We start from the raw sequence: 144179 nt of genomic DNA on the forward strand, positions 1-144179 counted from the left end.
CTCTCATCAGTGACCGTCCTCTGCACACTCCTCAGAGCTTCGCTCTTCCCCCTCATCAGTGACCGTCCTGCACACTCCTCAGAGCCCGCTCCTCCCCCTCATCAGTGACCGTCCTGCACACCTCCTCAGAGCCCACTCTCGCCCTCAGTGACAGTCCTCTGCACACTCCTCAGAGCCCGCTCCTCGCCCTCATCAGTGACCGTCCTGCACACTCGTCAGAGCTCGCTCCTCCCCCTCATCAGTGACCGTCCTGCACACTCCTCAGAGCCCGCTCCTCGCCCTCATCAGTGACCGTCCTGCACACTCCTCAGAGCCCGCTCTCGCCATCAGTGACCGTCCTCCTGCACACTCTTCAGAAGCTCGCTCCTCGCCATCAGTGACCGTCCTCTGCACACTCCTCAGAGCCCTCTCCTCCCCCTCATCAGTGACCATCCTCCTGCAGACTCCTCAGAGCCCGCTCCTCCCCCTCATCAAGTGACCATCCTCCTGCAGGACTCCTCAGAGCCCGCTCCTCCCCCTCATCAGTGACCATCCTCCTGCACACTCCTCAGAGCTCGCTCCTCGCCATCAGTGACCGTCCTGCACACTCCTCAGAGCCCGCTCCTCGCCCTCATCAGTGACCATCCTCCTGCACACTCCTCAGAGCTCGCTCCTCGCCATCAGTGACCGTCCTGCACACTCCTCAGAGCCCGCTCCTCGCCCTCATCAGTGACCGTCCTCTGCACACTCCTTAGAGCCCCGCTCCTCGCCCTCATCAGTGACCGTCCTCTGCACACTCCTTAGAGCCCGCTCCTCGCCCTCATCAGTGACCGTCCTGCACACTCCTCAGAGCCCGCTCCTCGCCATCAGTGACAGTCCTCCTGCACACTCCTCAGAGCCCGCTCCTCCCCCTCATCAGTGACCATCCTCCTGCACACTCCTCAGAGCTCGCTCCTCGCCATCAGTGACCGTCCTGCACACTCCTCAGAGCCCGCTCCTCGCCCTCATCAGTGACTGTCCTGCACTCCTCAGAGCCCGCTCTTCGCCCTCAGTGACCGTCCTCTGCACACTCCTTAGAGCCCGCTCCTCGCCCTCATCAGTGACCGTCCTGCACACTCCTCAGAGCCCGCTCCTCGCCCTCATCAGTGACCGTCCTGCACACTCCTCAGAGCCCGCTCCTCGCCCTCATCAGTGACCGTCCTCCTGCACACTCCTCAGAGCCCTCTCCTCGCCCTCATCAGTGACCGTCCTGCACACTCCTCAGAGCCCGCTCCTCGCCCTCATCAGTGACCGTCCTCTGCACACTCCTCAGAGCCCGCTCCTCGCCCTCATCGGTTTACCATTCTGCACACTCCTCGCTCTCATTGGTGACTGGCCTGCACACTCCTCGCTCTCATTGGTGACTGGCCTGCACACTCCTCGCTCTCATTGGTGACTGGCCTGCACACTCCTCGCTCTCATTGGTGACTGGCCTGCACACTCCTCGCTCTCATTGGTGACCTGGCCTGCACACTCCTCGCTCTCATTGGTGACTGGCCTGCACACTCCTCGCTCTCATTGGTGACCGGCCTGCACACTCCTCGCTCTCATTGGTGACCGGCCTGCACACTCCTCGCTCTCATTGGTGACCGGCCTGCACACTCCTCGCTCTCATTGGTGACCGGCCTGCACACACTGTCGCTTCCGGTGCATCATTGTCAGTGTCTTTTTCCTGCCCTTATGAGAGCCGCTTCTTTCCATGATCGGATACTCTCCCTAGCACGTACGACTAATAATCTACTGCTTTTAACAGCAAAGAATCACGAGGTGCACAAATGATTTTGGATGAGCCTTTTATTTCATGTTTCAGTGCGCTTGGTGCTGGCCTGCTGCACAGTAGCATTCAGTCATCTGTGATTGACGATGGTGACATTTTGGCTAAGGCTGATCCATTCATACCACTGATTAGCTACCGGATGACCTGACCTGAGTGCCTATCTACTCTTGGAGCCATGTTTGAAACTCCATGGGAAAATTGCAGACCTGTAACATACAGCTGGCTGAAGGGTGTGCCAGGCAGCACTCTATAATGGTCAGGTACATGGACACAGAGTCTGGATCAGCGTTCGTATAATTCTGTATTTCCTTCCTAGGACACAATGAGCCACTACCGTTGCCTTTTAACCACACGCTGCGTTTTGGCCCAAATCTGGATCAGCACCACTAACCTGGGTTCAGGACCAAAAGCACTGAGCAGGGGCTGGAGGCTGAAATCCAGGACGGTCTTGTACGGAGCACACCAGCTGTGGTTTTACTCTTTCCACCTGTAGAGATATGAGAGCCGCCTCTCTTAGAAGGGAGAGCACAACCCAATGGCTTCCCTGGGACATGTGAAACATCTCCAAGTTCTGAACCATGAATTCTAATAAGTGTCTTTCATGCAAGGCTCAAAATGGGGGTCACCCCTGCGGCCCCGGCCTCCTGGGGTACTGGTCCTGTGTAAATGACGTGTGAAGTATAAAAAGTTTGAGAACAGATTAAGATGGATGAAGCTTCAATAACTGTGGTCTCCTCGCTGCTCAGATGAGGCTAGAACATCTCCTGGTCATAGGTTGGTGGAGCCCTCCTTACTACTGTCCTGGGGGCAGGATGAAGATGACAGAGTCTCAATCAAAGGGGTCAGAGGGTCTCCTTGCTGCTGCTCAAATATTCCTCTGCTCTTTTATGGGATTCCAGTGCTCTGATTGTGTAAATATCCTGCGGAAGTTCAGACTTCTTGCTGAGGAGCATCTGCTCTGCGGAGACGCTCGCGGCACCTGAAGGAGAACCAAAAAACAACAGGTGATCACCGCAAGCCACCAGAGGCACATCCGTACAGAGGGGCGAGGACAGGCTCGTCACATTTCAGCTCAACCTTCTACCTGAGGTATGTAGGGGAATAGGTCACCATTAGAGAAAAAGAAATGTCTACAAAGGATAGAGGGTCCCGATATAGAAGAATACGGGGTGTAGGGAAATGTCCGTCTGGGGGGGCAAATGCTTGGAGGCGTTCACCTCTGGGACCAGAACCAGGTAACATTTCAGAATGGGGCGCGTCATTGTAATATTAGTGGCCTGTGGGGCGCAAAAGATTATAAAAGGAGAAGATGAAGAAAGAAAAACCTCGAGAAGAAAGGAAGAAAAGAGACAAACGATGAGAGAGGGAATCAACGCGTGCCCCGCACCTGCCCACGCCATCACACCGGGTACAGCGCAGGGGCTGCCACCCACTGCCCCGCACCTGCCCACGCCCCTGCCCAGACCATCACACCGGGTACAGCGCAGGGGCTGCCACCCACTGCCCCGCACCTGCCCACGCCCCTGCCCAGACCATCACACTGGGTACAGCGCAGGGGCTGCCACCCACTGCCCCGCACCTGCCCACGCCCCTGCCCAGACCATCACACCGGTACAGCGCAGGGGCTGCCCACCCACTGCCCCGCACCTGCCCACGCCCCGACCATCACACCGGGTAAAGCACAGGGGCTGCCACCCACTGCCCCGCACCTGCCCACGCCCCTGCCCAGACCATCACACCAGGTACAGCACAGGGGCTGCCACCCACTGCCCTGCACCTGCCCACGCCCCTGCCCAGACCATCACACCAGGTACAGCGCAGGTGAGCTGCCACCGAATGCCCTACACCTGCCTGCAGCCTGCCCAGACCATCACACCAGGTACAGCGCAGGGGCTGCCACCCACTGCCCCTGCCCAGACCATCACACCGGGTACAACGGAGGGGGCTGCCACCTAATGCCCCACACCTGCCTGCAGCCTGCCCAGACCATCACACCAGGTACAGCGCAGGGGCTGCCACCCACTGCCCTGCACCTGCGCAGACCATCACAACAGGTACAGCGCAGGGGCTGCCACCCACTGCCCCACACCTGCCCACACCCCTGCCCAGACCATCACACCGGGTACAGCGCAGGGGCTGCCACCCACTGCCCCACACCTGCCCAGACCATCACACCGGGTACAGCACAGGGGCTGCCACCCAATGCCCCACACCTGCCCAGACCATCACACCAGGTACAGCGCAGGGGCTGCCACCCACTGCCCTGCACCTGCCTAGACCATCACACCGGGTACAGGCCAGGGGCCATCGCCCACCACCCCTGCCTGTACCCCCTGCCCAGACCATCACACCGGGTACAGCGCAGGGGCTGCCACCCACTGCCCTGCACCTGCCTTGACCATCACACCGGGTACAGGCCAGGGGCCATTGCCCACCGCCTGCGCCCCTGCCCAGACCATCACACCAGGTACAGCGCAGGGGCTACCACCCAATGCCCCACACCTGCCCACACCTCTGCCCAGACACATCACACCGGGTACAGTGGAGGGTCTGCAACCCAATGCCCCACACCCCTGCCCAGACCATCACACCGTGTACAGCGCCAGGGGCTGCCACCCACTGCCCACACCTGCCCAGACCATCACACCGGGTACAGCGCAGGCGGTGCCACCACTGCCCCGCACATTGTGCCAGTACCTGCCAATCAGAAGTGGCATAGGTCACCCAATCTGGTAAGAATAGGAGTCGGAGGAAGGAGAGTGTGGGAGGACGGGTGAGGATTCCTGCAGGTGACGGATGCCGCTCCGTAACCTCACATGTACCCTCCCCTGCACATCAGTGGCACCAGCGTTTCTGATACCGCCATGTAAACAGGTCACGTGGTATCTGTGGCATCAGGACATGATGGATTCATTCTTCACACTAAGATCAGCCATCATCAAAAAGGGAGATCATGTCTCGCAGGACGTCTCTTGTATTTTTTCATAAAATGTTCTCACTATAATTAATTTCTATATATAAAAATATGAGGATCAGATTACTAAAAGAGAAAAAAAAGAATTCTTGCAATTTTCACACTCAACTCTGCAGCATTGCGAGACTCATACCTCCGGGCCTTCAGAAAGTTTACAGCCAGGAGCCAATCAGATTACAGGGACTGATATACACAACAGAGGTCACAGCTCACCTCCCTCCTGTACAAGGACTGAAAGCACAGGATCATCCATTCACAACAGAGGTCACAGCTCACCTCCTCCTGTACAAGGACTGAAAGCACAGGATCATCCATTCACAACAGAGGTCACAGCTCACCTCCTCCTGTACAAGGACTGAAAGCACAGGATCATCCATTCACAACAGAGGTCACAGCTCACCTCCTCCTGTACAAGGACTGAAAGCACAGGATCATCCATTCACAATAGCGGTCACAGCTCACCTCCTCCTGTACAAGGACTGAAAGCACAGGATGATCCATTCACAAGAGGTCACAGCTAACCTCCTCCTGTACAAGGACTGAAACCTCAGGATCATCCATTCACAATAGAGGTCCCAGCTCACCTTCTGTACAAGAACTGAAAGCACAGGATCATCCATTCACAATAGCGGTCACAGCTCACCTCCTCCTGTACAAGGACTGAAAGCACAGGATGATCCATTCACAAGAGGTCACAGCTCACCTCCTCCTGTACAAGGGACTGAAACCTCAGGATCATCCATTCACAATAGAGGTCACAGCTCACCTTCTCCTGTACAAGGACTGAAAGCACAGGATCATCCATTCACAATAGCGGTCACAGCTCACCTCCTCCTGTACAGGACTGAAAGCACAGGATGATCCATTCACAAGAGGTCACAGCTCACCACCTCCTGTACAAGGACTGAAAGCACAGGATCATCCATTCACAACAGAGGTCACAGCTCACGTCCTCCTGTACAAGGACTGAAAGCACAGGATCATCCATTCACAACAGAGGTCACAGCTCACGTCCCTCCTGTACAAGGACTGAAAGCACAGGATCATCCATTCACAATAGCGGTCACAGCTCACCTCCTCCTGTACAAGGACTGAAAGCACAGAATCATCCATTCACACAGAGGTCACAGCCTCACGTCCTCCTGTACAAGGACTGAAAGCACAGGATCATCCATTCACAATAGCGGTCACAGCTCACCTCCTCCTGTACAAGGACTGAAACCTCGGATCATCCATTCACAATAGAGGTCACAGCTCACCTTCTCCTGTACAAGGACTGAAAGCACAGGATCATCCATTCACAAGAGGTCACAGCTCCACCACCTCCTGTACAAGGACTGAAAGCACAGAATCATCCATTCACAACAGAGGTCACAGCTCACGTCCTCCTGTACAAGGACTGAAAGCACAGGATCATCCATTCACAATAGCGGTCACAGCTCACCTCCTCCTGTACAAGGACTGAAAGCACAGGATCATCCATTCACAATAGCGGTCACAGCTCACCTCCTCCTGTACAAGGACTGAAAGCACAGGATCATCCATTCACAAGAGGTCACAGCTCACCTCCTCCTGTACAATGACTGAAAGCACAGGATCATCCATTCACAAGAGGTCACAGCTCACCTCCTCCTGTACAAGGACTGAAAGCACAGAATCATCCATTCACAACAGAGGTCACAGCTCACGTCCTCCTGTACAAGGACAGAAAGCACAGGATCATCCATTCACAATAGCGGTCACAGCTCACCTCCTCCTGTACAAGGACTGAAAGCACAGGATCATCCATTCACAAGAGGTCACAGCTCACCTCCTCCTGTACAAGGACTGAAAAGCACAGGATCATCCATTCAACAAGAGGTCACAGCTCACCTCCTCCTGTACAAGGACTGAAAGCACAGAATCATCCATTCACAACAGAGGTCACAGCTCACGTCCTCCTGTACAAGGACAGAAAGCACAGGATCATCCATTCACAATAGCGGTCCACAGCTCACCTCCTCCTGTACAAGGACTGAAAGCACAGAATCATCCATTCACAACAGAGGTCACAGCTCACGTCCTCCTGTACAAGGACTGAAAGCACAGGATCATCCATTCACAATAGCGGTCACAGCTCACCTCCTCCTGTACAAGGACTGAAACCTCGGGATCATCCATTCACAATAGCGGTCACAGCTCACCTCCTCCTGTACAAGGACTGAAAGCACAGGATGATCCATTCACAAGAGGTCACAGCTAACCTCCTCCTGTACAAGGGACCTGAAACCTCAGGATCATCCATTCACAATAGAGGTCCCAGCTCACCTTCTGTACAAGAACTGAAAGCACAGGATCATCCATTCACAATAGCGGTCACAGCTCACCTCCTCCTGTACAAGACTGAAAGCACAGGATGATCCATTCACAAGAGGTCACAGCTCACCTCCTCCTGTACAAGGACTGAAACCTCAGGATCATCCATTCACAATAGAGGTCACAGCTCACCTCTCCTGTACAAGGACTGAAAGCACAGGATCATCCATTCACAATAGCGGTCCACAGCTCACCTCCTCCTGTACAAGGACTGAAAGCACAGGATGATCCATTCACAAGAGGTCACAGCTCACCACCTCCTGTACAAGGACTGAAAAGCACAGGATCATCCATTCACAACAGAGGTCACAGCTCACGTCCTCCTGTACAAGGACTGAAAGCACAGGATCATCCATTCACAACAGAGGTCACAGCTCACGTCCTCCTGTACAAGGACTGAAAGCACAGGATCATCCATTCACAATAGCGGTCACAGCTCACCTCCTCCTGTACAAGGACTGAAAGCACAGAATCATCCATTCACAACAGAGGTCACAGCTCACGTCCTCCTGTACAAGGACTGAAAGCACAGGATCATCCATTCACAGCTCACCTCCTCCTGTACAAGGACTGAAACCTCGGGATCATCCATTCACAATAGAGGTCACAGCTCACCTCCTCCTGTACAAGGACTGAAAGCACAGGATGATCCATTCACAAGAGGTCACAGCTCACCACCTCCTGTACAAGGACTGAAAGCACAGAATCATCCATTCACAACAGAGGTCACAGCTCACGTCCTCCTGTACAAGGACTGAAAGCACAGGATCATCCATTCACAATAGCGGTCACAGCTCACCTCCTCCTGTACAAGGACTGAAAGCACAGGATCATCCATTCACAATAGCGGTCACAGCTCACCTCCTCCTGTACAAGGACTGAAAGCACAGGATCATCCATTCACAAGAGGTCACAGCTCACCTCCTCCTGTACAATGACTGAAAGCACAGGATCATCCATTCACAAGAGGTCACAGCTCACCTCCTCCTGTACAAGGACTGAAAGCACAGAATCATCCATTCACAACAGAGGTCACAGCTCACGTCCTCCTGTACAAGGACAGAAAGCACAGGATCATCCATTCACAATAGCGGTCACAGCTCACCTCCTCCTGTACAAGGACTGAAAGCACAGGATCATCCATTCACAAGAGGTCACAGCTCACCTCCTCCTGTACAAGGACTGAAAGCACAGGATCATCCATTCACAAGAGGTCACAGCTCACCTCCTCCTGTACAAGGACTGAAAGCACAGAATCATCCATTCACAACAGAGGTCACAGCTCACGTCCTCCTGTACAAGGACAGAAAGCACAGGATCATCCATTCACAATAGCGGTCACAGCTCACCTCCTCCTGTACAAGGACTGAAAGCACAGAATCATCCATTCACAACAGAGGTCACAGCTCACGTCCTCCTGTACAAGGACTGAAAGCACAGGATCATCCATTCACAATAGCGGTCACAGCTCACCTCCTCCTGTACAAGGACTGAAACCTCGGGATCATCCATTCACAATAGCGGTCACAGCTCACCTCCTCCTGTACAAGGACAGAAACCCCAGGATCATCCATTCACAATAGAGGTCACAGCTCACCTTCTCCTGTACAAGGACTGAAAGCACAGGATCATCCATTCACAATAGCGGTCACAGCTCACCTCCTCCTGTACAAGGATTGAAAGAACAGGATCATCCATTCACAAGAGGTCACAGCTCACGTCCTCCTGTACAAGGACTGAAAGCACAGGATCATCCATTCACAACAGAGATCACAGCTCACCTTCTCCTGTACAAGGACTAAAAGCACAGGATCATCCATTCACAAGAGGTCACAGCTCACCTCCTCCTGTACAAGGACTAAAAGCACAGGATCATCCATTCACAAGAGGTCACAGCTCACCTTCTGTACAAGGACTGAAAACCTCTATATACAGTGGCATTCAAGTTTGGGCATCCCTGGTCAAAATTACTTATTGTGAACAGTTAAGATGAATGGATCTCTAAAAAGGCAGAAAGTTTCCTTTGTAGGTTGGCAAAATTAAATTAATTTTTAAAAATGTAAAAACTAATTTTAACAAAAAATGGGGAGGTGCAAAACTCTGGACACCCTGCATTTTTAGTACCTAGCAGGACCCCCTTTAGCAGTTTGAGGGATTTTCCTCCCTTCTTCCTTGGAGAGGTCTTCCAGTTCTGTGAGATTCCTGGCTGGTCTTGCATGCTGTGCTCTTCCTTGGAGAGGTCTTCCAGTTCTGTGAGATTCCTGGCTGGTCTTGCATGCTCTGCTCTTCCTTGGAGAGGTCTTCCAGTTCTGTGAGATTCCTGGCTGGTCTTGCATGCTCTGCTCTTCCTTGCAGAGGTCTTCCAGTTCTGTGAGATTCCTGGCTGGTCTTGCATGCTCTGCTCTTCCTTGGAGAGGTCTTCCAGTTCTGTGAGATTCCTGGCTGGTCTTGCATGCTCTGCTCTTCCTTGGAGAGGTCTTCCAGTTCTGTGAGATTCCTGGCTGGTCTTGCATACTTTGAAAATCTGGGGCTAGAGCTCAAAAGAACAATGTTCAGGTCAGGGGACTGTGAGGCCATTGTAAAAACCTTCACATTGTGCTATTTGAGGTCGTCTATTGTGTATTTTGCCATGTGCTTACGCTCATTATCCATTTGTAGAACCCATGTTATTTTCTCCCCTTTTTCATCTTCAGGTCTTTTACAGATGGTATTAGATTTGCATAAAGAATTTATTGAAATTTCATTGACCCCCATTCTTCCCTCAACCTGTGAAAATCTCCCCATGCCATTGGCTGCAACACAACCCCAAAGCATTATTGATCCCCCCCTATGCTTAATGGTTGGCGAGATGTTCTTTTCCTGAAGTTTTCTGCCCTTTTTTCCACACACACACACACACACACACACACACACACACACACACCTTTGATCATTGGGGCAATAGCGTTGTATTTTATCCTCATCGCTCCACAGGACCTGTCTCCAGAATGCATCAGGCTTGATTAGATGTTCTTTTGCTACTTCTGATGCTGACTTATGGTGAGGACACAGGAGAGGTTTTATTCTGACGACTCTTCCATGAAGGCCCCATTTGTGCAGCTGTCTGTGAACAGTGAGTCACATAAGAAAGACCCCCTGCGCTAGACACCAGACAAATATTATGGTTTCAAACTAAACCAGAAGAAGATGTCCGGAGGGCTGATGGATTGTGATAGCGCTATACAGAGGTCCCAAACTGATGATACTGCAGCAAGCGGTGTTATAAATTGTTACAAAGCAGTATAAAAAGTTACATAAAGAACCCCTGCAGTATACACTACAACTAAAGCACAGCACTCACCTCCTAAACGATCGATACAAATCGATAAAATACCGGGTGCATCCCCAGCGGCCGCATTGCGCCGGCCGGGGGCATCCCCAGCGGCCGCATTGCTCCGGCCGCGGGGCATCCACTGCGGCAGCATTGCTCCGGCCGCGGGGCATCCACTGCGGCAGCATTGCTCCGGCCGCGGGGCATCCACTGCGGCAGCATTGCTCCGGCCGCGGGGCATCCACTGCGGCAGCATTGCTCCGGCCGCGGGGCATCCACTGCGGCAGCATTGCTCCGGCCGCGGGGCATCCACTGCGGCAGCATTGCTCCGGCCGCGGGGCATCCACTGCGGCAGCATTGCACCGGCCGGGGGCATCCACTGCGGCAGCATTGCACCGGCCGGGGGCATCCACTGCGGCAGCATTGCACCGGCCGGGGGCATCCACTGCGGCAGCATTGCACCGGCCGGGGGCATCCACTGCGGCAGCATTGCACCGGCCGGGGGCATCCACTGCGGCAGCATTGCACCGGCCGGGGGCATCCACTGCGGCAGCATTGCACCGGCCGCGGGGCATCCACTGCGGCAGCATTGCACCGGCCGCGGGGCATCCACTGCGGCAGCATTGCACCGGCCGCGGGGCATCCACTGCGGCAGCATTGCTCCGGCCGCGGGGCATCCACTGCGGCAGCATTGCTCCGGCCGCGGGGCATCCACTGCGGCAGCATTGCTCCGGCCGCGGGGCATCCACTGCGGCAGCATTGCTCCGGCCGCGGGGCATCCACTGCGGCAGCATTGCTCCGGCCGCGGGGCATCCACTGCGGCAGCATTGCTCCGGCCGCGGGGCATCCACTGCGGCAGCATTGCTCCGGCCGCGGGGCATCCACTGCGGCAGCATTGCTCCGGCCGCGGGGCATCCACTGCGGCAGCATTGCTCCGGCCGCGGGGCATCCACTGCGGCAGCATTGCTCCGGCCGCGGGGCATCCACTGCGGCAGCATTGCTCCGGCCGCGGGGCATCCACTGCGGCAGCATTGCTCCGGCCGCGGGGCATCCACTGCGGCAGCATTGCTCCGGCCGCGGGGCATCCACTGCGGCAGCATTACAATCCCACAGCGTGGGTTACCAGGTCGGACAGCTCTTATCCTCACAGCACTCTCCAGCTCCCTGGAACAAATACTCTACAGGAGCGACGCGGTATTTATCTGCACCCACCTCATATTTTCATTTTTGGATTCTTAAGGCCCCGTTACATGCAGCGATATAGTTAACGATATCGCTAGCGAGCGTACCCCGCCCCTTTCGTTTGTGCGTCACGGGCAAATCGCTGCCCGTGGCGCACAACATCACTTACACCCGTCACACGGACTTACCTGCTTAGCGACGTCGCTATTGCTCCTTTCTAAGGGGGCGGTTCGTGCGGCGTCACTAAGCGGCCGCCCAATAGAAGCGGAGGGACGGAGATGAGTGGCTGTAACATCCCGCCCACCTCCTTCCTCATTGCCGGCGGCCACAGGTAAGCTGCAGCTAGTCGTTCCCGTAGTGTCACATGTAGCGATGTGTGCTGCCTCGGGAACGACAAACAACCTGCAACCTCAACAATCAACGATATTTTGAAAGTGAACAACGTGTCAACAATCAACGAGAAGGTGGGCATTTTTGATCATTAACGGACGTTCGTTGGTGTCACACGCAATGACGTCGCTAACCATTCCGGATGTGCGTGACGGAATCAGTGACCCCGGCGATAGATACGTCGTTGCGTGTGACGGGGCCTTTACTCCAGCTGATTGGTTGTGGGGATCTGTGCAGACATTTACTGCAGCTGATGGTTTAGGAGGTGAGTGCTGTGCTTTAGTTGTAATGTATACTGCAGCTGATGGTTTAGGAGGTGAGTGCTGTGCTTTAGTTGTAATGTATACTGCAGCTGATGGTTTAGGAGGGGAGTGCTGTGCTTTAGTTGTAATGTATACTGCAGCTGATGGTTTAGGAGGGGAGTGCTGTGCTTTAGTTGTAATGTATACTGCAGCTGATGGTTTAGGAGGGGAGTGCTGTGCTTTAGTTGTAATGTATACTGCAGCTGATGGTTTAGGAGGGGAGTGCTGTGCTTTAGTTGTAATGTATACTGCAGCTGATGGTTTAGGAGGGGAGTGCTGTGCTTTAGTTGTAATGTATACTGCAGCTGATGGTTTAGGAGGGGAGTGCTGTGCTTTAGTTGTAATGTATACTGCAGCTGATGGTTTAGGAGGGGAGTGCTGTGCTTTAGTTGTAATGTATACTGCAGCTGATGGTTTAGGAGGGGAGTGCTGTGCTTTAGTTGTAATGTATACTGCAGCTGATGGTTTAGGAGGTGAGTGCTGTGCTTTAGTTGTAATGTATACTGCAGCTGATGGTTTAGGAGGGGAGTGCTGTGCTTTAGTTGTAATGTATACTGCAGCTGATGGTTTAGGAGGGGAGTGCTGTGCTTTAGTTGTAATGTATACTGCAGCTGATGGTTTAGGAGGGGAGTGCTGTGCTTTAGTTGTAATGTATACTGCAGCTGATGGTTTAGGAGGGGAGTGCTGTGCTTTAGTTGTAATGTATACTGCAGCTGATGGTTTAGGAGGGGAGTGCTGTGCTTTAGTTGTAATGTATACTGCAGCTGATGGTTTAGGAGGGGAGTGCTGTGCTTTAGTTGTAATGTATACTGCAGTTGATGGTTTAGGAGGGGAGTGCTGTGCTTTAGTTGTAATGTATACTGCAGCTGATGGTTTAGGAGGTGAGTGCTGTGCTTTAGTTGTAATGTATACTGCAGCTGATGGTTTACTAGGGGAGTGCTGTGCTTTAGTTGTAATGTATACTGCAGTTGATGGTTTAGGAGGGGAGTGCTGTGCTTTAGTTGTAATGTATACTGCAGGGGTCCTTTATGTAACAATTTATAACACCGCTTGCTGCAGTATCATCAGTTTGGGACCTCTGTGTGCAGACCTCTGTATAGCGCTATCATAATCCGCTATCAGCCCTCCGGACATCATCTGGTTTAGTTTGAAACAATAGTATTTTTATGGTGTCTAGCGCAGGGGGTCTTATATTATGTGACTTGTTTTACACGCCTGACAGAAGGGTTGTAACGACCCTTTTTTGCTGCGGACATTTAATTTTTTATTTTTTTCTCATCGATATTGCACCATTTCCCCTTCTGGTTCTTTTTGAGGCGCAGGTTGTACTTCTTTGCAATTATCCAAGTCTCTGAACAGTAGACAATGCACCACAACTCCAGAGTCTGTTGAATCTTCCTGAAGGTCTTTTGCAGTCACGCAGGCTTTCTGATTTGCCTCTAGCAATTCTACCAGCAGCTCTTACAGAAATTTTGCTTGGTCTTCCAGACCTTCTCTTGACCTCCACTGTACATTTTCACAGTAACATTAATTTTGACCAGGGGTGCCCAATGTTTTGCATGCCACTTTACAGACAATAAAGGATCCACCATTCACAATAGGGAATTCCACAGCTCACCTCCTCCTCCTGTACAATGACTGATAACACCTCTATACACAGCTGATAAAGAATCCACCAATCACTATAGGTGATGTCACAGCTGTCCTCCTCCTGTACAATGACTAATAACACCTATTGTGAATGGTGGATCCTATCAGTCACTGTACAGGTGGAGGTGAGCTGTGACATCACCCATTGTGAATGGTGGATCCTGTGTCATCAGCTGTTTATAGGTGTTATCAGTCATTGAACAGGAAGAGGAGGAGGTGAGCTGTGACATCTGTTCAGCTCACATCCTCCACCTGTACAATGACTGACTGGTAACACCTTTATATACAGTAGATCATAGGATCCATATTTCACAATAGGTGATGTCACAGCACACCTTCTCCTGTACAATTACGGATAGCACTTCTACATTCTGCTGATATCTATTGTGAATGCTGGATCCTGTGTTATCAGCTAAATATAGAGATGTTATCAGTCATTGTACAGGAGAGGGAGAAGGTGAGCTGCGATAACACCGCAATATACAGCTAATAACACCGGATCCACCAATCACAGTGCCCGTCTTTATGTTTGTGTCCAGTGCGAAAGTTGCAAGATTCCTATGTTTTATTTTTAGTGAAAATTGTGAGATGTAGAAAAAACAAGGAGGAGCACTGCAGAAACGTGCAACGATCAATGTAACAGAAAAGCCGGTGATCTTGTGATGAAATCTTCCCCTCCTGTGGGATCCCACCTGTGGTGACAACTCAGGGCAATGGTTATGACTGGGCACAATGACAGTGGGTACATGCCCACAAGGGGCGGGCGGCCATTCGTCACCTGCACGGCCTCAGTCTCCATTGTCTTCTTTAGGATCTGAATGTCCTCAGCGGTGGGGGTGTCTGTCTCCATGGAGCAGATCAGGCTGAGAGCAGGAGGAGAATTAAACATGGTGTACTGAGGAAGGCGACGGAGAGAAAGAGAGAAAACGTGTGAGACTGCGGCAGAGCTCCGGGCCACAAGAGCTGCGCTCCCTACATCCCTACCTGAGGATTCAGCCGCGCCATCTCCTCTATCCGATTCCACATCTCGGCTCGCTCTCTTCCTCGAATCTTCCCCCTAGAAGGAGACAGTAGAAGACAGTGCAGAAGACTCTCCAGCCGCAACTCCACCAAGACAGGAGGATCGCTAACCACCAAACCGCCACACAACACAGAATGTGGCCAACCTCTGCTTCTCCGCCTTGTACTGCTGCGTGCAGTCATCAAACAGCTTCTGATTCATCTCCATGAAGAGCTTCAGAGCGTTGTAGATGAGTCCATGTATTGTCCTGCAAGAAGACACAAGGCCACCACGTTATAGTAGACCGAGCGGCCAAGCACCGGCAGACGAGAAACAGCCAGCCAATGGCCGCCATGTCATAAGAGTAGACCAAGCAGAGTGCACAGAGCGGCCAAGCACCGGCACACAAGAAACCACCAGCCAATGGCCGCCATGTTATAGGAGTAGACCAAGCAGAGTGCACAGAGCGGCTAAGCCACCGGTCACCACGTTATAGGAGTAGACCGAGCGGCCAAGCACCGGCAGACGAGAAACAGCCAGCCAATGGCCGCCATGTCATAAGAGTAGACCAAGCAGAGTGCACAGAGCGGCCAAGCACCGGCACACAAGAAACCACCAGCCAATGGCCGCCATGTTATAGGAGTAGACCAAGCAGAGTGCACAGAGCGGCTAAGCCACCGGTCACCACGTTATAGGAGTAGACTGAGCGGCCAAGCACCGGCAGACGAGAAACCACCGGCCAATGGACGCTATGTTATAGGAGTAGACCAAGAGATCAAACACCAGCAGACGAGAAGCAGCCAGCCAATGGCCGCCATGTTATAGGAGTAGACCAAGCAGAGTGCACAGAGCGGCCAAGCCACCGGCCGCCATGTTATAGGAGTAAACCGAGCAGCCAAGCACCGGCAGACAAGAAACAGCCAGCCAATGGCCGCCATATTATAGGAGTAGACCAAGCAGAGTGCACAGAGCGGCCAAGCCACTGGCCACCACGTTATAGGAGTAGACCGAGCGGCCAAGCACCGGCAGACGAGAAACCGCCGGGCAATGGCCGCTATGTTATAGGAGTAGACTAAGCAGAGTGCACAGAGCGGCCAAGCACCGGCACACAAGAAACCACCAGCCAATGGCCACCGTGTTATAGGAGTAGACCAAGAGATCAAACACCAGCAGACGAGAAGCAGCCAGCCAATGGCCGCCATGTTATAGGAGTAGACCAAGCAGAGTGCACAGAGCGGCCAAGCCACCGGCCGCCATGTTATAGGAGTAGACCGAGCGGCCAAGCACCGGCAGACAAGAAACAGCCAGCCAATGGCCGCCATGTTATAGGAGCACACCCAGCGATCAAACACCGGCAGACGAGAAACCACCGGCCAACATGTTCTATTATAAACACACAATGAAGTGCACAGAGTGGCCAAGCCACCGGCCACCACGTTATAGGAGTAGACCGAGCGGCCAAGCACCGGCAGACGAGAAATCACCGGCCAACATGTTCTATTATAAACACACAATGAAGTGCACAGAGCGGCCAGTGGCCGACATGTTATAGGAACACACACATTAGAGCAAGGGCGGAGGGATCACGACCACGACCATGGGTGCAGGGGGCTGCTGATCATAACCCCTGTTTCAGCTGGATGTGTGTCTGAGGGTGCACATCTAGCGTGATTTTATAGGCCAATACCCATTTGGTCAGGATACCAGCGATCGCCCAGCAAGGTAAGACGGTGCTCTGCATTCAGTGCTTAACTGGGATTCAGACCATAGGCTTTTCATTTTTCTAGTATTAACGTGGCACCTAAAACCTGGGTTCATAGCTTTTCCACTTAAAAGAACAAAGGAACTTTGTGTGCACAACTTTGCCTCCAGCTGTGCCATCCCCTCCCGGTCGAAAATACCAGACTCTCAGGCCAATTAGATAGGGTTACCTCATGGTTACCCTCATCTGCTGGGGTGCGGGGTGGTATAAGGGACTTTAAAAGTTTTAACATGACACGTACTATTCAAGCGAGTAGTGCAGAATTCCGGTTACTCGTTACGTTGCGAGTATTCCCCATTGACTTGCATTGCACACGCTATTCGGAATGAATACGCGAGTATTACACAGTACTCATTAAGAGTATAGCGAGTGCAGATAGTTAAGTACTCGCTCAACTCTATATAGAACGTTAAATGTATATACATGCATCTGACCAACATGTGGGGATGGAGGGGCCCATCGAGTGCACCGAGCGGCCAAACACCAGCATATGAGAAACGGCTGTCCAACGGCCATGTTTTATTAAACACCCAACGGAGTGCACCGAGCGGCGAAAAACCGGCATGCAATGGCCGCCACGTTATAGGAGTAGACCAAGTGGAGTGCACAGTGGCCCAACACCGGCAGACGAGACACCATCGGCCATTGGCCGCCACATTCATTTTATACACAACGGAGTGTACAAAGAACATCCTCACCCGCTCTCACCACACTTCGTATCATAGGTGGAGCACGGCACATCCTCACCCGCTCTCACCACACTTCATATCATCGGTGGAGCACGGCACATCCTCACTCGCTCTCACCACACTTCGTATCATAGGTGGAGCACGGCACATCCTCACTCGCTCTCACCACACTTCATATCATAGGTGGAGCACGGCACATCCTCCCTCGCTCTCACCACACTTCGTATCATCGGTGGAGCATGGCACATCCTCACCCGCTCTCACCACACTTCGTATCATAGGTGGAGCACGGCACATCCTCACTCGCTCTCACCACACTTCATATCATAGGTGGAGCACGGCACATCCTCACTCGCTCTCACCACACTTCGTATCATCGGTGGAGCACGGCACATCCTCACTCGCTCTCACCACACTTCGTATCATAGGTGGAGCACGGCACATCCTCACTCGCTCTCACCACACTTCGTATCATCGGTGGAGCACGGCACATCCTCACTCGCTCTCACCACACTTCGTATCATAGGTGGAGCACGGCACATCCTCACCCGCTCTCATCACACTTCGTATCATCGGTGGAGCACGGCACATCCTCACTCGCTCTCACCACACTTCGTATCATAGGTGGAGCACGGCACATCCTCACTCGCTCTCACCACACTTCGTATCATCGGTGGAGCACGGCACATCCTCCCTCGCTCTCACCACACTTCGTATCATCGGTGGAGCACGGCACATCCTCACTCGCTCTCACCACACTTCGTATCATCGGTGGAGCACGGCACATCCTCACTCGCTCTCACCACACTTCGTATCATCGGTGGAGCACGGCACATCCTCACCCGCTCTCACCACACTTCGTATCATCGGTGGAGCACGGCACATCCTCACTCGCTCTCACCACACTTCGTATCATAGGTGGAGCACGGCACATCCTCACCCGCTCTCACCACACTTCGTATCATCGGTGGAGCACGGCACATCCTCACTCGCTCTCACCACACTTCGTATCATCGGTGGAGCACGGCACATCCTCCCTCGCTCTCACCACACTTCGTATCATCGGTGGAGCACGGCACATCCTCACTCGCTCTCACCACACTTCGTATCATCGGTGGAGCATGGCACATCCTCACCCGCTCTCACCACACTTCATATCATCGGTGGAGCATGGCACATCCTCACCCGCTCTCACCACACTTACTTATTCCAGTGGTTCTTGGAGTTGCGGTAGAGCGATGGGAACATGATGGGCAGGATCTGAGCTGCGTTGTCACTCATCAGGCTCAGGATATATTCGTTATTCCAGTAATAAAGCGCTCGCTCAGCCACCTGCGGTACAAATCAATACAAGAATAGTAAAAAGAGAAGGGAATTTTGTTACTTACCGTAAATTCCTTTTCTTCTAGCTCTTATTGGGAGACCCAGACGATTGGGGTATAGCTACTGCCCTCCGGAGGCCACACAAAGCACTACACTAAAAAGTGCAAGGCCCCTCCCCTTCTGGCTATACCCCCCCGTGGTATCACGGGTTCTCCAGTTTTAGTGCCAAAGCAAGAAGGAGGAAGCCAATAACTGGTTTAAACAAATTAACTCCGAATAACGTCGGAGAACTGAAAAACCGTTCAACATGAACAACATGTGTACCCGCAAACAACAAAACAATCCCGAAGGACAACAGGGCGGGTGCTGGGTCTCCCAATAAGAGCTAGAAGAAAAGGAATTTACGGTAAGTAACAAAATTCCCTTCTTCTTCAGCGCTCTATTGGGAGACCCAGACGATTGGGACGTCCAAAAGCTGTCCCTGGGTGGGTAAAGAGATACCTCATGTTAGAGCTGCAAAACAGCCCTCCCCTACGGGGGTGTCACTGCCGCCTGCAGGACTCTTCTACCTAAGCTGGCATCCGCCGAAGCGTAGGTATGCACCTGATAATGCTTGGTGAAAGTGTGCAGACTCGACCAGGTAGCTGCCTGGCACACTTGTTGAGCCGAAGCCTGGTGTCGTAATGCCCAGGACGCACCCACGGCTCTGGTTGAGTGGGCTTTTAACCCTGAAGGAACCGGAAGCCCCGCAGAACGGTAGGCCTCTAGAATTGGTTCTTTGATCCATCGAGCCAGGGTGGCTTTAGAAGCCTGCAACCCCTTGCGCGGACCAGCGACAAGGACAAAAAGTGCATCGGAACGGCGCATGGGCGCCGTGCGGGAAATGTAGATTCTGAGTGCTCTCACCAGATCTAGCAAACGTAAGTCCCTTTCATACCGGTGAACCGGATGAGGACAAAAGGAAGGCAAGGATATATCCTGATTAAGATGAAACGAGGATACGACCTTAGGGAGAAACTCCGGAATGGGGCGCAGCACTACCTTGTCCTGGTGGAACACCAGGAAGGGAGCCTTGGATGACAGAGCTGCCAGCTCCGACACTCGCCGAAGCGATGTGATCGCAACAAGAAACGCCACTTTCTGTGACAGGCGAGAAAAGGAAACTTCCTTCAGAGGCTCGAAAGGCGGCTTCTGGAGAGCAACTAGTACCCTGTTCAGATCCCATGGATCTAACGGCCGCCTGTACGGGGGCACAATATGACAGACCCCCTGCAGGAACGTGCGCACCTTAGGAAGACGTGCTAGACGCTTCTGAAAAAACACGGATAGTGCCGAGACTTGCCCTTTAAGGGAGCTGAGCGACAAGCCCTTTTCCAACCCCGATTGCAGGAAGGAAAGAAAGGTGGGCAATGCAAATGGCCAAGGGGATACTCTCTGTGCAGAGCACCAGGATAAGAAAATCTTCCACGTTCTGTGGTAGATCTTAGCAGACGTTGACTTCCTAGCTTGTCTCATTGTGGCTACGACTCCTTGAGATAATCCTGCGGACGCTAGGATCCAGGACTCAATGGCCACACAGTCAGGTTCAGGGCCGCAGAATTCTGATGGAAAAACGGCCCTTGGGACAGTAAGTCTGGTCGGTCTGGCAGTGACCACGGTCGACCGACCGTGAGATGCCACAGATCCGGATACCACGATCTCCTCGGCCAGTCTGGGGCGACGAGTATGACGCGGCTGCAATCGGATCTGATCTTGCGTAACACTCTGGGCAAGAGTGCCAGAGGTGGGAAGACGTATGGGAGCCGGAACTGCGACCAATCTTGAACTAATGCGTCTGCCGCCAGAGCTCTTTGATCGCGCGACCTCGCCATGAATGCCGGGACCTTGTTGTTGTGCCGGGACGCCATTAGGTCGACGTCCGGCACTCCCCATCGGCGACAGATTTCCTGAAACACGTCCGGGTGAAGGGACCACTCCCCTGCGTCCATGCCCTGGCGACTGAGGAAGTCTGCTTCCCAATTTTCTACGCCTGGGATGTGAACCGCGGATATGGTGGAGGCTGTGTCCTCCACCCACATTAGAATGCGCCGGACTTCTTGGAATGCTTGCCGACTGCGCGTCCCTCCTTGGTGGTTGATGTATGCCACCGCTGTGGAGTTGTCCGACTGGATTCGGATCTGCTTTCCTTCCAGCCACTGTTGGAAGGCCAGTAGGGCAAGATACACTGCCCTGATTTCCAGAACATTGATCTGAAGGGTGGACTCCTGCGGAGTCCACGTCCCCTGGGCCCTGTGGTGGAGAAACACTGCTCCCCACCCTGACAGACTCGCATCTGTCGTGACCACTGCCCAGGATGGGGGCAGGAAGGATCTTCCCTGAGACAATGAGGTGGGAAGGAGCCACCATTGTAGAGAGTCCTTGGCCGTCTGGGAAAGAGAGACTTTCCTGTCCAGGGACGTTGACTTCCCGTCCCATTGACGGAGAATGTCCCATTGAAGTGGGCGCAGATGAAACTGCGCAAAGGGAACTGCTTCCATGGCTGCCACCATCTTCCCGAGGAAGTGCATGAGGCGCCGTAAGGGGTGCGACTGGCCTTGAAGGAGGGATTGCACCCCTGTCTGTAGGGACCGCTGCTTGTTCAGCGGAAGCTTCACTCTCGCTGCTCGAGTATGAAACTCCATGCCAAGATACGTTAGCGACTGTGACGGTGACAGATTCGACTTTGGAAAGTTGATGATCCATCCGAACGTCTGTAGAGTCTCCAGCGTAGCATGTAGACTGAGTTGGCATGCCTCTTGAGAGGGTGCCTTGACAAGTAGATCGTCTAGGTAAGGGATCACCGAGTGTCCCTGAGAGTGCAAGACTGCTACCACTGCTGCCATGACCTTGGTGAACACCCGGGGGGCTGTCGCCAGACCGAATGGCAGAGCTACGAACTGAAGATGGTCGTTTCCTATCACAAAACGTAGAAAACGTTGATGTTCTGTAGCAATTGGCACGTGGAGATAAGCATCTTTGATGTCTATTGAGGCAAGGAAGTCTCCTTGAGACATTGAGGCAACGACAGAGCGGAGGGTTTCCATCCGGAACAGTCTGGCGTGCACATATTTGTTGAGCAGCTTTAGATCCAGAACAGGACGGAACGAGCCGTCCTGTTTTGGAACCACAAAGAGATTGGAGTAAAACCCTCGCCCTTGTTCCTGAGGCGGTACAGGAACCACTACTCCTTCCGCTCTTAGGGAGTCCACCGCCTGCAGCAGGGCATCTGCTCGGTCTGGATGTGGGGAGGTTCTGAAGAACCGAGCTGGAGGACGAGAACTGAACTCGATTCTGTACCCGCGAGACAAAATGTTTGTCACCCACCGGTCTTTGACCTGTGACATCCAAATGTCGGAAAAGCGGGAGAGCCTGCCCCCAACCGGAGATGCGGAGGGGGGGGGGCTGGAAGTCATGAGGTAGCCGCTTTGGAAGCGGTTCCTCCATTTGCTTTCTTGGGGCGTGCGTGAGCCCGCCAGGAATCTGAGACTCTTTGCGTCCTCTGAGTCCCTTTGGACGAGGAGAATTGTGTCTTGCCCGAACCTCGAAAGGACTGAAACCTCTGCTGCCATTTTTTCTGCTGAGGTTTGCTTGATCTGGGCTGGGGTAAGGAAGAGTCTTTACCCTTGGACTGTTTAATGATGTCAGCCAATGGCTCGCCAAACAGTCTATCTCTAGATAAAGGCAAGCTGGTTAAACATTTTTTGGAACCAGCATCTGCTTTCCAGTCCTTTAACCACAAGGCTCTGCGCAAAACTACCGAATTGGCGGACGCCATTGAGGTGCGGCTGGTAGATTCTAGGACCGCATTGATAGCGTAAGACGCAAACGCAGACATCTGCGAGGTAAGGGACGCCACTTGCGGCGCCGCTGGATGTATGATAGCATCCACTTTTGCTAAACCAGCTGAAATAGCTTGGAGTGCCCATACGGCTGCGAATGCTGGAGCAAACGACGCGCCGATAGCTTCATAGACAGATTTTAACCAAAGGTCCATCTGTCTGTCATTGGCATCCTTAAGTGAAGCGCCATCCTCCACTGCAACTATGGATCTAGCTGCAAGTTTGGAAATCGGGGGGTCTACTTTTGGACACTGGGTCCAGCGCTTGACCACATCAGGGGGGAAAGGGAAACGTGTATCCTTAGAACGTTTAGAGAAACGCCTTTCTGGATGAGCGTCGTGTTTCTGGATTGATTCTCTGAAGTCAGAGTGATCCAAGAAAGCACTCAATTTACGCTTGGGATAGAGGAAACGAAACTTCTCCTGCTCTGCAGCTGCCTCCTCTGCAGAAGGAGCTGGGGGAGAAATATCCAACAGTCTATTGATGGCTGAGATAAGATCGTTTACCATGGCGTCCCCATCTGGGGTATCCAGATTGAGAGGGGTTCCAGGATAAGACTCCTGATCACTCTCTTCAGACGCATCACAGGGCGACTGATTGCGCTGAGACCCTGAGCAGTGTGATGACGTTGAGGGTCTTTCCCAGCGAGCTCGCTTAGGGTGGCTGGGGCTATCATCTGAGTCACAATACTCAGCCTGGGAAGCCGGGGACCTCCTTGCAGTCTGGACTAATTCCAACTGAGGGGGATTAGAGGACAGAGACCTCGCCGTGTCCATAGACTGAGCCCCAGTCATGGATTGCAAAGTTTCAAGGATTTTTGCCATAGTCACAGACATTCCATCAGCAAAAACTGCAAAGTCTGTCCCTGACACCGGGGCAGGACTTACAAGCGTCTCAGCCTGGGTCACTACCCCTCCGGACTCCGGCTGGCGAAGCAGCACCGGATCTGAGCATTGCACACAATGGGGGTCTTTGGAACCTGCTGGTAGAGTGGCCCCACATGCAGCACACGCAGTGTACACAGCCCTAGCCTTGGCAGCCTTGCGTTTTGTGGATGACATGTTGCTGCCTCCTCAGAGCGATCTGGGGTATCCAGCCAGGAAGCGACCTCACAGTGCAAGAAATAAATAAATATATATATCTGGTGACACAGTACACCAATACACACTGAGGCACTAGAGGGGCCAGCTGAAATGCCGCTTACCGCCCGCTTAAGAGCGGGTGTGTGGTCTCCAAAAGCCCCCTAGTCCAGGTCTCCCAGAGCCTTGCGTCCTTCCTCCAGCCAGACTGCATGTAATGGCTGCCGGCGTCCTGGGAGAGGAGGGGGGGCGGGCCCTGGGCGTTCCTGGCTAAGAGCGGGAAGCCTGCTTCCCTCTGTGCCTAGTGAGAGGGCTGGAGCATGTAAATCAGGCTCCAGCCCTCGTCGCTGCTGCGAAACAGCGTCTCTCCCCTACCCTGATTGACAGGGTGGGGGCGGGAACGAAGCGGAGCTAGGCCGCAAAAGCCGGGGACTGGATTTATAAACGCCGCCGCCGTAAAAGCGCGGTCGGCGTGTCCCCGGCGCACCACAAGTCACAGCAGCGCCGCCCGGTCCAGTGGGGGTCGGCGCTGCGTTCCCACAACACAAAGTCCCCCCGTAAACTGTAGGAACACTAACTCCCACGTTACGGTCCCCGGCGCACTACAACACCCAGCCAGCCCGGAGTGTGTCTGTGCCTGCCGGGGACACAGAGTACCTGTATGATGCAGGGCCTTGTCCCTGATTGTACTCCTGCTCCGCATCCATCAGGTTCAACTGGGTCTGTGGATGGAGCCCGGCGTCAGAGCTTAGAGGCCGGCAGGATCCCACTTCCACAGAGCCCTACAAGGGGATGTGGAAGGAAAACAGCATGTGGGGCTCCAGCCCCTGTACCAGCAATAGGTACCTCAACCTTACAACACCATCCACGGGTGAGAAGGGAGCATGCTGGGGGCCCTATATGGGCCCTCTTTTCTTCCATCCGAAATAGTCAGCAGCTACTGCTGACTAAAATCTGTGGAGCTATGCGTGGATGTCTGACCTCCTTCGCACAAAGCTTGAAAACTGGAGAACCCGTGATACCACGGGGGGGTATAGCCAGAAGGGGAGGGGCCTTGCACTTTTTAGTGTAGTGCTTTGTGTGGCCTCCGGAGGGCAGTAGCTATACCCCAATCGTCTGGGTCTCCCAATAGAGCGCTGAAGAAAGGGAATTTTGTTACTTACCGTAAATTCCTTTTCTTCTAGCTCCTATTGGGAGACCCAGACGATTGGGTGTATAGCACTGCCTCCGGAGGCCACACAAAGCAATTACACTAAAAAGTGTAAGGCCCCTCCCCTTCTGGCTATACACCCCCAGTGGGATCACTGGCTCACCAGTTTTAGTGCAAAAGCAAGAAGGAGGAAAGCCAATAACTGGTTTAAACAAATTCACTCCGAAGTAACGTCGGAGAACTGAAAAACCATTCAACATGAACAACATGTGTACCCGAAAAACCACCAAAAATCCCGAAGGACAACAGGGCGGGTGCTGGGTCTCCCAATAGGAGCTAGAAGAAAAGGAATTTACGGTAAGTAACAAAATTCCCTTCTTCTTCGGCGCTCCATTGGGAGACCCAGACGATTGGGACGTCCAAAAGCTGTCCCTGGGTGGGTAAAGAAATACCTCATGTTAGAGCTGCAAAGACAGCCCTCCCCTACTGGGAGGCAACTGCCGCCTGCAGGACTCTTCTACCTAGGCTGGCGTCCGCCGAAGCATAGGTATGCACCTGATAATGTTTGGTGAAAGTGTGCAGACTCGACCAGGTAGCTGCCTGGCACACCTGTTGAGCCGTAGCCTGGTGTCGTAATGCCCAGGACGCACCCACGGCTCTGGTAGAATGGGCCTTCAGCCCTGATGGAACCGGAAGCCCAGCAGAACGGTAGGCTTCAAGAATTGGTTCTTTGATCCATCGAGCCAGGGTGGCTTTGGAAGCCTGCGACCCCTTGCGCTGGCCAGCGACAAGGACAAAGAGTGCATCAGAGCGGCGCAGGGGCGCCGTGCGGGAAATGTAGATTCTGAGTGCTCTCACCAGATCTAACAAATGTAAATCCTTTTCATACCGGTGAACCGGATGAGGACAAAAAGAAGGTAAGGAGATATCCTGATTAATATGAAACGAGGATACTACCTTAGGGAGAAACTCCTGAATGGGGCGCAGCACTACCTTGTCCTGGTGGACCACCAGGAAGGGAGCCTTGGATGACAGCGCTGCTAGCTCAGACACTCTCCGAAGAGACGTGATCGCTACCAGAAAGGCCACTTTCCGTGATAGTCGAGAGAGTGAAACATCCGTCAGAGACTCGAAAGGCGGCTTCTGGAGAGCAACTAGTACCCTGTTCAGATCCCATGGATCTAACGGCCGCTCGTACGGGGGGACGATATGACCAAACCCCCTGCAGGAACGTGCGTACCTGCGGACGTCGTGCTAGACGCTTCTGAAAAAAAACACCAATAGCGCCGAGACTTGCCCTTTAAGGGAGCCGAGCGACAAGCCCTTTTCCAACCCAGATTGCAGGAAGGAAAGAAAAGTAGGCAATGCCAATGGCCAGGGGGATACTCCTTGTACAGAGCACCAGTAAAAGAAAATCTTCCACTTCCGTGGTAGATCTTAGCAGACGTGGGCTTCATAGCCTGTCTCATGGTGGCAACGACCCCGTGGGATAATCCTGAGGACACTAGGATCTAGGACGCAATGGCCACACAGTAGGTTCAGGGCCGTAGAATTCAGATGGAAAAACGGCCCTTGGGACAGTAAGTCTGGCCGGTCTGGTAGTGCCCACGGTTGACCGACCGTGAGATGCCTGTCGCCAGAGCTCTTTGATCGTCATGAAAACCGGGACCTTGCTGTTGTGCCGATTCGTGAAACCCGTCCGGGTGCAGAGACCATTCTCCTGCGTCCACTCCCTGGTGACTGAGGAAGTCTGCTTCCCAGTTTTCTACGCCCGGGATGTGAACTGCGGATATGGTGTATGCTCTGTCTTCCACCCCTAGCAGAATCCGGCGGACTTCCTGGGAGGCTCGCCGACTGCGTAGTCCGCCTTGGTGGTTGATGTATGCCACCGCTGTGGATTGTCCGACTGAATTCGGATCTGTTTGCCTTCCAGCCACTGTAGGAAGTCTTGCAGGGCCATATGCACTGCCCAGAGCTCCAGACAATTGATCTGAAGAGTGGACTCCTCTTGAAGAGAGTCCTTGATCGTCTGAGAAAGGGGGATGTTCCTGTGTAGGGACATCGACTTCCCCTCCCATTAGCGAAGAATGTTCTATTGAAGTGGACGCAGATGAAACTGCGTGAAAGGGACTGCCTCTGGATGAGGTGTCTCCTTGAAGGAGAGACTGCACCCCCGTCTGTAGTGACCGCTGTTTGTCCAGTGGAAGCTTCACCATCGCTGAGAGAGTGTGAAACCCCAAGCTAAGATATGCCAGCGATTGGGTTTAACTTTGAAAAGTTGAGGACCCACCCGAAACTCTGGGAAGTCTCCAGCGCCATGTTCAGGCTGTGTTGGCATGCCTCTTAAAAGAGTGCCTTGACAAGTAGATGGTCTAAGTAAGGGATCACAGGGTGACCCTGAGAGTGCGGGAGTGGTCCCACTGCTGCCATGAACTTGGTGAAAACCCGTGGGGCTGTCGCCAGACCGAAGGGTAGGGCTACGAACCGAAGATGCTCGTCTTCAATAACGAATCGTAGCAAACGCCGGTGCTCTGGAGCAATCGGCACGTGGAGATAAGCATCCTGATGTCTATTGATGCTAGGAAATCTCCTTGAGACATTGAGGCAATGACGGAGCGGAGGGATTCCATCCGGAACCGCCTGGTTTTCACGTGCTTGTTGAGCAGTTTAAGGTCCAGAACGGAACGGAAGGAGTCGTCCTATTTTGTCACCCCGACCAGATCGGAGTAAAAAGTGTCTCTTGTTCCTGAGGAGGAACCGGGATTACGACTCCTACTGCCTGCAGCAGAGCCTCGGCTCGGCCGGTGAGGAAGTTTTTGCGACAAACTGTCTCTCACCCACCGGCCATTGACCTGTGGCAGTTAAATGTCGCTAAAGCGGGGGAGTCTGCCACCGACCGCGGACGCGGAGAGAGAGTGCTGAAAGTCATGAGGAAACCGCCTTGGTAGCGGTTCCTCCGGCTGCCTTCTCCGGGCGTGATTGAGCCCGCCAGGAACCTGCGCCCCTCTGAGCCTTTTGAGTCCTGTTGGACGAGGGCAATTGGGACGTGCCCGAGCCTGGGAAGGACCGAAACCTCGACTGTCCCTTCTCCTGATGGGTCTTGTTTGATAGCTGGGGTAAGGAAGAATCCGTACCCTTGGACAGTTGAATGATTTAATCCAACCGCTCACGAAACAGTCTGTCACCAGATAAAGGCAATCTGGTTAAGCACTTTTGTGGAAGCAGCATCTGCTCCAATCCCTTAACACTAGGAGCGTAACAACACGGAGTTGGCGGACGCCACTGACGTACGGCTCGTAGAGTCCAGGACAGCATAAACAGCTTGAGTCGCAATGCCGACATTGCGAGGTGAAGGACGCTACTGCGGCCAAGATGTACATATGACCGCGTCCCTCTGCGCAATACTAGCTGAAATAGCTTGGAGTGCCTCTATGGCTGCGAATGCCGGGGCAACCGACCCGCCGATAGGGCTGTCTGTCAATGGCATCTTTAAGTGAAGTCCCATCTTCCACTGCAACTATAGATCTAGCCGCAAGCCTGGAGATTGGGGGATCCACCCTTGGAGCGCTTGAGCACGTCAGGGGGGAAGAGACAACGCGTATCTTCAATACGGTTGGAGAAACGCTTATCGGGATAAGCGTGGTGTTCCTGGACTGCTTCTCTGGAGTCAGAGTGACCAGAAAAGTACTCAATATACGCTTGAGATACCGAAATAGGGATTTCTTCTGCTGTGAAGCTGACCCCTCCACTGGAGGAGTTGAGGGAGAAATACCCAACCTTCCATTGATGGACGCTATAAGATTATTCACTATAGCGTCACCATCCGGTGTATCCGGATTGAGAGCGGTCTCAGGATCAGAGTCCTGAACAGCTACGGCTGCCTCATCATACAGAGAGTACTGTGATGAAGTCGAGGGCCGTTCTTAGGGAGCTCGCTTAGGCCGTCTGGGACTGTCGTCCGTGTCAGAGCCTGCACCCTGGGATGCATGGGACCCTCCTGGAGCCATGATTTGTTTCGAAATCAGGGTGGCCAGGGGCATTGAATCAACATTGCCCAAGGTCTGTCTGGACTGCAAAGTCTGTAAGAGGTTAGTCATAGCCACAGACAATATATCAGCGGAAACTGCAACTCCGTCCCTGTCCCTGGACAGGGATCACAGGTGGTTCTTTTGGCCACCTGTAGCAGAGACCCCGTTGAGTAATTGCACACACTGGGGGTCCTGGAACAGTCGCATGCAGTACAAGCAGCATAGAAAGCCTGTGCCTTGGCACCCATGCTTTTTTTTTTTTTGCTGTTGCTGTCTAGCCATCTAGGAGCATTAGCCAAGAATAGCGACCGTACAGTGCAATGTATAGCATACAAGCATGAAGTACAATAAACACTTCAGCACATGCAGTACAAGGAGCATAGAAAGCCTGTGCCTTGGCACCTTTGCTTTTCTGCTGCCGTTGTCTAGTTATTCAGGAGCATTAGCCAGGAAAAGCGACATACAGTGAATGTATAGCATACAAGCATGAAAATAACCACTGCAGCACATGCAATCCAAGCAGCATTGAAAGCTTGTGCCTTAGCACCCTTGCTTTTCTGCTGCTGTTGTCTAGTCATCAAGGAGCATTAGCCAAGAATAGCGACATGCAGTGAATGTACAAGCATGAAAATAAACTCTGCAGTACATGCAATCCAAGCAGCATTGAAAGCTTGTGCCTTAGCACCATTGCTGTTTGCTGCCGCTGTCTAGCCATCTAGGCGGGTAGACAGCCAAGAATAGCCCTTACAGTGCAATGTAAAGTATACAAGCATAAAGGACACATGACACCGCAGCACATGCAAGACAAGCAGCATATAGAGTCTGTGCCTTAGCACCCCTGATCTTTTGCTGCTGTTTCTAGGTCTGCATCCTGAATAGCGACCGTACAAAAGTACAACAGGACACTTCGGCATTAGTGGGTCAGCACTTTAGTTGCCGCTTACCGCCCGCACAAAAGCGGGTGTGTGGCGCCGGAATCCTGTGCTGGTAGCTCAGTGTCTCTGTTTTCCCGCTCTGCGTGCCGGAATGGCTGCCGGCGTCCAGAGGAGAGGGGCGGGCCGAGGGCGTGCCCGAGACAAGAGCGGGAACCCGGCGCCCACTGTGTCTAGTAAAGGGGGCTGGAGAATGCAAATAAGGCTCCAGCCCTCGGCGCTGCTATAGAACAGCGTCTCTCCCTGTCCCTGAGTGACAGGGTGGGGGCGGGAACGAAGCGGCGCTAGGCCGCAAAAGCCGGGGACTAAAGTTAGAAGCGCCGCCGCCGTAAAAGCGCGGTCGGCGCGTCCCCGGCGCACTACAAGTCGCAGCTGCGCCGCCGCTCCAGGGGCGGTCGGCGCGGCGGTCCCCACACGTAAAGTCCCCCAGTAATCTGCAGGGACTATAAGCCCAGCGCACAGCGCTACAGTCCCCGGCGCACTAGCACACCCAGCAAGCCTGGAGTGTGCGTGGCCTGCCATACGGGGACACAGAGTACCTGAAAGTTGCAGGGCCTTGTCCCTGAACGGCACTCCAGCTCCACATCCAGCAGGTTCTATGGATCTGTGGATGGAGCCCGGCCTCAGGGCTTGGTGGCCGGAAAGATCCCACTTCCTCAGAGCCCCTCAGGGGGATGGGGAAGGAAAACAGCATGTGGGCTCCAGCCTCCGTACCAGCAATAGGTACCTCAACCTTACAAACCGCAAGTGGGGTGAGAAGGGAGCATGCTGGGGGCCCTAGTATGGGCCCTCTTTTCTTCCATCCGATATAGTCAGCAGCTACTGCTGACTGAACAGTGGAGCTTATGCATGGATGTCTGACCTCCTTCGCACAAAGCAGAAAACTGGTGAGCCAGTGATCCCACTGGGGGTGTATAGCCAGAAGGGGAGGGGCCTTACACTTTTTAGTGTAATTGCTTTGTGTGGCCTCCGGAGGCAGTGCTATACACCCAATCGTCTGGGTCTCCCAATGGAGCGCCGAAGAAAGAGCAGTTTTGCTGTCTGCTGAAGGACGCGTTACATGAGGGGCCACAAACTCCGACAGCACAGAACCCGGCAGTGCGCAGAACTCGAGGGGGCACAGGATCCGGCAGCACAGGATCCGGCAGTGCGCAGAACTCGAGGGGGCACAGAATCTGGCAGCACAGGATCCGGCACTGAGCAGATCTCGGGGGGGGGGGGGGGGGGGGAGGTAGACGACTGAGCAACAGAATCTGTCAGCACGCAGCACTAAAGGGGGTGGGTGGGGCACAGAATAGATATGGGACACAGTATACCCACAGTATAAAATCTAGAACTTGCAATTAAAAGAACCAAAAAAAAAACTGGGTAAGGCTTGATGGAGAACAATTCCTGTAAAGTAGAAATGGTAAGAAACTTGTTAGAGAAACTGCAGCACGATGTTACCAAGCGCTGCATGACGCGGTGGTCAGGAAAAGCTCACAGCGGAGGTCTGGATGGAGGGAACAAAGGGTACAGAGAGCTCAGACATGGATACCCTGCTACACAGCCTGTGACATCACCGCCCTCACCATCCAATCACAGACTACACTGCTACACAGCCTGTGACATCACCGCCCTCACCATCCAATCACAGACTACACAGCCTATGACATCACCGCCCTCACCATCCAATCACAGACTACACTGCTACACAGCCTGTGACATCACCGCCCTCACCATCCAATCACAGACTACACTGCTACACAGCCTGTGACATCACCGCCCTCACCATCCAATCACAGACTAGACTGCTACACAGCCTGTGACATCACCGCCCTCACCATCCAATCACAGACTACACTGCTACACAGCCTGTGACATCACCGCCCTCACCATCCAATCACAGACTACACAGCCTATGACATCACCGCCCTCACCATCCAATCACAGACTACACTGCTACACGGCCTGTGACATCACCGCCCTCACCATCCAATCACAGACTACACTGCTACACAGCCTGTGACATCACCGCCCTCACCATCCAATCACAGACTACCCTGCTACACAGCCTGTGACATCACCGCCCTCACCATCCAATCACAGACTACCCTGCTACACGGCCTGTGACATCACCGCCCTCACCATCCAATCACAGACTACCCTGCTACACGGCCTGTGACATCACCGCCCTCACCATCCAATCACAGACTACACTGCTACACGGCCTGTGACATCACTGCCCTCACCATCCAATCACAGACTACACTGCTACACGGCCTGTGACATCACCGCCCTCACCATCCAATCACAGACTACACTGCTACACGGCCTGTGACATCACTGCCCTCACCATCCAATCACAGACTACCCTGCTACACGGCCTGTGACATCACCGCCCTCACCATCCAATCACAGACTACCCTGCTACACGGCCTGTGACATCACTGCCCTCACCATCCAATCACAGACTACACTGCTACACGGCCTGTGACATCACTGCCCTCACCATCCAATCACAGACTCACATGGAAACGAGTCATCCCTGGATTGTGGATACAGCAGAGCCCGATCCCCACACATCCCTGAATTGTGGATACGGCAGAGCCCGATCCCCACACATCCCTGAATTGTGGATACGGCAGAGCCCGATCCCCACACATCCCTGAATTGTGGATACGGCAGAGCCCGATCCCCGCACATCCCTGAATTGTGGATACAGCAGAGCCCGATCCCCACACATCCCTGAATTGTGGATACAGCAGAGCCCGATCCCCACACATCCCTGAATTGTGGATACGGCAGAGCCCGATCCCCACACATCCCTGAATTGTGGATACGGCAGAGCCCGATCCCCGCACATCCCTGAATTGTGGATACAGCAGAGCCCGATCCCCACACATGCCTGAATTGTGGATACAGCAGAGCCCGATCCCCACACATGCCTGAATTGTGGATACAGCAGAGCCCGATCCCCACACATCCCTGAATTGTGGATACGGCAGAGCCCGATCCCCACACATCCCTGAATTGTGGATACGGCAGAGCCCGATCCCCACACATGCCTGAATTGTATATACGGCAGAGCCCGATCCCCACACATCCCTGAATTGTGTATACGGCAGAGCCCGATCCCCACACATCCCTGAATTGTATATACGGCAGAGCCCGATCCCCACACATCCCTGAATTGTGTATACGGCAGAGCCCGATCCCCACACATGCCTGAATTGTGTATACGGCAGAGCCCGATCCCCACACATCCCTGAATTGTGTATACGGCAGAGCCCGATCCCCACACATCCCTGAATTGTGGATACAGCAGAGCCCGATCCCCACACATCCCTGAATTGTGTATACGGCAGAGCCCGATCCCCACACATCCCTGAATTGTGGATACAGCAGAGCCCGATCCCCACACATGCCTGAATTGTATATACGGCAGAGCCCGATCCCCACACATCCCTGAATTGTGTATACGGCAGAGCCCGATCCCCACACATCCCTGAATTGTATATACGGCAGAGCCCGATCCCCACACATCCCTGAATTGTGGATACAGCAGAGCCCGATCCCCACACATCCCTGAATTGTGGATACAGCAGAGCCCGATCCCCACACATCCCTGAATTGTGTATACGGCAGAGCCCGATCCCCACACATCCCTGAATTGTGTATACGGCAGAGCCCGATCCCCACACATCCCTGAATTGTATATACGGCAGAGCCCGATCCCCACACATCCCTGAATTGTGGATACAGCAGAGCCCGATCCCCACACATCCCTGAATTGTGTATACGGCAGAGCCCGATCCCCACACATCCCTGAATTGTGTATACGGCAGAGCCCGATCCCCACACATCCCTGAATTGTATATACGGCAGAGCCCGATCCCCACACATCCCTGAATTGTATATACGGCAGAGCCCGATCCCCGCACATCCCTGAATTGTGTATACAGCAGAGCCCGATCCCCACACATCCCTGAATTGTATATACAGCAGAGCCCGATCCCCACACATCCCTGAATTGTGTATACGGCAGAGCCCGATCCCCACACATCCCTGAATTGTGTATACGGCAGAGCCCGATCCCCGCACATCCCTGAATTGTGTATACGGCAGAGCCCGATCCCCACACATCCCTGAATTGTGTATACGGCAGAGCCCGGTCCCCACACATCCCTGAATTGTGGATACAGCAGAGCCCGATCCCCACACATCCCTGAATTGTGGATACAGCAGAGCCCGATCCCCACACATCCCTCAATTGTGTATACGGCAGAGCCCGGTCCCCACACATCCCTGAATTGTGGATACGGCAGAGCCCGATCCCCACACATCCCTGAATTGTGTATACAGCAGAGCCCAATCCCCACACATCCCTGAATTGTGTATACGGCAGAGCCCGATCCCCACACATCCCTGAATTGTGTATACAGCAGAGCCCGATCCCCACACATCCCTGAATTGTGGATACAGCAGAGCCCGATCCCCACACATCCCTGAATTGTGTATACAGCAGAGCCCGATCCCCACACATCCCTGAATTGTGGATACAGCAGAGCCCGATCCCCACACATCCCTGAATTGTGTATACAGCAGAGCCCGATCCCCACACATCCCTGAATTGTGTATACGGCAGAGCCCGATCCCCACACATCCCTGAATTGTGTATACGGCAGAGCCCGATCCCCACACATCCCTGAATTGTATATACAGCAGAGCCCGATCCCCGCACATCCCTGAATTGTGGATACAGCAGAGCCCGATCCCCGCACATCCCTGAATTGTGGATACAGCAGAGCCGATCTTCTGACACATACCAGACACTTTCCCGCCATCTTATCCTAATCAGACCCTTGTTACACATTATTTGCTGCACAGACTGACACCATCATGCAGATCACTGGTATCCCCCCTATTGTGAGCGGACTACCTGGAAGTGGGGACTGGACACGCACTGCGCCAGCTGCCGGAACAGAGGCTCCATGATCTTGGTAAATTCTGACGGCTCCATAACATCCAGAATCTCCTCCAGTTCATTCAGGAACATCACCTCTTTGGGGCTATGGGTGCGAGGCCAGAAGCGCAGGAGTCCGGAGATGACCTGCGGGCACAGACAGCCAGTCACGTGACGAGCCACGTACGAGCCACGTACACTGCGGGCAGATACAGCCAGCCATATGACGAGCCACATACAATGTAACAAGTCATGTATCTGCGGGCACAGACAGCCAGTCATATGACTAGTCACGTATACTGCGGGCAATGTGTGGGCGCGGCACTATGGCCAATGCTGCATTCTGTGAGATAATTCGTGTACACATGGCACAGTAAGGTACATACAGGTGATCCATTATACTCACTGGGTCGGTCAGGGTACTGTCCTTCTCCAAGAACTGCACCACGCAGTAAGCCAGCTGCCGGGAGCAAACAGGACAAGTTAGAGCCAAGCTGGCAGGGAAGAGCCTGGACCTCAGAGAGGCGGGGTAATGGCGGGGTGTCACCTGCGGGTAATGATGAAGGGGGGGTGGGGGTGGGTAGGGGGTTTGGGTGTTACCTGTGGGTACTTGTGGGACTACCTGCGGGTAATGATGAAGGGGGGGGGGGGGGGTTTGAGGTTACCCGCAGGTAATGTTGGCGGGGGGGGGGGGTGGGTTGGTTACCTGCGGGTAATTATGAAGGGGGGGGGGTTGAGGTTACCTGCAGGTAATGTTGGCGGGGGGGTGGGTTGGTTACCTGTGGGTAATGGTGATGGGGGGGGAGGGGGGGGGTTGAGGTTACCTGCGGGTGGTAGACGCTGAGAGACTTGGCCTTGTGTAGAGGTAGGAGGACTCTGATCAGAAACATCTTGTGTTCTTCCTTCAGGGGAAGCGCAAATCCATTTATGATGCTGAAATGTAGAAGACATGAGACATCCGGTCACCAGGGTTAGGCTGTGTGGCAGCACGTGGCGCCATGAGAGCGGACATGTGCAGAGCCCTGCCCGGATAATGGCGGCATGACCACAAGCCTCCGGGCAGCTGTCTCCCCCGCACAGACGTACCTGCCGAGGATCTCCAGGAGCTCAGCGATTCCATTGTGATGTTCTGTCTCATAAATAAACCTAAAAGGGAAAAACCAAAAGCATGAAAGCCGCAGCGTCGCCCACAGTAGCCAGAGCGCAGCCAAACACCACGACCAGTCACCACCACCTGTAGAAGATGTTGTTCATGTGCCGCCTCATGTAGGCCCGCAGCCCCAAGAACTTCCCGTAGATGCGATGCAGAATGGTCTTCAGGAAGTCTCGCTCTCGGGGGTCTTCACTGTCAAAAAGATCCAGGAGCTGAGGAGACATGTGAGGAGCATAGTGGTCACAAGCTCGGAGGTACACACTCACACTCACACTCAATCACACCTCTTACCGACAGCACAAATTTCTGGTCTATATACTTCTTTGCTACATTGGGCTGAAAGTCAGGAGACTCGAGAAATCTGAGGAAAAACTCATACACTAGCTAAGGAAGAAGAAAAAAACTGTAAGAACCCACACCCAAAAATAGAAGACCCCACCACAGACCGAGTCATGGGCCCCCGCATGTGGTAAATATGGAGGAGAAGCGCTGTCACCTGCAGATGTGGCCAGGCGGCCTCCAGTGTAGGCTCATCTTCCTCAGGGTCAAACTCTGCTCCGCTGGGGTTAGAAGAGGGTGGAAGCGGCCGGAACAAATTCACTGAGAACTGAGAAATGCAGAACATGAGAAAGAAAGATGGCGCAAGAAATAAAGCAGACTATGACATGAAGAAGATGGAGGCGTCTCACCATGTGCACGGCCTCAGGGTAGATGCAGTCCGTCAGCACATCGCGGCTGTGGGTGATGTACTCCACCATCTCGCTCAGAGCCGCCCGCTTCACCTCCTTGTATTTCAGGTCACTGAGAGGATCAGACACAAAATCAAACAGGACGCCGCACTGACGAATCTTCTGGACAAACAGCGTCTCCCGCTCTTCACCCAAGGGGCAGTCTGGAGAAGAAGGAGGAAGAGATGAGGAGGAGAGCAGTCAGAGGTTCATTACTCTGGAGGCTCATAGACACATGCCAACACCATCTACTGGAAGGGAGCAGAGGACCCAGGGTCTAATAATGGTGAAAAAGTGGGCAGAGGGACTGAGAGCAGGCTGATGGATGGGGAGCGGGGGCCAACGGACAGGAGAGAGCCGACAGCAGGGAGCGGGCCGACAGCAGGGAGCGGGCCGACAGCAGGGAGCGGGCCGACAGCAGGGAGCGGGCCGACAGCAGGGAGCGGGCCGACAGCAGGGAGCGGGCCGACAGCAGGGAAGCTAGCTGAGGGGCCAATGTCAGGGAGCGGGCCGATTGATGGGAAGTGGGGACAGACAGGAGTGTGCTGACAGCGGGAAGCAGGCCGACAAATGGGGAATAGGGGCACACGTACGGGGCGTGAGCAGACAGCGGGGAGCTGGGTGAGAAGCCGATGGATGGGGAATGGGGTAGATGTATGGGGAGTGAGCCGACAGCGGGGAGCTGGCTGAGGGGCCAACATCAGGGAGCAGGGGCCAACGTCAGGGAGCAGGGGCCTGCAGACAGGAGCGAGACGACAGCAGGGAGCTGGGTCTGACGGATGGGGAGTGGTGGCTGATGTACAGGAGGGAGTCGACAGAAGTGAGCTGGCTGAGGGGCCAATGTCAGGGAGAAGGCCGATTGAGAGGAGCGAGCTGGCAGCAGCAAGCTGGCTGAGGGGCCGACGGACATGAGTGGGCCGACTGACGGGGCATGGTGATAAAGGTGGGGGATAGGAGCACAGGGCAGGCCAGACAGGCGCTGGTAGTAGGGAGGGAGGGGGACTCCATTATCAGGGCAACATACAGGACAATCTGGCAGAATAACAGGGATCAGCGAATGTTGTGTCGTCTTCCTGGCGTTGGAGTCCAGCATATCGCTGATCGGTCATATCATGGCCCAGTGGTCATGGTGCACATCAGCACCAATGACACATTTACAGGCAGGTGGGAGGTCCTTAAAAATGGAAATCTGACAGCAGATACAACCCTGCCCTAATAATCAGGGACGGATCTGTGCCCACCCAACACCCCAAAGACACAGCTGCTGGGGGATAGCTGCCTCTGCAAGAGACTCCCTGAGAAAAAGCTGGGTGAGAGACCGATTGAGGGTCTGGCAGACGCACTGCACTTTGGTAGAGACCGGAGGATCCCCTGACCCAGGACTCCTGCTGTGGAGACTGCTGCAGATATCCCTCGCTCTGGCCAGATTACAGTGAGGAAGACAGAACACAGCAGTGCTGGGCTGGAGCCTGCCATTAAGAGCTGAGGCCAGGGACAGCGTGCATCAGGGGTAGGTCGGGGTGGTCCACGCTCCCCCCCTCCCCCCCCCTCGGGTAGCACGGATCACTGAACTGTGCTAAGTAGTGCCCTCACCTGTGCTGAAGAGAGGACTGCTGGAGGTCGGGAGGGCAGAGAAAGCTGCATGCTGAGCAATGACACAGGCTGGAGAGAGATTTCTGGGCGGGAAACCTCCATTTTTTTTCTCTTTGAAAATAAACTGCTGGATCCCCGGGAAGCAGGAAGTGAGCCATCTAGTGGGTGAAACAATATAGTGCATCTCACAGCCATCTGCAGGATACTGCCTCCCTCTGGTGGCCATCATGCAGAACTGCATCTTGTAAATTGCTGGCTTCTGAAGGAGCTGACAGTAAGCCACTCATATACTAAGACCCTCACACTACAATTTATTGTCTCCCCTTGTTAATGGGACGGTGCTTTTGCAACTTACAGACCTGTGATTTATGGAGCGGTACCTCCTACGTAGTGCACAAAAAATGGACTACTCTCGCGTAAGAGACAGGGCCAGCAGCGAAGGTGGAGGAAGAAATGGCACCGAGCCCCATGGAAGAACAAGTCTCTGTTGATATATCTCAACCAATGCCTTCATGAGTGAATCTGCCGAACACTCTAATGACAGCAACAAAGAAGCTGACACACACATGCAAACGGTAGACTTTAAAACAAAGGCAACAGAGGTTGCAGCTAATGTCATGCCAGAGATCCAGAAAACCATAGAGAAAGCTATCCAGAATGCCCTCCACAACTTTCAGGGGCAATTAAACAAAGGACAGATAGAGGAGTTGGAACAAAGAGTGTCATCCCTAGAAGAAGATAACAAGCAACTGTCCTCACAGAGGAAACGGTCGCAGAAACGAAACGCCTAGCGGACAAGGTTGAAGATCTCAAGAATAGGTCCAGGCGGAGCAACCGAATAGTGGGGCTATCTGAAGCGGTTCCCGTAGGCGAACTTTAACGCCTATGTGAAAGATCTCCCGGCGGCTCTGGGAATTAATAAGGACTATACAGGGTGGGCCCAGACCTGCGCTCCCACGCCCAAAAGTCTGGGGATCAGACAAGACCACGCCAAGTGATCATGAAATTTTTGGACTACAACGACAAGTTTGACATAATAAGGGCCTACAGAAAGAGAACCCAACCATTGATCACAAGAGGAATGAAACTTCTTCTATTCGAGGATTATTCTGCAGATGTGGCCAAGCGAAGAATAGCTTTCAGCAAAATATGTGTGTCTCTGCATCAAGCCAGGAAGAGCCTCACACTTCAGTACCCTGCATTACTGAGGATTTTCCAAAAGATGGTGTCAACATTGTCTACAATTCGGCAAGGGACGCCGAAAGAGACATTGAAAAAACACTGTAAACGGTGAAAACTGCAGAGAGAAGAGGAGACCAAGAGGGGGACAACCGAGCAATGTCACCAAAATCCCAGAGGTCAACAGGTCGTAATAGGTGAAGCAACCCAGTGATAACTTGTGAATGGTGATGTAGTATATACCCTTACCCACTTTCCCTTAATGGTCTGGACTCTTATCCGAGCCATTTGTGAGATGATACCAAGATAATGAATGAATGAACTTTTTTTGGGAGGAGAGGAAGTGGGTGTTGGTGGGGGAGGGGTCAGGAATGGGTTATGTTATGTGGGGCCTGCCATGCCAGAGGACGCTTGTTCCCATCATCTCTATCCACATCTGGGGATGTGTCCTGTGGTTTGGTGGGGGAGGGGGTGGAGTGGTCTGTTTAGACAAATTGTGAGGGGATAGTTGGGGGATACGGATGTCGTCCTGATTGATATTCCCTACATTTCATGTGGTGCAGCTTGAGTTTCTCTAATCTTCTTGTGTAATCAACCACTTTCCCAATCTCAGAAAAAAGTGAAGTGCATAGCTTGTCTGGTGGTGTGCGCAGCTCGGAACACACCAGTGCATTTTGAATTTAGAGTTATTGTTGCCCTAGGATATTTTCCTTGTTGTGTATTTCTTGTTCTTTTTAACACCTTTCTTCTTTCAGGAGTCACAGACAGACTCTGCATGCTGTTTAACCCTTCCACAAGTATCAAGTATCTGATAACAGGTAGTAACCAAAACTAACAGGGACTCCTAGGATTGTCATTTCCTGGCGTGTAAGAGTGAGTTCACACAGTGCGTTTTTCGCGGCGTTTTTGCGCAGTTTTCGGGTGCGTTTTTGCTCAGAAAACTGCATGACTTTGCTTCCCCAGCAAAGTCTGAGTTTTCATTTTTGCTGTCTGCACACAGCGTTTTTTTTCAGCTGCGTTTTTGTGGTGCCACAAAAACGCAGCATGTCAATTATTCCCGCGTTTTTCACTGCGCTTTTCATCCATTGAGTGCAATGGGATGTTGAAAGACGCAATGAGAAATGCAAATAGCTGCGTTTTGGTGCGTTTTAGTGCGTTTCTAAGACCAAAAACGCAGCTATAAAACGCAGGAGGTGAGTAGTAAAGTGACATGTACAGGAAGAGGATTCCTTCTGTCAGTAAATACAGAAGCGTGAATCCTCCCGGTACCGTCACCGCCGCTTCCACCTCCGGTCCTGTGCATGTATGCTGCCGTGTGGCACCATGTCTGGGCGGGAGGTGAAAGCGGCTGCGAAAACAAAAGTTAACAGTAGAAAAAAAAAAAAGTCATACTCACCTGTCTGCAGACTCCCGGTGTCATGCCCGCTCCCAGATCCTCCTACCGGTACCGCCGCTCCGGGTGTGTGCAGTCTCCCCGGGTACGTATGCTTGCAGGATGCAGGACCTGGCGATGGATCACCTGATGCAGTCACCTGACGCGTCAGCTGATCGTAAGTCTCGGGCTGATGCCGGCGCCCGGCCGGCTTCATCTATCAGCGGATGCGTCTGGAGACTTCATCCCTGATTACCGGCAGCTGCTGCAGCGATCGGACGGGATCAGACTCCTCCAATCGCTCTAGGAGCTGCCGGTAATCAGCACATAAGTGAGTATTTTTTTTTTTTTGCACCGATGCATCAGCTGATTGTATAAACGGCTTTTATACAATCAGCTGAAGTGTGATGTGCTTCAGCCCCTAGAACCTGACACATCATCTGATCGCTTTCCCTTCCAGCAAACCGATCAGATGATATTGGATCCGGATTGGACGGCGCGGGACCCTTGACCCAGGATTACTGCGGAGGGAGGGGGGGGGGTTTATTTCAATAAAGATGGAGTCAATAATTGTGTTGTGTTTTATTTCTAATAAAAATATTTTTCTGTGTGTTGTGGTTTTTTTTATCTTTACTAGAAATTCATGGCGGCCATGTCTAATATTGGCGTGACACCTTGAATTTCGGGCTTAGGGCCAGCTGATAATATACAGCTAGCCCTAACCCCATTATTACCCAGTGAGCCACCCGGCATCAGGGCAGCTGGAAGAGTTTGATACAGCGCCAGAAGATGGCGCTTCTATGAAAGCGCCATTTTCTGGGGTGGCTGCGGACTGCAATTCGCAGCGGGGGTGCCCAGAAAGCATGGGCACCCTGCACTGTGGATTCCAATCCCCAGCTGCCTAGTTGTACCCGGCTGGACACAAAAATTAGGCAAAGCTCACGTCATTTTTTTTTTTTTTTTTTTTTTAATTATTTCATGAAATTCATGAAATAATTAAAAAAAAAAAAAAAAAAAAGGGCTTCCCTATATTTTTGGTTCCTAGCCGGGTACAACTAGGCAGCTGGGGGTTGGGGGCAGCCCGTACCTGCCTGCTGTACCCGGCTAGCATACAAAAATATGGCGAAGCCCACGTCATTTTTTTTGTTTGGGGGGAAGGGCAAAGAAATCCTGCATACAGTCCTGGAAGGAGGATGCTGAGCCTTGTAGTTCGACAGCTGCTGTCTGCTCTCCTGCATACACTATTGCATGGAGGATGCTGAGCCTTGTAGGTCTGCTCCCCCTGACTCTCCAGCATACAGTCCTGGATGGAGCATGCTGAGCCTTGTAGTTCTGCAGCTGCTGTCTGCTCTCCTGCATACACTATTGGATGGAGTATGCTGAGCCTTTTAGTTCTGCAGCTGTCGGCTCTCCTGCATACACTAGTGGAGAATGAAGAACATATTGAAGAAGGAAAGGACAGACCTTTTTTTTTTTGTTCACTGATAAAAAAAAAAAAAAAAAAAAAAACGCAAAAAGACGCAGTGAGCAAAAACACAGCAAAAGGCAGCAAAAAACGCACCAAATCGCGGCAAAACGCGTGCGTTTTTTGCCGCGTTTATTTGCCGCGGGTGCGTTTGTGCGTTTTTTTCCGCAAAATACGCACAAAAACGCAGCGTCAAAAAAAAACAAAAAAACGCAGTGTGTGAACCTAGCCTAAAGGGTCTACGATCTCCAAAACAAAAGGTCTAAGATACTGAGGTACCTTAAACGATTCTCCCCAGTCATTGTCCTACTTCAGGAGACTCACTTAAGGGAAGAGGATTTTTTTCAGGCTTAATAGATTCTGGGTGGGGACCGTAGTGGGATCGGCAGCACAGGGTAGACATGCAGGGGTAGCGATTTTGTTCCACCGCAACTTCGTTTTTAAATTATTGTCTCAGGAATGTGACGACCAGGGGAGATGGGTACGGGTCACTATAGACCATGGAGGAGAAACCTATTCTATATATAACATTTATGGCTCTAACGGTTCAAACAAATCCTTTTTTGAAGATATAGAGTGAAAAATTGTCCTGGATAATTCTCCCTTGATAATTACTGGAGGTGACTTTAATACGGTACATAGGATAGAGGAAGATAGAAGGAGTTAGGGTAGGACCCCCCAGAGAGGAGAACGCATTCACCTCTCTACTTAATCAGACTGGGCTCAGGGATGTCTGGTGTTGGCTGCATCCTGATGCTAGAGAATTCACTCACTTTTCCCATGTCCACCAGTCCTCATCGAGAAATGACTACCTCCTGACCTCAGAGAGTCTATTAAACAGGTTGAAGTCGGTCGAAATTTTTGATTTGGTTATATCAGATCATGCCCCAGTGGGTATGGAACTGACGGACAGGGTGGTCAGGGGAACAGACTTTATATGGAGGGTTCCAGCCCTCCTGACAAAGGACGAGGGATTCAATGACAAATTGCGCTGCTGGTGGGATGAGTTTCTATCGGACAACAGAGAACACGTAGATGAAACTGCTCTGTTTTGGAACACGGCAAAGACTGTTGAGAAACAGAATTTTAATGTACTTCTCTTCCCTTAGGAAAAAAAGTGAAGGAGGGGTATTCTGAATCGAGTGCAAAACTCAGACATGCCTATACGGAGTTCCTGCAGAACCCCTCAACGCAAAACAGAGAACATTGGAAACTGACCAAACAAGAGAGTTTGAGACGTGGATAGACAGGAGGGAGAAGGTGAATAGATCTAGGCAAGAGGTCGAATTACTTCGATACGGCAACAAAGCGGCTAAGCTTCTGGCGAACTTGGCAAAGGGACGTTTACAAGTATCACCCATAGTCAGAATAAAAGATGGACAAGGAAAGGTAACCTCTGATCCCAAAAAAATAAATTCCACTCTACAAACCTTTTATAAAAGGTCTATACAAACTCTCACACACAAATACGACAGAGGGTAGAGCCTTCCGCCAAAGCTCAGCTCTCCCTAAACTCACGCAGGAGCTGCAGGATGTAATTAATGCAGACATGACGGAAGAAGAGGTGAAGCAAACTAGAAGTCATCTTCAAAATGGAAAGGCACCCGGTCCTGATGGGTATGGTGGGGACTTTTACAGAGCACTCAAGGAACAGCTTTCCCCGGTATTGACTACTTACTACAACAACATTTTGACAACAGGAGATATTCCAGGTAGATCCAAGGAGACGTATATCAAAGCAATTCCAAAGCATGGCAAAGACCCCTTGGAGGCTGGCTCCTATAGACCTATTTCACTTATTGATTTAGCCATTATTTTGGATATAATCTTTTGGTCTGACCGCTTAGCAATGGTGCTTCCCCAACTGGTGAAGCCAGCTCAGGTGGGATTTGTTAAGGGAAGAGCTGCAGTTAAAAACATAAGAAAAGTCTTGCCAGTGCTGGACGAGGTAGGACGACAGCCGCATTTCGGAGACAGACCAGCCCTCCTAACTCTTGATGCAGAGAAAGCATTTGATTACGTTAGTTGGGAGTGGCTCGGGGCGACGTTGGACTCGTTCAATTTAAAGGGCAAATTTAGAACATTTTTGGATGGGGTCTACAATAGCCCTACAGCTAGGGTACACACACCAGGATTCCTCTCTGATTCTTTTCACTTGCACAAGGGAACCAGACAGGGATGTCCAATGTCACCATTGCTGTTCAACCTGGCCATGGAAGCCTTTGCTAGATTTATGGAGGAGTCACATCTATTTGAGGGAATCAGAGTAGGCAAAGATAAAGTTAAGATTGCTCTATGGGGGGCGTGTCCTGGACATGGCGGCGTGAGGAAGCTTGTTCCCAGAGCTCCTGCGCCCACAAAAGATTACAGTTATATCCCGCTGACCCCGCTTACCCAGGATGGCTCCAAAGAAGAAACCGGGTAGTGCTGCAGCTCCTGCCTCCCCCACGGCGTGTCAGAACTCCCAGGGGAGCATATCCAGGTACCTGGCGGCGTCTGGGACTGAGCCTCCGCTGGCGGCCCGAAGCAAGATGGCGCCGGTGGGCTCGCGGCCCCCTCCGACGGGGAATTCCCCAGGCGCGGTCCGGCGCCCTCCCACAGCCAGCAACATTGCACCGGAGACCAGCGGTGGGGAGGAGCGGCGCAGGGCCCCGGCACTGATACAGAAGGGAGAGAGCCCAGGTAGGGAGGGCTGGAGGGGTGGGGGGGGAACCGCGCAGCATTCCTCGCGGCCTGCCTCCATACATGCTGCTGCGGGGGAGGCGGAGACCTCGGCCCCTGGGGGATCATGCGATCCGGGAATACCTGCCATCCTCTGCACCCAGGGGTCCCCCCCCCCGCTGGAGCGCACAGCGCCCCTGTCCTTAAAAAGCACCCTGCCCTCTGGCCCTCCGCAGGAAGACATAAATGCTCTCAGGGAGCTTATCCTAGCCCTCCCCAGCAAAAAAGACCTGGAAGATGTAGTGGCCAGAATTGAATCCTCCCAACAGATGGCGCTGTCCACCCTGAGAGAGGAAATGGTGGTGCTGGAGGACAGAATTGAAGCAACGGAGCAAGCACAGGAGTCCCTGGAGAGCAGAATGGAGCGAATTGAAAGGGACTGTGAATCTTCTAATGCCCACATCAGAGACCTAGCCCTGCTCCTGGATGACCAAGAAAACAGGAGCAGGAGAAATAATGTCAGACTGAAGGGTATACCGGAGAACTGGCCCCAGGATCTCCTGCGTTCTAAAGTCCTGTCCATTTTCAACATGGTCACAGATCGTCCGCTTGAGGCTACTTATCTTTTTGACAGAATCCACAGGGTTGCCAGGCCCGGCACCAGACCCACGCCCTCCTCCAGGGATGTGTTATGCCGCCTACATTACTATGGAGACAGAGAAAAGATCCTGCAGGGGGCCTGGGCACACGGCCCTGTGAAAATAGACGGTGCTATGGTAAAGTTGTTCCCGGACGTTTCCAGCCGCACACTGTATATGAGGCGTCTGCTGCAACCTCTCCTGATTAGAATAAAGGAAGCGAACGCCACCTATAGATGGGGCCACCCCTTCCACCTGATTGTGCGTAAGGGGGACTCGGTGTTCCTTCTGAGGAGGCACTCGGAGCTCCCGAATCTCTGTGCCTTTCTGGATATTTCGGACTGCTCGGTTCCGGACTGGACGGCTTGGGAGCCTCAGGCCTATACGGAGCAGAGGAGGAGAAAGGGGGGAGCCACCCCTGCTCAAAGAGAGGTCCCGTGAGAATGAAGGCTCTATATGAGCAAGATCTGAGCAGAGGCAATGCTGGTGGTGAAGGAGACGGGAGCTGGGAGGGTCTTCTGTGAGCCTACGCCTCAGAGGGAAAGAAGAGAAAAAAGAAAAAAATGACAATCTAGGCGTTAAATCAATTCTAATGGACACAATGTTCTGGGGGATGTCTAAAACATTTGCGTTGGTGGATCCTAAGATAGTGGGCTGGGGGGGGGCAAAGTTTCTATAAGCTTGTTCTGGGGGGTGGGGTTAGTGGGAGGTTATTTGGCGGACCCTTCCTTAGGTTTGGGAGGGAGGGGGCCGGCCAGCAGGAAAAAGAAGGGCGCGGGGTAGCGCTCTGGCCGTGTGTCGGTTCGTGTCCCCGTTTTTCCCTTAAGTAGTCCCTGGGCTGGTCCCCGGTTCTACGAACAGTATATTAACTGTTTCTCTACTTTCCGGTTATCTTCTTGAGTTTCTGTTTTCTCTTTTTTCTAATCTCGAAGTTTTCTTCTCCCCCTTTCTTTTTTTCTCCCTCTCTCTTCTCCCCTGCCCCTTCTCCCCCTCCCCCCTTTTTTTTTTTTTTCTTTTCTCTCTCCTCTCTCTCGCCCCTCCCCCCCACCCGGGTTCCTGTGACAGAGCATGGTGAAACAAAAGCAGCATGAGCTACGAGTGGGCTCATTGAATGTCAAGGGACTCCACAGCCCGGAGAAACGCTCTATACTACTGAACCTCCTATGGAGAAACCGAATCCAGGTCGCCTTTCTTCAAGAGACACACTACTGCGAATCCAGACCATACAGACTTACGGACAGAAGGTATCCAATAGTACTCCACTCACCCTCCCCGGATCCTAGATCAAGGGGCACAAGCATCTTGCTGTCTAATACGCTCCCCTGGGAACCGTTAGACTCTCGGTCGGATGCCGAGGGAAGGCTCCTAATGCTCAAGGGACGCATTGTTTCTCAAATAGTCACCTTTGTGGCAGTTTATCTGCCCAACAAGGGTCAGTGTGCCACCTTGATACGCTATCTTGAGCAGATTGAGGAATTCTCAGAGGGTACCCTGATTCTGGGGGGTGACTTTAATGTCGTGTTGGAACCGTCGAGGGATAGCTCAAAGGGGGTGTCCAGTCTCCCACAAAAGGCACTACGCCGGATGAGAAGGGGATTACATGATCACCAACTGATAGACACGTGGCGATTGATGCACCCATCAGACAAAGACTTTTCATTTTACTCAGCTGTTCATAACTGCTATTCACGGTTGGACCTTTTCCTCCTCAGACATGGGGACCTTCATTCTCTGGTGGATGCGTCGATTGAGTGCATATCCTTTTCTGATCATGCTCTGATCACAGTCACTATTTCCCTCGACTGTTCCATCAGAAGACAGGGACAGTGGATGCTGAACACTTCATTACTTGCGGACCAGGCGACGATGCGGGAACTGGGGGAGGCCTTGACTGAATATTTTGACAGCCACAGAAAGGGGGAGGTGTCCCCTAATATAGTCTGGGAGGCGCACAAATGCGTGGCAAGGGGTCTACTCATCAAGCATGGTTCACGTTTGAAGAGGGAACGGGCAGCGGAGGTCACATCTCTCTTAGCCGAAATAAGGGAGTTGGAAGTAACACATAAGGGGTCTTTGGAAGGGGAGATAGGAGTCAGGCTGGGTAGGAAGAGGGAGGAATTGCGTACTTTACTATACCACAAAGCCAAGGGAGCACTAGCCAAGTGTAGAAGACACTTCTACGAATTCGGTAATAAGAGTGGCAGGGCACTGGCTCGTGCCCTGCGGACTCAGAGGGCGAGGGGATATGTCCCTAAAGTGCAAACTCCTGGAGGGGGGTGGGCCACACTGCCGAAGGACATCGCATCCGCCTTTAAAGACTTTTACTCCTCGCTTTACTCTATAGACGAGGGACGGTCCGAGAGAGCTGGGGCGGAGCTGCGGCAACGCATAAGGAAATATATCTTGGATTCCGGCTTGAAACATTTTAAACCCGAGGATGCGGCGGCACTGGAGAGGCCCATCTCCGAGGAGGAGTATTGGTCCGCAATCAAAAACTCCCCCACAGGCAAGGCCCCGGGCCCAGATGGTTTCCCTTTGCAATACTATAAAAAAAATGGGCACCCTACTGCTTCCCCCATTCCTTTCAGCCTTTAACAATATCCCATCATGTGATGCAGCCCCGTTGCCGAGGGATTCCTTAGCCGCTAACATAGTAGTCATCCCTAAAGAGGGCAAAGATCCTTCCTCCTGCTCAAGTTGCAGGCCAATATCCCTCCTCAATACGGATTTGAAGTTCTTTACTAGAATTATTTCGGACAGACTGTCCCCGCTGATAGGGGAAATTGTTCACACAGACCAGGCAGGGTTTGTAAGGGGAAGAGAAGCAAGAGACAATACAACTAAGGCGGTGAATTTAGTCCATAAGGCTAAAACGGAAGGGACGCCACTCATGCTCTTGTCGACTGATGCAGAAAAAGCGTTCGACAGAGTTAATTGGATATTTATGGAGGAGGTATTGCGAGTAGTGGGGCTGGGGAGGATGATGTTCAAGTGGATCTGCTCTCTGTACAGCATCCCATCGGCAACAGTTAGAGTGAACGGTCTCAACTCAGACAGATTCCCCATTCTTAATGGCACAAGACAGGGTTGCCCCTTATCGCCCCTGATCTTCATTCTGACCCTGGAACCCCTACTATGTCGAATAAGAGGAAACATTAACATATCGGGCCCTAGGGTTGACGGCTCCAACTACAAAATTGCGGCATATGCGGATGACCTACTCTTTTTCATAACTAATCCACAGATTTCCCTCCCCAACTTATTGAGAGAGTTGGAAATTTACTCCTCTCTTTCTAATTTTAAAATCAACATGTCAAAGTCCGAAGCTTTAAATGTATCTCTACCCCAAGAACAGGTAGTCTCGCTTCAATCTGCATTTAGGTTTAGGTGGTCTAGTCACTCCCTGAGGTACTTGGGGGTCCAGTTGGCAGCGGACATTAGTCAACTCTACAAATTGAATTATCTTCCTCTCTTGCAATCTATTAGAACAGACTGCGCAAGTTGGGGGAAGGGCTACTTTACTTGGTTCGGGAGGTGTGCAATATTAAAGATGAACATACTTCCTCGGCTATTATACCTCTTTCAGTCCCTGCCGATTCGGATCCCGGGCTCCTTTTTCGGGGATGTGGCTTCACTACAAACTAAATTTATCTGGGCAAATAAACCGGCGAGAATTTCCCGTTCCCTACTGTGTAGACCTAAGAGCAGAGGAGGTCTGGGAATCCCCGACTTGAAAAAATACTACTGGGCTACTCACATGGTCAGGGTACTAGACTGGTGCCGCCACTTTAAGACAAAGGCATGGGTGGCACTGGAACAGAGTTTCTCGGACATACATCTCCCGGCCACTCCCTGGCTTTTGCACTTTTCCCCGACAAATTTGAAATCTCACCCACTTATTGGAGCTACCCTGGAATGCTGCTCGAAAAACGAGATTCGGCGCCTTCTCCTCCCTGTGCCCTCTTGCATGTCGCCCATATTGGGAGATCCGGAGTTCCGCCCTGGCCTCTCGGACCCTGTCTTTCGGGGTTGGGTTCAGGGGGGTAGATTTAGAGCTTGTCATCTGGGAAGAGGGGGGGATTGGCTACCTCTTGAGGATATCCGTAGTCTCCTGACCCCGAATCCCATGGGGAGATGGAGAGCGACGCAACTGAGGCATTTTCTGCGCTCCCTCCCCTGCTTCACTCAGTATGCAGGGCCCCCCACGAGGTTTGAAAAACTGTGCTTGGAGGGGGGTGTTCTTCGGCATTCGCTCTCCTTAGTGTATACCATGCTAGCAGACCCAGGAGACTTGCCCATTCCGGCATACCTGCAGCAGTGGGAGAGGGATCTGGGGATGGCCCTAACTGTCACGCAAAGAGACAAAATTTTAATGTTAGCACATAAAACATCGATCAGCTCCAGATTGCTGGAGGCCAACTATAAACTGCTGGCAAGGTGGTATAGAGTCCTGTCTAGGCTGCATAGGATATTCCCCTCAGTGGACCCTGCGTGTTGGCGGTGTGGATTGGAGGAGGGTGACTATGTACATGTCTTCTGGTCATGTCCCTCTTTGCAGAGGTTTTGGTCAGAGGTGAAGCAGGTAATCAGACAGGTGACCGGGACGAAGGAGACACTGGGACCAGAGCTGTTTTTACTACAATTAACGGGACTCCCGATCTCTAAATATAAAAGTTCCTTGCTGAGATTCCTAGTCATGGCCGCCAGGTCCTGTATTCCTCTTGGCTGGAAGTCTACGGACCCCCCCACGGTGGCTCAGTGGGTATCAAGGGTCAACGACTTAATGCACATGGAGGATTTGACATCCTCTCTTAATGATCGCCGGGGGGACTTCTACAGGACATGGCTTCCATGGATGGAGTTCACCTCCTCTACAGACCACATAAGACTGCTCTCTGACCCGCGGGAGCGCCCTGGTGGGGGTGTGGGGTAATCCCCCTGGACTTTCTCCCCCCCCCCCCCCTTTTTCTCCCAAACCCCCCCCCCCCCCCATTCTTCCCTCTTCCCCCCCCCCCCCCCTTTTTTTTTTTTTTGTCTTTTCCCTCTCTCTTTCTCTTCTTTTCCCTCTCCCTCTCGGTCTCCTTCCCCCCCTCTTCTCACCTTTTTTCCCTCACCCCCCTTTCTCTCATCTTCTTCCTGTTCCTGATACACAACTTATGATGTTCTCTTTTAGGACTTTCTTTTCTCTCATTCTGCTAAATGTTCTTCTTTCTTTGTATAGAGTTGGTTCTCAAAATAAAAGGTTAAAATCAGACCAGACTCGTAGGGATGGCAGACGGGATGCATAAGGATACTGGAGGTCAGGATTTATGTCAACGTTATATCCCTGATATTTCTCATGTTGCTCCTTGTGGAGCAGAAAGTTTTTTCAATGTCACGAGTTGGTATGTAAAATAAAGAATTTAAAAAAAAAAAAAAAAAAAAAAAAAAAGATTGCTCTATTTGCGGATGACGTCAGACTTTTTTTGTCAGACCACTAGAGCAGCTGAGGAGGATCTTTGCCTTTATTCAGAAATTCAGTGAATATTCGGGGTACAGGATTAACATCAACAAAAGTGAACTTCTAGAATTAGGAGACAAAATAGCTCAGGAGCAATGGGTCAAGCTAGGTCTGGACCTACGTGTCTCAAAGTCATACATAAAGTATTTGGGGATAAAGATAGGGAGGAGACCAGATCAACTCTATTCACTTAACTACACCCCCCTTATAGGTAAAATATTGGGGGAACTGCAGCGGTGGCATCACTTACCAATATCTCTTTGGGTAGATGTCACCTGGTTAAAATGGTTAGCTTTGCCAGGCTCCTATACCCCTTGCAAACCCTGCCCTTGATTTTAAAACATTTAGGACATAAAAGACTGAAGAAGGCCTTTACACATTTTATTTGGACAGGTAAAAGACCCAGAATTGCACTAGAAAAACTGATGCTACTGAGAAGTGAAGGCGGGGTTAATTTTCCAAATATACGTGCTTATAAATATCGCCTCTTTATTTAGACATGGAGTGGACTGGATACACGACACTAGTTGCTACTCAAACACCCATCTAGAATGACAGTTATCCGCCCCTTGGGATCTGACCGCTCTTATCCACACTAGACAAGCTAAACTGCCACAGATATGGTGTCCCTTAGTAAAAAAGAGAATTTTGTTTACTTACCGTAAATTCTTTTTCTTATAGTTCCGTCATGGGAGACCCAAACCATGGGTGTATGCTACTGCCCCCGGAGGACACACAAAGTTACTACACTCAAAAACGTGTAGCTCCTCCCTCCTAGCATATACACCCCCTGCTAGCCAGATCTAGCCAGTTTAGTGCAAAAGCTGAAGGAGGACATCCACCCACAAGAAGAGAGTAAAATCCGGAGGAACCGGAACCTCAGTCTACAACAATAACAGCCGGTGAAGACACACGGAACAGGAAACCTGCCAATAGGCAATAGGGAGGGTGCTGGGTCTCCCATGACGGAACTATAATAAAAAGAATTTACGGTAAGTAAACAAAATTCTCTTTTTCTTTATCGTTCCTTATGGGAGACCCAAACCATGGGACGTTCAAAAGCAGTCCATGGGTGGGAATAAACAGACAACTGAGAAGCAGGCAAACCTAACTTCACAAATGGGCGACAGACGCTGGAAAAATGCGTCTGCCGAGCCCACGTCTGCCAGAGCATGAGCATGCCTTGGGTAGTGCTTCGAAAAAGTATGCAGACAAATTCGAGCTGCAGACTGACAGACCTACTGAGCCGTAACCTGGTGCCTGAAGCCCAAGAAAAAAAAGGCGCCGACAGGTCTGACCAAATGTGCTCTGATCCCCGGTGGGGAAGGCACTTGAGTACACTTGTAAGTCTCAGAAATGGCTGACCTAAGCCAACGATCAGGGTCGGCTTAGATGCCGAGAGACCGCTACGCTGACGAACAGTCAGCACCAGTGAGGTGCACCGCCTAATAACGGCGGTGCGAGACACGTAGATCCGGAGCGCCCGCACCAGATCTAGGATATGCAACGCTTCCTCAAGCGATGAACAGGAGCCGGACAAAAAGGAAGGCAGGAAAATTGCCCCGGATAAGGTGGAAGCAGTAACCGCCTTAGGGAAAAAGTCCGGAGTCGGATGAAGACCACCTTGTCTTGATGCAAAAGAGCAAAAAAAGGGGGTGACTCCGAGGGAGCGCAGCCAGAACTCTCTGGCGGGAAATTATAGCCACTAGAAAGACTACTTTCTGTGAAAGACACAACAAAGAAACCTCCCGAAGACGGCGCAAAGGGGGGGTTTCCGGGAACCGTGAGGACCGGATTAAGGTCCGAGGTCTCCATAGGCCGCCGGAAGGCGGAATGATGTGAGATGCGCCCTTAAAGGAGCGCACCGGAGCCAGCCGGACGATACGCCGCTGGCACATACTGACAGAGCCGAGACCTGTCCCTTAATGAGGGATAGTCCTAGCTGTAGACCGGACTGTGGAAGGGACAGGAGGGTCGGCAAGGCCAGAAAAGGTCAAAGGACACTTTGGAGCCCGAGTCAAAGTGGAGATGACTTCAGGAAGGATATCAGAAGTCGCTAAGATCCAGGACTCAAGAGCTATGCCGTCAATCTGAGAATCCAGAATTCTGACGGGGAAAAAACGGACCTCTTGAGAAAAGGTCTGAACGGTCCGGAAGATGCGAAGGCAACCCAACGGACAGAAGGAGCAGGTCAGAGTACGAAGCCTGCTTAGGTCAGTCTGGAAGAATGACCCGACGGCCCCCTTTACCGATCTTGCGCAGGACTCTGGACAAGAGGTAGAGGGTGAAATTCGTAAAGAGACAAAGCTGGGATCAAACATGAACCAGTGTGTCTACCGCAAAACCTGAGGATTGTGGACCACGGTAGGACAGCTGAAATAGCCTGCCTCGTAGTTTTTACATCTAGGATGTGGACTGCGGATACGGTGGACTAGGAGTCCCTTGTCCACTGAAGGATGTTGAGCCGCCATGATTGCCAGGCGGCTGAGTGTCCCGCCCTGGAAGCTGGTGTAGGAAAACGCTGTCACGTTGTCCGACTGGACTCGAATGCGCCTAGCCGCCCACAGATGGTGAAGGCTTAGAGAGCAAGAAATACAGCCCTGAATTCCAGCACATTGATCCAGAGGGCTGATTCGGACAGAGTCCAAGCGCCCTGCGCTCCACGTGGAGATATACCGCTCCCAAGGCGGATAGGCTATCCTGGTGAGGATCACCCGGAACGGGCCAGAAAAGGAGCGCCCCTGAGACAGAGTGGCCGACAGCAGGGAGCGGGCCGAGAGCAGGGAGCGGGCCGACAGCAGGGAGCGGGCCGACAGCAGGGAAGCTAGCTGAGGGGCCAATGTCAGGGAGCGGGCCGATTGATGGGAAGTGGGGACAGACAGGAGTGTGCTGACAGCGGGAAGCAGGCCGACAAATGGGGAATAGGGGCACACGTACGGGGCGTGAGCAGACAGCGGGGAGCTGGGTGAGAAGCCGATGGATGGGGAATGGGGTAGATGTATGGGGAGTGAGCCGACAGCGGGGAGCTGGCTGAGGGGCCAACATCAGGGAGCAGGGGCCAACGTCAGGGAGCAGGGGCCTGCAGACAGGAGCGAGACGACAGCAGGGAGCTGGGTCTGACGGATGGGGAGTGGTGGCTGATGTACAGGAGGGAGTCGACAGAAGTGAGCTGGCTGAGGGGCCAATGTCAGGGAGAAGGCCGATTGAGAGGAGCGAGCTGGCAGCAGCAAGCTGGCTGAGGGGCCGACGGACATGAGTGGGCCGACTGACGGGGCATGGTGATAAAGGTGGGGGATAGGAGCACAGGGCAGGCCAGACAGGCGCTGGTAGTAGGGAGGGAGGGGGACTCCATTATCAGGGCAACATACAGGACAATCTGGCAGAATAACAGGGATCAGCGAATGTTGTGTCGTCTTCCTGGCGTTGGAGTCCGGCATATCGCTGATCGGTCATATCATGGCCCAGTGGTCATGGTGCACATCAGCACCAATGACACATTTACAGGCAGGTGGGAGGTCCTTAAAAATGGAAATCTGACAGCAGATACAACCCTGCCCTAATAATCAGGGACGGATCTGTGCCCACCCAACACCCCAAAGACACAGCTGCTGGGGGATAGCTGCCTCTGCAAGAGACTCCCTGAGAAAAAGCTGGGTGAGAGACCGATTGAGGGTCTGGCAGACGCACTGCACTTTGGTAGAGACCGGAGGATCCCCTGACCCAGGACTCCTGCTGTGGAGACTGCTGCAGATATCCCTCGCTCTGGCCAGATTACAGTGAGGAAGACAGAACACAGCAGTGCTGGGCTGGAGCCTGCCATTAAGAGCTGAGGCCAGGGACAGCGTGCATCAGGGGTAGGTCGGGGTGGTCCACGCTCCCCCCCCTCGGGTAGCACGGATCACTGAACTGTGCTAAGTAGTGCCCTCACCTGTGCTGAAGAGAGGACTGCTGGAGGTCGGGAGGGCAGAGAAAGCTGCATGCTGAGCACTGACACAGGCTGGAGAGAGATTTCTGGGCGGGAAACCTCCATTTTTTTTCTCTTTGAAAATAAACTGCTGGATCCCCGGGAAGCAGGAAGTGAGCCATCTAGTGGGTGAAACAATATAGTGCATCTCACAGCCATCTGCAGGATACTGCCTCCCTCTGGTGGCCATCATGCAGAACTGCATCTTGTAAATTGCTGGCTTCTGAAGGAGCTGACAGTAAGCCACTCATATACTAAGACCCTCACACTACAATTTATTGTCTCCCCTTGTTAAAGGGACGGTGCTTTTGCAACTTACAGACCTGTGATTTATGGAGCGGTACCTCCTACGTAGTGCACAAAAAATGGACTACTCTCGCGTAAGAGACAGGGCCAGCAGCGAAGGTGGAGGAAGAAATGGCACAGAGCCCCCTGGAAGAACAAGTCTCTGTTGATATATCTCAACCAATGCCTTCATGAGTGAATCTGCCGAACACTCTAATGACAGCAACAAAGAAGCTGACACACACATGCAAACGGTAGACTTTAAAACAAAGGCAACAGAGGTTGCAGCTAATGTCATGCCAGAGATCCAGAAAACCATAGAGAAAGCTATCCAGAATGCCCTCCACAACTTTCAGGGGCAATTAAACAAAGGACAGATAGAGGAGTTGGAACAAAGAGTGTCATCCCTAGAAGAAGATAACAAGCAACTGTCCTCACAGAGGAAACGGTCGCAGAAACGAAACGCCTAGCGGACAAGGTTGAAGATCTCAAGAATAGGTCCAGGCGGAGCAACCGAATAGTGGGGCTATCTGAAGCGGTTCCCGTAGGCGAACTTTAACGCCTATGTGAAAGATCTCCCGGCGGCTCTGGGAATTAATAAGGACTGTACAGGGTGGGCCCAGACCTGCGCTCCCACGCCCAAAAGTCTGGGGATCAGACAAGACCACGCCAAGTGATCATGAAATTTTTGGACTACAACGACAAGTTTGACATAATAAGGGCCTACAGAAAGAGAACCCAACCATTGATCACAAGAGGAATGAAACTTCTTCTAATCGAGGATTATTCTGCAGATGTGGCCAAGCGAAGAATAGCTTTCAGCAAAATATGTGTGTCTCTGCATCAAGCCAGGAAGAGCCTCACACTTCAGTACCCTGCATTACTGAGGATTTTCCAAAAGATGGTGTCAACATTGTCTACAATTCGGCAAGGGACGCCGAAAGAGACATTGAAAAAACACTGTAAACGGTGAAAACTGCAGAGAGAAGAGGAGACCAAGAGGGGGACAACCGAGCAATGTCACCAAAATCCCAGAGGTCAACAGGTCGTAATAGGTGAAGCAACCCAGTGATAACTTGTGAATGGTGATGTAGTATATACCCTTACCCACTTTCCCTTAATGGTCTGGACTCTTATCCGAGCCATTTGTGAGATGATACCAAGATAATGAATGAATGAACTTTTTTTGGGAGGAGAGGAAGTGGGTGTTGGTGGGGGAGGGGTCAGGAATGGGTTATGTTATGTGGGGCCTGCCATGCCAGAGGACGCTTGTTCCCATCATCTCTATCCACATCTGGGGATGTGTCCTGTGGTTTGGTGGGGGAGGGGGTGGAGTGGTCTGTTTAGACAAATTGTGAGGGGATAGTTGGGGGATACGGATGTCGTCCTGATTGATATTCCCTACATTTCATGTGGTGCAGCTTGAGTTTCTCTAATCTTCTTGTGTAATCAACCACTTTCCCAATCTCAGAAAAAAGTGAAGTGCATAGCTTGTCTGGTGGTGTGCGCAGCTCGGAACACACCAGTGCATTTTGAATTTAGAGTTATTGTTGCCCTAGGATATTTTTCCTTGTTGTGTATTTCTTGTTCTTCTTTTTAACACCTTTCTTCTTTCAGGAGTCACAGACAGACTCTGCATGCTGTTTAACCCTTCCACAAGTATCAAGTATCTGATAACAGGTAGTAACCAAAACTAACAGGGACTCCTAGGATTGTCATTTCCTGGCGTGTAAGAGTGAGTTCACACAGTGCGTTTTTCGCGGCGTTTTTGCGCAGTTTTCGGGTGCGTTTTTGCTCAGAAAACTGCATGACTTTGCTTCCCCAGCAAAGTCTATGAGTTTTCATTTTTGCTGTCTGCACACAGCGTTTTTTTTCAGCTGCGTTTTTGTGGTGCCACAAAAACGCAGCATGTCAATTATTCCCGCGTTTTTCACTGCGCTTTTCATCCATTGAGTGCAATGGGATGTTGAAAGACGCAATGAGAAATGCAAATAGCTGCGTTTTGGTGCGTTTTAGTGCGTTTCTAAGACCAAAAACGCAGCTATAAAACGCAGGTGGTGAGTAGTAAAGTGACATGTACAGGAAGAGGATTCCTTCTGTCAGTAAATACAGAAGCGTGAATCCTCCCGGTACCGTCACCGCCGCTTCCACCTCCGGTCCTGTGCATGTATGCTGCCGTGTGGCACCATGTCTGGGCGGGAGGTGAAAGCGGCTGCGAAAACAAAAGTGAACAGTAGAAAAAAAAAAAAGTCATACTCACCTGTCTGCAGACTCCCGGTGTCATGCCCGCTCCCAGATCCTCCTACCGGTACCGCCGCTCCGGGTGTGTGCAGTCTCCCCGGGTACGTATGCTTGCAGGATGCAGGACCTGGCGATGGATCACCTGATGCAGTCACCTGACGCGTCAGCTGATCGTAAGTCTCGGGCTGATGCCGGCGCCCGGCCGGCTTCATCTATCAGCGGATGCGTCTGGAGACTTCATCCCTGATTACCGGCAGCTGCTGCAGCGATCGGACGGGATCAGACTCCTCCAATCGCTCTAGGAGCTGCCGGTAATCAGCACATAAGTGAGTATTTTTTTTTTTTTGCACCGATGCATCAGCTGATTGTATAAACGGCTTTTATACAATCAGCTGAAGTGTGATGTGCTTCAGCCCCTAGAACCTGACACATCATCTGATCGCTTTCCCTTCCAGCAAACCGATCAGATGATATTGGATCCGGATTGGACGGCGCGGGACCCTTGACCCAGGATTACTGCGGAGGGAGGGGGGGGGGGTTTATTTCAATAAAGATGGAGTCAATAATTGTGTTGTGTTTTATTTCTAATAAAAATATTTTTCTGTGTGTTGTGGTTTTTTTTATCTTTACTAGAAATTCATGGCGGCCATGTCTAATATTGGCGTGACACCTTGAATTTCGGGCTTAGGGCCAGCTGATAATATACAGCTAGCCCTAACCCCATTATTACCCAGTGAGCCACCCGGCATCAGGGCAGCTGGAAGAGTTTGATACAGCGCCAGAAGATGGCGCTTCTATGAAAGCGCCATTTTCTGGGGTGGCTGCGGACTGCAATTCGCAGCGGGGGTGCCCAGAAAGCATGGGCACCCTGCACTGTGGATTCCAATCCCCAGCTGCCTAGTTGTACCCGGCTGGACACAAAAATTAGGCAAAGCTCACGTCATTTTTTTTTTTTTTTTTTTTTAATTATTTCATGAAATTCATGAAATAATTAAAAAAAAAAAAAAAAAAAAAGGGCTTCCCTATATTTTTGGTTCCTAGCCGGGTACAACTAGGCAGCTGGGGGTTGGGGGCAGCCCGTACCTGCCTGCTGTACCCGGCTAGCATACAAAAATATGGCGAAGCCCACGTCATTTTTTTTGTTTGGGGGGAAGGGCAAAGAAATCCTGCATACAGTCCTGGAAGGAGGATGCTGAGCCTTGTAGTTCGACAGCTGCTGTCTGCTCTCCTGCATACACTATTGCATGGAGTATGCTGAGCCTTTTAGTTCTGCAGCTGTCGGCTCTCCTGCATACACTAGTGGAGAATGAAGAACATATTGAAGAAGGAAAGGACATCAGACCTTTTTTTTTTTGTTCACTGATAAAAAAAAAAAACAAAAAAAAAAAAAAACGCAAAAAGACGCAGTGAGCAAAAACACAGCAAAAGGCAGCAAAAAACGCACCAAATCGCGGCAAAACGCGTGCGTTTTTTGCCGCGTTTATTTGCCGCGGGTGCGTCAAAAAAAAAACAAAAAAACGCAGTGTGTGAACCTAGCCTAAAGGGTCTACGATCTCCAAAACAAAAGGTCTAAGATACTGAGGTACCTTAAACGATTCTCCCCAGTCATTGTCCTACTTCAGGAGACTCACTTAAGGGAAGAGGATTTTTTTCAGGCTTAATAGATTCTGGGTGGGGACCGTAGTGGGATCGGCAGCACAGGGTAGACATGCAGGGGTAGCGATTTTGTTCCACCGCAACTTCGTTTTTAAATTATTGTCTCAGGAATGTGACGACCAGGGGAGATGGGTACGGGTCACTATAGACCATGGAGGAGAAACCTATTCTATATATAACATTTATGGCTCTAACGGTTCAAACAAATCCTTTTTTGAAGATATAGAGTGAAAAATTGTCCTGGATAATTCTCCCTTGATAATTACTGGAGGTGACTTTAATACGGTACATAGGATAGAGGAAGATAGAAGGAGTTAGGGTAGGACCCCCCAGAGAGGAGAACGCATTCACCTCTCTACTTAATCAGACTGGGCTCAGGGATGTCTGGTGTTGGCTGCATCCTGATGCTAGAGAATTCACTCACTTTTCCCATGTCCACCAGTCCTCATCGAGAAATGACTACCTCCTGACCTCAGAGAGTCTATTAAACAGGTTGAAGTCGGTCGAAATTTTTGATTTGGTTATATCAGATCATGCCCCAGTGGGTATGGAACTGACGGACAGGGTGGTCAGGGGAACAGACTTTATATGGAGGGTTCCAGCCCTCCTGACAAAGGACGAGGGATTCAATGACAAATTGCGCTGCTGGTGGGATGAGTTTCTATCGGACAACAGAGAACACGTGGATGAAACTGCTCTGTTTTGGAACACGGCAAAGACTGTTGAGAAACAGAATTTTAATGTACTTCTCTTCCCTTAGGAAAAAAAGTGAAGGAGGGGTATTCTGAATCGAGTGCAAAACTCAGACATGCCTATACGGAGTTCCTGCAGAACCCCTCAACGCAAAACAGAGAACATTGGAAACTGACCAAACAAGAGAGTTTGAGACGTGGATAGACAGGAGGGAGAAGGTGAATAGATCTAGGCAAGAGGTCGAATTACTTCGATACGGCAACAAAGCGGCTAAGCTTCTGGCGAACTTGGCAAAGGGACGTTTACAAGTATCACCCATAGTCAGAATAAAAGATGGACAAGGAAAGGTAACCTCTGATCCCAAAAAAATAAATTCCACTCTACAAACCTTTTATAAAAGGTCTATACAAACTCTCACACACAAATACGACAGAGGGTAGAGCCTTCCGCCAAAGCTCAGCTCTCCCTAAACTCACGCAGGAGCTGCAGGATGTAATTAATGCAGACATGACGGAAGAAGAGGTGAAGCAAACTAGAAGTCATCTTCAAAATGGAAAGGCACCCGGTCCTGATGGGTATGGTGGGGACTTTTACAGAGCACTCAAGGAACAGCTTTCCCCGGTATTGACTACTTACTACAACAACATTTTGACAACAGGAGATATTCCAGGTAGATCCAAGGAGACGTATATCAAAGCAATTCCAAAGCATGGCAAAGACCCCTTGGAGGCTGGCTCCTATAGACCTATTTCACTTATTGATTTAGCCATTATTTTGGATATAATCTTTTGGTCTGACTGCTTAGCAATGGTGCTTCCCCAACTGGTGAAGCCAGCTCAGGTGGGATTTGTTAAGGGAAGAGCTGCAGTTAAAAACATAAGAAAAGTCTTGCCAGTGCTGGACGAGGTAGGACGACAGCCGCATTTCGGAGACAGACCAGCCCTCCTAACTCTTGATGCAGAGAAGAAGGGAATTTTGTTACTTACCGTAAATTCCTTTTCTTCTAGCTCTTATTGGGAGACCCAGACGATTGGGTGTATAGCACTGCCTCCGGAGGCCACACAAAGCAATTACACTAAAAAGTGTAAGGCCCCTCCCCTTCTGGCTATACACCCCCAGTGGGATCACTGGCTCACCAGTTTTAGTGCAAAAGCAAGAAGGAGGAAAGCCAATAACTGGTTTAAACAAATTCTCTCCGAGTAACATCGAAGAACTGAAAACCGTTCAACATGAACAACATGTGTACCCGCAAACAAACCAATAATCCCGAAGGACAACAGGGCGGGTGCTGGGTCTCCCAATAAGAGCTAGAAGAAAAGGAATTTACGGTAAGTAACAAAATTCCCTTCTTCTTCAGCGCTCTATTGGGAGACCCAGACGATTGGGACGTCCAAAAGCTGTCCCTGGGTGGGTAAAGAAATACCTCATGTTAGAGCTGCAAGACAGCCCTCCCCTACGGGGAGGCAACTGCCGCCTGCAGGACTCTTCTACCTAGGCTGGCGTCCGCCGAAGCATAGGTATGCACCTGATAATGTTTGGTGAAAGTGTGCAGACTCGACCAGGTAGCTGCCTGGCACACCTGTTGAGCCGTAGCCTGGTGTCGTAATGCCCAGGATGCACCCACGGCTCTGGTAGAATGGGCCTTCAGCCCTGATGGAACCGGAAGCCCAGCAGAACGGTAGGCTTCAAGAATTGGTTCTTTGATCCATCGAGCCAGGGTGGCCTTAGAAGCCTGCGACCCTTTGCGCTTACCAGCGACAAGGACAAAGAGTGCATCCGAACGGCGCAAGGGCGCCGTGCGGGAAATGTAGATTCTGAGTGCTCTCACCAGATCTAACAAATGTAAATCTTTCTCATACCGATGAACTGCATGAGGACAAAACGAAGGCAAAGAGATATCCTGATTAAGATGAAAAGAGGATACCACCTTCGGGAGAAACTCCTGAATGGGGCGCAGCACAACCTTGTCCTGGTGGAAGACCAGGAAGGGAGCCTTGGATGATAGTGCTGCCAGCTCAGACACTCTCCGAAGAGATGTGATCGCTACCAGAAAAGCCATTTTCTGTGATAGTCTAGAAAGTGAAACCTCCCTCAGAGGCTCGAAGGGCGGCTTCTGGAGGGCAACTAGTACCCTGTTCAGATCCCATGGATCTAACGGCCGCTTGTACGGGGGTACGATATGGCAAACCCCCTGTAGGAACGTGCGCACCTTAGGAAGGCGTGCCAAACGCCTCTGAAAAAAGACGGATAGCGCCGAGACCTGACCTTTAAGGGAGCCGAGCGACAAACCTTTTTCTAACCCAGATTGCAGGAAAGAAAGAAAGGTAGGCAATGCAAATGGCCAGGGAGACACTCCCTGAGCAGAAGACCAGGATAAGAATATCCTCCACGTTCTGTGGTAGATCTTAGCGGACGTGGGCTTCCTAGCCTGTCTCATGGTGGCAACGACCCCTTGGGACAATCCTGAAGACGCTAGGATCCAGGACTCAATGGCCACACAGTCAGGTTCAGGGCCGCAGAATTCCGATGGAAAAACGGCCCTTGGGACAGTAAGTCTGGTCGGTCTGGGAGTGCCCACGGTTGGCCGACCGTGAGCTGCCACAGATCCGGATACCACGCCCTCCTCGGCCAGTCTGGGGCGACAAGTATGACGCGGCTGCAATCGGATCTGATCTTGCGTAGCACTCTGGGCAAGAGTGCCAGAGGTGGAAACACATAAGGGAGCCGGAACTGCGACCAATCTTGCACTAGGGCGTCTGCCGCCAGCGCTCTTTGATCGCGAGACCGTGCCATGAAGGTTGGGACCTTGTTGTTGTGCCGTGACGCCATTAGGTCGACGTCCGGCACCCCCCAGCGGCGACAGATTTCCTGAAACACGTCTGGGTGAAGGGACCATTCCCCTGCGTCCATGCCCTGGCGACTGAGGAAGTCTGCTTCCCAGTTTTCTACGCCGGGGATGTGAACTGCGGATATGGTGGAGGCTGTGGCTTCCACCCACATCAGAATCCGCCGGACTTCCTGGAAGGCTTGCCGACTGCGTGTCCCCCCTTGGTGGTTGAGGTATGCCACCGCTGTGGAGTTGTCCGACTGAATTCGGATCTGCCTTCCTTCCAGCCACTGCTGGAAGGCTAGTAGGGCAAGATACACTGCTCTGATTTCCAGAACATTGATCTGAAGGGTGGACTCTTGCCGAGTCCACGTACCCTGAGCCCTGTGGTGGAGAAAAACTGCTCCCCACCCTGACAGACTCGCGTCTGTCGTGACCACCGCCCAAGACGGTGGTAGGAAGGATCTTCCCTGTGATAATGAGGTGGGAAGAAGCCACCACTGCAGAGAGTCCTTGGCCGTCTGGGAAAGGGAGACTTTCCTGTCCAGGGATGTTGACTTCCCGTCCCATTGGCGGAGAATGTCCCATTGAAGTGGACGCAGATGAAACTGCGCAAACGGAACCGCCTCTATTGCCGCCACCATCTTCCCGAGGAAGTGCATGAGGCGTCTTAAGGAGTGCGACTGACTTTGAAGGAGAGCCTGCACCCCAGTCTGTAGAGACCGCTGCTTGTCCAGCGGAAGCTTCACTATCGCTGAGAGAGTATGAAACTCCATGCCAAGATACGTTAGTGATTGGGTCGGTGACAGATTTGACTTTGGGAAGTTGATGATCCACCCGAACGCCTGGAGAGTCTCCAGTGCAACATTTAGGCTGAGTTGGCATGCCTCTTGAGAGGGTGCCTTGACCAGTAGATCGTCCAAGTAAGGGATCACAGAGTGTCCGTGAGAGTGCAAGACTGCTACCACTGCCGCCATGATCTTGGTGAACACCCGAGGGGCTGTCGCCAGACCAAATGGCAGAGCTACGAACTGAAGATGGTCGTCTCCTATCACGAAGCGTAGAAAGCGTTGGTGCTCTGTAGCAATCGGCACGTGGAGATAAGCATCTTTGATGTCTATTGATGCTAGGAAATCTCCTTGAGACATTGAGGCAATGACTGAGCGGAGGGATTCCATCCGGAACCGCCTGGCGTTCACATGCTTGTTGAGCAGTTTTAGGTCCAGAACAGGACGGAAGGAGCCGTCCTTTTTTGGAACCACAAAGAGATTGGAGTAAAATCCTCGCCCCCGTTCCTGAGGGGGGACAGGGATCACGACTCCTTCTGCTCTTAGAGAGTCCACCGCCTGCCGCATGGCATCTGCTCGGTTGGGGTGTGGGGAGGTTCTGAAGAACCGAAGTGGAGGCCGAGAACTGAACTCGATTCTGTACCCGCGAGACAAAATGTCTGTTACCCACCGGTCTTTGACCTGTGACAGCCAAATGTCGCAAAAGCGGGAGAGCCTGCCACCGACCGAGGATGCGGAGGGAGGAGGCCGAAAGTCATGAGGTAGCCGCTTTGGAAGCGGATCCTCCATTTGCTTTCCTGGGGCGTGAGTGAGCCCGCCAGGAATCTGAGCTCCCTTGTTCTTTCTGAGTCCTTTTGGACGAGGAGAATTGGGCCTTGCCCGAGCCTCGAAAGGACCGAAACCTCGACTGCCACTTTTTCTGTTGAGGTTTACTTGCTCTGGGCTGTGGTAAGGAAGAGTCCTTACCCTTGGACTGTTTTATGATTTCAGCCAATGGCTCACCAAACAGTCTGTCTCTAGATAATGGCAAGCTGGTTAAGCATTTTTTGGAACCAGCATCTGCCTTCCAGTCCTTTAACCACAAGGCTCTGCGCAAAACCACAGAATTGGCGGACGCCATAGCGGTACGGCTCGTAGATTCTAGGACCGCATTGATAGCATAGGTCGCAAACGCAGACATTTGCGAAGTTAGGGACGCCACTTGCGGCACTGCTGGATGTATGATAGCATCCACCTGTGCTAAACCAGCTGAAATAGCTTGGAGTGCCCACACGGCCGCGAATGCTGGAGCAAACGACGCGCCGATAGCTTCATAGACAGATTTCAACCAAAGGTCCATCTGTCTGTCGTTGGCATCTTTAAGTGAAGCGCCATCCTCTACTGCGACTATGGATCTAGCCGCAAGCTTGGAAATTGGGGGATCCACCTTTGGACACTGGGTCCAGCGTTTGGCCACCTCAGAGGGAAAAGGATAACGGGTATCCTTAGAACGTTTAGAGAAACGCTTGTCTGGATGAGCGTCGTGTTTCTGGATCGATTCTCTGAAGTCAGAGTGGTCCAAAAAAGCACTTAATTTACGCTTGGGATACAGGAAATGGAACTTCTCCTGCTGTGCAGCTGCCTCCTCTGCAGAAGGGGCTGGGGGAGAAATATCCAACAGTCTATTAATTGCCGATATAAGGTCATTAACCATGGCGTCACCATCAGGGGCATCCAGATTGAGAGGGGCCTCAGGATTAGAATCCTGATCACCGTCCTCAGTCTCATCACAGAGAGACTCTTCTCGCTGAGACCCTGAGCAGTGTGATGACGTGGAGGGTCTTTCCCAGCGAGCTCGCTTAGGCTGCCTGGGACTGTCATCTGAGTCAGAGACTTCAGCCTGTGATGCTTGAGACCCCCTTGAAGTACGGATTAGTTCCAACTGAGGGGGACCGGAGAGCATAGACACAGTAGTGTCCATGGTCTGAGTAACTGGCCTGGACTGCAAGGTCTCCAGGATTTTTGACATAGTCACAGACATTTTATCAGCAAAAACTGCAAAGTCTGTCCCCGTCACCGGGGCAGGGTTCACAGGCGTCTCTGCCTGGGCCACTACCACCATAGGCTCTGGCTGACGGAGTGCCACTGGGACTGAACATTGCATACAATGTGAGTCTTTGGAGCCTGCCGGTAGATCAGCCCCACATGCAGTACAAACAGTGTACACAGCCTGTGCCTTGGCACCCTTGCGTTTTGCGGATGACATGTTGCTGCCTCCTCAGAGCAGTACAGGGTGTCCAGCCAAGAAGCGACCTTACAGTGCAACTATATATATATATATATATATGGTACTAAGAAAAAAGTACACTAATATAACACTGAGGCACTAGTGGGGCCAGCACTAAAGTGCAGCTTACCGCCCGCTTAGGAGCGGGTGTGTGGTCGCCGAAATCCCTTTAGTCTGGGTCTCCCAGAGCCTGCTGCCTTTCCCCAGCCAGACCGCATGTGTAATGTCTGCCGGCGTCCTTGTGGAGAGGGGGGGCGGGCCCTGGGCGTATACAGACGAAGAGCGGGAAGCCTGCTTCCCACTGTGCCTAGTGAGAGGGCTGGAGCATGTAAATAGAGCTCCAGCCCTCGGCGCTGCCAATTGAGCAGCGTCTCTCCCCTACCCTGATTGACAGGGTGGGGGCGGGAACGAAGCGGCGCTAGGCCGCAGAAGCCGGGGGCTAAAGTTAGAAGCGCCGCCGCCGTAAAAGCGCGGTCGGCGCAAAGTCCCCGGCGCACCACAAGTCGCAGCTGCGCCGTCGCTCCTGTAGCGGTCGGCGCAGTAGTTCCCAACATGTAACGTCACTCAGCAAAGCTGCAGTGACTTAACCCCAGCGCACAGCGCTACTGTCCCCGGCGCACTATAACGCTCAGCAAGCCTTGAGAGTGTCCGTGCCTGCCGGGGACACAGAGTACCTGAAAGTTGCAGGGCCTTGTCCCTGAACGGCACTCCCGCTCCAAATCCAGCAGGTTCTCTGGGTCTGTGGATGGAGCCCGGCCCCAGGGCTTGGGGGCCGGCAAGATCCCACTTCCACAGAGCCCACCAGGGGATGTGGAAGGAAAACAGCATGTGGGCTCCAGCCTCTGTACCAGCAATAGGTACCTCAACCTTACAAGCACCACCGCGGGTGAGAAGGGAGCATGCTGGGGGCCCTATATGGGCCCTCTTTTCTTCCATCCGATATAGCCAGCAGCTACTGCTGACTACAAACAGTGGAGCTATGCGTGGATGTCTGACCTCCTTCGCACAAAGCAGAAAACTGGTGAGCCAGTGATCCCACTGGGGGTGTATAGCCAGAAGGGGAGGGGCCTTACACTTTTTAGTGTAATTGCTTTGTGTGGCCTCCGGAGGCAGTGCTATACACCCAATCGTCTGGGTCTCCCAATAGAGCGCTGAAGAAAGCATTTGATTACGTTAGTTGGGAGTGGCTCGGGGCGACGTTGGACTCGTTCAATTTAAAGGGCAAATTTAGAACATTTTTGGATGGGGTCTACAATAGCCCTACAGCTAGGGTACACACACCAGGATTCCTCTCTGATTCTTTTCACTTGCACAAGGGAACCAGACAGGGATGTCCAATGTCACCATTGCTGTTCAACCTGGCCATGGAAGCCTTTGCTAGATTTATGGAGGAGTCACATCTATTTGAGGGAATCAGAGTAGGCAAAGATAAAGTTAAGATTGCTCTATTTGCGGATGACGTCAGACTTTTTTTGTCAGACCACTAGAGCAGCTGAGGAGGATCTTTGCCTTTATTCAGAAATTCAGTGAATATTCGGGGTACAGGATTAACATCAACAAAAGTGAACTTCTAGAATTAGGAGACAAAATAGCTCAGGAGCAATGGGTCAAGCTAGGTCTGGACCTACGTGTCTCAAAGTCATACATAAAGTATTTGGGGATAAAGATAGGGAGGAGACCAGATCAACTCTATTCACTTAACTACACCCCCCTTATAGGTAAAATATTGGGGGAACTGCAGAGGTGGCATCACTTACCAATATCTCTTTGGGTAGATGTCACCTGGTTAAAATGGTTAGCTTTGCCAGGCTCCTATACCCCTTGCAAACCCTGCCCTTGATTTTAAAACATTTAGGACATAAAAGACTGAAGAAGGCCTTTACACATTTTATTTGGACAGGTAAAAGACCCAGAATTGCACTAGAAAAACTGATGCTACTGAGAAGTGAAGGCGGGGTTAATTTTCCAAATATACGTGCTTATAAATATCGCCTCTTTATTTAGACATGGAGTGGACTGGATACACGACACTAGTTGCTACTCAAACACCCATCTAGAATGACAGTTATCCGCCCCTTGGGATCTGACCGCTCTTATCCACACTAGACAAGCTAAACTGCCACAGATATGGTGTCCCTTAGTAAAAAAGAGAATTTTGTTTACTTACCGTAAATTCTTTTTCTTATAGTTCCGTCATGGGAGACCCAAACCATGGGTGTATGCTACTGCCCCCGGAGGACACACAAAGTTACTACACTCAAAAACGTGTAGCTCCTCCCTCCTAGCATATACACCCCCTGCTAGCCAGATCTAGCCAGTTTAGTGCAAAAGCTGAAGGAGGACATCCACCCACAAGAAGAGAGAGTAAAATCCGGAGGAACCGGAACCTCAGTCTACAACAATAACAGCCGGTGAAGACACACGGAACAGGAAACCTGCCAATAGGCAATAGGGAGGGTGCTGGGTCTCCCATGACGGAACTATAATAAAAAGAATTTACGGTAAGTAAACAAAATTCTCTTTTTCTTTATCGTTCCTTATGGGAGACCCAAACCATGGGACGTTCAAAAGCAGTCCATGGGTGGGAATAAACAGACAACTGAGAAGCAGGCAAACCTAACTTCACAAATGGGCGACAGACGCTGGAAAAATGCGTCTGCCGAGCCCACGTCTGCCAGAGCATGAGCATGCCTTGGGTAGTGCTTCGAAAAAGTATGCAGACAAATTCGAGCTGCAGACTGACAGACCTATTGAGCCGTAACCTGGTGCCTGAAGCCCAAGAAAAAAAAGGCGCCGACAGGTCTGACCAAATGTGCTCTGATCCCCGGTGGGGAAGGCACTTGAGTACACTTGTAAGTCTCAGAAATGGCTGACCTAAGCCAACGATCAGGGTCGGCTTAGATGCCGAGAGACCGCTACGCTGACGAACAGTCAGCACCAGTGAGGTGCACCGCCTAATAACGGCGGTGCGAGACACGTAGATCCGGAGCGCCCGCACCAGATCTAGGATATGCAACGCTTCCTCAAGCGATGAACAGGAGCCGGACAAAAAGGAAGGCAGGAAAATTGCCCCGGATAAGGTGGAAGCAGTAACCGCCTTAGGGAAAAAGTCCGGAGTCGGATGAAGACCACCTTGTCTTGATGCAAAAGAGCAAAAAAAGGGGGTGACTCCGAGGGAGCGCAGCCAGAACTCTCTGGCGGGAAATTATAGCCACTAGAAAGACTACTTTCTGTGAAAGACACAACAAAGAAACCTCCCGAAGACGGCGCAAAGGGGGGGTTTCCGGGAACCGTGAGGACCGGATTAAGGTCCGAGGTCTCCATAGGCCGCCGGAAGGCGGAATGATGTGAGATGCGCCCTTAAAGGAGCGCACCGGAGCCAGCCGGACGATACGCCGCTGGCACATACTGACAGAGCCGAGACCTGTCCCTTAATGAGGGATAGTCCTAGCTGTAGACCGGACTGTGGAAGGGACAGGAGGGTCGGCAAGGCCAGAAAAGGTCAAAGGACACTTTGGAGCCCGAGTCAAAGTGGAGATGACTTCAGGAAGGATATCAGAAGTCGCTAAGATCCAGGACTCAAGAGCTATGCCGTCAATCTGAGAATCCAGAATTCTGACGGGGAAAAAACGGACCTCTTGAGAAAAGGTCTGAACGGTCCGGAAGATGCGAAGGCAACCCAAATGACAGAAGGAGCAGGTCAGAGTACGAAGCCTGCTTAGGTCAGTCTGGAAGAATGACCCGACGGCCCCCTTTACCGATCTTGCGCAGGACTCTGGACAAGAGGTAGAGGGTGAAATTCGTAAAGAGACAAAGCTGGGATCAAACATGAACCAGTGTGTCTACCGCAAAACCTGAGGATTGTGGCCCACGGTAGGACAGCTGAAATAGCCTGCCTCGTAGTTTTCACATCTAGGATGTGGACTGCGGATACGGTGGACTAGGAGTCCCTTGTCCACTGAAGGATGTTGAGCCGCCATGATTGCCAGGCGGCTGAGTGTCCCGCCCTGGAAGCTGGTGTAGGAAAACGCTGTCACGTTGTCCGACTGGACTCGAATGCGCCTAGCCGCCCACAGATGGTGAAGGCTTAGAGAGCAAGAAATACAGCCCTGAATTCCAGCACATTGATCCAGAGGGCTGATTCGGACAGAGTCCAAGCGCCCTGCGCTCCACGTGGAGATATACCGCTCCCAAGGCGGATAGGCTATCCTGGTGAGGATCACCCGGAACGGGCCAGAAAAGGAGCGCCCCTGAGACAGAGTGGCCGAAGCCACCACTGAAACGAGCCCCTGGTCAGTGGCGAAGTCACCACCCCGTGGGAGGAGTGAGTTCGCTTGTACAGCGGAAAACATCCAGTCTCAGGACGCAGGAAAAACTGGGCAAGGAACCGCTTCCATTGACGCCCTGAGAACCTCTGGTTCGAAGTCAGAGTGGACTTGGACAGAAGACAAGCCACCCGATAGGTCAGAGTGGCGAGAGTGAGCGAAGCACTCTGCTAAGAGTCAGCACTGGATGAAACCCCGACAAGAAGGCCGTCCAGGGCTAAAAATCACTGCCAACCCCTTGGGGGGCAGGACCCTGATCACAGCTGCCCCAATGAGAATACTCGAGGGGCCTTGGCTAACCCCAAGGGAAGAGCCACGATTGGACCACTCCGATTGTCAAAACGTAGTCAACGCTGGTGTGAAACTGCGATTGACTCCTGCCGATAGGCATCTCTGATGCCGATGGTCGCTAGGGAATCTCCTTGGGGTCTTGATTGATCCGGTGAAAAAAAACACACGGAACAAAACCAAGACTCAATGTGAAAACGCCACACCTGGCTATGCTTGAAAAGCTAAAGATCCAGGTCGGAAGGCACCGCCCTCTTCGGGGACTAGGAATAGATTTAAGCAAAAATCTCAGAACCGTTCCCAGACGGGAACCGGTACATTACTCCATTGGCCTGCCAGAAATGCCACGGCCTGTGAGAAGGCGGCGGCCTTGGAGCAGGGAGGAGATGACAGAGAAAATCTGTTTGGCGGGTGGACAGAAGTCCATCCTGTAGCCAAGGGAGATATAATCTCGCCCCCACTGAACGGAGACGTGGTAGAACCCTACGTCGCCACGTGGAGAGAGCCTGCCACCGACCAAGGAGGTTGTTGGCGTGGCTAAATAGCTCGGAGGAAGCTGACTCAGTGACAGCATCTCCTGCGGCCTTCTGAAGACGCAGCTTCGAGCTATTTGGTTCTATGAACCTAGGCTGAGCTAGAGGACGACCAGATGGAGGAACGGAAACCACCGAAACCTCAACTGATTCCTGTCCTGGACAGGTTCCCTGATTTAGGTTTGTGGCAAGGAAGAATACTCCCCGCCAAGAGCTTCCTTAATCTCACTCAGTTGGTTCCGAGGAAACTGGTCCCACCAAGGGGGAGCCCAGCAGGGAACCTCCATAGGAGGCATCTGCCTTCCAAATCCGAAGCCACAGGAGCTTGCGGATAGCGAGGAAGGTAGCCCAGATCACCGCCGTGCGGCGTCCAGCATGGCAGAACTGGTATAGGATGAGAGAACTGAGTCTGGAAGTTCAGGCAACCGTTTTGGCATAGAGTCCCTGTGAGAGAATGCATCTCCTCCAGAGAAGCAGAGAAGGTACAAAAAACCGCACTGCTGTAAGCTGAGGAGAACGAAGCTCCTGCCGTCCCCCTTGGCCCAAAGGACAACCGGGCGGACCGCAGAACCGTAAGTGAGGAGCCATCAGCCACTGACATAACGGCCCGGGCTGAGCCACCTAAGGTGAATGAGCCCACTACTTGACCACCATTGGTGGACAGGGGAAATCCAGTCCTCAGAATCACGCTTCATGGGAAGCGACTGTCAGAGCGGACCCTGGGCTTGGTCACAGGGGCCTGAAAACTGGAGAGGTTAAGGAACACACGTTGTGTTCACCTAGATAAGGCAACACCGGCGGATTGAGGTCCAGTACAAAATTAATGTACTGTGGGATCCATATAGAGGTGCCGTCAGCCACTGATACAACTATCCGGGTTGAAGTCTAGACACCGGAGTGGCTACCCTTGGCGAATGAGTACACTCCTAGACCACCTCAGATGGGAGGGGGAGACAGGCAGCAGAACTCCGCTGTGGGGTCTGCAGGATAGGCTGTGGGCTTGGACGCGGCAGGCTGAAAACTGGAGTGGTTAAAGAACACACTCCTCGTCATGTTAAAGGCATACTGATGCATTTCTGCCAGCGGGGAACACTTCCCTGATCAGGCGGATGGAGGTCCAGTACAAGAATAATGGACGAAATCCAATCATTCGCATCTGCGCCACCTACGGACGGATCAATGTACATCAAGTAGCGTCCGAGCCCGTGGTAGAGACATCCTCCTCGTCCAGCGAGTCAGCTCGTAAATCGGAGCTGCGGGACGGGGAGGACAGGGGACCCTGTGTCTCCCTGTCAGGAGGACAGGGTCTGAGTCCAGAAGGAGAGTCCCTTGTGAGCTTTGCTGAGCGAAGCAGAAAAACGCCCTGAGAAGGGGGCTGCATGCTCAGCAGATGCCGGGACAGCCGACCCCTGGAATAGGATTCCTACGGGGGTCAGCCACCGAAACCGGACTGGAGGGACCATGAATGAGCGCCCATGTTATGAGCTCGGTAAGGCCGTACGAGACTACCTGCAGTGGATAATAAAAAACAGCCTGCAGTCTCGCTCTGTGACATGCTGCAGAGGTGGGGGGCTCTGTCTAGAATGGCTAGAATACCCAAGACAGAGGTTCAGCCTGGGGAGAATCCCGGCTGAGGCATCTTGCCACTATCCACCACATAAGAACCGTTACAGTGTCGGTTCAGGCAATATGAGGTTACATGCAGAGCATGTAGTGTACAGCCTTGGAGCTTTGCTCCTAGAGTGAGACATGCTGCTGAGGAGGAGGTTCTATAATAAAGAACTAACTCCTTCAGAATGCCCTGATAGTGTATAAAAGTGCACAACCAGAGGTTGTGACTTATCAGGCCGCTATATGAGTGCCCTCCGGATTCCAAGCCTGGACCCCCAGCCAGAGATTCACTCCCTCTGCACTGCAGAGCAGCCAGCGCCGACCAGAGTACTGAGACGCTGAGAAAATGGCGCCAGAGTGAGGGGGGGGGGGCGGGGGTTAACCCAGGAGCGGGAATCGGAGGGCGAAGGAGATGTACAGGGGAGGGAATCATCTCCTCAAAAAGGAGCGTCCTCCCCTGTGCAGAGCGGCCGGCGGGCGGCTCTGCAGTGTCCCCCTGCATGACTGACATGCAGGGGAACGAAAACGAAACTAGGCCGCGGCTGAAGCCGGGGCCTAGAGTTATACATGCGGCCGAGAATCAGGCATCATCGGCGCGGTTCCCAGTAAAAAACCGTGGAACCGGCCGGAAACACAGTAAAAGCAGCATTATCAAGCATCACTGTCCCCCACAATAAAAAGTGCCCCACATTGCAGAAGGACCCTCTGAATAACGTCTCTATACTTAGCTTTGAGACGCAGGGCCCAGTCCCTGGTGGGGTGGGGGTCCAGTGCTCCTTCCAGCAGGGTCCTGCACAAGGGCTGCGGATGGAGGCCGGTCTCCTGCAAGGCAGTGAGAACCGTGTTGGCTCCAACTTCAAGCCAGAGCCCCTAAGGGATGGTGAAGGAGCGCGGCATGAAGGGATCCTGCCCTGAAGTCAACCTTAACAGCACCGCCGCCAGGGGGGTGAGAAGGGACATGCCGGGAGTCCAGTGGACCCGCTTTTCTTCCAAATCTTTAGAAAAAATGAAAAATCAAAAGAGAATGCATGTGTGTGTGTGATCCTCCTGACACAAAGCAAAAAACTGGCTAGATCTGGCTAGCAGGGGGTGTATATGCTAGGAGGGAGGAGCTACAAGTTTTTGAGTGTAGTAACTTTGTGTGTCCTCCGGGGGCAGTAGCATACACCCATGGTTTGGGTCTCCCATAAGGAACGATAAAGAAAAGGAGGATCACACTAGTATGTTGGAGGATAGTGAGGAAGGCCTTTCAGCTTCCCTTTCTGGTTTCCAAACATATGCCAATATTTAGTCACCCCGAGTTCCCCCAGGAAGCTGAAATTAAGAGGGTCATTGATCAGAGCTGTGATCAGTGCAGACAGCGGGGTCCATTATGTGCCGGGAGCAAAAACGGTGGATGTCTCCACAAGAAATTAGGGACAAATTCAAGATACACGGGAAACATTTCATGCAGGTCCTGCAGCTTCATTCTTTTTGTCAGTCCAGACTCAGAAAGTTGGAGGGAATCTGTCTCTCATGCCTTAAGGTACCGTCACACTAAGTGACGCTCCAGCGATCCCACCAGCAGCCTGACCTGGCAGGGATCGCTAGAGCGTGGCTACACGGGTTGCTGGTAAGCTGTCACACAGGCAGATCTCACCAGTGACCAGCCCCCAGCCAGCAGCGACGCGTGGAAGCGATGCTGCGCTTGGTAACTAAGGTAAATATCGGGTAACCAACCTGATATTTACCTTGTTTACCAGCACACACCGGTTAGCGCTTGCTCCCTGCACACCTAGCCACAGTACATATCGGGTTAATTACCTGATGTGTACTCTGCTACGTGTGCAGAGAGCAGGAAGCCGGCGCTGGCAGCGTGAGAGCGGCGGACGCTGGTAACGAAGGTAAATATCGGGTAACCAAGGAAAGGGCTTCTTGGTTACCCGATGTTTACTGTGGTTACCAGCCTCCGCAGAAGCCGGCTCCTGCTGCCTGCACATTCAGTTGTTGCTCGGTCGCTGTCACACACAGCGATGTGCGCTTCACAGCGGGACAGCAACAACTAAAAAATGTCCCAGGACATTCAGCAACAACCAGCGACCTCACAGCAGGGGCCAGGACATTCAGCAACAACCGGCGACCTCACAGCAGGGGCCAGGACATTCAGCAACAACCGGCGACCTCACAGCAGGGGCCAGGACATTCAGCAACAACCGGCGACCTCACAGCAGGGGCCAGGGTGTTGCTGGATGTCACACACAGCGACATCACTAGCAACATCGCTGCTACGTCACAAAAGTCGTGCCTCAGCAGCGATGTTGCTAGCGATGTTGCTTAGTGAGACGTGGCCTTTAGATGACAGTATAGGCCCATGCACCCAAATGGCGAGTATCACCTCATTGTACAGCACCGTGAGGCACAAATTTGTTAAATTAAAACAGAGCGAAATGTTCAGGACATGGGAGAGGTGGACAGGAGATTAGGAGATAGCAAAGACAATAATACAAGGGTGGGAACGGGTGAGAAAATCCATCTTGTGTGAGAGATGGAGGGAGACTTCAAGCTCATGCACACAGCGCAGTATGGCTTTAACATCCCACATTCCCATAGCTGCCCTGGCCGGATTACAGCGTGTCCTAAGTGTTGGGAGCCCGTTACGAATCTGTGGCATGGGGTGTGGGAGTGCACAGGAGTAACTACATATTGGAAGCGAGTAAGGGACCAGATTCAAGCATGTTGGGGAACGAAACTTCCACAAACACCACAGGCTCTGCTCTTCCACCAATTACGCCCCCGAATCTGAATCTCAGAGTATGATACACAAAGTAAAGATTCCTAGAAACATCCACACATTTTTAGTGGTGGCTCTTCGGGCTTTGTTTAGTGAGTGGCTTAAACCAAACACTCCATCGATGGGAGCAATAATATCTCAGATGAAACATCTATTGGGACTGGAACTGATAGAAGCAGAAAGGAGTAAAGAAAAGTCAACAGCAAAAGTTTCCGCTGTGGAAAAAATTAATTGGTTTTCATTATAGTCCTCAGGAAATCCTGAAAATAATTAGCCCTTTCCGCCATACAGAATGGTATTGTCTGGAAGACCTGGGAGGGACGTTGGGGTTTTTGGGACCATCATTAGACACTTCGCATGTACCATATGGAGATGGTAGTCGACACCATAGAAAGAACATAATTGAGGAAGGGTTCACACTCACTTAGTTTGTGATACTACCTTTTATTTTTTCTTGCTTTGCAAGGTTTACAGTTGCATTGACGAACAAATCAATCTTGTGTATGCTGATGTTTACTATTTGACCATGGAATTGACTGTTTAATTTTTTTTGTTAGGTTTAAAAATTTGAATAAAAGATGGTTTTAACCCCTTAACGACCCATGACGTACTAGATACGTCATGGATCGTGTGCCGGTAAGCCCCGCCCCCTGCCGCCAGCAGGCGGCGGCGAGACGCGCACATATCAGCTGTTATCAACAGCTGATATGTGTGCCTGCTAGCCGCGGGTGGAATCGCTTCCACCCGCGGCCATTAACCCCTTACATTTCGCTGCCAAAGTCTTGGCAGCGATATGTATATGGGCGCCGCCATGACAGTGACTTACCCCGCCCCCACCGGAAGTCACGTGACATGATCACGTGACTTTCGGCGGTTGCCATGGTAGCACAGGGTCATGTGATGACGCCTGTAGCTAACATGAGTCACTTCCTCTCAATGACGGAATACAGCCGGCATTGAAAGTGAAGCAGCAAATCTGCAGTTCTCAGCTCTGTAGCTGAGATCTGCAGATAGTGCAGAGCGATCGGATTGCTGATCGCAATAGCCCCCTAGGGGGACTAGTAAAATATATAAAAAAAAAAAAAAATGTAAAAAAAAAAAAAGTTTTAAAAAATTAAAAAAAAAACCTAAAAGTTCAAATCACCCCCCTTTCACCCCATTGAAAATTAAAGGGTTAAAAAAATAAAAAATACACATATTTGGTATCGCCACGTTCAGAAATGCCCGATCTATCAAAATATAAAATCAATGAATCTGATCAGTAATCGGCGTAGCGGCAAAAAAATTCCAAACGCCAAAATTACATTTTTTGGTCGCCGCAAATTTTGCACAAAATGCAATAACAGGCGATCAAAACGTAGCATCTGCGCAAAAATGGTACCGTTAAGAACGTCAGGTCGAGACGCAAAAAATAAGCCATCACTGAGCCTCAGATCCTGAAAAATTAGAACGCTACGGGTTTTGGAAAATGGCGCAAAAAGTGAGCCACGTTTTTTGGACAAGCTTGTGAATTTTTTTTAACCCCTTAGATACAAGTAAACCTATACATGTTTGGTGTCTACAAACTCGCACCGACCTGAGGCATCATACCCACACATCAGTTTTACCATATAGTGAACACTGTGAATAAAATATCCCAAAAACTATTGTACAATCCCACGTTTTTTGCAATTTTTCCGCACTTGGAATTTTTTTGCCGTTTTCCAGTACACTATATGGTAAAACTTATGGTTTCATTTAAAAGTACAACTCGTCCCGCAAAAAACAAGCCCTCATATGGCAAGATTGATGGAAAAATAAAAAAGTTACGCCTTTCGGAAGAAGGGGAGCAAAAAACAAAAACGGAAAGTGCCCGGGGGCTGAAGGGGTTAAAAGCAGGGCTGTGGAGTCGGTAAGCCAAACCTTCGACTCCGACTCAGACTCCGACTCCTCAAATTCTCTTGCACCGACTCCGACTCCGGCTCCGACTCCGGCTCCGACTCCGGCTCCTACATATATTGCTTATAGTTAGGTGAAAAATTTATTGTAGTACATGAATATGTGTATGTGAACATCAGACATTTAATAATTTTTATGATACAATAATCAAGATATTTGGATAGAACATAAAATATATTTATTGGAATACAACTTTAGAACACAAAAAACTGTAATAAATTGTAAATATGTAATACACTATGTAATATACAGTAGATTACATATATATCTTGTGTGTGTGTATATACTGTATATATATATATATATATTATATATATTACATATTTACAATTTATTAGTTTTTTTGTGTTCTAAAGTTGTATTCCAATAAATATTTTATGTTCTATCCAAATATCTTGATTATTGTATCATAAAAACAATTAAATGTCTGATGTTCACATTGTACTACAATAAATTTTTCACTTAAATATAAGCATTATACTAAATGTTGTTATTTAGTAAAATATTCAGCACATTCTGCATTGCACTCCTGTCCCCAATTTATTATATATTTTAGGAGTCGGAGTCGGTGCATTTTATACCGACTCCAACTCCGACTCCACCAAAATGAGCTCCGACTCCGACTCCGACTCCACGACTCCGACTCCGACTCCACAGCCCTGGTTAAAAGTAAAAAAAGGTCAGGGCCTCTCCAATTACATTAGTACTTACAGAGTAGGAGAGGACGCCCCTCTTATTTACTGTGACATCTTGCAATTCCGACACCCACAAGGAACGGAATGTGACCCACCCTTTGCCATCCTTTCCCTTCACCCATGACAGTGCCGCAGAGAGAGAGAGCAGAGAACACTCCGGGAGGAACATTGCTTGTAAAAACGGTTCCCCCAAAGCAGAAGTCAGCAGAGGACCTCAAGTCCAACCCGTAGTGCTAGTAGACATGTCACAGCTTTACAAAATTTGCTCAATAGACAAGCTTCACACCTAGTTAGTCGAAAAAGCCCTAGAAGAACGAGCCGTCAGGCCCCCTGGAACAGCCAGATCACAGAATCGACCCCTCCTGGAGACCTCTGGAAGGACACAAGAAGTGATGAACATCTCCGCCATGTTTTTTGGAGGTTGAAATCTAACTCGAGACTCTTCTTGACATCTAGATTACGGAACTCTTTCCTTAGTAGGTCCTAGGATTCACGCAGAAGGGGAAGGACGATTTCCTGATTTCAGTGGAATCTGGAGGCCACCTTGGGGATGTAGGTCAGATCCGGTTTTAACACTACTCTGTCTTCCAAGTATTTGTGTAAATGCAGGATCAACTGATGGGCTTCAGATAATGCTGTGACACTAGGTTCAAATCCCAGGACGGCAATTGGGGGGAAGACATTGGCCTGGGCCTAAAACTTGCTTTTATGAACCTTGAAATCCAACAATTAGTTGAGAGATCGCATTTGTATAAAGCACCCAGTGCTGATACCTGGAGTTTGAGTACTTGTAGGTAACCACTGTCTAAAGTCATTCTGGAGAAGTTCTAGAATGATCTAACGGGAACACCTTCCTCCTTACTAGATGCTGAACTAATTAGAAATTGCTGCCATGTTCTGCCATAAACTTGTCATCGCCTTCCTGCTTGTCTGTAATCTTGAGACCAGATTAGGCAAAAACCCTCTCTAGCAGTTCCTTCTCAAGATCCCAGGCTGTCAAACTGTAAGATTGAGACCAGAGATTTAAAAATTGGCTCTTGCGATAGCAAATTGGAAATCTTGTACTGCCAATGTCACTGACAACAGCTCCGTTAGATTGGAACAGCTGGACCTCTTCTCTCCTGACCACAGACCCCAGACAAAGAAGTTCCCTAAATGTGCACCCCATTACTTGGCCCTGGCTATGGTATAATCCATGACATCTGATCTGTACATGTTCTCTGCCACCAGGGAGAGTGGATGGCGGTTGTGGAAAGATTCAGTTTGGCTTTTCTTTGGCAGGTGTTCCCAGATAATACGTGAGCATGCTTCGAAGCCAAGGCCATCTCCTCGGAGTCCTGAGTGGATTGGCCATCAGTTTTGAGTGATACCTGGGAAAATACCTTTTTTTTTTTTTACCTTCTGGAAGAAAACAACTGACTGAATCCAGGAGAAGGTCTAAGAAAATCTGGAGCCTTTCAGGCTTGAGTCTTGATTTCTCTAGATTATCCAACCCAAGTGCGTCAAGTGGCTCTGATGTCTGCAGAGTTGGTGGGATCTGCCAGCCATCACTTGTGTATCTCTTTGTCGACAGTAAGACATCTTGGATACCATCTTTGGAAATACCCGAGGAGCCACAAATATTACAAAAAGGGAAGGACCTGCAAGTGCCAGATTTCCCTCCTATAGAGGTCTTTTACATCCAAAGCTGTCATGTAGCAGTCTGGACAGAGTAGGTTTATGGTCATAGGGATTCCACCTTGAATGTTTTGACTCTGAAGAACCGGTTCAGAGTTTTTAGGTTTATAATTGTTCTGTAGCCCATCCATATTCTTGCTTTCAGACATCCATCAGAAATGAGTTTTCTACTAGCTTTAAGACATCTCTTTCTGGGACAAGCTATTTCCGCAGAAACTTCTGGACCCTCGTCACCAGAAAGTTCTGTGCGGGAGACGTGAGGAACTATAACTTTAGAGAACCCATCTGATGGATGAAATTGAGACGAGGCAGGAAAAAAATAAAAAACCCCAAAATAAAAAATCACAACCTCCCTCCCACCTGGGATAAGGCAGCACTGGCAGGGTTTGTGTTTTCAAAGGAGGGACCTCCAAATATGAAGCCCCTACTCTTCTCCCTCTAGTCCCACATATGCAGGGGGTCTTCAATTAGATCTCCTCTGCTCAAAGCCTCTTTTATATGAGGGTAAGACTAAAATTAGGGAAGCCTTTCTGATTATCGCATGGTTTTTCTAGCATATCAGCTAACACAGACCCAAACAGATATTCATTTTGCCAGGGCATGGAGCACAGCCCAGACTTGGACCGGATATTCCCTGACAAGCACAGAGCATATTGCACCGGATTCTCATGGCACAGAGATATGTCTGCCAACCGGACAGTATCCGCTGAGGAGTCTGCCATCTAGAACATAGGGAAAGGAGCTATCCACACCATCTAGCCACATCACCAGGGTCCTGCCCGTACAGGTGACCAGTATCAAAACCCTGCTGGAGACACCTAGGCCCTCTTTATAAGACCCACCACCTTCCCAGAGGGGTCTTTTAATGTCCCCATATCATCAAAAGGGCAGTAATGGTTTCTTAGAGTCTTTGTAAATAGCTGCATAAATTTTGGGGGCTTTACTCCATATGGCCAAAGTATCTTCTTGAAAGGGGAATTTACATTTTGAGGTTGATGGTAAGAACACCTTTCACTCCCATTCAGTAAGTAACCGGAAAGATCCGACGCTTCTGATGATCTGGACCCTCGAACTTTATGTACTGAATAGAATTAGAAGCCTTGGGTTCCTCATGTGGGAGACGAGGCTGACACCAAGCGAGCGAGGCCCAACGCCAAGCGAGCGAGGCCGGACGATAGCCATGACTGGGCCTTTTATTTGTATGTTCGTTCCAGAGTATACGTGAGGCCAGTGATGTAGAGTACCTACGGGTGGGGATAAGGGGAAGAATAATTAAATACTGATACGGGTTTGCTACAAGTCTCCAAACATAAATGGAAGAGGCAGAAAATATCCTCAAAAGCAAATACAAGAGGAGCAAATCAGGGGGAAGGCATTGTCATGGGGGACTTCAGCTCCCCCGATATAAATTGGGAACAGAAACTTACAGGTCCAGCACAGGAGGACCATGTCAATAAACGTAAATCCATGAAGGGTCATGCATTTGGACAGAGGAAATAACTATCCACTATGTACGAAATGGTAAAACACCGGGTGAAAGTCCCGACTTCTGGGTGCTCGGGAAAGGAAGGCATCGTGCAGACCTTGGGCTACAAATCTGTGATCACTGTATAATGCACACGGTCAGGATTCTCTGGTGTTGGCAGCCATGTGCAGACTTCTGGGTACTCGGGGAAGGAAGGCATTGTACAGACCATCGGCTATGAGGTCTGATCACTAAACTAGACAGTGAGCTGCTAATCACAGCGGGGGGCGGGCCATAGGAACTGACCTCTAGGTGACCTAATCCAGCAATGATAATCTTCTGAAGCTGAAACAAACATGGCAGGTACTGAACAGCACACAAAGTGAAGAGAAGCATGGCGAAAATCTCGGTGTTGACTCCAAAAGCAGGACATCATGAGATTATACAGCAAAAACCTGGCGATAGTCCCTTTAAACATTACTGACCAGTGTCAGGCAGCTGCTGCCAATGTAATTAAAATAATGGGTGGAATAAAAAAGTATAAAAAAATAAATATATAATATAAAAATAATGAGGCAGCGATGCTCTTGAGAAGAACATAGTATTACCTCTAAGTCACTCGTACGACCACACATAGAATACTGTGCCCAGCACTAATTGCCTGTGTATAAGAAAGGACAGAGCTGGACTAGAAAAGAGCGACCAAGGGAATGGGAGACAGCAGAGGACCGCGAAGGTTAGGGGTGATCTTACTACAATGTAGAAATATATGAGGGGACAGTACTGAGATCTGTATAGTGATCAGTACACCTAGGCCTGCAACAGGGCACGGAGGCATCCACTACATCTACAGGAAAGAAGGATTAACCATAATCACAGAAGGTAACCCTTCACCGTAAGAGCAGTGGGATTATGGACCTCTCTGCCACATGATGCGATAATGGTTGCTTCACTACAGTAGTACATGGAGGCCTGGACGCCTTTCTATATTATTACCGGTTATGTGCAATAGATTTCAGTGATGGATGATGATCCATGGATCCCGTCTGATTGCCGGATGTGGAGTCGGGAAGGAATTTTCCCCTAATATGGGGCTATTGGCATCAGCCTCTGAATCATCATGGTGGATTACAGGGTGAACTCCATGGATTTGTGTCTACCTTCAACCTTAAAACTATGAAATTATGGTGGAGATCAGGCTGACCGGAAATGGTAGAGGCGACAGCAATAGGTGACGTCCGATAAGGGGAGACTGCAGCAATAGGCGATTGTCACGGCCATCTCTGTGCTGTAAGATATTAGTGACAGGTTCTGGGTCCAGGTCTCACGAGACTGATATTTAAATGTGGTTCTTTCCTTTGGCATAGAGAGGATTAATGTCATTTTGCTTTACAACAGCCTCAGACTCCTGGTCAGGTGTTTCCGGTTTGGACCGCTCCCAGTCCCTTTATATGCCTTCTACTTCCAGCAAAGGGGCCGCTTATTCTTGATTCTTTAGGATTCTGGTCTTGGAGGAGGAAGGAGCTGCTGATGCCCTCTCTTGGAGTTGCTGGTGTGGCTGCAGTGTCGGTTCTGACTGCAGCAGTCTCTGTTGTGGTGTTTTTCCCCCGGTCTTCCTTCCCTGCTGTGTTATTTCAGTGCAGCGGTGGGGCTAGAGTCTGTCCACTGCCTAGTCGGACTATTGTAGGGTCACTCAGGGCTTCAGGCTCGGCGACAGGTGAGGAACCTGTATAGGGACTGGCTAGGAGTGCAGGGTACAGCGGCAGGTAAGTGAGGAGGTGCCCATCTTCCCGCTCACTAGCGCTAGGGCCCGCCAGTGTTAAAGTGTACGTCAGAGTGTGACAGCGACGTCCGATAAATAGTGGGAGATGGCACTAAAAGGCAATGTCTGATAAATAACAGGTCTGCAAAAAAATTCTCTAGAGCGGTTTTGGTTATTCCACATAATCTTTGTTTCTGGGTGCGCCGAATCCAAACATGACCTCAGTTTTGTCATAGCACGTCACGCTTTTTGGACAATTTAGGTAACTTTATTAAATGAGGCAATTCCTCAAAATAAAAAGAAAATATTTATACAAATTATACATTTTTCATAATTTATTTATTTATTTTTTTTAAACTAGAGTGAGCCACCAACACAGTAAAATAGATTCTTCTTCCCTGTGAGGCTCCTCTTGTGGAAAGTCTCTCTGAAGCGTCCAACAGTAATCTGTCATCATTGTAACGCTCCATCTTACCTGGTATCTTCTTGTATTCTGCCATCATTGTAATGCTCCATCTTCCCTGGTATCTTCTTGTAGTCTGCCATCATTGTAACGCTCCATCTTCCCTGGTATCTTCTTGTAGTCTGCCATCATTGTAATGCTCCATCTTCCCTGGTATCTTCTTGTAGTCTGTCATCATTGTAACGCTCCATCTTACCTGGTATCTTCTTGTATTCTGCCATCATTGTAACGCTCCATCTTCCCTGGTATCTTCTTGTAGTCTGCCATCATTGTAATGCTCCATCTTCCCCGGTATCTTCTTGTAGTCTGCCATCATTGTAATGCTCCATCTTCCCCGGTATCTTCTTGTAGTCTGCCATCATTGTAATGCTTCATCTTCTCCGGTATCTTCTTGTATTCTGCCATCATTGTAACGCTCCATCTTCCCTGGTATCTTCTTGTAGTCTGCCATCATTGTAATGCTCCATCTTCCCTGGTATCTTTTTGTAGTCTGCTATCATTGTAATGTTCCATCTTCCCTGGTATCTTCTTGTAGGTCTGCCATCATTGTAACGCTCCATCTTCCCTGGTATCTTCTTGTATTCTGCCATCATTGTAATGCTCCATCTTCCCCGGTGTCTTCTTGTAGTCTGCCATCATTGTAACGCTCCATCTTACCTGGTATCTTCTTGTATTCTGCCATCATTGTAATGCTCCATCTTCCCTGGTATCTTCTTGTAGTCTGCCATCATTGTAATGCTCCATCTTCCCCAGTATCTTCTTGTAGTCTGCCATCATTGTAATGCTTCATCTTCTCCGGTATCTTCTTGTATTCTGCCATCATTGTAATGCTCCATCTTCCCTGGTATCTTCTTGTAGTCTGCCATCATTGTAATGTTCCATCTCCCCTGGTATCTTCTTGTAGTCTGCCATCATTGTAATGCTCCATCTTCCCCGGTATCTTCTTGTAGTCTCCCATCATTGTAATGCTCCATCTTCCCCGGTGTCTTCTTGTAGTCTGCCATCATTGTAATGCTCCATCTTCCCCGGTGTCTTCTTGTAGTCTGCCATCATTGTAATGCTCCATCTTCCCTGGTATCTTCTTGTAGTCTCCCATCATTGTAATGCTTCATCTTCTCCGGTATCTTCTTGTAGTCTCCCATCATTGTAATGCTCCATCTTCCCCGGTATCTTCTTGTAGTCTCCCATCATTGTAACGCTCCATCTTCCCCGGTATCTTCTTTCCATCTCTTTAATGTCCTGGTGGAATTGTTCATATTACTCTTCACTCACAGCTCCCACGTTTTCAGCAATGTTGCCAAGGTGGGAATGGAGGAAATCCACTTTCATCTCAGACACCTAAAGCTTGAAATCCTCAGTATTCGCACAACCATCTTTTTAAAGTCAGGATCTTTGTTATTGCCTAATGCGGGCGTCACACAAGACAATCTATCGTGCGATATGTCGTCGGGGGTCACGTGACGCAAATCCGGCATAGTTTACGACGTCGTCTCGTGTGACACCTACGAGCGACGCAGAATTTTCACAAATCGTGTATTGTTGACATGTCGCTTATTTTTAAACAGTCGTTTATTTTTCTTTGCGTCGGTTGTTCGTACCCGGGGCAGCACATGCCCCGTGTGCACACCGGGAACGATGAACACAGCTTACCTGCATCGCCAGCGGGAGCCGCGGAAGGAAGGAGGTGGGCAGGATGTTATGTCCTGCTCATCTCCGCCCCTCCGCTTCTATTGGCCGGCCGCTGTGTGACGTTGCTGTGACGCCGAACGTCCCTCCCCCTTCAGGAAGTGGATGTTCGCCACCCACAGCGACGTCGCTCAGCAGGTAAGTACGTTTGATGGCGGTTTAACGACTTTGTGCGCCACGGGCAACTAATTGCCCGTAACGCACAAATGTCAGGGGCGGGTACGATCAATCGTGCAATCGCATGATAGATCGTATCGTGTGACGCCCGCATTACTCTATGACCTCTTTAAATGCAATCCACTTTTTTTTTTTTTTTTTTGAGGACCTGTTATGGTACTGATAAGCTCTTGGTCAGCTATTATCCTTCTAATGTATTGTCCGACGTACACGCCTTCCTTTAGTTTTACCTCCGAGAGGCAAGGGAACTTGGTGACTGAGTATTTGAAGCATTCTCCATGTCTTGGAAGGGATTTTACAAATTGCTTCTTCAATCCCAATTTTATGCGGAGAGGTGCTAGAAGAACTTTATGGAGAGGTACCAAAGTTTCTCAGGGGACATTTTTCACTGTGAGCACCCTCGGCTGCCAACTCTTCTAGGTCCCGTGATTTTGTCGGTCTCAATTATCCCATAGACACAGAAAACAAGGGTATTTGGTATACCTATACCCAGATTGTGCCAGAGCAGCATGCATACTTGCCAACCGTGCTCTTCATATGTAAGGTTTACGGAGAACCAATTCCAAGTTCTTGTAGGTTTCCTTGAGGTGTACGGAATGAATTCCAGCTATGGAAGCATAAAAACCACCGTTGTGGAGTAAAACAGCTTGGAGACTTCTTTTTGAGGAATCTATAAAAAGACGCCATTGCGCTGAATCATATTGAATTGACCCATGAAACCTTTGACATTGATGCAAGAAACCAACTTGTCTTCCTGGGCAATGCAAGGAACCAACTCCTTTTTACGATGTCTGACTCATGAAAAAGACACTCCTGGCAACAGTAAATTCCAGCTTTTGAGCCTTGATCCAAATAACTCAGCGGCCTCTTTGGGAAGATTCAAGTCTTACCAAATCATTCATCTCCTCCTGGGCAAAAGATTTTGGTCTTATATCATCTTCAAAGTCAGAACTTGATTCAACTCCTGGTTTAGGTATAATCCACCTTCATTGGAGCTAGTTCTCTCTCCCAAGGTAGCTTGGGTACTGATATCTGTGGCAGGGGGTGGGTACTGATATCTGTGGCAGGGGGTGGGTACTGATATCTGTGGCAGGGGGTGGGTACTGATATCAGTACCCACCCCCTGCCACAGATATCAGTACCCACCCCCTGCCAAAGAGATCAGTACCCACCCCCTGCCAAAGAGATCAGTACCCACCCCCTGCCAAAGAGATCAGTACCCACCCCCTGCCAAAGAGATCAGTGGCAGGGGGTGAATTGCTAAGTGAAGAATGGGTATGACATGGCAGGCTTACAATCTGAATAATACCCTTCACATCGCATGAACAAAAGTAACAACTGTCACTATGGTTCTTTTTCTCTCGCCATACCATAGGAATCCCATAACGGAAAGCTTTTTTCTTACCCTTGAACCAGTTTCAAGAGGTCCTAAGCACACCATTTGCACACTATGAGGCTTTATGAGCTTTATCTTGAGCTCAAAGCTTTAGTATGTGAAGTATACTTATTTCACAAAGTCTGTAATAGTCAGCTGTTGCGTCAACCCTGTATATTCCCCACAAATGTAACAGAAACGGTCAGGTGACTTACACTTCCGCTGAGCCATAATCTTGGGACACACGGTTGAATAACAACGAGCTAAGGCAAACTGAGATGAAGAAGTGTGAACAGGCCAAGAATAAACAAGCCCGCCCATGTCCGAGCCCACGCGTACAGCTTGCAGCATGCTGATGCTAGTTTCATTCACTTACTATGAAAGCTCTTCTCTTTGAAACTTACATTTTTTTGCATTGTATATATGGAATACACTGATGTGATTTAATAGTAATTTTAACTTTAAATTTGGTTAAAAACCCGAAGATCAAAAAAAAAAAACAAAAAAAACAACTAAAACTAAGAAATGTACTAAATTTGAAGAGAATTTTGTGGCAAATTCTGACATCCAGGATTTTTTCAATATTTTTTGGGGAAAAGAAGGGAATTTTGTTTACTTACCGTAAATTCCTTTTCTTCTAGCTCCAATTGGGAGACCCAGACAATTGGGTGTATAGGCTATGCCTCCGGAGGCCGCACAAAGTATTACACTTAAAAGTGTTAAGCCCCTCCCCTTCTGCCTATACACCCCCCGTGCTCCCACGGGCTCCTCAGTTTTGGTGCAAAAGCAAGAAGGAGGAAAAAGAATTATAAACTGGTTTAAAGTAACTTCAATCCGAAGGAATATCGGAGAACTGAAACCATTCAACATGAACAACATGTGTACACAAAAAAACAGGGGCGGGCGCTGGGTCTCCCAATTGGAGCTAGAAGAAAAGGAATTTACGGTAAGTAAACAAAATTCCCTTCTTTGTCGCTCCATTGGGAGACCCAGACAATTGGGACGTCCAAAAGCAGTCCCTGGGTGGGTAAAATAATACCTCGTAAGAGAGCCGTAAAACGGCCTCTTCCTACAGGTGGGCAACCGCCGCCTGAAGGACTCTTCTACCTAGGCTGGCATCCGCCGAAGCATAGGTATGCACCTGATAGTGTTTCGTGAAAGTGTGCAGGCTCGACCAGGTAGCCGCCTGACACACCTGCTGAGCCGTAGCCTGGTGCCTCAAAGCCCAGGACGCGCCCACGGCTCTGGTAGAATGGACCTTCAGCCCTGAGGGAACCGGAAGCCCAGCCGAACGGTAGGCTTCGAGAATTGGCTCCTTGATCCACCGAGCCAAGGTTGATTTGGAAGCCTGTGACCCTTTACGATGGCCAGCGACAAGGACAAAGAGTGCATCCGAGCGGCGCCGTACGAGAAATGTAGAGTCTGAGTGCTCTCACCAGATCTAACAAGTGCAAATCCTTTTCACATTGGTGAACTGGATGAGGACAAAAAGAAGGTAAGGAGATATCCTGATTGAGATGAAAGGGGGATACCACCTTAGGGAGAAATTCCGGAACCGGACGCAGAACCACCTTGTCCTGGTGAAAAACCAGGAAAGGGGCTTTGCATGACAGCGCTGCTAGCTCAGACACTCTCCGAAGTGAAGTGACTGCTACTAGAAAAACCACTTTCTGCGAAAGGCGTGAGAGAGAAATATCTCTCATTGGCTCGAATGGTGGTTTCTGAAGAACCAGCAGCACCCTGTTCAGATCCCAGGGTTCTAACGGCCGCTTGTAAGGAGGAACGATGTGACAAACCCCCTGCAGGAACGTGCGTACCTGTGGAAGTCTGGCTAGGCGCTTCTGGAAAAACACAGAGAGCGCTGAGACTTGTCCCTTAAGGGAGCCGAGCGACAAACCCTTTTCCAGTCCAGATTGAAGGAAGGACAGAAAAGTGGGCAAGGCAAAAGGCCAGGGAGAAAAACCCTGAGCAGAGCACCACGACAGGAAAATTTTCCACGTCCTGTGGTAGATCTTGGCGGACGTTGGTTTCCTAGCCTGTCTCATAGTGGCAATGACATATTGAGATAACCCTGAAGACGCTAGGATCCAGGACTCAATGGCCACACAGTCAGGTTGAGGGCCGCAGAATTCAGATGGAAAAACGGCCCTTGAGATAGCAAGTCTGGTCGGTCTGGTAGTGCCCACGGTTGGCCGACCGTGAGATGCCACAGATCCGGGTACCACGACCGCCTCGGCCAGTCTGGAGCGACGAGGATGACGCGGCGGCAGTCGGCCCTGATCTTGCGTAACACTCTGGGCAACAGTGCCAGCGGAGGAAACACATAAGGGAGCTGAAACTGCGACCAATCCTGAACTAAGGCGTCTGCCGCCAGAGCTCTGGGATCTTGAGACCGTGCCATGAACGTCGGTACCTTGTTGTGCCGGGACGCCATGAGGTCGACGTCCGGCACCCCCCAGCGGCAACAGATCTCCTGAAACACGTCCGGGTGAAGGGACCATTCCCCTGCGTCCATGCCCTGGCGACTGAGATAATCTGCTTCCCAGTTTTCCACGCCTGGAATGTGAACTGCAGAGATGGTGGAGGCCGTGGCTTCCACCCACATCAAAATCCGCCGGACTTCCTGGAAGGCTTGCCGACTGCGTGTGCCGCCTTGGTGGTTGATGTATGCCACCGCTGTGGAATTGTCCGACTGAATTCTGAACTGCTTGCCTTCCAGCCACTGCTGGAACGCTTTCAGGGCAAGATACACTGCCCGTATTTCCAGAACATTGATCTGAAGCGAGGACTCTTGCTGGGTCCACGTACCCTGAGCCCTGTGGTGGAGAAAAACCGCTCCCCACCCTGACAGACTCGCGTCCGTCGTGACCACCTCCCAGGATGGGGGTAGGAAGGATTTCCCCTTCGATAATGAAGTGGGAAGAAGCCACCACCGAAGGGAAGCTTTGGTTGTCTGAGAGAGGGAGACGTTCCTGTCGAGGGACGTCGGCTTCCTGTCCCATTTGCGTAGGATGTCCCATTGAAGAGGACGCAGGTGAAACTGCGCGAAAGGAACTGCCTCCATTGCTGCCACCATCTTCCCCAGGAAGTGCATGAGGCGCCTCAAGGGGTGTGACTGGCCTTGAAGGAGAGATTGTACCCCTGTCTGTAGTGACCGCTGCTTGATCAGCGGAAGCTTCACTATCGCTGAGAGGGTATGAAACTCCAAGCCAAGGTATGTGAGCGATTGGGCCGGTGTCAGATTTGACTTTGGAAAATTGATGATCCACCCGAAACTCTGGAGAGTCTCCAGGATAGCGTCGAGGCTGTGTTGGCATGCCTCTTGAGAGGGTGCCTTGATCAGGAGATCGTCCAAGTAAGGGATCACCGAGTGACCCTGAGAGTGGAGGACCGCTACTACAGTAGCCATAACCTTGGTGAAAACCCGTGGGGCTGTTGCCAGGCCGAACGGCAGTGCCAAGAACTGCAGGTGTTCGTTTTCTATGGCGAAGCGCAAGAAGCGCTGGTGCTCTGGAGCAATCGGTACGTGGAGATAAGCATCTTTGATATCGATCGATGCAAGGAAATCTCCTTGGGACATTGAGGCGATGACGGAGCGGAGGGATTCCATCCGGAACCGCCTGGTCGTTACGTGTTTGTTGAGAAGTTTCAGGTCCAGGACAGGACGGAAAGACCCGTCCTTCTTTGGGACCACAAACAAGTTGGAGTAAAAACCGTGGCCCTGTTGCTGAAGAGGAACAGGGACCACCACTCCTTCTGCCTTCAGAGTGCCCAGCGCCTGCAGAAGAGCCTCGGCTCGCTCGGGAGGCGGGGATGACCTGAAGAATCGAGTCGGGGGACGAGAGGTGAACTCTATCTTGTAACCGTGAGACAGAATGTCTCTCACCCAACGGTCTTTTACCCGTGGCAGCCAGGCGTCGCAAAAGCGGGAGAGCCTGCCACCGACCGAAGATGCGGAGTGAGGAGGCCGAAAGTCATGAGGAAGCCGCTTTGGTAGCGGCACCTCCGGTGGCCTTTTTAGGACGTGACTTAGACCGCCATGCGTCAGAGTTCCTTTGATCTTTCTGAGGCCTTTTGGACGAGGAGAATTGGGACCTGCCCGCGCCCCGAAAGGACCGAAACCTCGACTGCCCCTTCCTCTGTTGGGGTATGTTCGGTTTGGGCTGGGGTAAGGATGTATCCTTTCCCTTGGATTGTTTGATGATTTCATCCAAACGCTCGCCAAACAATCGGTCGCCAGAAATTGGCAAACTGGTTAAGCGCTTTTTGGAAACAGAATCTGCCTTCCATTCCCATAGCCACAAGGCCCTGCGGAGTACCACCGAATTGGCGGCTGCAACCGCCGTACGGCTCGCAGAGTCCAGGACAGCATTAATAGCGTAAGACGCAAATGCCGACGTCTGAGTGGTTATGGACGCCACCTGTGGCGCGGACGTGCGTGTGGCTGCGTCAATTTGCGCTTGACCTGCTGAGATAGCTTGTAGCGCCCATACGGCTGCGAACGCTGGGGCAAAAGAAGCGCCGATAGCTTCATAGATGGATTTCAACCAGATTTCCATCTGCCTGTCAGTGGCATCTTTGAGTGAAGCCCCATCTTCCACTGCAAGTATGGATCTAGCTGCCAGTCTGGAGATTGGAGGATCCACTTTGGGACACTGAGCCCAACTTTTGACCACGTCAGGGGGAAAAGGATAACGTGTATCCTTAAGGCGCTTAGAAAAACGCTTATCTGGACAAGCATGGTGATTCTGGACTGCCTCTCTGAAATCAGAGTGGTCCAGAAACATACTCTGTGTACGCTTGGGAAACCTGAAACGGAATTTCTCCTGCTGAGAAGCTGACTCCTCCACCGGAGGAGCTGAGGGAGAAATATCCAACATACGATTGATGGACGCAATAAGGTCGTTCACTATGGCGTCCCCGTCCGGAGTATCAAGATTGAGAGCGGCCTCAGGATCAGAATCCTGATCAGCTGTCTCCGCATCATCAACCAGAGATTCCCCCCTCTGAGACCCTGCACAATATGATGATGTCGAGGGAAAATCTAAGCGAGCTCGCTTAGTCGGTCTGGGGCTGGGGTCTAAGTCAGAACCCTCAGCCTGGGATCCATGAGATACCCCGGGAGGACATTGTTGGTCCAGCTGAGGTGGGCCAGGGAACAAAGATTCAACAGAGTCCCTGTGCTGAGATACCGGCCTGGACTGCAAGGCTTCTAGTATCTTAGCCATAGTCTCAGAGACTTTTGCAAACTCCGTCCCCGTCACCTGAACAGTGTTAGCAGGTGGCTCCCCCTGGGCCCCTCTTAGCAAAGGCTCCGACTGAGTAAGTGCCACAGGGGCCGAACAGTGCACACAATGAGGGTCAGTGGAACCTGCCGGTAGCGGGGTCGTACATGCGGCGCAGGCAACATAATAAGCCTGTGTTTTGGCACCCCTGCCTTTCGTGGGCGCCATGCTATTATCTTCCCTGAGTAACACAATAGGGTATATAGCCAGAAATCAACTGTGCACCATACAGTGTAAAACATATATACCATAAACATATAATGTTACACTACTGCACAATGGGGCTAGCACCACAGGTGCTGCTTACCACCCGCCTAAAGCGGTTGTGAGGCCACCAGAGTCCCTGCCTGGGTCTCCCAGACTTTGTCCCCCTCTGCAGCGTCCGAGGAGCTGACAGGAATGGCTGCCGGCGTCCTGAGGAGAGGAGGGAGCCGTGGGCGTGACCCAGAAAGAGCGGGAACTGGTGCCCGCACTGTGCACAGTGAGAGGGGTGGAGTATGCAAAGCATGCTCCAGCCCTCAGTGCTGCTCGTTCTGTGCAGCGTCCCGCCCTTCCCCTGCCTGTCAGGGCTGTGGGCGGGAGGAAAGGAAACTAGGCCGCAAAAAGCCGGGGACTCTAGTAATAAACGCGGCCGCCGTAAAAGCGCGGCCGGCGTGAAAGTCCCCGGCGCACTACAAGTCCCAGCCGCGCCGCAGTGTTTCCATGGCCGCGGCGGTCAGTGCGGCAGTCCCTATACATAAACACACTCAGCAACGCTGAGTGTGTAATGGCACATATTAACCCGGTCAGCGCCGTGGTCCCCGGTGCACTAGCACACCCAGCAAAGCTGGAGTGTTGCTGTGCGCTGTCCCCACAGGGATACAGAGTACCTCCAAGTAGCAGGGCCATGTCCCTGAACGATACCCGGCTCCTATCCAGCAGGCTCCACAGGAGTTGTGGATGAAGCACGGTCTCAGTGCCTGGAGACCGATAGGATCCCACTTCACCCAGAGCCCTGAGGGGGATGGGGAAGGAAAACAGCATGTGGGCTCCAGCCTCCGTATCCGCAATGGATACCTCAACCTTACAACACCACCGACAAGAGTGGGGTGAGAAGGGAGCATGCTGGGGGCTCTATATGGGCCCACTTTTCTTCCATCCGACATGGTCAGCAGCTGCTGCTGACCAATCTGTGGAGTTGTGCGTGCGTGTCTGACCTCCTTCGCACAAAGCAAAAAACTGAGGAGCCCGTGGGGTGTATAGGCAGAAGGGGAGGGGCTTAACACTTTTAAGTGTAATACTTTGTGCGGCCTCCGGAGGCATAGCCTATACACCCAATTGTCTGGGTCTCCCAATGGAGCGACAAAGAAAATGGAAATTAGATGAAAATAATCAAACAGTATTTTAGTCACACACCTGTGTAATGGGAGACGGCACCAATAGGCAATGTCCGATAAATAATGGGCGACCCCGTGTGTACAACCCCTGGCAAAAATGATGGATTCACCTGGCTCTGAGGATGTTCATTCAGTTGTTTACATAACTAAAGTCATTTCAAATGGCAACTTTCTGGCTTTAACCCCTTCACCCCCGGCCACTAAAACACCCTAATGACCGGGCCATTTTTTTGCAATTCTGACCAGTGTCATTTTGACAGGTTATAACTCTGGAACACTTCAACGGATCCTGGCGATTCTGAGACTGTTTTTCCGTGACATATTGTACTTCATGTCAGTGGTAAATTTAAACCGATAAACGCAAAAATTATTTGTGAAAATTTAGGAAATTTTGCAAAAATTTTGAAAATTTCGCAATGTTCAAACTTTGAAAATTTATGCCCATAAATCTGAGAAATGTCACAAAATAGTTACGAAATAACATTTCCCACATGTCTACTTTACATCAGCACAATTTTCGAAACAAAATTTTTTTTCGTTAGGAAGTTAGAAGGGGTCAAAGTTAATCAGCGATTTCTCATTTTTCCAACAAAATTTAGAAAATAAATTTTTTTTTTAGGGACCACATCACATTTGAGGTGACTTTGAGAGGCCGAGGTGACAGAAAATAGCCAAAAGTGATCCCATTCTAAAAACTACACCCCTCACACTGCTCAAAACCACATCCAAGAAGTTTATTAACCCTTTAGGTGCTTCACAGGAACCAAAGCAATGTGGAAGGAAAAAATGAAAATTTTACTTTTTAACACAAAAATGTTACTTATCATAGTATCATAGTTTTTAAGGTTGAAGGGAGACTCTAAGTCCATCTAGTTCACCCCGTAGCCTAACATGTTGATCCAGAGGAAGGCAAAAAAAACCCCCCAATGTGGCAAACAAGTTCCAATGGGGAAAAAATTTCCTTCCTGACTCCACATCCGGCAATCAGACTAGTTCCCTGGATCAATACCCTGTCATAAAATCTAATATACATAACTGGTAATATTACATTTTTCAAGAAAGGCATCCAGGCTCTGCTTAAATGTTAGTAGTGAATCACTCATTACAACAAATTATTACTTTAGCCATAAAATTTTCATTTTCACAAGGGAGAAAAGAGAAAGTGCACCCTACAATTTATTATGCATTTTCTCCTGAGTACGCTGATACCTCATATGTGGTAAAAATCAATTGTTTGGGCGCACAGCGGAGCTCGGAAGGGAAGGAGCGCCATTTGAATTTTTGAACGCAAAATTAGCTGCACTCATTAGCGGACGCCATGTCGGGTTTGAAGACCCCCTGAGGTGCCTAAACAATGGAGCTCCCCCACAAGTGACCCCATTTTGGAAACTAGAGCCCTCAAATATTTTTTCTACATGTTTGGTGAGCACTTTGAACACCTGGGGGCTTCACAGAAGTTTATAACGTTGAGCTATGAAAAGAAAATAAACATTTTTTTTTACCACAAAACTATTGCTTCAACTAGGTAGCTTTTTTTTCACAAGGGTATCAGCAAAAAATTCACCATAAAATTTATAGTGCATTTTTTCCCTGAGTACGCAGATACCTCATATGTGGTGGAAAGTAATTGTTTGGGCGCATGGCGGGGCTCAGAAGAGAAGGAGCGCCATTTGACAGCAAAATTGGTTGGAATCATTAGCGGACGCCATGTCACGTTTTGGAGACCCCCTATGGTGCCTAAACAGTGGAACTCCCCCACAAGTGACCCCATTTCGGAACTAGACCCCTCAAGGAATTTATCTAGATGTTTGGTGAGCCCCTTGTACCCCCAGGGGCTCCACAGAAGTTGATAACGTTGAACCGTGAAAATTATTTTTTTTTTTTTTTTAACCACAAAGAAGGGAATTTTGTTACTTACCGTAAATTCCTTTTCTTCTAGCTCCAATTGGGAGACCCAGACGATTGGGTGTATAGCTACTGCCTCCGGAGGCCACACAAAGCATTACACTAAAAAGTGTAAGGCCCCTCCCCTTCTGGCTATACACCCCCCGTGGGATCACGGGCTGCTCAGTTTTAGTGCTAAAGCAAGAAGGAGGAAAGCCAATAACTGGTTTAAACAAATTCAATCCGAAGTAACATCGGAGAACTGAAACCGTTCAACATGAACAACATGTGTACCCGAAAAAAACAAAAATCCCGAAGGAAACAGGGCGGGTGCTGGGTCTCCCAATTGGAGCTAGAAGAAAAGGAATTTACGGTAAGTAACAAAATTCCCTTCTTCTTCGGCGCTCCATTGGGAGACCCAGACGATTGGGACGTCCAAAAGCAGTCCCTGGGTGGGTAAAATAATACCTCAAGTTAGAGCTGCAACACAGCCCTCCCCTACGAGGAGGCAACTGCCGCCTGCAGGACTCTTCTACCTAGGCTGGCGTCCGCCGAAGCGTAGGTATGCACCTGATAATGTTTGGTGAAAGTGTGCAGGCTCGACCAGGTAGCCGCCTGGCACACCTGTTGCGCCGTAGCCTGGTGTCGTAATGCCCAGGACGCACCCACGGCTCTGGTAGAATGGGCCTTCAGCCCTGATGGAACCGGAAGCCCAGCAGAACGGTAGGCTTCAAGAATTGGTTCCTTGATCCATCGAGCCAGGGTGGATTTGGAAGCCTGCGACCCTTTGCGCTTACCAGCGACAAGGACAAAGAGTGCATCCGAGCGGCGCAGGGGCGCAGTGCGGGAGATGTAGATTCTGAGTGCTCTCACCAGATCTAACAAATGCAAATCCTTCTCATACCGATGAACTGGATGAGGACAAAAGGAAGGTAAGGAGATATCCTGATTGAGATGAAAAGAGGATACCATCTTAGGGAGAAATTCCTGAATCGGGCGCAGCACTATCTTGTCCTGGTGAAACACCAGGAAGGGAGCTTTGGATGACAGCGCTGCTAGCTCAGACACTCTCCGAAGAGACGTGACCGCTACCAGAAAGGCCACTTTCTGTGAGAGTCGAGAAAGTGACACCTCCTTCAGAGGCTCGAAGGGCGGCTTCTGGAGAGCAACCAGTACCCTGTTCAGATCCCATGGATCTAACGGCCGTTTGTACGGAGGGACGATGTGACAAACTCCCTGCAGAAAAGTAGGCAATGCAAATGGCCAGGGGGACACTCCCTGTGCAGAGCACCAGGATAAGAAAATCTTCCACGTTCTGTGATAGATCTTAGCAGACGTGGGCTTCCTAGCCTGTCTCATGGTGGCCACGACACCTTGAGATAATCCTGAAGACGCTAGGATCCAGGACTCAATGGCCACACAGTCAGGTTCAGGGCCGCAGAATTCAGATGGAAAAACGGCCCTTGTGACAGTAAGTCTGGCCGGTCTGGTAGCGCCCACGGTTGGCCGACCGTGAGATGCCACAGATCCGGGTACCACGATCTCCTCGGCCAGTCTGGGGCGACGAGTAAGACGCGGCGGCAATCGGACCTGATCTTGCGTAGCACTCTGGGCAAGAGTGCCAGAGGGGGAAACACATAGGGAAGCTGGAACTGCGACCAATCTTGCACCAAGGCGTCTGCCGCCAGAGCTCTTTGATCGCGAGACCTCGCCATGAAGGTCGGGACCTTGTTGTTGTGCCGAGACGCCATTAGGTCGACGTCCGGCACTCCCCAGCGGCGGCAGATTTCCTGAAACACGTCCGGGTGAAGGGACCATTCCCCTGCGTCCATGCCCTGGCGACTGAGGAAGTCTGCTTCCCAGTTTTCTACGCCGGGGATGTGAACTGCGGATATGGTGGAGGCCGTGGCTTCCACCCACATCAGAATCCGCCGGACTTCCTGGAAGGCTTGCCGACTGCGTGTCCCACCTTGGTGGTTGATGTATGCCACCGCTGTGGAGTTGTCCGACTGAATTCGGATCTGCTTCCCTTCCAGCCAGTGCTGGAAGGCTTGTAGGGCAAGATACACTGCCCTGATTTCCAGAACATTGATCTGAAGGGTGGACTCCTGCTGAGTCCACGTACCTTGAGCCCTGTGGTGGAGAAAAACTGCTCCCCACCCTGACAGGCTCGCGTCTGTCGTGACCACCGCCCAGGATGGGGGTAGGAAGGACCTTCCTTGTGATAATGAGGTGGGAAGAAGCCACCACTGAAGGGAGTCCTTGGCCGTCTGGGAAAGGGAGACTTTCCTGTCCAAGGACGTCGACTTCCTGTCCCATTGGCGGAGAATGTCCCATTGAAGTGGGCGCAGATGAAACTGCGCAAACGGAACTGCCTCCATTGCTGCCACCATCTTCCCTAGGAAGTGCATGAGGCGTCTTAAGGGGTGCGACTGGCCTTGAAGGAGAGACTGCACCCCTGTCTGTAGTGACCGCTGCTTGTCCAGCGGAAGCTTCACTACCGCTGAGAGAGTATGAAACTCCATGCCAAGATATGTTAGTGATTGGGTCGGTGACAGGTTTGACTTTGAAAAGTTGATGATCCACCCGAAGGTCTGGAGAGTCTCCAGCGCAACGTTCAGGCTGTGTTGGCATGCTCCTTGAGAGGGTGCCTTGACAAGTAGATCGTCCAAGTAAGGGATCACCGAGTGTCCCTGAGCGTGCAAGACTGCTACCACTGCTGCCATGACCTTGGTGAAAACCCGTGGGGCTGTCGCCAGACCAAATGGCAGGGCTACGAACTGAAGATGGTCGTCCCCTATCACGAAGCGTAGAAAACGCTGGTGCTCTGGAGCAATCGGCACGTGGAGATAAGCATCTTTGATGTCTATTGATGCTAGAAAATCTCCTTGAGACATCGAGGAAATGACGGAGCGGAGGGATTCCATCCGGAACCGCCTGATTTTCACGTGCTTGTTGAGCAGTTTTAGGTCCAGAACAGGACGGAAAGAGCCGTCCTTTTTTGGTACCACAAACAGATTGGAGTAAAAACCTTGACCTTGTTCCTGAGGAGGAACAGGGATCACCACTCCTTCTGCCCTTAGGGAGCACACCGCCTGCAGAAGAGCATCGGCTCGGTCGGGAGGTGGGGAAGTTCTGAAGAATCGAGGCGGAGGACGAGAACTGAACTCTATCCTGTACCCGTGAGACAAAACGTCTCTCACCCACCGGTCCTTGACCTGTGACAGCCAAATGTCGCCAAAGCGGGAGAGCCTGCCACCGACCGAGGATGCGGAGAGAGGAGGCTGAAAGTCATGAGGCAGCCGCCTTGGAAGCGGTTCCTCCGGCTGCTTTCTTTGGGCGTGAGTGAGCCCGCCAGGAATCTGAACTCCTCTGCTCTTTGAGTCCTTTTGGACGAGGAGAATTGGGCCCTGCCCGAGCCTCGAAAGGACCGAAACCTCGACTGTCCCCTCCTCTGTTGGGGTTTGCTTGATCTGGGCTGGGGTAAGGAAGAGTCCTTACCCTTGGACTGTTTAATGATTTCAGCCAATTGCTCACCAAACAGTCTGTCTCCAGATAATGGCAAACTGGTTAAGCATTTTTTGGACGCAGAATCTGCTTTCCATTCTGTCAACCACAAGGCTCTGCGTAAAACGACAGAGTTGGCAGACGCCATAGATGTACGGCTCGTAGAGTCCAGGACAGCACTGATAGCGTAAGTCGCAAACGCAGACATTTGCGAGGTTAAGGACGCCACCTGCGGCACTGATGGACGTATGACAGAGTCCACCTGCGCCAGACCAGCTGAAATAGCTTGGAGTGCCCACACGGCTGCGAATGCTGGAGCAAACGACGCGCCAATAGCTTCATAGACAGATTTCAACCAAAGGTCCATCTGCCTGTCAGTGGCATCTGTAAGTGAAGCCCCATCTTCCACTGCAACTATGGATCTAGCCGCAAGCCTGGAGATTGGGGGGTCCACCTTTGGACACTGGGTCCAGCGTTTGACCACGTCAGGGGGAAAAGGATAACGTGTATCCTTAAGACGCTTGGAAAAACGCTTATCTGGATAAGCATGATGTTTCTGGACTGCTTCTCTGAAGTCAGAGTGGTCTAGAAAAGTACTCAATTTACGCTTGGGATATCTGAAATGGAATTTCTCTTGCTGTGCAGCTGCCTCCTCCGCTGGAGGGGCTGGGGGAGAAATATCCAACAGTCTATTGATGGCCGCTATAAGGTCATTCACCATGGCGTCACCATCAGGAGTATCCAGATTGAGAGCGGTCTCAGGATTAGACTCCTGATCATCTACCTCTGTCTCATCATACAGAGAATCCTCTCGCTGAGACCCTGACCAGCGTGATGACGCCGAGGGTCTCTCCCAGCGAGCTCACTTAGGCTGCCTGGGACTGTCGTCCGAGTCCGAGCCTTCAGCCTGTGATGCGTGGGACCCCCTTGGAGCACGGATTAGTTCCAACTGAGGGGGACCGGGGAACAGTGAATCAACAGTGCCCATGGTCTGAGCGACCGGCCTGGACTGCAAAGATTCTAGAATTTTTGTCATAGTCACAGACATTTTATCTGCAAAAACTGCAAACTCTGTCCCCGTCACCGGGGCAGGATTCGCAGGCATCTCTGCCTGGGCCACTACTAGCATAGACTCCGGCTGACGAAGTGGCACAGGGACCGAACATTGCACACAATGGGGGTCAGAGGAACCTGCCGGTAGATCAGCCCCACATGCGGTACAAGCAGCATATAAAGCCTGTGCCTTGGCACCCTTGCTTTTTGCGGATGACATGCTGTCGTCTCCTCAGAGCAATATAGGGTATAAAGCCAAGAAGCGACCGTACAGTGCAATATATATAGGTACAGACAAAAGTACACTAAACAACACTGTGGCACTAGTGGGGTCAGCACCTAGGTGCTGCTTACCGCCCGCTTAAAAGCGGGTGTGTGGTCGCCAGAATCCCCTGTCTGGGTCTCCCAGGGCTATGTCCGTTCTCCAGCTCAGACTGCATGCAGGAATGGCTGCCGGCGTCCTGTGAAGAGGGGCGGGCCGTGGGCGTGCTGCAGACAAAGAGCGGGAAACTGGCGTCCCACTGTGCTCAGTGAGAGGGCTGGAGTATGTAAATACGACTCCAGCCCTTCGGCGCTGATCATTATACAGCGTCTCGCCCCTTCCCTGACTGACAGGGTTGGGGGCGGGAACGAAACGGAACTAGGCCGCAAAAGCCGGGGACTAGATTTATAAGCGCTGCCGTCGTAAAAGCACGGTCAGCGCGAAGTCCCCGGCGCACCACAAGTCACAGCCGCGCCGCAGCCTCTAGGGGCGGCCGGCGCAGTAGTTCCCCACAAATAAACTCACTGCAGCTAAGCTGCAGTGAGTATAGCCCAAGCGCGCAGCGCTACTGTCCCCGGCGCACTAGCACACCCAGCAACGCTGGAGTGTGTCTGTGCCTGTCTGCACGGGGACACAGAGTACCTGAATGTTGCAGGGCCTTGTCCCTGACGGTACCCAGCTCCGTATCCAGCAGGTTCTCCGGGTCTGTGGATGGAGCCCGGCCTCAGAGCCTGGAGGCCGGTAAGATCCCACTTCACCAGAGCCCTTCAGGGGGATGGGGAAGGAAAACAGCATGTGGGCTCCAGCCTCCGTACCCGCAATGGGTACCTCAACCTTAACAAACACCGCCGACAAAAGTGGGGTGAGAAGGGAGCATGCTGGGGGCCCTAGTATGGGCCCTCTTTTCTTCCATCCGACATAGTCAGCAGCTACTGCTGACTAAACAGTGGAGCTATGCGTGGATGTCTGACCTCCTTCGCACAAAGCTTGAAAACTGAGCAGCCCGTGATCCCACGGGGGGTGTATAGCCAGAAGGGGAGGGGCCTTACACTTTTTAGTGTAATGCTTTGTGTGGCCTCCGGAGGCAGTAGCTATACACCCAATCGTCTGGGTCTCCCAATGGAGCGCCGAAGAAAAAGAGAATTTTGTTTACTTACCGTAAATTCTTTTTCTTATAGTTCCGACATGGGAGACCCAGACCATGGGTGTATAGCTTCTGCCTCCGGAGGACACACAAAGTACTACACTAAAAGTGTAGCTCCTCCCTCCAAGCATATACACCCCCTGGATGACAAATCTAACCAGTTTAGTGCAAAAGCTGAAGGAGGACATCCACCCATAAGTAGAGATAGAGTAAAACCCGGAATAACCGGAACCTCTGTCTACAACAACAGCCGGTGACAACACACGGAACAAGAACTGCCAACAGGCAACAGGGAGGGTGCTGGGTCTCCCATGTCGGAACTATAAGAAAAAGAATTTACGGTAAGTAAACAAAATTCTCTTTTTCTTCATCGTTCCTTATGGGAGACCCAGACCATGGGACGTCTCAAAGCAGTCCATGGGTGGGAAATAAACAGAACTGAGAAGTAGGCAAAACCTAACTTCACAAATGGGCGACAGCCGCCTGAAGGATGCGTCTGCCCAAGCTCGCATCTGCCGAAGCATGAGCATGCACTTGGTAGTGCTTCGAAAAGGTGTGCAGACTAGACCAAGTGGCAGCCTGACAAACCTGCTGAGCCGTAGCCTGGTGCCTGAAAGCGCAGGAGGCACAGACAGCTCTGGTCGAGTGCGCCTTAATCCCTGGCGGTGGGGGCACCTGAGAACATTGGTAGGCATCGGATATGGCCGACCTAATCCAACGAGCTAGGGTCGGTTTAGAAGCCGAGAGACCCTTGCGCTGACCTGTGGTTAGCACAAAAAGAGAGGTGCACCGCCTAAGAGCGGCGGTGCGTGACACATAGATCCGGAGCGCCCGCACCAAATCCAAAGTATGCAACGCTTTCTCAAAGCGATGCACAGGGGCCGGACAAAGGGAAGGCAATGAAATGTCCTGGTTAAGGTGGAAAGGAGACACCACCTTAGGGAGAAAGTCCGGAGTCGGACGGAGAACCACCTTGTCTTGGTGAAAAACCAAAAAGGGTGACTCCGAAGAGAGCGCAGCCAAATCAGAGACTCTCCTGAGAGAAGTTATGGCCACCAGAAAGACCACTTTCTGTGAAAGTCGAAACAAAGGAACCTCCCTAAGAGGCTCAAAGGGGGGTTTCTGTAAGGCCGTGAGGACCAGATTAAGGTCCCAGGGATCCAAAGGCCGCCGGTAAGGAGGAATGATGTGAGATGCGCCCTGTATGAAGGTGCGCACCTGGGCCAGTCGGGCGATGCGCCGCTGGAACAACACTGACAGAGCCGAGACCTGTCCCTTGAGGGAATTGAGGGATAGTCCTAGCTGCAGACCGGACTGTAGAAAGGACAGGATGGTCGGCAAAGAAAACGGCCAAGGAGCATGGCCGGAAGAGCGACACCAGGACAGGAAAATCCTCCAAGTCCTGTGGTAAATCCTGGCCGAGGAAGACTTCCGAGCCTGAGTCATAGTGGAGATGACCTCGGAAGGAATGCCTGAAGCCGTCAGGATCCAGGACTCAAGAGCCACGCCGTCAATCTGAGAGCCGCAGAATTCTGGCGGAAAAACGGACCTTGAGAGTGAAGGTCTGGGCGGTCCGGGAGATGCCACGGCATTTCTACGGACAGACGGAGCAGGTCTGGGTACCAAGCTCGCCTGGGCCAGTTTGGAGCAATGATTATAACCCGACGGCCCTCCATTCTGATCTTGCGCAGGACTCTGGGCAAGAGAGCTAGAGGGGGAAACACGTAGGCCAGACGGAACTGGGACCAATCTTGAACCAGCGCGTCCGCTGCCAAGGCCTGAGGATCGTGGGAGCGAGCCACGTAAACCGGGACCTTGTGGTTGTGCCGGAATGCCATTAGATCCACTTCCGGAGTGCCCCACTTGCGGCAGATTGACCGGAACACTGCCGGATGCAGAGCCCACTCGCCGCTGTCCACGGTTTGACGGCTGAGATAATCTGCCTCCCAGTTTTCTACGCCTGGGATGTGGACTGCGGATATGGTGGACTTGGAGTCCTCCGTCCACTGAAGGATGCGTTGAACCTCCAACATCGCCAGGCGGCTGCGAGTCCCGCCCTGGTGATTGATGTAGGCAACTGCTGTCGCGTTGTCCGACTGGACTCGAATGTGCTTGCCCACCAACAGGTGGTGAAAGGCTACGAGAGCTAGAAGTACAGCCCTGATTTCCAGCACATTGATCGAGAGGGCTGATTCGGACGGAGTCCAAGTGCCCTGTGCTCGGTGGTGGAGAAATACTGCTCCTCAGCCGGAGAGACTGGCGTCCGTGGTGAGGATCACCCAGGACGGAGTCAGGAAGGAGCGTCCCTGAGACAGAGAGAGGGGCCGAAGCCACCACTGAAGAGAGCTCCTGGTCTGTGGCGACAGAGCCACTAGCCTGTGCAAGGAAGAGGTCCGCTTGTCCCAAAAGCGGAGAATGTCCAGCTGCAGAGGACGCAGATGGAACTGGGCAAAGGGAACCGCTTCCATTGACGCCACCATCTGACCCAGCACCTGCATGAGGTGCCTGATGGAATGACGGCGGGGCTTCAACAGAGAACGCACCGCCAGATGGAGGGACTGCTGTTTGACTAAGGGCAGCTTTACAAGTGCCGGCAAAGTCTCGAACTGCATCCCTAGGTACGTGAGCCTCTGGGTCGGAGTCCGAGTGGACTTGGGTAGATTGACAAGCCACCCGAACTGGACTAGAGTGGCGAGAGTGAGCGAGACACTCCGCTGACAGTCTGCACTGGATGAAGCCTTGACCAGAAGGTCGTCCAGGTAAGGAATCACTGCCAACTCCTGGAGGTGCAGAACCGCAACCACTGCTGCCATGACCTTGGTGAAAACACGAGGGGCCGTGGCTAACCCTAAGGGGAGAGCCACGAATTGGAAATGTTCCTCTCCGATTGCAAAACGTAGACAACGCTGGTGTGAAACTGCAATTGGCACATGCAGATAGGCATCTCTGATGTCGATGGATGCTAGAAAATCTCCTTGGGTCATTGAGGCAATGACCGATCGCAGAGATTCCATGCGAAAGTGCCGCACCTGAACATGCTTGTTGAGAAGCTTGAGATCCAGGATGGGCCGGAAGGAACCGTCCTTCTTGGGGACTAGGAAGAGGTTTGAGTAGAAACCTCTGAACCGTTCCCGGGCGGGAACCGGAACAATTACTCCGTTGGCTTGCAAGGATGCCACGGCCTGTGAGAAGGCGGCGGCTTTGGAGCAGGGGGGAGTGGACATAAAAAATCTGTTTGGCGGGCTGAAAGAAAATTCTATCCTGTAGCCGTGGGAGATGATATCCCGCACCCACTGATCGGAGACGTGTTGAAACCACACGTTGCCAAAGTGGGAGAGCCTGCCACCGACCAAGGACGTTGCTGGCGCAGCCAGATAGTCAAGAGGAGGCTGCCTTAGTGGCAGCGGCTCCTCCGTTCTTCTGAGGACGCGGCTTCGCGCGCCAGCTGGGTTTTCGATCCTTGGCTGAGTTAGTGGACGAAGCTGAGGGCTTAGAGGATGACCAGTTAGAGGAACGAAAGGAACGAAACCTCGACTGGTTCCTGCCCTGGACAGGTTTCCTGGTTTTAGTTTGTGGCAAGGAAGTACTCTTCCCGCCAGTAGCTTCCTTACTAATTTAATCCAGTTGTTCACCGAACAGCCGGGACCCAGCAAAGGGGAGCCCAGCAAGATACTTCTTGGAAGAAGCGTCTGCTTTCCACTCTCGAAGCCACAAGATCCTGCGGATCGCGAGGGAATTAGCGGAAGCCACCGCCGTGCGGTGAGAAGCCTCCCGAATGGCAGACATGGCATAGGATGAAAAAGCCGAAGCCTGGGAAGTTAAGGCAACCATCTCGGGTATAGAGTCCCTGGCGAGGGAATGTATCTCCGCCAGAGAAGCAGAGACTGCCTTAAGAGCCCACACTGCTGCAAAGGACGGGGAGAACGAGGCTCCTGCCGCCTCATATACAGATTTGGCCAGAAGGTCAACCTGGCGGTCAGTGGGATCCTTAAGAGAGGTGCCATCGGCCACAGATACGACTGTCCGGGCTGAGATTCTAGACACCGGAGGATCTACCTTTGGTGAGTGAGCCCACTCCTTGACCACTTCTGGTGGAAAGGGAAAACGGTCATCAGAACTACGCTTTGGGAAGCGTTTGTCAGGACAGGCCCTGGGCTTGGTAACAGTGGCCTGAAAACTGGAGTGGTTAAAAAAAACACTCCTTGCTCTCTTAGGTGAGGTAAACTGGTGTTTTTCTACCAGAGAGGCTTGTTCCTCTGACACTGGTGGATTGAGGTTCAGTACGGAGTTAATGGATGCAATCAAGTCACTAACATCCGCATCACCCTCAGATAAATCAATGGGGTACATAGAGGTAGCGTCTGAGCCCACAGTAAAAGTATCCTCCTCGCCCTGCAATTCAGCTCGTGAATCAGAGCCGTGGGACGAGGAAGGAGAAGAGTTCCTGCGTCTCCGTTTAGGAGGACGGGGTCCTAAAACATGCTCTGTTAGCTCTGCAGAGCGAGTCGGAGCAGCAGAGGCGCCCTGAGAAGGGGGCTGATGCATGGTAAGCAGAGTCCGGGACAGCTGTCCCATGGAGTCGGCAAAAGACTGGGAGATAGCTCTAGAAAACGATGCTACCCAAGCCGGGGGTTCAGCCACCGGGGCCGGAGCAGCCGGAGGGACCCCTGAGGAGGCTCCAGGCTGAGGCACCACCATGTTCGAGCAGGCATCACAATGTGGATATGTGCTCGGTTCGGGCAGTATGAGCTGACATGCAGTGCATATAGAGTAAAGCCTTGCAGCCTTGCTCCTAGTGAGAGACATGCTGCTGAGGTGGAGGCTCTGCAGTAAAGAATACACTCCTTTAGAATGACCCCCTGAGAGTGTATAATAAAGCCCACAACCAGAGGTTGTGGCTTACCAGACCGGTTTTTGTGTGCCCTCCGGATTCCACAGCTCGGACCCCCAGTGGATGCAGAAGTTGCAGCAGCCAGCGCCGATCAGTGAGTGAACGCTGATAAAATGGCGCCGGAGTGATGAGGGGGGGGCGGGGTTTAGCCCAAGAGCGGGAACCGGAGGGCCAAGGAGAGATACAGGGGAGGGAAACATCTCCTCAGAGAGGAGTGTCCTCCCCTCTGCTGAACGGCCGGTGGGCGGCGCCGCACTGTTCCCCTGCATGACTGACATGCAGGGGCACTGAAAACGAAACTAGGCCGCATCTGAAGCCGGGGCCTAGATTTTTCCATGCGGCCGACGAGCAGGCACCCTCGGCGCGGTTCTCAGGAAAAAAAAAAAAAAAACAGAGAACCGGCCGGAAATCACAGCAAAGTGACAAAACACACTCTCCCCACAATAAATATACCCGGGACCCCTGAATAACGTCTCAATACTTAGCTTATGAGATGCAGGGCCAGGTCCCTGGGGGGGGGGGGGGGGGGGGGGGGAGGGGTAAACGCTCCGTCCGGCAGGATCCTGACAGGGCTGCGGATGGAGACCGGTCTCCTGCAAAGCAGAGAGAACCGTGATGGCTCCCACTTCAAGCCAGAGCCTCAGGGGATGGTGAAGGAGCGCGGCATGTGAAGGCTCCAGCCTTGTAAAGTCAACCTTAACAGCACCGCCGACACAGTGGGGTGAGAAGGGACATGCCGGGAGTCCAGACTGGACCCGCTTTTCTTCCAAATCTTTGAAATCAAAAATCTTAAAAATCAAAAATCAGAGAATGCATGTGTGTGTGTGACCTCCTGAACACAAAGCATTGAACTGGTTAGATTTGTCATCCAGGGGGTGTATATGCTCGGAGGGAGGAGCTACACTTTTAGTGTAGTACTTTGTGTGCCCTCCGGAGGCAGAAGCTATACACCCATGGTCTGGGTCTCCCATAAGGAACGATGAAGAAATTTTTGTATCAACCAGGTAGCTTTTTTTTTTTTACAACGGTATCAGGAAAAAATGCACCATAAAACGTATTGTGCAATTTTTCCTGAGTACGCAGATACCTCATATGTGGTGGAAAGTAATTGTTTGGGCGCATGGTGGGGCTCAGAAGAGAAGGAACGCCATTTGACTTTTCAAACGCACAGACGCAGTGCACTGATCGGCCGCTGCAGGACGCACGGTCGGATGAGATACAAAAAGCGTTGGAGATACGGGAAAAAAAAAAAAAAAGAAGGTTACGCCAAAAATTGAGCAGGGATGCCGATCCGTTATGTACATCCCTAATCAGCGCACAGCGGGACGCACGGACGGATGCGATACAAAAAGCATCGCAAATACGGAAAAAAGTCACGCCAAAAATTGACCACGGATGCAGATCCGTTATCTGCATCAGTGATCAGTGCTCGGCGGGACGCACGGACAGATAAGGTTTAAAAATAGACAGGATACAGGGGAAAAAAAAAAAAAAGTTATACTCACAGTACCCAGAGGAGTAGCAGGAGGTACAGAAGGCAAGCGAGCCACAGGCAGGACGTTGGACAGATTAGCAGAAGACCCAGGAAGAAGGACCCAGAGATGGAGGCAGATGTGATCGGGCCAGTGAAGAAATCGGACGACCCGGTGAAGGCAGGTAAGAGGACGTCAAGGGGAGAGGGAGAGCAGAGGGGGATACCGGAGAAGGAAGGAAGGAAGGAAGGAAGGAAGGAAGGAAGGAAGGAAGGAAGGAGAATAGAGATGACAGAGGAGGCTGGCAGATCGCAGGGGGAGCAGATCGGGATGTCGGGGGACAGATCGGGGCGTGGAGGGGCAGATCGGGGGGGGGGGGGCACGGGCCATAACGGGAGCGCGCAGGGGCCATAACGGGAGCGCGCAGGAGCTGGAAGAAGAGTGCAATACTCATGTGGAGCAGGCAAGAAGACGGTGACATTAGCGGCGGCAGCGGTGGCGTGGTACCACAAGTACCAGCCACTCCACGCTGCAGACATGCTGGGGGAGGCTCCCCAGACCAGCACAGGCCTGGGGAGGGCGGCCACCTGCAGATCAGACCGCCCCACTGCACACTGATTGGAGCGATTGCGCTTCATAGCACGATCGCTCCAATCAGTGCTGCAGGGGCTGGGGGCGGCATGTTTGAGATCCACCTATGATCTGCTGTAGCTGCTACAATAGATCATAGCAGGATCTCATAGTATCGCACTAATTCGGGCATTATTTTTGCCGAAATCAGTGCGAATGTTGTGGTTGGCGGTTCAGATTTGAACAGCCAATCACTACGATCGTCGATGGGGGGTGGCGATGCTATGGCCACGGCAATCAAATGAAGTTTAGGCAGTAAAATTACGTCCCTGGTCGTTAAGTCACGTTAAAATAGGACGTAAATTTTACTGCCCGCGGTCGTGAAGGGGTTAAGAAACAAAAAAAAAAAAAAAAATAAATGAAAACAATGTGCAGCCAGTAACGGTTACTTTTTAAGACCAAACGGGGAAAAAAAATTTATGGAATCATTAAAAAACAAAAAAGACCCCTCCAATACATCACTAGTATGTTGTGGCACCACCTCTGGCTTTTATAACAGCTTGCAGTCTCTGAGGCATGGACTTAATGAGTGACAAACAGTCTCTTCATCAATCTGGCTCCAACTTCTCTGATTGCTGTTGCAGATCAGCTTTGCAGGTTGGAGCCTTGTCATGGACAATTTTCTTCAACTTCCACCAAAGATTTTCAATTGGATTGAGATCCGGACAATTTGCAGGCCATGTCATTGACCTTATGTGTCTTCTTTCAAGTAATGTTTTCACAGTTTTTGCTACATAGTTACTTAGGTTGAAAAAAAGACCTCGGTCCATCTAGTTCCCTTCCTCCACCAGTTCTACATTTGGTCACTAAGTCATTTATAACCAACAATGTTTTGGGTACTGAGGAAATCATCCAGCCCTTTTTTAAAAGCTGTTATAGTGTCTGCCATTACTACCTCTTGTGGTAGGGTATTCCACAGTCTGACCGCTCTAACTGTAAAGAACCCTTTCCTATTTAGCTGTCGGAATAGCTTTTCTTCCACTCGTAGTGTATGCCCCCTGGTCCTTAGTACCACATATATTTATACATATAAATGAGATCTCCTCTGAGAGGTCTTTTTTCTAAGCTAAACATATCTAACTTTTTCAACCTGTCATCATACGGGCGGCCTCCATTCCTCCTCATACGGGCGGCCTCCATTCCTCCTCATACGGGCGGCCTCCATTCCTCCTCATACGGGCGGCCTCCATTCCTCCTCATACGGGCGGCCTCCATTCCTCCTCATACGGGCGGCCTCCATTCCTCCTCATACGGGCGGCCTCCATTCCTCCTCATACGGGCGGCCTCCATTCCTCCTCATACGGGCGGCCTCCATTCCTCCTCATACGGGCGGCCTCCATTCCTCCTCATACGGGCGGCCTCCATTCCTTGTAGTAGACTAGTTGTCTGTCTTTGAAAAGACTAACTTCTGAATGTCCTTTTTAAAATGTGGAGCCCAAAACTGGATCCCATATTCCAGATGTGGCCTTACAAGTGATTTATAAAGGGGCAACAATACGTTGGGATCACGGGATCTAATCTCTCTTTTTATACACCCTAAAATCTTGTTTGCTTTTGCAGCTGCTGCTTGACATTGAGTGCTGCTGCTCAACCTATTTGTAATGAGAATACCCAAGTCCTTCTCCTGTTCTGTAGTCCCGAGGTTACTTCCATTTAATGTATATGCAGTTATAGGATTACTCCGTCCTAGGTGCATTACTTTACATTTATCAACATTAAATCTCATTTGCCAAGTATCTGCCCATTCTGACATCTTATCCAGATCTTTTTGTAATATTGTACTATCAAGGTCAGTTTTTAATACCCTACATAGTTTGGTATCATCAGCAAAGTCTTTTCTATGGCCGGATGCATTATCATCTTGATAAATGATTTCATCATCCCCAAACATTCTTTGAATTGATGGGATAAGAAAAGTGTCCTAAATTTCAATGTAAACTTGGGCATTTATTGAGAATGTAATGACAGCCATCTCTGCAGTGCCTTTACCTGACATGCAGCCCCATATCATCAATGACTGTGGAAATTTACATGTTCTCTTCAGGCAGTCATCTTTTTATTGTTTAGCTTTTCTGTTTGTAAATCCCATTTCCTTTAGGCCTCTGCCACACTCACGTGAAATTCACGCACGTGCCGAGAGACACGTATTTTCCCTGCGTGTTGCATGCAGGTAAGTACGTGTCTCTGGTACGTGCGTGACACGTGTGTTCTACGTGTGCTATCCGCGATAGCACACGTAGAATCAGTAATTATTATACTCACCTGGTCCTTCCTGCTGTCCGCGCTGCTGTCCGTGGTGCTGATCCTCGGTCTCCAGCCCTCCCGTCTCCCCGCTGCTGCTGCTGCCAGGCAGTGAAGTGAATATTCAATGAGAATAATGAGCGGCGGTCGGCAGCAAGAGGCAGCAGCGGCAGAGACAGGAGGGCTGGAGAAGGTGAGTAAATGTTTTGGTTTTTTTTCACTGACATGTGTGTTTTCTCCGGCGCGTGTCACACGGGACCGCATCCACACTACACCCGTGTGGTACGGGTGCGGGCCGTGTGACACCCGTGCTGCCGGTGAAAAAACGGACATGTCAGCGCTTTGAAAATCGCACACACGTACAAACGCACACGGACACACGTTCCGTGTGGTTTTACGTGTGTGTGCCTGCTACAATAGGGTAGCATTGGTTAAAGTGTCTCCGTGCCGCCGGTACGTGTAAAAAATGACAAACACGTGCCGGAGGCACGGATGTGTGGCGCAGGCCTTAGGCGGTTTCTTACAATTCGGTCACAGTCATTGACTCCAGTTTCCTCCCATTCGTTCCTCATTTGTTTTGTTGTGCATTTCCTGTTTTGGAGACATATTGCTTTAAGTTTCCTGTCTTGACGCTTTGTCTTCCTTGGTTTACCAGTATGTTTGCCTTTAACAACCTTACCATGTTTGTATTTGGTACAGATTTTACACAGCTGACTTAACCAACATCTTTTGCAACATTGCGTGATGATTTACCCTTTAAGAGTTTGATAATCCTCTCCTTTGTTTCAATTGACATCTCGTGTTAGAGTCATGATTCATGTCAGTCCGCTCGGTGGAACAGCTCTCCACGGTGTGATCACTCCTTTTTAGATGTAGACTAACGAGCAGATCTTATTTGATGCAGGTGTTAGTTTTGGGAATGAAAATTTACAGGGTGATTCCATTATTTTTACCTTAAGGGTACTTTACACGCTGCGACATCGCTAGCGATCTCATTAGCGATGTGAAATTCTAGATCGCAAGTGCGGTCTTTCGAGATCGCACATGCGTAAAATGACCTATGTGCAATCTCGAAAGATCGCACTTGCTATCTAGAATTTCACATCGCTAATGAGATCGCTAGCGATGTCGCAGTGTGTAAAGGTACCCTTTAGAATTGAGTAATTCCATAATTTTTTCCCGTTTGGTCTTGAAAAGTAACGGTTACTGGCTGCACATTATGTTTAAGATTTTTTTAATGTTTCTTAAAGCCAAAAAGTTGACATTTGAAATTACTTTAGTTTTGTGCCGTCTGTGATCTGCTTTTTTTAAACAAAAGTAAACAACTGAATGAACATCCTCAGAGCCCGGGGAGGCCATAATATGTGCCAGGGGTTGTATAAATGAATGAGACCACGCACTGATAAACAATAGGGGAAGGTGGCCTCTCATAAGAAGAGCTTACGACTGAGTAGTGTCCTTATGAGATTTCAGGGACTGAGCTTGTTTTTGCAGAGGGGGGGGGCCTGAATGGCTTCCTGACAGCGGTGTAGCTAGCCCACCCACCTGTCATCTTGTAGCGGTCATGTCCGCCGTCTCACCTTTCAGCGGCGGCAGTTTGTGGAGTTCTCTGTTCTTGCTCAGACTGAATCTGGATGAACTTTGCCTTCGCTCCCTCTTCACCACTTGCCCTCCACCACTATACTGGATCTTATTCAGCTGAGTTGGAGGTGGAGCGCTGGGGCTGGGGCGCTTGTTCACCCCCGGCTGAGCCTGAAAGATAAACACACCAGGAACCATCACAGTCTATCCAGCCACTAACATACGTGTGACGACATGGACTCTCATGGGTTAAAGTTTCTTAAAATTCAGCCAGACGTATTGTTCTACTGTGTGGTAACTCATGTTTGCTTAACTATTGTTTGGGACCAGACCCTTTGGAGCATTCATTGTATTGTAGTTGTGAATTGATAATGTAATTACCTTAGTAGCCATTGTCTAGTCGGTGACTTGCCGACTCCATGTAGATATACTGAGTCTTTCTATGCACATCATTTAAATGAACATTATCCATGCAGCTTGAAATTCATCCAATGGGAGAAGCAATCTTGTCCAACCAATCGATGAGGACGCAGTGTATCCTAAGGGAAGGTTATGGCTATAAAAAAGGGACTTCTTTAAGCCACCAGGGTGGATGAAGGTTGATGGATGCTGATGGATCCAGTCTAAGCTCTTTGGAGCTGACTAGAGGATCAGGACATCTTATGGCTTCAATCTAGGGACTCCGGTTCCGGTTGGAGACCATATCCACAGTCTAGGGATTTCGACTCCAGCTGCCAGGATTGTAACATCATATCAGGACTACCTAAGGAGGACACTCAGGTTGGGACAATCCGGTCACCTGGCTACAGACTTTACAGACCTCACACAGCTTCCTAAATCTGGCGCTATTCTTTTCTCGGTGGGTGCCCGCCGAAAGCGGGGTGCTGCTGGATTGGAGTAAGCGGCCCTGGAAGCTGGGAGGCCCGGACATTCTAATCCCTGGTGAGCCAGCGGAAGGGTGAGACTCTGTTGCCTGTTACATTTGTGTTTTGCTGGTTATGTGTTATGTGCCGTTAATTGTTTGGGGATCCAATAAAGTCTAATTATTGTGGTTCCCTCATCCTGTGTTGTCTGAGTAGTGTTACGCCCACGGTTAAGGAGGCCGGCGTTCAGTTGGGATGAGCCCTGAGCCACGCTGTCTTTCTAAAGGCGGCGGGTTTTAGTGGACGAGAGCACCCACTGAGCCCCGTGTCTCCACAATACCAACTACATAACACCAGTAAGGAGGCAACCGCCATCATCCTGTACAGCCGCATGCACACACAGCCGTCATCCGGTACAGCCGCGCACACACACAGCCGTCATCCTGTACAGCCGCTCCCACACAGCCGTCATCCTGTACAGCCGCTCCCACACAGCCGTCATCCTGTACAGCCGCGCGCACACAGCCGTCATCCTGTACAGCCGCGCGCACACAGCCGTCATCCTGTACCGCCGCGCGCACACAGCCGTCATCCTGTACCGCCGCGCGCACACAGCCGTCATCCTGTACCGCCGCGCGCACACAGCCGTCATCCTGTACCGCTCGCGCGCACACAGCCGTCATCCTGTACCGCCGCGCGCACACAAGCCGTCATCCTGTACCGCCGCGCGCACACAGCCGTCATCCTGTACCGCCGCGCGCACACAGCCGTCAATCCTGTACCGCCGCGCGCACACAGCCGTCATCCTGTACCCGCCGCGCGCACACAGCCGTCATCCTGTACCGCCGCGCGCACACAGCCGTCATCCTGTACGCCGCGCGCACACAGCCGTCATCCTGTACCGCCGCGCGCGCACACAGCCGTCATCCTGTACCGCCGCGCGCACACAGCCGTCATCCTGTACCGCCCGCGCGCACACAGCCGTCATCCTGTACAGTCGCACACACAGCCGTTCTCATCCTGTACAGCCACCACACATGCCCTCCCCCTCCATCAAGAGCTCCGGCCCACACTCCAGAAAGAGCGCTCACTCCTTGAGAATTCCCTCAGACACAAAACACAGGTAAAAGCACCTGTCTCCTAACACCTGATGAAGCTGCTCAGCACTCACCTCCTCAGCAGGACTTCCACCATCTTTACCGTTCTTCACCGCACCTCGACCAGCAGGCACCTTCACTGGCTCCTAGTCAGAATGAGAGACATCACACAGCAGTGACACTCCACCCCTTGTGCATCAAACTATCGCTGTCCCGTCTGCCCACTCTGCTCCTTTACTCTTATCCCCTCTCTCCCTACCCCAGCCTCTCCCCCCCCCCTCAGGTCCCTCCTTCACCCCCCCCCCTCGGTCCCTTCCTCCTCAGTCTCTACTCCCCGCACCCCTTGGCCCCTCCCTCTTCGTCTCTCCCCCTCCCCCCCAGGTTTCCCCCTTCAAGGTCTCCCCACCTCCTCATTTCTCTGCGCTGTGTCTCCCCTCTGTTTCCCCCCTTTCTCTCTCTCCTCTTCCTCCATCTAACCCTCCCCGTCTCCCCCTCAGTTTACCCCTCTTCATTTCTCTGCTCCATGACTCCCCCCTGTCCCCCTCATCCATCAGTGTCTCCCCCTCTCCTCCGTGTCTGTGCCTTTCCCTCCTCCGTATCTTCCCCTCTCCGTTTCTCCCCATGTCTCCCCCATGTCTCCCCCCCCCATGTCTCCCCCCTCCTTCCCCCCCCCCCCCATGTCTCCCCCTCCTCCCCCCCCCCATGTCTCCCCCCCCATGTCTCCCCCCTCCTTCCCCCCCCTCCCCCCCCCCCCCCCATGTCTCCCCCCCCCCCATGTCTCCCCCCCCCCCCCATTGTCTCTCCCTCCTCCCCCCCCCCCCATGTCTCTCCCTCCTCCCCCCCACCCCCCATGTCTCTCCCTCCTCCCCCCCCCCCCATGTCTCTCCCCTCCTCCGCACACGCCCCTTCTCCCCCTCCTCCGCACACGCCCCTTCTCCCCCTCCTCCCGCACACGCCCCTTCTCCCCTCCTCCTCCGCACACAGCCCCTTCTCCCCCTCCTCCGCACACGCCCCTTCTCCCCCTCCTCCGCACACGCCCCTTCTCCCCCTCCTCCGCACACGCCCCTTCTCCCCCTCCTCCGCACACGCCCCTTCTCCCCCTCCTCCGCACACGCCCCTTCTACCCCTCCTCCGCACACGCCCCTTCTCCCCCTCCTCCGCAACGCCCCTTCTCCCCCTCCTCCCGCCCTCCCCCGCCCCCTTCTCCCCCTCCTCCGCACGCCCCTTCTCCCCCTCCTCCCGCACGCCCCTTCTCCCCCTCCTCCGCACGCCCCTTCTTCCCCCTCCTCCGCACGCCCCTTCTCCGTCTCTGCCCTCCGTCTCTCCCCATCCTCCGCCACTCCCTCTCCGTTTCACCCCTCCTCCGCACACCCTCTCCGTTTCTCCCCCTCCTCCGCACGCCCCCTCTCCGTTTCTGCCCCTTCTTCGTCACTCACTCCGTCTCGCTCCCCTCTCCGTTTCACCCCCTCCTCCGTCTCGCCCCCTCTCAGTTTCTCCCCCTCCTCCGTCTCGCCCCCTCTCAGTTTCTCCCCCTCCTCCGTCTCGCCCCCTCTCAGTTTCTGCCCCTTCTTCGTCACTCACTCCGTCTCGCCCCCTCTCCGTTTTTCCCCCTCCTCCGTCTCGCCCCCTCTCCGTTTCTCCCCTCCTCCGTCTCTCCCCCTCCTCCGTCTCGCCCCCTCTCCGTTTCTCCCCCTCCTCCGTCTCGCCCCCCTCTCCGTTTCTCCCCCTGCTCCGTCTCTCCCCCTCCTCCGTCTCGCCCCCTCCTCCGTCTCGCCCCCTCCTCCGTCTCGCCCCCTCTCCGTTTCTCCCCCTGCTCCGTCTCTCCCCCTCCTCCGTCTCGCCCCCTCTCCGTTTCTCCCCCTCCCCGTTTCTCCCCCTCCTCCGTCTCGCCCCCTCCTCCGTTTCTCCCCCTCCTCCGTCTCGCCCCCTCCGTTTCCTCCCCTCCTCCGTCTCGCCCCTCTCCGTTTCGCCCCCTCTCCGTCTCGCCCCCTCTCCGTTTCTCCCCCTGCTCCGTCTCTCCCCCTCCTCCGTCTCTCCCCCTCCTCCGTCTCTCCCCCTCCTCCGTCTCGCCCCCTCTCCGTTTCGCCCCCTCTCCGTTTCTCCCCCTCCTCCGTCTTCCCCTCTCCGTTTCTCCCCCTCCTCCGTCCTCGACCCCCTCTCCTTTCTCCCCCTCCTCTGTCTCGCCCCCCTCCTCCGTTTCTCCCCCTCCTCCGTCTCGCCCCCTCTCCGTTTCTCCCCCTCCTCCGTCTCGCCCCCTCTCCTTTCCCCCCTCCTCCGTCTTCCCCCCTCTCCGTTTCTCCCCCTCCTCCGTCTCGCCCCTCTCTCCTTTCTCCCCCCCTAACCTCCGTCTTCCCCCTCTCCGTTTCTCCCCCTCCTCCGTCTCGCCCCCTCTGCCGTTTCTCCCCCCTCCTCCGTTTCTCCCCCTCTCCGTTTCTCCCCCTCCTCCGTCTCGCCCCCTCTCCTCTTCTCCCCCCTCCTCCGTCTTCCCCCTCTCCGTTTCTCCCCCCTCCTCCGTCTCGCCCCCTCTCCGTTTCTCCCCCTCCCTCCGTTTCTCCCCCTCTCCCGTTTCTCCCCCTCCTCCGTCTCGCCCCCTCTCCTTTCTCCCCCTCACTCCGTCTTCCCCCTCTCCGTTTCTCCCACCTCCTCCGTCTCGCCCCCTCCTCCGTTTCTCCCCCTCCTCCGTCTTCCCCTCTCCGTTTCTCCCCCTCCTCCGTCTCGCCCCCTCTCCGTTTCTCCCGTGCCTCTCACCTTCTCTTTCTTCGCTTGTGTACGGCATTTCTCCTCTTCTCTCGTCCTCTCAGCAGATAATCGGCAGGCGTCAGACGTGTGACGTAACCAATAGAGCGTAACGACGCGCACGCACGTGTTGCCATGGTAACAATCGGGAGCTCGTTCAAGCTTTTTGAGCTTCACGAGTGGCGTCATTCCACCTTTGCTCCGCCCAGGAACGCGCGCCCTTAAAGCCATTTTGCTTCACCTCGCACGTTCTCCCGCAAGTCCGCCATATTGCTCCACCCATAAGATGAAATAGTGTGTAGGGGGTTATAATGTGTACAGAAAGGGGAAAGGTGCAGGAGACGCCTGGAGTACAACACACACTGTAACTATGGAAACTATGGAGGATGTGACCACTAGAGGGCAGTGATAGTGACAACTGTACAGTCACAGTATACTGTAACTATGGAGGATGTGACCAACTAGAGGGCAGTGATGGTGAGAGCTGCTGTACAGTCACAGTATACTGTAACTATGGAGGATGTGACCACTAGAGGGCAGTGATGGTGAGGAGCTGCTGTACAGTCACAGTATACTGTAACTATGGAGGATGTGATCACTAGAGGGCAGTGATGGTGAGAGCTGCTGTGTACAGTCACAGTATACTGTAACTATGGAGGATGTGACCACTAGAGGGCAGTGATGGTGACAGCTGCTGTACAGCCATAGTATACTGTAACTATGGAGGATGTGACCACTAGAGGGCAGTGATGGTGAGAGCTGCTGTACAGCCATAGTATACTGTAACTATGGAGGATGTGACCACTAGAGGGCAGTGATGGTGAGAGCTGCTGTACAGTCATAGTATACTGTAACTATGGAGGATGTGACCACTAGAGAGGCAGTGATGGTGAGAGCTGCTGTACAGCCATAGTATAACTGTAACTATGGAGGATGTGACCACTAGAGGGCAGTGATGGTGAGAGCTGCTGTACAGTCATAGTATACTGTAACTATGGAGGATGTGACCACTAGAGGGCAGTGATGGTGAGAGCTGCTGTACAGTCACAGTATACTGTAACTATGGAGGATGTGACCACTAGAGGGCAGTGATGGTGATTGCTGCTGTACAGCCATAGTATACTGTAACTATGGAGGATGTGATCACTAGAGGGCAGTGATGGTGACAGCTGCTGTACAGTCATAGTATACTGTAACTATGGAGGATGTGACCACTAGAGGGCAGTGATGGTGAGAGCTGCTGTACAGTCACAGTATACTGTAACTATGGAGGATGTGACCACTAGAGGGCAGTGATGGTGATTGCTGCTGTACAGCCATAGTATACTGTAACTATGGAGGATGTGATCACTAGAGGGCAGTGATGGTGACAGCTGCTGTACAGTCATAGTATACTGTAACTATGGAGGATGTGACCACTAGAGGGCAGTGATGGTGAGAGCTGCTGTACAGTCATAGTACACTGTAACTATGGAGGATGTGACCACTAGAGGGCAGTGATGGTGACGGCTGCTGTACAGTCACAGTATACTGTAACTATGGAGGATGTGACCACTAGAGGGCAGTGATGGTGACAGCTGCTGTACAGTCATAGTATACTGTAACTATGGAGGATGTGACCACTAGAGGGCAGTGATGGTGAGAGCTGCTGTACAGTCATAGTATACTGTAACTATGGAGGATGTGACCACTAGAGGGCAGTGATAGTGACAGCTGCTGTACAGTCATAGTATACTGTAACTATGGAGGATGTGACCACTAGAGGGCAGTGATGGTGAGAGCTGCTGTACAGTCACAGTATACTGTAACTATGGAGGATGTGACCACTAGAGGGCAGTGATAGTGACAGCTGCTGTACAGTCATAGTATACTGTAACTATGGAGGATGTGACCACTAGAGGGCAGTGATGGTGAGAGCTGCTGTACAGTCATAGTATACTGTAACTATGGAGGCTGTGACCACTAGAGGGCAGTGATGGTGACGGCTGCTGTACAGTCATAGTATACTGTAACTATGGAGGATGTGACCACTAGAGGGCAGTGATGGTGGCAGCTGCTGTACAGTCATAGTATACTGTAACTATGGAGGATGTGACCACTAGAGGGCAGTGATGGTGAGAGCTGCTGTACAGTCACAGTATACTGTAACTATGGAGGATGTGACCACTAGAGGGCAGTGATGGTGACAGGTGCTGTACAGTCACAGTATACTGTAACTATGGAGGATGTGACCACTAGAGGCCAGTGATGGTGACGGCTGCTGTACAGTCACAGTATACTGTAACTATGGAGGATGTGACCACTAGAGGGCAGTGATGGTGAGAGCTGCTGTACAGTCACAGTATACTGTAACTATGGAGGATGTGACCACTAGAGGGCAGTGATGGTGACGGCTGCTGTACAGTCATAGTATACTGTAACTATGGAGGATGTGACCACTAGAGGGCAGTGATGGTGGCAGCTGCTGTACAGTCATAGTATACTGTAACTATGGAGGATGTGACCACTAGAGGGCAGTGATGGTGAGAGCTGCTGTACAGTCACAGTATACTGTAACTATGGAGGATGTGACCACTAGAGGGCAGTGATGGTGACAGGTGCTGTACAGTCACAGTATACTGTAACTATGGAGGATGTGACCACTAGAGGCCAGTGATGGTGACGGCTGCTGTACAGTCACAGTATACTGTAACTATGGAGGATGTGACCACTAGAGGGCAGTGATGGTGAGAGCTGCTGTACAGTCACAGTATACTGTAACTATGGAGGATGTGACCACTAGAGGGCAGTGATGGTGACAGCTGCTGTACAGTCATAGTACACTGTAACTATGGAGGATGTGACCACTAGAGGGCAGTGATGGTGAGAGCTGCTGTACAGTCATAGTATACTGTAACTATGGAGGATGTGACCACTAGAGGGCAGTGATAGTGACAACTGTACAGTCATAGTATACTGTAACTATGGAGGATGTGACCACTAGAGGGCAGTGATGGTGACGGCTGCTGTACAGTCATAGTATACTGTAACTATGGAGGATGTGACCACTAGAGGGCAGTGATAGTGACAACTGTACAGTCATAGTATACTGTAACTATGGAGGATGTGACCACTAGAGGGCAGTGATGGTGACAGCTGTTGTACAGTCATAGTATACTGTAACTATGGAGGATGTGACCACTAGAGGGCAGTGATGGTGACAACTGTACAGTCATAGTATACTGTAACTATGGAGGATGTGACCACTAGAGGGCAGTGATGGTGACGGCTGCTGTACAGTCATAGTATACTGTAACTATGGAGGATGTGACCACTAGAGGGCAGTGATGGTGACAACTGTACAGTCATAGTATACTGTAACTATGGAGGGTGTGACCACTAGAGGGCAGTGATGGTGGCAGGTGCTGTACAGTCACAGTATACTGTAACTATGGAGGATGTGACCACTAGAGGGCAGTGATGGTGACAGGTGCTGTACAGTCATAGTATACTGTAACTATGGAGGATGTGACCACTAGAGGGCAGTGATGGTGACAGCTGCTGTACAGTCACAGTATACTGTAACTATGGAGGATGTGACCACTAGAGGGCAGTGATGGTGGCAGCTGCTGTACAGTCACAGTATACTGTAACTATGGAGGATGCGACCACTAGAGGGCAGTGATGGTGAGAGCTGCTGTACAGTCACAGTATACTGTAACTATGGAGGATGTGACCACTAGAGGGCAGTGATGGTGACAGCTGCTGTACAGTCACAGTATACTGTAACTATGGAGGATGTGACCACTAGAGGGCAGTGATGGTGACGGCTGCTGTACAGTCACAGTATACTGTAACTATGGAGGATGTGACCACTAGAGGGCAGTGATGGTGAGAGCTGCTGTACAGTCATAGTATACTGTAACTATGGAGGATGTGACCACTAGAGGGCAGTGATGGTGACAGCTGCTGTACAGTCATAGTATACTGTAACTATGGAGGATGTGACCACTAGAGGGCAGTGATGGTGACAACTGTACAGTCATAGTATACTGTAACTATGGAGGATGTGACCACTAGAGGGCAGTGATGGTGACGGCTGCTGTACAGTCATAGTATACTGTAACTATGGAGGATGTGACCACTAGAGGGCAGTGATAGTGACAACTGTACAGTCATAGTATACTGTAACTATGGAGGGTGTGACCACTAGAGGGCAGTGATGGTGGCAGGTGCTGTACAGTCACAGTATACTGTAACTATGGAGGATGTGACCACTAGAGGGCAGTGATGGTGACAGGTGCTGTACAGTCATAGTATACTGTAACTATGGAGGATGTGACCACTAGAGGGCAGTGATGGTGACAGCTGCTGTACAGTCACAGTATACTGTAACTATGGAGGATGTGACCACTAGAGGGCAGTGATGGTGGCAGCTGCTGTACAGTCACAGTATACTGTAACTATGGAGGATGCGACCACTAGAGGGCAGTGATGGTGAGAGCTGCTGTACAGTCACAGTATACTGTAACTATGGAGGATGTGACCACTAGAGGGCAGTGATGGTGACAGCTGCTGTACAGTCACAGTATACTGTAACTATGGAGGATGTGACCACTAGAGGGCAGTGATGGTGACGGCTGCTGTACAGTCACAGTATACTGTAACTATGGAGGATGTGACCACTAGAGGGCAGTGATGGTGAGAGCTGCTGTACAGTCATAGTATACTGTAACTATGGAGGATGTGACCACTAGAGGGCAGTGATGGTGAGAGCTGCTGTACAGTCATAGTATACTGTAACTATGGAGGATGCGACCACTAGAGGGCAGTGATGGTGACAGCTGCTGTACAGTCATAGTATACTGTAACTATGGAGGATGTGACCACTAGAGGGCAGTGATGGTGACAGCTGCTGTACAGTCACAGTATACTGTAACTATGGAGGACGTGACCACTAGAGGGCAGTGATGGTGACGGCTGCTGTACAGTCATAGTATACTGTAACTATGGAGGATGTGACCACTAGAGGGCAGTGATGGTGACAGCTGCTGTACAGTCATAGTATACTGTAACTATGGAGGATGTGACCACTAGAGGGCAGTGATGGTGACAGCTGCTGTACAGTCACAGTATACTGTAACTATGGAGGATGTGATCACTAGAGGGCAGTGATGGTGACAGCTGCTGTACAGTCACAGTATATTGTAACTATGGAGGATGTGACCACTAGAGGGCAGTGATGGTGACGGCTGCTGTACAGTCACAGTATACTGTAACTATGGAGGATGTGACCACTAGAGGGCAGTGATGGTGAGAGCTGCTGTACAGTCATAGTATACTGTAACTATGGAGGATGTGACCACTAGAGGGCAGTGATGGTGACAGCTGCTGTACAGTCATAGTATATTGTAACTATGGAGGATGTGACCACTAGAGGGCAGTGATGGTGACGGCTGCTGTACAGTCACAGTATACTGTAACTATGGAGGATGTGACCACTAGAGGGCAGTGATGGTGAGAGCTGCTGTACAGTCATAGTATACTGTAACTATGGAGGATGTGACCACTAGAGGGCAGTGATGGTGGCAGGTGCTGTGCAGTCACAGTATATTGTAACTATGGAGGATGTGACCACTAGAGGGCAGTGATGGTGACGGCTGCTGTACAGTCACAGTATACTGTAACTATGGAGGATGTGACCACTAGAGGGCAGTGATGGTGACAGCTGCTGTACAGTCATAGTATACTGTAACTATGGAGGATGTGACCACTAGAGGGCAGTGATGGTGGCAGGTGCTGTACAGTCACAGTATACTGTAACTATGGAGGATGTGACCACTAGAGGGCAGTGATGGTGGCAGCTGCTGTACAGTCACAGTATACTGTAACTATGGAGGATGTGACCACTAGAGGGCAGTGATGGTTACAGCTGCTGTACAGTCATAGTATACTGTAACTATGGAGGATGTGACCACTAGAGGGCAGTGATGGTGACAGCTGCTGTACAGTCACAGTATATTGTAACTATGGAGGATGTGACCACTAGAGGGCAGTGATGGTGAGAGCTGTACAGTCATAGTATACTGTAACTATGGAGGATGTGACCACTAGAGGGCAGTGATGGTGAAAGCTGCTGTACAGTCATAGTATACTGTAACTATGGAGGATGTGACCACTAGAGGGCAGTGATGGTGAGAGCTGCTGTACAGTCATAGTATACTGTAACTATGGAGGATGTGACCACTAGAGGGCAGTGATGGTGGCAGGTGCTGTACAGTCACAGTATACTGTAACTATGGAGGATGTGACCACTAGAGGGCAGTGATGGTGACGGCTGCTATACAGTCATAGTATACTGTAACTATGGAGGATGTGACCACTAGAGGGCAGTGATGGTGGCAGGTGCTGTACAGTCACAGTATACTGTAACTATGGAGGATGTGACCACTAGAGGGCAGTGATGGTGACAGGTGCTGTACAGTCACAGTATACTGTAACTATGGAGGATGTGACCACTAGAGGGCAGTGATGGTGACAGCTGCTGTACAGTCACAGTATACTGTAACTATGGAGGATGCGACCACTAGAGGGCAGTGATGGTGAGAGCTGCTGTACAGCCATAGTATACTGTAACTATGGAGGATGTGACCACTAGAGGGCAGTGATGGTGACAGCTGCTGTACAGTCATAGTATACTGTAACTATGGAGGATGTGACCACTAGAGGGCAGTGATGGTGACAGCTGCTGTACAGTCATAGTATACTGTAACTATGGAGGATGTGACCACTAGAGGGCAGTGATGGTGAGAGCTGCTGTACAGCCATAGTATACTGTAACTATGGAGGATGTGACCACTAGAGGGCAGTGATGGTGAGAGCTGCTGTTCAGTCATAGTATACTGTAACTATGGAGGATGTGACGACAGCTGCTGTACAGTCATAGTATACTGTAACTATGGAGGATGTGACCACTAGAGGGCAGTGATGGTGACAACTGTACAGTCATAGTATACTGTAACTATGGAGGATGTGACCACTAGAGGGCAGTGATGGTGAGAGCTGTACAGTCATAGTATATTGTAACTATGGAGTATGTGACCACTAGAGGGCAGTGATGGTGAGAGCTGCTGTTCAGTCATAGTATACTGTAACTATGGAGGATGTGACCACTAGAGGGCAGTGATGGTGACAGCTGCTGTACAGTCACAGTATACTGTAACTATGGAGGATGTGACCACTAGAGGGCAGTGATAGTGAGAGCTGCTGTACAGTCATAGTATACTGTAACTATGGAGGATGTGACCACTAGAGGGCAGTGATGGTGACAGCTGCTGTACAGTCATAGTATACTGTAACTATGGAGGATGTGACCAATAGAGGGCAGTGATAGTGACAACTGTACAGTCATAGTATACTGTAACTATGGAGGATGTGACCACTAGAGGGCAGTGATGGTGACAGCTGCTGTACAGTCATAGTATACTGTAACTATGGAGGATGTGACCACTAGAGGGCAGTGATAGTGACAACTGTACAGTCATAGTATACTGTAACTATGGAGGATGTGACCACTAGAGGGCAGTGATGGTGGCAGCTGCTGTACAGTCATAGTATACTGTAACTATGGAGGATGTGACCACTAGAGGGCAGTGATGGTGACAACTGTACAGTCATAGTATACTGTAACTATGGAGGATGTGACCACTAGAGGGCAGTGATAGTGACAACTGTACAGTCATAGTACACTGTAACTATGGAGGATGTGACCACTAGAGGGCAGTGATGGTGACAGCTGCTGTACAGTCATAGTATACTGTAACTATGGAGGATGTGACCACTAGAGGGCAGTGATGGTGACAACTGTACAGTCATAGTATACTGTAACTATGGAGGATGTGACCACTAGAGGCCAGTGATGGTGAGAGCTGCTGTACAGTCATAGTATACTGTAACTATGGAGGATGTGACCACTAGAGGGCAGTGATGGTGACTGCTGCTGTACAGTCATAGTATACTGTAACTATGGAGGATGTGATCACTAGAGGGCAATGATAGTGACAGCTGCTGTACAGTCACAGTATACTGTAACTATGGAGGCTGTGACCACTAGAGGGCAGTGATGGTGACTGCTGCTGTACAGTCATAGTATACTGTAACTATGGAGGATGTGATCACTAGAGGGCAATGATAGTGACAGCTGCTGTACAGTCACAGTATACTGTAACTATGGAGGATGTGACCACTAGAGGGCAGTGATGGTGACGGCTGCTGTACAGTCATAGTATACTGTAACTATGGAGGATGCGACCACTAGAGGGCAGTGATGGTGACTGCTGCTGTACAGTCATAGTATACTGTAACTATGGAGGATGTGACCACTAGAGGGCAGTGATGGTGGCAGCTGCTGTACAGTCATAGTATACTGTAACTATGGAGGATGCGACCACTAGAGGGCAGTGATGGTGACAGCTGCTGTACAGTCACAGTATACTGTAACTATGGAGGATGTGACCACTAGAGGGCAGTGATGATGACTGCTGCTGTACAGTCATAGTATACTGTAACTATGGAGGATGCGACCACTAGAGGGCAGTGATGGTGACTGCTGCTGTACAGTCATAGTATACTGTAACTATGGAGGATGTGACCACTAGAGGGCAGTGATGGTGGCAGCTGCTGTACAGTCATAGTATACTGTAACTATGGAGGATGTGACCACTAGAGGGCAGTAATGGTGAGAGCTGCTGTACAGTCATAGTATACTGTAACTATGGAGGATGTGACCACTAGAGGGCAGTGATGGTGGCAGCTGCTGTACAGTCATAGTATACTGTAACTATGGAGGATGTGACCACTAGAGGGCAGTAATGGTGACAACTGCTGTACAGTCACAGTATATTGTAACTATGGAGGATGTGACCACTAGAGGGCAGTGATGGTGACAGCTGCTGTACAGTCATAGTATACTGTAACTATGGAGGATGTGACCACTAGAGGGCAGTGATGGTGGCAGCTGCTGTACAGCCATAGTATACTGTAACTATGGAGGATGTGACCACTAGAGGGCAGTGATGGTGGCAGGTGCTTTACAGTCACAGTATACTGTAACTATGGAGGATGTGACCACTAGAGGGCAGTGATGGTGAGAGCTGCTGTACAGTCACAGTATACTGTAACTATGGAGGATGTGACCACTAGAGGGCAGTGATGGTGAGAGCTGCTGTACAGTCATAGTATACTGTAACTATGGAGGATGTGACCACTAGAGGGCAGTGATGGTGAGAGCTGCTGTACAGTCATAGTATACTGTAACTATGGAGGATGTGACCACTAGAGGTCACTGCCATTCTTTATAGGACTGCTGTGAGAAGCCTAGCCATACAGAAGAATGGAGTATTGGTCCAGCACGCTCACTGCCATTCTTTATAGGGCTGCTGGGAGAAGCCTAGCCATATAGAAGAAAGGAGTATTGCTCCAGCACGCTCACTGCCATTCTTTATAGGACTGCTGGAAGAAGCCTAGCCACACAGAAGAATGGAGTATTGGTCCAGCACGCTCACTGACATTCTTTATAGGACTGCTGGAAGAAGCCTAGCCATACAGAAGAATGGAGTTTTGGTCCAGCACGCTCACTGCCATTCTTTATAGGGCTGCTGGGAGAAGCCTAGCAATACAGAGGAATGGAGTATTGGTCCAGCACGCTCACTGCCATTCTTTATAGGGCTGCTGGAAGAAGCCTAGCCACACAGAAGAATGGAGTATTGCTCCAGCATGCTCACTGCCATTCTTTATAGGACTGCTGGAAGAAGCCTAGCCATACGGAAGAATGGAGTTTTGCTCCAGCATGCTCACTGCCATTCTTTACAGGGCTGCTGGGAGAAGCCTAGCCATACAGAGGAATGGAGTATTGCTACAGCACGCTCACTGACATTCTTTATAGGGCTGCTGGAAGAAGCCTAGCCATACAGAAGAATAGAGTATTGCTCCAGCACGCTCACTGCCATTCTTTATAGGGCTTCTGGGAGAAGCCTAGCCATACAGAAGAATGGAGTATTGGTCCAGCACGCTCACTGCCATTCTTTATAGGACTGCTGGGAGAAGCCTAGCCATGCAGAAGAATGGAGTATTGCTCCAGCATGCTCACTGCCATTCTTTATAAGGCTTCTGGGAGTAGCCTAGCCATACAGAAGAATGGAGTATTGCTCCAGCACGCTCACTGCCATTATTTATAGGACTGCTGGGAGAAGCCTAGCCACATAGAAGAATGGAGTATTGGTCTAGCACGCTCACTGCCATTCCGCTCACTGCCATTCTTTATAGGGATTCTGGGAGAAGCCTAGCCATACAGAGGAATGGAGTATTGGTCCAGCACACTTACTGCCATTCTTTATAGGACTGCTGGAAGAAGCCTAGCCACACAAAAGAATGGAGTATTGGTCCAGCACACTTACTGCCATTCTTTATAGGACTGCTCGGAGAAGCCTAGCCACACAGAAGAATGGAGTTTTGGTCCAGCACGCTCACTGCCATTCTTTATAGGACTGCTGGAAGAAACCTAGCCACACAGAAGCATGGAGTATTAGTCCAGCACGCTCACTGCCATTCTTTATAGGGCTGTTGGACGAAGCCTAGCCATACAGACGAATGGAGTATTGGTCCAGCATGCTCACTGCCATTCTTTATAGGGCTGCTGGGAGAAGCCCAGCCATGCAGAAGAATGGAGTATTGGTCCAGCACGCTCACTGACATTCTTTATAGGACTGCTCGGAGAAGCCTAGCCACACAGAAGAATGGAGTATTGGTCCAGCATGCTCACTGCCATTCTTTATAGGGCTGCTGGGAGAAGCCCAGCCACACAGAAGAATGGAGTATTGGTCCAGCATGCTCACTGCCATTCTTTATAGGACTGCTGGGAGAAGCCTAGCCATACAGAAGAATGGAGTATTGGTCCAGCACGCTCACTGCCATTCTTTATAGGACTACTGGGAGAAGCCTAGCCATACAGAAGAATGGAGTATTGGTCCAGCACGCTCACTGCCATTCTTTATAGGACTACTGGGAGAAGCCTAGCCATACAGAAGAATGGAGTATTGGTCCAGCATGCTCACTGCCACTCTTTATAGGGCTGCTGGGAGAAGCCTAGCCATGCAGAAGAATGGAGTATTGCTCCAGCACGCTCACTGCCATTCTTTATAGGACTGCTGGGAGAAGCCTAGCCATACAGAAGAATGGAGTATTGGTCCAGCACACTCACTGCCATTCTTTATAGGGCTGCTGGGAGAAGCCTAGCCATACAGAAGAATGGAGTATTGGTCCAGCACACTCACTGCCATTCTTTATAGGACTGCTGGGAGAAGCCTAGCCATACAGAAGAATGGAGTATTGGTCCAGCATGCTCACTGCCATTCTTTATAGGGCTACTGGGAGAAGCCCAGCCACACAGAAGAATGGAGTATTGGTCCAGCATGCTCACTGCCATTCTTTATAGGACTGCTGGGAGAAGCCTAGCCATACAGAAGAATGGAGTATTGGTCCAGCACGCTCACTGCCATTCTTTATAGGACTACTGGGAGAAGCCTAGCCATACAGAAGAATGGAGTATTGGTCCAGCATGCTCACTGCCACTCTTTATAGGGCTGCTGGGAGAAGCCTAGCCATACAGAAGAATGGAATATTGCTCCAGCACGCTCACTGCCATTCTTTATAGGACTGCTGGGAGAAGCCTAGCCATACAGAAGAATGGAGTATTGGTCCAGCACACTCACTGCCATTCTTTATAGGGCTGCTGGGAGAAGCCTAGCCATACAGAAGAATGGAGTATTGGTCCAGCACACTCACTGCCATTCTTTATAGGACTGCTGGGAGAAGCCTAGCCATGCAGAAGAATGGAGTATTAGTCCAGCACGCTGACTGTCATTCTTTATAGGACTGCTGGGAGAAGCCTAGCCATACAGAAGAATGGAGTATTGGTCCAGCACGCTCATTGCCATTCTTTATAGGACTGCTGGGAGAAGCCTAGATATACAGAAGAATGGAGTATTGGTCCAGCACGCTCACTGCCATTCTTTATAGGGCTGCTGGGAGAAGCCTAGCCATACAGAAGAATGGAGTATTCGTCCAGCACGCTCACTGCCATTCTTTATAGGACTGCTGGGAGAAGCCTAGCCATGCAGAAGAATGGAGTATTAGTCCAGCACGCTCACTGCCATTCTTTATAGGACTGCTGGGAGAAGCCTAGCCATACAGAAGAATGGAGTATTGGTCCAGCACGCTCACTGCCATTCTTTATAGGGCTGCTGGGAGAAGCGTAGCCATACAGAAGAATGGAGTATTGGTCCAGCACGCTCATTGCCATTCTTTATAGGGCTGCTGGGAGAAGCCTAGATATACAGAAGAATGGAGTATTGGTCCAGCACGCTCACTGCCATTCTTTATAGGGCTGCTGGGAGAAGCGTAGCAATACAGAAGAATGGAGTATTGGTCCAGCACGCTCACTGCCATTCTTTATAGGGCTGCTGGGAGAAGCCTAGCCACACAGAAGAATGGAGTATTGGTCCAGCACGCTCACTGCCATTCTTTATAGCGCTGCTGGGAGAAGCCTAGCCACACAGAAGAATGGAGTAGTGGTCCAGCACGCTCACTGCCATTCTTTATAGGACTGCTGGGAGAAGCCTAGCCATACAGAAGAATGGAGTATTGGTCCAGCACGCTCACTGCCATTCTTTATAGGGCTGCTGGGAGAAGCCTAGCCACACAGAAGAAAGGAGTATTGGTCCAGCACGCTCACTGCCATTCTTTATAGGACTGCTGGGAGAAGCCTAGCCACACAGAAGAATGGAGTATTGCTCCAGCACGCTTACTGCCATTCTTTATAGGGCTGCTGGGAGAAGCCTAGCCACACAGAAGAATGGAGTATTGGTCCAGCACGCTCACTGCCATTCTTTATAGGACTGCTGGGAGAAGCCTAGCCACACAGAAGAATGGAGTATTGGTCCAGCATGCTCACTGCCATTCTTTATAGGACTGCTGGGAGAAGCCTAGTCACACAGAAGAATGGAGTAGTAGTCCAGCACGCTCACTGCCATTCTTTATAGGGCTGCTGGGAGAAGCCTAGCCATACAGAAGAATGGAGTATTGCTCCAGCACGCTTACTGCCATTCTTTATTGGGCTGCTGGGAGAAGCCTAGCCACACAGAAGAATGGAGTATTGGTCCAGCACGCTCACTGCCATTCTTTATAGCACTGCTGGGAGAAGCCTAGCCATACAGAAGAATGGAATATTGGTCCAGCACGCTCACTGCCATTCTTTATAGGACTGCTGGGAGAAGCCTAGCCATACAGAAGAATGGAGTAGTGGTCCAGCACGCTCACTGCCATTCTTTAAAGGACTGCTGGGAGAAGCCTAGCCACACAGAAGAATGGAGTATTGGTCCAGCATGCTCACTGCCATTCTTTATAGGACTGCTGGGAGAAGCCTAGCCATACAGAAGAATGGAGTATTGGTCCAGCACGCTCACTGCCATTCTTTATAGGACTGCTGGGAGAAGCCTAGCCACACAGAAGAATGGAGTATTTGTCCAGCACGCTCACTGCCATTCTTTATAGGACTGCTGGGAGAAGCCTAGCTATACAGAAGAATGGAGTAGTGGTCCAGCACGCTCACTGCCATTCTTTATAGGACTGCTGGGAGAAGCCTAGCCACACAGAAGAATGGAGTATTGGTCCAGCATGCTCACTGCCATTCTTTATAGGACTGCTGGGAGAAGCCTAGCCACACAGAAGAATGGAGTATTCGTCCAGCACGCTCACTGCCATTCTTTATAGGGCTGCTGGGAGAAGCCTAGCCATACAGAAGAATGGAGTATTGCTCCAGCACGCTCACTGCCATTCTTTATAGGACTGCTGGGAGAAGCCTAGCCACACAGAAGAATGGAGTATTCGTCCAGCACGCTCACTGCCATTCTTTATAGGACTGCTGGGAGAAGCCTAGCCATACAGAAGAATGGAGTATTGGTCCAGCACACTCACTGCCATTCTTTATAGGACTGCTGGGAGAAGCCTAGCCATACAGAAGAATGGAGTATTGGTCCAGCACGCTCACTGCCATTCTTTATAGGACTGCTGGGAGAAGCCTAGCCACACAGAAGAATAGAGTATTGCTCCAGCACGCTCACTGCCATTCTTTATAGGGCTGCTGGGAGAAGCCTAGCCATACAGAAGAATGGAGTATTGGTCCAGCATGCTCACTGCCATTCTTTATAGGACTGCTGGGAGAAGCCTAGCCATGCAGAAGAATGGAGTATTGCTCCAGCATGCTCACTGCCATTCTTTATAGGACTGCTGGGAGAAGCCTAGCCATACAGAAGAATGGAGTATTGGTCCAGCATGCTCACTGCCATTCTTTATAGGACTGCTGGGAGAAGCCTAGCCATACAGAAGAATGGAGTATTGGTCCAGCACACTCACTGCCATTCTTTATAGGACTGCTGGGAGAAGCCTAGCCATACAGAAGAATGGAGTATTGGTCCAGCACGCTCACTGCCATTCTTTATAGGACTGCTGGGAGAAGCCTAGCCATACAGAAGAATGGAGTAGTGGTCCAGCACGCTCACTGCCATTCTTTATAGGACTGCTGGGAGAAGCCTAGCCATACAGAAGAATGGAGTATTGGTCCAGCACGCTCACTGCCATTCCAACTAAATAAATCATTCGTTCTGAAAATTAGTGGTCTTGGTTGTACCAACGATTATCAAAGTTTTCAATTATGCTGTAGAAAAAAGATGTGTTTTTACCGGTGACCAGAAAATGCCCACAGGAAAACAGTACAGAGTTACAGGTGAGATGCTCTGCAGGACAGAGAATAGTATAGAATTATAGGTTAAATGCTCTGCAGGACAGAGGGATAGTATGCAGGTATACGTGAGATGCTCTGCAGGGCAGGACAATAATATAGTTATAGATGAGATGTTCTGCAGCACAGAAAATTGCCCACAAGTTTATTAAGAACAGTTTATTAATGAGGTCTGATAACAACAATAACTCCAGTTTAGTAAACAATCATTGCACACCTGCAAATTAGCTATTCTCCTTAAGTAGTTTAGTTTATGTTTGACATGGTGATATTCCTGTACAGACGTTGCAATCGTGTTATACAGCGCCTTTTTTCTTTTTTTTTTTCAGCAATCCATCAAAGAGAAACCACAAGCTGGGGTGACTGCAGTAGAACATGGAATTAAGTGCATTGTGAAATGTCTCAGTTTGTGGTTTTTGGTGACTGTTCCAGGGTTGCATCATGATGATTCCATATTGTTATAGGAAATTGAGGATCTCTACCAGCTGCATCCTCAATATATGTGGAAAAAAAGTATGTGGGTATCTCATTATATCACTTTTCATCTGGGAATGTGGCGGCAAGCTTGTCAATAACATATCTGACATCTTCAATTGGCACAAAGGCTGATGCAGCAAGAGACTTCAGGGTCATTTTTATGTTATTAGATTCATATTCTGTTTTCAAACCAACATTTTTTATTTTTCTAATGAGACTCTGACAAAGAGGAAAATAACACCCTTTAACATCAGCATGTGGCAAGGCAACTCTTACTGCAGTCATACAAGCCTTCTCAAAATCCACTAAAACCTATTGAGGTGCCAGAATCCATACCTTCATTATTTCAAACATTCTTTATACGTGTTCATGTCCTTTCTTTGTAGTAAAATGTACAATTATGGCAGATATGAGTTACCCACCTTGGCATGCCAAGTGTACAGTTGGTAAAACACATTGGGCACTTTAGCAAAGACGCCATCTCTATAGATTGCATCTTTGTTCAGTTCACACGTAATATCTCTATCTCCTAAAATCAGAATTTTGTTTCGACCGTCCTTTCCTGTATCATGAAGTATCAGTTAACTATACTTTTCTGGAATGAAAAAATTTATATTTTTTGGGTTAGTTAAACTAGCATCTGTTCTATGACAGACCAGACTTCTTTTGTTTTGAGAATTTGAAGAGTGATGCAGTCGGCATCTCCAAGTCACCACTGTGTTGATTGTGCAAAATGCAAGATATTCAACCCCCAAGTAAATCATAACTTTGTTGTTCATCTGGCTTGTTGAAAACTCCATTGTTTGCACTACAAGAAGGAATAGAATACTTTAGATCAGTGTTTCCCAAACTCCAGTCCTCATGGCCCTCAACAGCTCATGTTTTCAGGATTTCCTTAATATAGCACAGGTGATGTCTTGATGATGCCTTGATGATGATTCCATCACCTGTTCAATGGTAAGGAAATCCTGAAAACATGACCTGTTGGGGGCCATGAGGACTGGAGTTTGGGAAACACTGCTTTAGATAAACTCAAAATACACATTGAAAAGAAAATTAATAAATGAGGGGAAAAAATACAGAGGTATAATGACTGTGGTCACAGGGATCAAGGCCACGATCAGGCACGGAGGTACAGGGGCCCGCCAACTCCGGTGCCTGCGTCTGCTGAATCTGCGTCCTCACAATTTCATAGTGGTGATAACTGTAATTGTTTAGTTTCATTAGGGAATTGTGTGTTTGTGATTCTGTGAAAAAGCAAAAAAAAAAAAGTTTGTCTTGTGATTTATTAGTAGTACTAGCCACACCTGTTTCTAGAAGCTTCTAGCAGCTTCTGGTAGTCCTTGTAGAACTATATAAACCAGCCAGAGCAAGTGAGGTGTTGAACGTGCGATGTACAGAAGTGCAGGGATTGAAGATAAGTGCATAGTTTAAACACAATTTCATAGTTTGACACAAGAACATTGTTTGAATTTATCCTTATACGTTTTCCATTGTTTTGTTTTTCTTTCTTTGTTTTTCTACTTTACGGTTTATCCCCATTTAATAGGTGCACCATGGACAATGCTACCAGGTGTGTATCTTGTCAGATGTATGCATGCCTTGAGCAGCCGTTCCAGGGTGAATATGTCTGCACTCAATGCAAGCATGTTACATATTTGGAAGCCCAGGTAACTGATCTAAATAAGCAGCTTGCAACACTCAGGAGCATTGCAAACCTGGAGAGGAGTTTAGAGCTCACTGAGCTTTCTCTGGCTGGGGCCAGTGATATGGAGGAGGGTGGAGGTGGAGAAGATCAGGACCCAGAGGTAGGTAGCTAGGTAACAGTTAGAAGAAGAGGTAGGGGAAAAGTGTCAGGGAGCCTTGTCCTGACCTAGCGCAACCTAGTAAATATGCCTGTTTGGCTGATATTAGGAATGAAGGGCCAGGACTAGAGTCACTACAGCAGGATGTTGCTCCTAGCAACCAGAAAAACAACTGCTGTAGGAAGGAGGGAAATAGGAGTGCAGAAAAACCCAGACAGATGTTGGTGGTAGGGGACACTATAATTAGGCAGACAGACAGGGTCATCTGTCGCCGAGACCGTGAATGCCGAACAGTGTGTTGTCTGCCGGGTGCTCGGGTTCGGCATATTGCGGATCGGATAGAAAGATTGCTGGGTGGGGCTGGGAAAAACACAGCGGTCATGGTGCACATTGGTACTAATGACAAAGTTAGAGGCAGGTGGAAGGTCCTTAAAAATGATTACAGGGAACTAGGAGAGAAGCTGAAGTCCAGGACCTCCAAGGTGGTGTTTTCAGAAATACTACCGGTGCCACGAGCGTCATTAGAAAGACAGTGGGAGCTTAGGGAGATAAATACGTGGCTTAGAAATTAGTGCAGGAAGGAAGGGTTTGGGTTCACGGAGAACTGGGCCGACTTCTCAGTCGGCTACAGGCTCTACGGTAAGGATGGGCTGCACCTCAATGGGAAGGGTGCAGCTGTGCTGGGGGAGAAAATGGTCAGACGGATGGAGGAGCTTTTAAACTAAAGTCTGGGGGGAGGGAGGGTAGTGTAGCAAATAAGGGGATAGATAGAGACAGTGAGACGGTAGGGGTCAATGAAGGATTAGGGGGGATGGGACATGCAAGGAACGTAGGGAGGCTAGGAGTAATAAAGGTGTTAATAGTATTAAATGTCTACTGGAAAATGCAAGAAGTCTTGCAAACAAAATGAATGAATTGGAGACTCTTATGTCAATCATGGATTAGGATGTGGTGGGCATTACGGAAACCTGGCTGGATGACAGCCATGACTGGGTGACAAACATACAGGGTTATAGTACATTTAGGAAGGACAGGAAAGGCCAGAAAGGTGGTGGGGTGTGTATATTTATCAAATCTAACCTAAAACCTGTGTTGAATTGTGATACCAATGTGACATGACTGAAAGAATGAGTGTGATGTAGATAGGGATCATAATCAAAAAATATAGTGATCCCAGATATTATTTGATCCATCAAATAATTCAGTATCAAAGAGAGATGTCCTCTGGATAACCAATTTTACCATGATGAAGAATACATGTCAAACAGATCTTAAGCAAAACCACGATTATGAGGAAGTAACATTTACAGTTCCACAGTCAGGAAATTCGTGATTATTTGACAACAGGTGCAAGGAAGCTGGCCTGTAAAATTCATGTCTCCTTGCAATATCTCCAGGAAACTGTGGTCGACCAGTTGACAACTGGCTAAATGTGCAGGAAGCTGCTGGTGCCCACAGCAGCTTGTGGTCAAGTTACATGAACATGACTCAGCTGTCACATGCTGGTTACCAATTAACCAGAGAACACAACATACAAAGTTTCTTATAAAAGGATCGGACTCTTTTAATGAGATTAGGGAAACCTTCCAGGACATTGAAGTGTACGCACTGCTCCTGTGATGCAAGATGCCATATTGTTTCCTACTCATTAATCGAGTCCCTCCGATGAGAAGGATTGCTACAACATACGGTAATGTTGATGCATATTTCTGTTATTGTATAAGATTCTATGACTAAAAAAGTAGTTCTAATGCCTATGTACCATTGACTATTCATGTGCTATTAAAATAAATAGTATCTTGCTATAAATAATCTTAGTATTCGTGCCTGATTAGGATATCAGTGAGCGCTTCGTAAGTACGGGCTTTCAGCCCCCTTTTTAGTAGAATTTAGCAAGACATAGTATCATAGTATCATAGTATCATAGTTTTTAAGGTTGAAGGGAGACTATAAGTCCATCTAGTTCAACCCGTAGCCTAACATGTTGATCCAGAGGAAGGCAAAAAAAAATCCCCAATGTGGCAAGCAAGTTCCAATGGGGAAAAAATTTCCTTCCTGACTCCACATCCGGAAATCAGAAATCACATAAATTGGCGTAGTCGGCAGGATTACTTCTATAAGAAGTAATTTAACTAATTTTTGTAATTTAGAAATTAAAAACATATATTTGGCAAAATTCCAGATATTTTTTCAATCTTTTTGCATAGTGTCAAAATGTTCAGAAAACGTAAGGATAATGTTAAGGAGGTTGTTGTGGAGATCCCCAGCTGGACTGAGGCTCCCTACAATCTTATAGCACATGAATTGGTCAATTGTGGATTGGCAGAACAATGGCAGGATAAGCTTAAAGGCCCCGTCACACACAGAGATAAATCTTTGGCAGATCTGTGGTTGCAGTGAAGTCATGGACATATTGTTTCATTTGTACACAGCCACAAACCTGGCACTGATTGTCCACAATTTCACTGCAACCACAAATCTGCCACAGATTTATCTCTGTGTGTGACAGGGCCTTAAGGGTAGTGAAGCTACTGATGTTGTGAATGTATTCGGTAGTGTCCCTGTGAAAGCAGGTGATGTAGTGTCTTTAGAACGGCGCATCTGGATTTTGGCAAGTGCATATAGTGTAATGCATGAGCGTAATCTAAAGATGCAGAAGAAAAGTTCACAGATGGAACAAAAGATGATAGAATTAGGTTGCCTGAAAACAGTTCTGGAATGTAATACCAGACTGTTGAAGGATAAATTGGAACATTATCAGAATGTGTCAGAAAAAGCTGCCATAAAAATTGCTCAAAATAAATACAAGAAAAGAAGAGGAAAGGTAAATAAAATCAAAATTGCTCAAACTAACTACAAGAAAAGAAGAGGAAACTTAAATAAAACCAAAGTACATAAAAGTATCGTCTCAGCTTCTATAAACTGGGATCCCGATACTTGGGATGGGGATGTGTGGGATTCATCTTCATCATCTGATGAGGAGGATTACCATAAAGGGAAGATTCAGGCTAATCCAGTAAGGGGTCGCCTAGAGGACAGAGAATGAGATCATCCGGGAACATGTCCGGGATGGTCAGGGGAAATCTGCAATATGACGAAGATGATAATGCCATCACAAATGAGAGAACGATTCCTCATGTAAAGAATCGAGTAACCATTGAAGATTACTCTTAAGGAGAAGTTTATAGCATTTTAACACAGTTTAGACAAAAACCAGGAGAAGGAGAAATTCCCTGGTTGGTCAGGGTGCACGATCTCGGAGGAGGTGGAGTGCACTTTGACACCGGAGACGTGGCAAAATTTGTCACCATGTCTCAGGACCCAGTAATTCAGATCAATAAAAAATAATTTTGTTGATCATAATGAGCATGGTACTCAAAACTTAATCATGATCTTAGCCCATGCTTTTCTGGACAAATACCCATCAGAAGCAGACTTTCCTATCAATGATAAACCTTGGTACACCTTAAAAGATGGTATGGAACGGCTGAAGGAAGAAGCAATGAGGAATGCTCTTCCTCTTTTGGGGATGGATGATGATTATCTCCAGTACCCATTGACAGCCAGCATAAGAAATATGCTGGTTAAACATGCTCCTCCAGCATACAAAACAGTTATTTTAACCTTAACTGTAGCGCTGACTGGAGAATCAATCGGTGTAGTTCTAGGGAGGATGAGGGAGTTACAGGATATGGGACAGTGGGATAAACCATCCCCTGGAGGCCATGTTGGTAACAGTAAGCCAATCAATCCTGATTGTAAAGAGAAATAAGTAGGGGAGGCCCCATGGGTGTCTCGCAAAGACATGTTCCAGGCTTTGCTTAAAGCCAGGATCAATAAGGAAAGGATTGATGGGAAGGAGACAGGAGAATTATGGAAGTTGTACAAACAGAAAGTTCTATCCGCAAAGAAAGTGACCACTACAAATGTGGAAGGGGGCTCAAAAACCCCCAAGGTAAAGAAATCAGAGGGAAAAGGGGAAAAAAAACAAAGAAAGTGTCTTGGGAAGATTTTCAGTTTATCCATGGGAAGAACTGGCTGCAGCCGTGGTCACAAAGGTCACGGAAGGAAGGGCTAATACACAGACTGAAGTCTGTGTAAATGAAAGTTCAGAAGGAAGTGATTTACCATACCGTAGCCTATTGATAAAAAGGGACAAACGTCCCTACGTCAATCTTAGCATACATTGGAAAGGGGGAAATGTTCAAAGAGTCCCAAGCTTTGATTGACACGGGGGCGGAGGCTACTTTAATTCATGGAAACCCAGAAAAAAATAAAAGGACCTCGAGTAAAAATTGCTGGACTAGGTGGTCAAGTGATCACCAGGGTTCAGACACAGGTAGCTTTGAAGATAGGTAATTTACCTATCAAGCAGTATACGGTGCTGGTAGTTCCTATACCAGAATATATTTTGGGAATTGATATCCTAAAATGGATGACTCTTAATCTAACCGAAGGAAAATTCTCCTTTGGGGTTATGTCTTGTCATAAGGAAATGCAGATCTCACATTATATCGATGATATAATGATACAAGGACAAGATGAGCAAAGTGTGAAAGATCAATTGACAAAACTGGTTGCTCATATGTGGAGTAAAGGATGGGAAATCAGTGATGCCAAGGTTCAAGGACCGTCTCAGGTGGTAACATGTCTAGGGATTCAGTGGGACAAGGGGCACAGAGAGATCTTGCCCAATGCCAGACAGAAAATTATTAATTTTCCGGTCCCTAAATCCAAACAGGAGACTCAGTCTTATATTGGATTGTTTGATTTTTGGAGACAACATATCCCTCATTTGGGACAAATGTTGGCTCATTTGTACAAAGTAACGAGGAACAAATATGAGTTCTACTGGGGAGAGGAACAGCAAAATGTGTTTGAGATGGTCAGGGAAGTGTGGCAAGACATTGAATGGATTATTCAATCTACCAAGACCACTGTATTTCATGTCGATGCTCATGTCCCTACTAACTCACTTGAACGTTTGTTTAATTCAGAAGCAGATAAAGCAGCAGCCATCAGACAAGTCAGTCCAACAGTTGACAAGGAAAAAAGAGGCATGGTTGCAAGGTACAGCTGTTTGGGCACACCACAAAGAGCGACACCTTATTCAGCAGGTTTAGACCTCAGTACATTGGAAACTGTCGTGGTACCCCCAGGTAATGTAAAACCAATTTCAACAGGATTGGGTTGCCAGATACCAAAGGATCATTATGGTCAAATAGCCACTCGTTCTAGTTTAGTGTTAAAAGGAGCCATAGTGGTGGGAGGGGTAATAGATGCAGATTGTCAGGGAGAAATCAAGGTACTGATGCTAAATTTGGGAAATGAACCTTTGATATTCATGAAACACCAGAAGGTGGCTCAGATGTTAATAATTCCAATAAACTTGTCTGAGATAAGAGAAGGCACTGCCCCAGCAGAATTAACAATACGGGGTACTAAAGGTTTTGGATCCTCTAATATTACAAATGTAGGAGCAAAAATATGGATTCGAAACCTCCAAGGACCGCCCTCAGAGGAAGAGGTAATAGCGGTCGGAAAAGATCGTACTCTCCTGATAATGAGACCAGGAGTGGAGAAGTGGGAATATGTTCCACAAGAAAAATGTTATGTATGAGAATAATAGTGTATCTTTATTTGCAGATGGTGTTGTAAATAAACGGAATCCATGGTATCGGTTACTGGGAAGAGCTCGATAGTGATGAGATGGAGAAATTCCTGTGTTTGATGTCTGCCTCTTTGGTCGTTGGATGGACAAGTCTACATCAGGAGGAACCTATGGCAAATAAATTTCTGATGCACCATCACATTTTCAACACACAGATTGCTGGATCTGTACACATTCTTCGGTTACAGCCACCAGTATCCCTTATCTGGATGTCCCGGTATCGATGGAGGGAATCTTAAAGTGGAAAAGTTGTTCTGATCATCTTTCTGATAAAGACACTCGAAATGTTCATCTATAGAATACTACAGTACCCATTTCCGTAGTGGGATGGATCAATCTTCCATGGTGGCAAGGCAATTTGAATGCAACAGTCACCAATTTGCAATATCTGGCTTTTAAGGGAGGAATTTGGGTACCAAGAAATAAGACTGGACTGACTAACCTGGGATTCATCCCTATAGAGAATATAAAAATAAGTTTTGGGACAGCTATAAATACTGTAGATGCTCTTAAACCGAGCTTAGTCGAAAGGACAATTCATGATATGTTATGGCCTTATGCCAATATGTTAATAAATGGGACTAGTGAAATTTGTAGTAACATATCGGGAAATTTAATGTGTAATGATTCCTTTGAATATCGAGCAAATGCCAAAACACATGATATTCAAGGGAGCTTTTCAGATAATATTGGTTTTAGTTTTAATATACATATTAGTGAAAGTGATTATATTTGTGATTCAACGTTTATTTAAAACAAACCAAGAAAACAAAATTTGTGGCAAACGATATTTCTTTGTCATGGTATGGTGTTTTGCGAGTGATCTTCCTCTAGTGGAATACAGATGATGGAAAATAATCCCTGGGATCAAGGACCGATTGTGATACCAATGTGATATGACTGAAAGAATGTGTGTGATGTAGATAGGGATCATAATCAAAAGATATAGTGATCCCAGATATTATTTGATCCATCAAATAATTCAGTATCAAAGAGAGATGTCCTCTGGATAACCAATTTTACCATGATGAAGAATACATGTCAAACAGATCTTAAGCAAAACCACGATAATGAGGAAGTAACGTTTACAGTTCCACAGTCAGGAAATTCGTGGTTATTTGACAACAGGTGCAAGGAAGCTGGCCTGTAAATTTCACGTCTCCTTGCAATATCTCCAGGAAACTGTGGTCGATCAGTTGACAACTGGCTAAATGTGCAGGAAATGTGCAGGAAGCTGCTGGTGCCCACAGCAGCTTGTGGTCAAGTTACATGAACATGACTCAGCTGTCACATGCTGGTTACCAGTTAACCATTCAGAGAACACAACATACAAAGTTTCTTATAAAAGGATCAGACTCTTTTAATGAGATTAGGGAAACCTTCCAGGACATTGAAGTGTACGCACTGCTCCTGTGATGCAAGATGCCATGTTGTTTCCTACTCATTAATCGAGTCCCTCCGATGAGGATTGCTACAACATACGGTAATGTTGATGCATATTTCTGTTATTATATAAGATTCTATGACTAAAAAAGTAGTTCTAATGCTTATGTACCATTGACTATTCATGTGCCATTAGAATAAATAGTATCTTGCTATAAAGAATCTTAGTATTCGTGCCTGATTAGGATATCAGTGAGCGCTTCGTAAGTACGGGCTTTCAGCCCCCTTTTTAGTAGAATTTAGCAAAACATGAATGATGACATTGGGGGGGAACTGCAACAATGTAGAGTCAGTATGGGTAAATCTACATGGGGAGGGGAATAATGGAAAAATGCTGATTGGTGTTTGCTATAAGCTTCCTAACATACCTGAACAAATAGAGGGTGAAATGCTGCAACAAATTGAAAAGGCATCTAATAATAATAATTGGGTTCTTATTATGGGGGATTTCAACTATCCAGACATACAATGGGACATAGAATCTTCTGGTTGTGCTAAAAGCTGTAAGTTCTTATCTACTATTCAAGACAATTTCCTCTCTCAGATGATAGATGAACCGACAAGGAGAGATAATCTGCTAGATCTGGTCCTGTCAAATGGACCGGATACAATTTCAGATCTACAGGTTTGGGAGCACTTGGGCACCAGCGATCATAATATGGTACGCTTCAATGAAATATTCAATAGAACATTTCAAAGGGAAAATACTAAAACCTGGAGTTTTAGGAAAGCTGATTTCACCAAATTAAGGTAAGAGCTTAAAGGTGTAGATTGGGACAAAGTCATGGTAACTGGGGATACCGAACAAAAATGGGGTAAGTTTAAGGATATACTACTAGAGTCCTGTAAAAAACGTATACCCTCTGGTAATAAAATGTCAAGGAATAAAAAGAAAGCACTATGGATAAATAAGACTGTACAAAGTATAATAAAACAAAAACAAGGGGCGTTTAAAATCTTAAAGGCTGAGAATACAGAAATAGCATTTCAGAAGTATAAAGATATCAATAGGAAATGTAAAAAAGAAATCAAACAAGCAAAACTAGCTACTGAAACAAAAATCGCCAATGACATTAATATAAATCTCAAAATCTTTTATAAATACATTAATACCAAAAGGAAAACAAAGGATAGTATCGGCCCCTTAAAATATAACAACATATTAGTTATAGAGGACAAACAAAAGACTGAGATATTAAATAGGCATTTCTCATCTGTGTTCACCAAGGAACTGACTGTACCAGGGATCATTCAACAAGTGAAAAAGCAAAGCTTACCACCCGATATAATTCATTTAACACAAGATGAAGTACGCCTACGTCTGAGTAAATTAAACATTGACAAATCCCCAGGGCCAGATGGCATTCATCCACGAATATTGAGGGAATTGAGCTCCATAATAGACAGACCGCTGTGTCTCATCTTTTTAGACTCGCTTGTAACAGGGTTGGTGCCTCAGGATTGCTGATGTGGTACCGATATTTAGGAAAGGTAAGAGGGTAGATCCAGGCAACTACCGTCCAGTAAGCCTGACATCAGTAGTATGCAAAGTTTTTGAGGGCATTTTAAGGGATGACATGCAAAAATATATTGCAGAAAATAATATGATAACTGACAAACAGCATGGATTCATGAAAGACAAGTCGTGTCTGACCAACCTGTTGGGGTTCTATGAGGGGGTAAGTTCAAACCTGGATATTGGTAATGCAGATGATGTGATTTATTTGGACTTTGCAAAGGCATTTGATACTGTACCACATAATAGCCTTATACTAAAGCTCCAGAAGCAAGGACTAGGGGAAACTATATGCAACTGGGTAAGGAATTGGCTAAAAGATAGGAAACAAAGAGTAGTCATAAATGGTACATTCTCTAAATGGGCTATAGTCAGCAGTGGGGGCCGCAGGGATCTGTGCTAGGACCAATTCTTTTTAATCTCTTTATTAATGACCTTGTGGATGGGATTGATAGTAAAGTGTCAGACTTTGCTGATGACACCAAACTATGTAGGATATTAAAAACAGACCTTGATAGTACAATATTACAAAAAGATCTGGATAAGATGTCAGAATGGGCAGATATTGGCAAATGAGATTTAATGTTGATAAATATAAAGTAATGCACCTAGGACGGAGTAATCCTATAGCTGCGTATACATTAAATGGAAGTAAACTCGGGACTACAGAACAGAAGGACTTGGGTATTCTCATTACAAATAAGCTGAGCAGCAGCACTCAATGTCAGGCAGCAGCTGCTAAAGCAAACAAGATATTAGGGTGTATAAAAAGAGAGATTAGATCCCGTGATCCCAACGTATTGTTACCCCTCTATAAATCACTTGTAAGGCCACATCTGGAATATGGGATCCAGTTTTGGGCTCCACATTTTAAAAAGGACATTCAGAAGTTAGAGTCAGTTCAAAGGCGGGCAACTAGACTACTACAAGGAATGGAAGGCCGCCCATATGATGACAGGTTGAAAAAGTTAGATATATTTAGCTTAGAAAAAAGACGTCTCAGAGGAGATCTCATTTATATGTATAAATACATGTGTGGTACTAAGGACCAGGGGGCATACACTACGAGTGGAAGAAAAGCTATTCCGACAGCTAAATAGGAAAGGGTTCTTTACAGTTAGAGCAGTCAGACTGTGGAATGCCCTACCACAAGAGATAGTAATGGCAGATACTATAACAGCTTTTAAAAAAGGGCTGGATGATTTCCTCAGTACACAAAACATTGTTGGTTATAAGTGACTTAGGGACAAAATGTAGAACTGGTGGAGGAAGGTTGAACTAGATGGACCTATGTCTTTTTTCAACCTAAGTAACTATGTAACTGAAGACGCAGATCCAGTTGACATGCATCTTGTGTCAGAGACCCGTCAGGTCCCTGCACTGCGATACATGCTATTGGCACTGTGGCTGTGAGCTGAAGGTGCAGCCACAGGGAGTGACACATGACAGTGGCGCACACTCTGATGTCAGCTCCCGGGCTGTGCGGTGGCTACAGAAGACACCAGGCAATGTGGGAGCAGAGGAAAGGTGAGTAGAATGTTTTTCTTTTTAATTATGCATCAGGGGCAGAACAGGGACACATACGCTAGGATTGGGGACCATGTAAACCAGGTTGGGGACATACAGTTAGGTCCAGAAATATTTGGACAGTGACACAATTTTCGCGAGTTGGGCTCTGCATGCCACCACATTGGATTTGAAATGAAACCTCTACAACAGAATTCAAGTGCAGATTGTAACGTTTAATTTGAAGGTTTGAACAAAAATATCTGATAGAAATTGTAGGAATTGTACACATTTCTTTACAAACACTCCATATTTTAGGAGGTCAAAAGTAATTGGACATATAAACCAAACCCAAACAAAATATTTTTATTTTCAATATTTTGTTGCG

The 144179-nt window shown here is 50.3% G+C and overlaps 1 protein-coding gene across 1 annotated transcript; it reads right to left on the minus strand.

Moving 5' to 3' along the window:
• Positions 1-1797: 1797 nt before the first annotated feature.
• PPP2R5D (protein phosphatase 2 regulatory subunit B'delta) lies at positions 1798-116729 on the minus strand. Its single transcript, XM_075338915.1, is given in 17 exon segments — positions 1798-2756; positions 2759-2774; positions 14737-14853; positions 14943-15015; positions 15125-15226; positions 18614-18741; positions 34721-34891; positions 35151-35204; positions 35569-35677; positions 35831-35890; positions 35979-36109; positions 36189-36281; positions 36394-36504; positions 36587-36789; positions 111844-112015; positions 113879-113950; positions 116553-116729. Coding segments are annotated over 17 exon segments (1908 nt in total). The 3' UTR covers positions 1798-2637.
• Between the last annotated feature and the right edge of the window lie 27450 nt (positions 116730-144179).

The sequence above is a fragment of the Anomaloglossus baeobatrachus genome, chromosome 3 (assembly GCF_048569485.1).
Source record: "Anomaloglossus baeobatrachus isolate aAnoBae1 chromosome 3, aAnoBae1.hap1, whole genome shotgun sequence".
Lineage (NCBI taxonomy): Eukaryota > Metazoa > Chordata > Amphibia > Anura > Aromobatidae > Anomaloglossus > Anomaloglossus baeobatrachus.